At 40.1% G+C, this 144,179-nt stretch overlaps 1 protein-coding gene across 3 annotated transcripts; it reads right to left on the bottom strand.

The window, feature by feature from the left end:
* Positions 1-47,014: 47,014 nt before the first annotated feature.
* CUL2 (cullin 2) lies at positions 47,015-136,515 on the bottom strand. 3 transcript variants are annotated; one of them, XM_070728037.1, is made up of 21 exons: positions 136,347-136,498; positions 134,052-134,190; positions 130,088-130,190; positions 129,713-129,807; positions 127,347-127,452; positions 123,317-123,399; positions 118,398-118,494; positions 118,195-118,305; positions 114,385-114,547; positions 113,684-113,808; positions 110,804-110,911; positions 102,801-102,860; positions 101,994-102,122; positions 101,806-101,892; positions 99,553-99,705; positions 97,494-97,571; positions 87,656-87,722; positions 84,186-84,388; positions 80,201-80,302; positions 76,679-76,795; positions 47,015-48,258 (listed from the first exon to the last, which is right to left on the bottom strand). In XM_070728037.1, exons 2-21 carry the CDS (start codon positions 134,168-134,170, stop codon positions 48,043-48,045), a joined length of 2,322 nt encoding a protein of 773 aa, XP_070584138.1. In that variant the 5' UTR covers positions 134,171-134,190; positions 136,347-136,498; the 3' UTR covers positions 47,015-48,042. The 3 variants fall into 3 exon arrangements, with proteins under 3 accessions (XP_070584138.1, XP_070584137.1, XP_070584139.1); XM_070728036.1 differs by having other exon boundaries at positions 136,063-136,497; XM_070728038.1 differs by lacking the exon at positions 47,015-48,258 and adding an exon at positions 75,123-75,720 and having other exon boundaries at positions 136,063-136,515.
* Positions 136,516-144,179: the final 7,664 nt, after the last annotated feature.

Here is a 144,179-nt window from a genome sequence, read left to right as displayed (position 1 = left end):
CCACACATGATCAAAGTCACTCTATCTTTCATGGCCTTAAAGCCAGGGGCTTTGGCTTCATCTTGCATCAAGAAAGTCCGTGAAGGCATCCTCTTCCAGAACAGGCCTGTTTCGTCCATGTTGAACACCTGTTCTGAAAGGTAGCCCCCTTCTGCAATTAGATCTTTAAAGGTGCGCCGGACAAAGTTTTCAGCTGCACCTGTATCTGCTGAGGCAGCTTCTCCATGCAATGACACACTCTTCAGGCCATAGCACCGTTGAAATCTGTCAAACCACCCTTTGCTTGCTGTGAATGTGGCTGGGGCTGAAGAAGCAGAAGATGTTGATGGCTGGGGGTCTTCAGAGTCAACAGCCCCTTCATCTACAGAGAATGACAGGAAATTGCGCGTGTACAGGAAAGGGAGAGAGAAGTGACTTGAATGAAAGCATACAGTCCTTCCATCCCTCCCTCCCTCCTAACATCCCTCCCTCCTTCCATCCTTCTCTCCCTCCCTCCCTCCTTCCCTTCTCTCCCTCCCTCCTAACATCCCTCCCTCCTTCCATCCCTCCCTCCCTCCTTCCATCCTTCTCTCCCTCCCTCCCTCCTTCCCTTCTCTCCCTCCCTCCTAACATCCCTCCCTCCCTCCTTCCATCACTCCCTCATTCCATCCTTCTCTCCCTCCCTCCCTCCTTCCATCCATCCCTCCCTCCTTCCATCCTTCTCTCCCTCCCTCCTTCCCTTCTCTCCCTCCCTCCTAACATCCCTCCCTCCCTCCTTCCATCACTCCCTCCTTCCATCCTTCTCTCCCTCCCTCCCTCCTTCCATCCATCCCTCCCTCCTTCCATCCTTCTCTCCCTCCCTCCTAACATCCCTCCCTCCCTCCATCACTCCCTCCTTCCATCCTTCTCTCCCTCCCTCCCTCCTTCCATCCCTCCCTCCCTCCTTCCATCCTTCTCTCTCTCCCTCCCTCCCTCCTTCCCTTCTCTCCCTCCCTCCTAACATCCCTCCCTCCCTCCTTCCATCACTACCTCCTTCCGTCCTTCTCTCCCTCCCTCCCTCCTTCCATCCATCCATCCCTCCCTCCTTCCATCCTTCTCTCCCTCCCTCCCTCCTTCCATCCATCCCTCCCTCCTTCTATCCTTCTCTCCCTCCCTCCCTCCTTCCATCCATCCCTCCTTCCATCCTTAACACTTAACACTTAAATACAGTATGTAATGACAGAATAAAAAACCCCAGCCCTTACCTGCGTTTCCCTCATCTGCATCGCCTCCTTCTGTGTCTTCAAGACGGTTGTACAATTGCTGTGCCTTGGTCCTTATGGTGTTGGTATCCAAAGCAATGCTCTTTTTGCGGCAGTCTTGTACCCACACAGACAAAGCAGCTTCCATCTTCATAAGGCGTTTGTTTCTAGGCGTCACTATTCTTTTTGCACCCTTGTTGAATGATATCAGAGAAGTTTGCCTTATCTTCTTCTCCTCTTTCCTAATGTATCGCACAGTCGATTCGTTGATCCCATAATGCCGACCAACCTCTACATTAGAATGTCCTGCTTTCAGCATGTCCAAAAGTTCAATCTTCTCCTTGATTGTCAGCATCTTCCGGGTCTTTTTAGCATCGCCGGCTCCACTACGGGTGCAACGTTTAGGTGCCATTTTCCACGAAGTCTTCACAAAGAGCTCCAAGACACAGATGCAAGACACAGATGCAAGACACAACTCCAAGACAGAACTCCAAGACACGCAAGCTCCAAGAAACGGCTGCAAAAGTTGCAAGTTGCAAAGCAAAGCAAAGCAAAGCTGAGCAAACAACACTGATTGGCCGAGATTTCTGCCCATCAGCAATGACAACGGTGATTGGCTGAAATTTTGCTGTATCACCATTGCCATTGCAATGGCAAAGCTGATTGGCCGAGATTTCGGCCAACCAGCAATGCTACACGTCAGTTTGGTCAGTTTGAGCGGGAAAAACCGCGCAAGTATTTTTAACTTTTTTTTCCCCGAAAAATCGCGATGTAGCCTGTAAAGCGTTTCGCAACGATCGAGATGGTAGCAATTGCTCAAAAATCGCAAATTAGCCCGTTCGCAATGATCGGGAACGCAATAACCGGGGGATCACTGTATTCCAAATGTGGTCTCACCAGCGCTCTATATAAGGGGATCACAATCTCCCTCTTCCTGCTTGTTATACCTCTAGCTATGCAGCCAAGCATCCTATTCAGCCAAGCATACTTTGAAAAGCGTTCGGAAACTACAAATTGTGCAAAATGCAGCCGCACAAGCAGTCACAGGCTTGCCCAGACCTTCACACATTTCTCCAACACTGTGTGGTCTGCATTGGCTGCCAATTGGTTTCCGGACCCAATTCAAAGTATTGGTTATCACCTATAAAGCCCTACATGGCATGGGACCAGAATACCCCCAAGACCGCCTTCTACCGCATGAATCCCGGTGACTGGTCAGGTTCCTCCAGGTTCCATCAGTCAGACAAAGTTGTTTGGAAGGGGGAGAGTCTTCTCTGTAGGGGCCCCGGCCCTCTGGAATCAGTTCCCCTCGGAGATTCATACGGCCTCCACTCTTCTTGCCATCCGTAAGAGTCTGAAGACTCACTTATGCCGCCGACCTGGGGCCATTAGATCTTTGCCCCCGTCCAATGAATGTGTGAGAGAATGTGGAGTGAGTGGAATGATTGGGTTTTTTTTATGGGTTTGGGGGGGGTGGACTTTTTTCTAGATTGGATTATATTATGTATTGTATATTTTATAAGTTGTGAGCCGCCCTGAGTTTTCGGAGAGGGGTAGAAAATAGATAGATAGATAGATAGATAGATAGATAGATAGATAGATAGATAGATAGACAGACAGACAGACAGACAGACAGACAGACAGACAGACAGACAGATAAATAAATAAATACTAAAGTTACAACAGTACTGAAAATAAATTGGTGTATGACTATTTTTCTTTTCTTTTTTTTAATATACTTTATTGAATTTTTCATAAAAATTGACATACACACAAACACACATTTAACATAAAATTGGGGTTGCAATTACCCCTCTTATTCTAGAAGTCAAATTACATTACAGAAAAAAGAATACATTGTTAATACCTTAAATCAACATATTAATTTGAGTGAAAAGAAGAAATTTTGTTTAACCTTATATAAAAAACCTTCATATATAAACTCAAAGATAAAAACTCAAAATTTAAATCATAACAATACTTCTACAATTCTCACCTAGTTTTAACTTTTACTTCTTCTTCTATGTTTGACCATTTTTCAGACAACTGATGCAGCATCCGCATGGCCACATGATTAAAATCTGAACACTTGGAAACTGGAATATCCACTCGAAACAGAATGCCCTATGAGACTAGACTTTCAATCCTGGGCCTAGAAAGTTTAGAACTAAGACGCCTTAAACTAGATCTAAGTATTGCCCACAAGATCATATGCTGCAACGTCCTGCCTGTCGGCGACTACTTCAGCTTCAACCACAACAACACAAGAGCACACAACAGATTTAAACTTAATATTAACCGCTCCAAACTTGACTGTAAAAAATATGACTTCAGTAACCGAGTTGTCGAAGCGTGGAACTCATTACCGGACTCCATAGTGTCATCCCCAAACCCCCAACACTTTACCCTTAGATTATCTACAGTTGACCTCTCCAGATTCCTAAGAGGTCAGTAAGGGGCGAGTACAAGTGCACTAGAGTGCCTTCCGTCCCCTGTCCTATTACTCACCTATATCTCCTATATCTCTTCTTCTATTCTTTCATTGATATATTCTATTCCTATATCTTCTTTTCTATTATTTCTTAGATATATTTTACTATGAGTATCTCCTCTATAACCTTCATCATGTATTTTATTATGTGTATATTGATATATACTCTCTAAAACCCTCATTGTGTATTGGACAAAATAAATAAATAAATAAAATAAAATAAAATAAAATAAAATATACTGTATTTATGATGGTTGCAGTGCTCTGGGTCCTGTGATCATCCCTTTTTCTGACTTCCTGACAAGGAAAGTTAACGTGGAAGCCAGTTTCTTAGCAACCCTGTCCTAAACAACTGCAGTGATTCACTAAACATCTGGGGCAATAAAGCCACAGATAAAGCAAATAAAATGGGGCAAAATTCATTTAACAACTGTATTGCTTAGCAACAGGAATTTTGGGCTCAATTGAGGTTGTAAGTTGAGCAATACAGTACTTGTGTACAATAAGCAAAATGTAGTCACACAGATAACTTTAAAAAATGTTTTTTTTTCTCCATTTCTGCCTCAATCTTCATTTTTATGTTTTGTTGTTATTTCTTATATGGATGGAAAAATAGCATGAGGAAGCTAAGAATTATTTATGACAAAGTCTTAATGGAATTTCAGACACCAGGAATGTAAGATAAGTTGCATGCCAACTTCAGGATGCAGCACCAGAATAAAAAGTTATAGGAAAAATGTTTTAAATATAGTTTCATTTTTGTGGAAGTCTTTCTCATATATTTAGGGTTCACTGATTTTCTGCATCATTGAAGATACATGGTGCATCGCTTAAAAACACTTGTGTTAAAATAATGCAATGGGTGTTTAAATATTTTAAAGAGAATTTTATAATGTTGTGCACAGAAATGTGTTTCTAAAGCTCTCAGAGATGCTTCTTTGAGGTCACTAACCTCACATATCCTGTGCAAATATTGGCTCCAGGGTATGGTTTTCTTCTGCCCACAGAATCAACTTATTGTTTTGAGTTGTAAACAAATGCCAATGTGGGCAGGCAACTTGAAATAACATGGAATAAAATCATTCACAGAGCCACGATTAGTAGAATTGTTCTAGATCGAGATTCTAGGACAATTTCTATGTAGCCATTGCTAAAACAAAACCGCAGATTGTGATAAAATGGCATTTTTCTCGCATTCAGGGGCAGAATTATGCCCAATGAGAAATGTATTTCCTTTCATATTGAGTCTTAAATTAACTCCTTCAGTTGTAACCTTAATGCCCACCAACAGATGATGAAATGATCAAGGTGGGTAGTGCTGTGTTTCTCAATCTTGGAAACTTCAAGAAGCGTAGACTTCAACTCCCAAAATTCGTCAGGCAGTACGCTGTATCGACTTGACAAAACAACAGCAATTCTTGGCCTGGCAATTTTATGGATAAAATTCTGCAAATAATTTGACAATTAAGAACTACTGTAGCACCAGAGTTGGACTACTGTTTTTTTTTTCTTATCCCTATGCTACAATTGATTTCTAAAAATAAAATATCTAAGTAATCACACCTGTTTTATAAAGTTATTTTAAAAAGTTATTCTGAACTTTTTTTGAAAAAAAAATCCTAATTTGCCTTGAAGTAGATCAAATATTATTTTTATCCAAGTAAAAATGTGTGTATTTGTTTCTGACGTGAGAACAAAGAGGTTTCCCTTATGGAAGTGTGCCAATTACTTGTGCTTTTCTTTTTCTAAAACACAATTACAATGAAGTAAAATGATAAAGAAAATGATATCCTTTTTATTTTTAAGATTGTACTTCTGCATCCACTCCCAGGAATTACTTCACCCTGTGACTTTGCACCAAAATCACCTTGTGAATTTATCTCCCCAATTCTACTAAGAACATTTTACCCATAATACAAATTAACTGCATATAAATTAGGATACTGGATATTCTGTATTATCTGTACTTCCTTAGACTGAAGATTTCCAACTTGTCAGGACTACATTACAGTATTATGGGAAGAATATAAAAATGCATTATCTTGCTAACATAGTAGCAAGGTCAAATTGATACAGTATGCAGAAATATATTGACTCTTTTCCTAAAAAGGTTTTCCTTGGCTATCATTCAAATAGATATATCCCCAATAAATTTATGTATTTTATGTTATTCATGTCAGAGAAATAAGAAATATGCTTTCTTGAAAGCCAGAGTTATTTTGTTGCTTGTAGTTCAGGAATAAGTCTTCTGGAGAAAAATGAGACATCAGGGATTTAATATTGCTTGGCAAAGAATAGTGGAAGAAAAGTAGCAGTGTTGAAAATCAAATTTAATTTTCCCATTTTTGTAGGCCACCGCCACCTCATTAGCAGTTCTAAGCCCAGTGAAAGCAAGGTCAATAAGAAATAAAGAAAAAAAATCAGAATAAGGAGAGATTCAGAAATACTCTTGATAATAAGTTTTAAATGGTTTCACAGAACATGTGCTAAAATGTGGGATACTGTTTACGATGTATATATTTGCAGTTAGCCATTATTATATATGAATCATGATTTCAAATAATCCAGATATTGGAATAGAATGGGAATAGAAATGGAAATGGGAATTAGAATAGAATAATAATAATTTAATAATAATAATTTATTACATTTGTATGCCGACCCTCTCCGAAGACTCTGTAGAGTAGAATAGAATAGAATAGAATAGACAAGAGTAGAGTAGAAGAGAGTAGAGTAGAGTAGAATGAAATGGAATAGAATAGAATAGAATAGAATCTATTGTCACTTTAAATATACACTTATCAGCATACATTAAAATGAAATTGTTTCATTTTAATGCATATACCCACATACACATAAATATACGACACAGAGAAACATCACAGTCAAGTGTGAATGTTTACATATACATATTTTATCTCATTTTACGATCTTTCTTGTTGCAGTTGTTAAATGGATCACTGCAGTTGTTAAGTCAGTAACACGGTTGATAAGTGAAACTGGCTTCCCCATTGATTTTGTATGTCAGTTACCAAAGGTGATCACACAATCCTGGGACACTGCAACAGTCATAAGTACGAGTCAGTTGCCAAGCGTCCGTATTTTAATCATACGGCCACGAGGATACCAAAAGAGTCATAAGTGTGAAAAATGGTCAGTGCCATTGTGACTTCAAATAGTCACTAAACAACCCCTTGTATGTTAAGAGCTACCTATATTAGAGCAATCAGTGAGTATGAATAAGCAAACCACGATTTAATGTGATGTGTATAGCTTTTTAATACAGTGATATGGTTTAATGTAATGTGTAACGCTAGTGACTGTAAATTGTGGCTTAGAGTAATATTTGAAACCTTAAACAGTGTAGTCTTTTTTTTCCGTTCGGTCCATACATGTTTGGTTTTCTATTTGTTGCATTTTCATTTAAACAGGTAGCCCCTGATCTATAATCATGATGGAGCCTGCCCATGATAATTAGAAGTCATGATGGTCATTAAGTAAGGTTCCATTAGTTTGCCTCACTATTGCTGTGCTTAACAATGCAGTTACTCAATGAATGTGCAGATTGTTAAATAGAGGGTGCCTTGTGGGGTCCCTGAGAGACCTAGTGCAAACCTTACCCCAGTCACCTAGGCCCTAGGGCAGTGATGGCGAACCTATGGCACAGGTGCCATAGGTGGCACACAGAGCCATAGCTGCTGGCACAAGAGCCATTGCCCTAGCTTAGCTCCAACATGCATGTATATGCCAGCCAGCTGATTTTTAGCTCACACAGATGCCCTGGGAGGGCGTTTTTGGTTTTCAGAGAGCCTCCAGGAGGATTGGAGAGGGTGTTTTTACCCTCCCCCAGCTCTAGGAAAGCCTTTGGAGCCTGGGGAGGGCAAAACACAAGTGTACTGGGTCCACCAAAAGTTGGGAAACAGGCCGTTTCCAGCCTCCAGATGCCCTCTGGGGTGAGGGAAGCTGTTTCGCCCTCCCCAGGCATTGAATTATGGGTGTGGGCACTTATGGATGTGCAATAGTGCGTCCACACACTCTTTCTGGCACTCAAAGAAAAAATGGTTCTCTATCACTGCCTTAGGGCATCCCCTGAAGTACTCAATGCTCTACCACTCAACGTCCCTACAGGCCTGTTTCCCAATCTACTGAACTCCATCCCTCCTCTTTCTACATCACCAATTGCACACTTACTTTTCAAAGATCTCAGGAGCTTTCATTCAGGATATGAAGATAAGTTGTATCATTATTGGGCTGCACGGCACAATTGTGGAAATGACCAGAATTTTCAGAGTGGCTGTATTGAATTGTGGGCACTCCGACATGGTGCCCACCTCTGAGATTGGGCTACATGGCTGAGAAATGGAGCAGCCTCCTCTCCTTTCCTAACCTGTGTTCCAGGTATCTTCAAAAAGTAAGTGAGGAGGAGGAGGGTATGAAAACTGGTGGGGTGGGAAATAGATTAAGGCCTACAAGCAGTGTTTCTGAAATAGTGGGGCAGGGGCCCTTTGGAGGGGCACAGAGCGATGCCATGGGGTTGTGTGACCCCAGGAACATGCTGTTTTTGCCCCAAGGAGTTTTTTTGCACCAAACAATAGTACAGAGCATGGAGTAAAAGAGATGAAGTGCATATAACAAACCCTTAAGAGACACCGTGGAAAATATTTAACAGGGATGAAAGGAAAGGAGGAGAGACGGAGATAATGAGACAAACATAAGTCTCCTGAAAGCTAAGATGAGGAAATATGAGAAAGCATATGTAGTGTTTGGCTTCACTATGACTACGGTGGGAGAAAACGAAGGACCGGTATTTTTACTGTGTCTAAAAATGTTGGCCAAGTAATAATAATAAATAATAATAATAATAATAATAATAATAATTATTATTATTATTATTATTATTATTATTATTATTATTTATTGGATTTGTATGCAGCCCCTCTCCGTAGACTCGGGGCGGCTAACAACAATGATAAAAAACAGCATGTGACAATCCAATAATAAAACAACTAAAAACCCTTATTATAAAACCAAACATACACACAGACATACCATGCATAAGTTGTAATGGCCTAGGGGGAAGGAATATCTCAACTCTCCCATGCCTGGCAGTATAAATGAGTCTTGAGTAGTTTACAAAAGACAGGGAGGGTGGGGACAATTCTAATCTCTGGGGGGAATTGGTTCCAGAGGACCGGGGCCACCACAGAGAAGGCTCTTCCCCTGGGGCCCGCCAAACAACATTGTTTAGTCGACAGGACCCAGAGAAGGCCAACTCTGTGGGATCTTATTGGTCCCTGGGATTCGTGCGATAGCAGGCGGTTCCGGAGGTAGTCTGGTCCAAAGCCATGTAGGGCTTTAAAGGTCATGACCAACACTTTGAATTGTTACCGGAAACTGATCGGCAGCCAATGCAAGCCACGGAGTGTTGAGGAAACATGGGCGAATCTTGGAAGCCCCATGATGGCTCTCGCGGCTGCGTTCTGCACGATCTGAAGTTTCTGAACACTTTTCAAAGGTAGCCCTATGTAGAGAGCATTGCAGTAAACGAACCTCGAGGTGATGAGGGCATGAGTGACTGTGAGCAGTGACTCCCTGTCCAAATAGGGCCACAACTGGTGCACCAGGCGAACCAGGGCAAACGCCCTCCTCGCCACAGCCGAAAGATGATGTTCTAATGTCAGCTGTGGATCGAGGAGGACGCCCAAGTTGCGAACCCTCTCTGAGGGGGTCAGTAGTTTCCCCCCCCCCAGGGTAATGGATAAATAAATAAATAAATAAATAAATAAATCAAGGCATCACTTAAACACATTACACCCCAATCACGCTGATAAGCCGCTTGAATTTTTTCACTGAAAACATGCTGAATATTGCAAATAATCATCCTGGCAGATAGTGAAATGTTTACTTCTTCTGGTGGGGGCAACAGAAAATAATTCAGAAGCACTGGTCTACAATAACCTGATGTGAGGGGATGTGGAAGATATGTGGTAGAATGCTACAAAATCCTCACAGTTTATTATAAGGGCAAATTATTGTGGGGACTGCAGAAGTCATGGCATTGAAACCAGGTCCTAAGCAGCTTTGGGGCTCTTCCATAAGTTTGAATGGCTGCTAAACAATCCTTCAGAACTACCTGTACATTTTTTCATCAGGTCCTTCTTCTTCCTGTTTGTAGCTGTTGAAATACAGCTGTGGAAGCCAGTGAAATTGGAGATCTCTTTCTGCTGAACTAAAATGTATATGACACTATGTCGTGCCCTGAATATACATCTGCATTTGGCTGAGCAGAAGGAAGACATCTGACAATAAACAGAGCAATATAGGATTTCTGAAATACAATATTTATGTTGTATGACTCAGCTTCTAAGCCTTGCCAGCTCAACACTTTAAAATATGCTCCCATCAAGTTTACAAGCTTGTTTTTTCTTTACTATTTTCCTAATGGGCCTGTTGCATATAAGGGCAACATATGGACATCTCAATAAGCTACAGATTATTGTGAGAAATGGCACTATAAAATTATATGCTACACCACCACCTTTCCCCTGTTCAAAACCAACCCCAAAAGGCAAGAAAGTTCTGTTTCAGTGTTAGAATAACAGTACTTTCATGTGTCCAATTACAATTTAGTGTATTGTAGATTTTTTGAGCCTATAGTAAACTTAAACTGTGGTTATATTTAACTGATTAGATGAAATAAAACAGCCTGCAAATCTCTGTGGAGACAGCTACTTTCGCAAGAACAGCTAAGGTTGTGAAAACCTTGCTGGACTCCTGTTAGAGACAGGTACAAAAATATACACTAAATAAATCAAATAAGCCCTTGTTTAAAAGGAAAAGGTCACAATGTATTTCTTTTTTTTGCAGCTGTACTAGAAAAAAGGAACACTGGGAATATGCAAGTCCGAGATGAGATTAATTTCCCCCCTTTGAGTGAATCATGATTCATTGTAATTTCCAGGTGTAATGCGGTTAATTCACATACCAGGGAAACCAGGAATTGTGAAAATCTAGGCTGCCACAATAAGTTATAATAGAAGTTTGATAAACAAGATAGAACTATTTCTGGGGGGATTGTCAGAGGTGGGGAGGCAAGTCAAATTTCCGTGAATTGTAAAAATAAGTGAATCCTGACCACAAAAAAAGGCGGGGTCTAATTAAAAATTGTGATGCAATTTTCTTTTGCCAAGAAGCTTTTAATGACTAAAGTAACTATATCTGAATGCAAGAATTGTTATAATCCTCCATTTTAGACTCTTGAGGTCAAGCACAGGAGTAAATTGAGGCCAGTGTAAGGGTGAAATCCAGCAGGTTCTAACATATTCTGGGGAACTGGTAGTGGAAATTTTGAGTAGTTCAGAAAACTGACAAATACTGTATCTGGCTGGCCCAAGTGTGGGGTGAAAAATGTGGATTTTAAAATATTCCTCCCCCAGGAGTAGGAGGGAATGGAGATTGGATGAAATCAATTACCTAGACCACTGATGGTGAACCTTTTTTCCCTTGGGTGCCTAAAGTGTATGCATACACACATGCACAAGTGCCCATACCCATAATTCAATGCCTGGAGAGGATGAAAACACCTTCCCCCTACCCCCAGGAGGCCCTCTGGAGGCCAGAAATGGCCTGTTTTCCAACTTCTGGTGGGCACAGTAGGCTCGTGTTTTGCCCTCCCCAGGCTACAAAGGTTTCACTGGAGGTGGGGGAGGGTAAAAAGCCCCTCCCGATCTCCCCGGAGGCTCTCTGGAAGCCAAAAACGCCCTCCTAGAACCTCTGTGCAAGCCAAAAATCATCTGTCCAGCACACATATGCGCATTGGACCTGAGCTAGGGCAATGGCTTGCGTGCCAGCAGTTATGGCTCCATGTGTGGCGCCCATGTCTTAGGTTCGCCATCACTGACCTAAACCCTTTTCAGTTGGGTTTCAGGCCGAGCTACATCATAGAAACTGCTTTGATCACACTGATGGATGACCTCTGGTGGGCCCAGGATAGAGGCCATTCCTCTATCCTGGTGCTTATTGACCTCTCAGCAACCTTCAATACCATTAATCGTGGTATCCTTCTGCAGTTGGGAGTGGGAGGCACCATGCTATGGTGGTTCCCCTCTTATCTCTCCGGTTGTCGCAGTCGATATTGATAGGAGGATAGAGATCGACCCCTAGGCCTTTCCTTTGTGGGATACCACAGGATTTGGTCATATCTCCTCTCCTATTTAACATTTAAATGAAGCTACTGGGTAAGATTATCAGATGGCACGAAGTGAGGTATCAGCAACATGCTGATGATTCCAGTTATTCATCTCCATCCCGTGCCCATTCAGTGAAGCAGTAGATGTGATGTGTCGGTCCTTGGAGGCTGTGAGGGTCTGGATGGGAGTTAACAGGCTCAATCTTAACCCCGACAAGACCAAGTGGCTTTGGGTAGTGCCTCTTAAGGACCATACAATCTGTCCGTCTTTGATTCGGGGGCTTTCCTCTTAACTTCTTTGACAACAGCATATATAGAGACCCCTGAAAGTCTCCTGTATACATAAAATATAACAAATAAAATTAAAATATAAATATGTAGGCAAGTCATCTTCAAAGACCTACCAAAAGACAGGAACAATTCCATGTCCCACCAAATGGCATCTGATGGATCTTCAGCAAGATTTTCCCTACAAATCATTGTAGCTCAGTAGAGAGCAATTAACAATACCTTAAATTTTACCTCCACAGTTAGCAACTTAGCTGCTTACTTTTGCACAAGTTTCTGCTTCTAAACATTTTTATTCAAAAACTTGAAGGATAATAATAATAATAATAATAATAATAATAATAATAACAACAACAACAACAATATATTAGATTTGTATGTCGCCCTTTCCGAGACTTGCAATAAATATAATAACTGTTGCATCTCCAATGATGTCGGGTAGGGCTGTTTCCTGCCTCTGCCCTTTCTTATAAGATTGGATGGGATGGACTGAATTTCTACCAAAAAAATTATGACAAATTCATCACTTGACAATTTTTGTGAGGGGAGCTGGATTGCAACAGGGCTGCTGTGCCAATTCACAGGTTTCAAACTAACTCAAAAAAATACAAAAATAAAATATTTCACCTTAATGCTATTCACATAGCTAACAGTCTTCTGAATTCTGCGTCACTAAGAGCTTTGAGAAAAAGTGAGTACTACATTTTAAGGATAATCATGCTGAGAGGGTCAAAAATTACTGCAAACTGAGACTACAAAGAAAATTAGGGAGGCAATTACTTGCACAGTGTAGGCATGTTGACCATTTAATTTCAGGAGCATACTTAGATATCTAAAGACCTCCCTTGACTACTCTTAACGTTATTTCGTGGTTTGCATTAGCTCATGTGGGTTTTGACAAACCGGTACAAGAACTCTCTATTCCTATAGACACACAAAAACCAAACCAAATTGTTAGCAGATGCAGATACATCGCAGGTTGGACACATCGGTACATGTAAAATTAAGGGAGGGTGAGCCTTTAAAAATATAATAAAACTTGCTATTGTGTTTTGTATGAAACCCATCAAAGCAGTTAAAAACTACACTTTTAACCATTCTCCCAAAGGTTATCCACATGCAATGCTTAGAATTACTTAGCTTTTGGTTTAACAAATACTGTAGATTGCTTCCTTTTTCACTACTAAAAACCCTCCATGTCAAAGTTGTATTTCATCTCTAGACATTTCCCCTGCTTCTTTCCATCCTATAATTTACTAACCACAGGGTTATAGGAGTTCAGCTCCAGGGAGAATAATTGAAGGCTGCAGCCTTTTCATTTGCAAGAATGGAGGCCATTTTAATTTGAGGGCTCTTTCTGCAGTTTCTGATGTAAGTCCCAGATTTTGCACAAAGGCTATTTTATAAGTATGTCATGTCATGTCATGGAATGGATAATAGAGTAAGAAGAAGGTGCAAGCGAAGAACACACTGGGTTGGTAACATCAAAACTGATACAAAGATAAACATCCAACAACTGAAAGAAGTTGTGCTTGACAGGATAGGATAAAGAACACTTGGCTGTAAAGCATAGTTCCCTCTAAGCTGAGCAGTGAGCAATCGCTCACTTAAAAATCATCATCAACTCAGAGTTTTCCAAACCTGCCCAGAAGCCAAGAGGGAAAGAGTGAGAGGGAAGGAGAGAGAGAGGAAGAGAGGAAGAGAGAGAAACAGATAGAAAAAAGAGAGGAAGGAAAAGAGAAAGAAAAAGAATGGGAGTAAGGAAGAGAGAAAGAAAATCAAAATCTAGTTTGAAACTAGCTCAACTATTTAAGTGGCATTTTGATATTGATAGAGTTGCCCTATTATGAGCTCACTGTTATAGACACACAGTACAGTATTTTATTTTGAAATTCTCTGAGGCAAAACAGGGTGGGTTATTTATTTATTTGTTTGTTTGTTTGTTTGTTATTTCTGTGCCGCCCAGTCCCGAAGGGACTGCCGCTCAGACACTATACTTTTCCGCCCCCCCCAAAAAAAAATTAGAGGGAACACTGCTGTAAAGTCCAATTGTTAAAACAGCAACAAATGACACATCACATAAAGCCATTTCATATATACAACGGTACACAGAGCAGCCCTTGAGAAGATGCCCCTGTAGTTTTGAGGAATTAGTTACGCTATGTATAAAAATCTGAATTTTTATTTTGTTTTTTACCTGGACAAAGGAGGGTGACTTTTCCCATGTCGTCAGAGACCTACTGTATGTCTAAAAAAAGGTAACAATCCCCTTCCCCATGCATGCTAATTGTTTACGGCTCTAGGGGGCAGTACTCATCTCCGTTTTTAAGATGAAGAGCTAATGCTGTCTGAAGACATCTCTATGGTCATTTGGCCGAAGGCATTTGGAGCACTGTTACCTTCCCACCAAAGTGGTCCCTATTTTTCTACTTGCATTTTTTATGTGCTTTCGAACTGCTAGGTTGGCAGAAGCTGGGACAAGTAACTGGAGCTCACTCCGTGACATGGTGCTAGGGATTTGAACTGCCAATAATAACAACAACAACAAGAACAACAATAATAATAATAATAATAGAGTTGGAAGGGACCTTGGAGGTCTTCTAGTCCAACCCCCTGCTTAGGCAGGAAAACCTACATCACTTCAGACAGATGACTATGCAACATCTGCTTAAAAACTTCTTGTGTTGGGGCATTCACAACCTATGGAGGCAAGCTGTTCCACTGATTAATTGTTCTGACTGTCAGAAATTTCTCTTTAGTTCTAAGTTCTCTCTTTGTTTAGTTTCCACATTGCTTCTTGTTCTACCCTCAGGTGCTTTGGAGAATAGGTTAATTTCTTCTTTGAGGCAATCCTGAGATATTGGAACACTGCTATCTTGGTCCTTCTTTTCATTAAACTAGCCATGCCCAGTTCCTTTAACCATTCTTCACATGTTTTAGCCTCCAGTCCCCTAATCATATTTGTCGCTCTTCTCTGCATTTTTTCTAGAGTCTCTTCTGATTGACAGACTCAGTGTCTTAGCCACTGAGCCACCACATCCCTTGTCTATGTATCCCTTGTCACTGCGTACCTGTGTCTACTGTAGTCCAAATTGAACAATGCCCCTAAGAACAATTTCATAGCAAATTTGGTATGATTAAAGCTGCTGTTTTCTACAAAGCTACAAAAGGTGGGGCAAGAAAGGAAGGAAAATGGGCCCATGTTTCATACAGCAGAACAGGATTTTCCAGTTTTTCCCAATTTTAGGACTGGTTTTTCCAGTAAGAATAGTGAAGATCTTGCTTCAGGCATCAAAAGTTGGATCATGACAACAGCTGGAGCAGTGTTTCTCAACCTCGGCAAGTTGTAGATGCGTGAACTCCATGTTCCAAAATTATGCAGCTAGCGTGGTGGCTAGGGAATTCTGGGAATTGAAATCCTACAGCATAAAGTTGTCAGTTTGAAAAATACTAAGTTAGAGAGTGCTCTGGTTGCCATGGCAGCTGTGCTGTGCTCCTCAGAGTTGGTGAGAAAAGTGTGACACTCATTTAAAAAATGGGCAGAACTCTGACTGCACCACTCCAGCTACTCTATTTACTGGTTTTTTTTTTTAAAAAAACCATACCCTGAAGACATCCCTGGTTCCTTGAGCTACTTTCAGATGGCTGGGAAGCCCTCTGGCTTCAACAGAAGCTAATTTAATTCAGCCAACTTGTCTGTAAAATGGGAAGGACAACTGCATCGTTTTTCTCTCATTTTCAAGCCTGTCTTAAGTGGTGCCATCCATTTTTAACAAAATCAACTCCCCAATTTTGACCACCCATCAGAGGACTATTTTAGAGACATCAGAAAAAAGGATGAGAATATCTCTTCAATCCTAAGATGCCACTTCAGACAAAGCCAGAGTGATAGAATGGGGAGAAAATACTTTTGACACTCTCAGCTGGAATCCTAAACTCCCCAAATAGTAGATATTTCTGAAGCTGTTTTTTTTTTTATGGGTTTAAAAAGTAAAAGCATAAAATATTATTCCCCTATACCAGAGGTAGGCAAAGTTGGTTCTTCTATGACCTGTGGACTTCAACTCCCAGAATTCCTGAGCTAGCATGATTGGCTCAGGAATTCTGGGAATTGAAGTCCACAAGTCATAGACGAGCCAACTTTGCCTACCCCTGCCATAAACCCATTTTAAAATAAGGATGCTTATTCTCAAGACAATATCCTTAAGCACTGGGACAGTAGAAGAAAACTATTCTTGCAGTCGTGATGTTGGTGTAAATCTATTTTAAAACTATTTTATTTTTATTTCTTTTATTTATTTATTTCATCAAGCATATATTAGATATCGGATACAAGTATAAGCATGATTATGAATACATTAAATGGATACAAATAAAAGGGACTATTCGAACAGGAACGGTAGACATGTTGGTGTGCTTATGCACACTCCTTAAAGACTTCTTAGGAATGGGGTGAGGTCAACAGTAGACAGTCTAAGGTTAAAGTTATTTCTTTGTTTGTTTCTTTGTTTGTTTTGTTAAGTATGTGAAGATATAATAATATGTATATACATGATACTATCAGTGTTCCCTCTAATTTTTTTTGGGGGGGGGCGCGGAAAAGTATAGTGTCTGAGCGGCAGTCCCTTCGGGACTGGGCGGCACAGAAATATTAAATAAATAAATAAATAAATAAACAAACAAATAAACAAACAAATAAATAAAAAACCCACCCTGTTTTGCCTCAGAGAATTTCAAAATAAAAACTGTACTGTGTGTCTATAACAGTGAGCTCATAATAGGGCAACTCTATCAATATCAAAATGCCACTTAAATAGTTGAGCTAGTTTCAAACTAGATTTTGATTTTCTTTCTCTCTTCCTTACTCCCATTCTTTTTCTTTCTCTTTTCCTTCCTCTCTTTTTTCTATCTGTTTCTCTCTCTTCCTCTCTTCCTCTCTCTCTCCTTCCCTCTCACTCTTTCCCTCTCGGCTTCGGGCAGGTTTGGAAAATTCTGAGTTGATGATGATTTTTAAGTGAGCGATTGCTCACTGCTCAGCTTAGAGGGAACTATGGATACTATTAAAAGAAAAATTATTATTATTATTATTATTATTATTATTATTATTATTATTATTATTATGATTTGTATGCCGCCCCTCTCCGCAGAGGAGGGAGTACAGCATTAGTAATAATATTCATATACATGAAACTAGTAAAAAATAAAGAAACATTAGTTATGGGGGTTGGGAGAGTCTATATGGTAGGACAATTTCTGATTGCTGAAATAATGACCACTTAAAGTTCCTACTTCATCTGCTGCATAAGACATTTAAATTCAGGGTTAAAAATCATCTACCTACCCAGTTGACTTCTATTAACTATTACCATTACTATTGCATCATGTCTTTCAACCCTGTTCAAGATTCTTTGAGGCAAAGGAGAGCTGGATAAAGGATCAGACTGCAGCTCTCTGAGCTTATAAATCAAGAAAAGGAGCATCTGTTTCCAATCCCAGACAATGGGGGGTAGGGGTGGAGAAGGGGGAGGGAATATCACCCGGAAAGACAGAAGTGAGAATCTGAAACACAAAGCAGCAAGTGATGAGACTTGCTCAAGGCCCGAGGCATGAATCACCTCTTTGGGAGTGCCTGACTCCAAGCCCTGGGAATTCTTAGAAAGTTCAAGGATAAAACAAACCCTTTCTTTGGGTGTAATTAGTTGACAGAGGCACTCTTTGGCATCCCATCAGTGAAGTGGATAATTCTAATAGCCAAGTAAATAAGAGAGATATGTAAGATTGGAACCAAGGAGCTGCTGATATAGTTCTACAGAGAAATTATTGAGGTTGTCACCTGCACCTCTATAACTGTCTGGTTGGTTCTGCAACCCAACAAGACAGATACGGACTTCAGAGGATAATCAAAATTGCAGAAAAAACAATTGCTAACCAACCTGCCTTACACTGAAGACCTGCATGCTGCGAGTCAGAAAGAAGGCATCTGAGGGAAAAAAGGTTGGCCATCACTGCTCTATAGCATCACTGTTGCACGTGTGCAAGTCTTCACACACAACATTCAATGCCCCTTCCACATGATCCACCCCGTGCACATGCGCATGTGACCCGCCGTGCGTGCAAACGCAACCCAGCCCAGTTTTGGCCTCCCATCCCAAAACAATGGTGGGAGAGAAGAAAAGCCTCCCAAACCCCAAACAGAGCTGGTGGGAGGAAGCCTTGGATGCCCAAACAGTTCTGTGGTGGAATCTCCGGAGATCTGGGAAGGCACAGGCCACAGAAAGTGAGGAGAAAGAATGAGCTTGTCTGACCGGAAAATCAGCTAGCTGGTGGGAGGCATTTGCACATGCGCAGTGGAGCTGAGCTGGTCAATGGCTCACATGCCTGCAGAGAGGGCTCGGTTTATGTTATTTATTTATTTGTTTTGTCAAGTACGTATTGGTGATATACAAATATGTAATAATATTTATATACATGGTACTAGTAAAAGAGAAACATTAGGACAGGGAACGGAAGGCACACTGGTGCACTTATGCACGCCCAGGGGTGGGCTGCTGCCCGGATGGGGGGGGGGAGGGAATGCAATGCGGTAGCAAAAATGGAGCTCCACCCCAAAGCACCCAATTTGCATGAAAGATGTTCAAAGAAAATGCAAGGTGTCCTGCATAAGCCACGGCCACAGTGTGGTAATAAAAAATTTGGTAGCTCTTCACTGTGCACACCCCTTACTGACCTCTTAGGAATCAGGAGAGGTCAACAGTGGATAGTCTAAGGGTAAAGTTTTGGGGATTAAGTGATGATGTTGAAGGTAGTCCTTGATTTACAACCACAATTGAGCCCGACATTTTCATTGCTCAGAAAAACAATTAAGAGTGTTTTGCTTCATTTTACAATATTTTTGCCAGAGCTACCGTGTTTCCCCGAAAATAAGACAGCGTCTTATATTAATTTTTGCTCCCAAAGATGTGCTATGTCTTATATTCAGGGGATGTCTTATTTTTTTTCAATGAATTGTATCCTGCATCCTGCTGCAGCAAAAATGCATCCTAACAAGCAGCCACATGTTGGATGCATGTTGGATGTGTTTTAAATCTGTTTGATTTAGCGTTTTGGGATACACTTTATGGACAGCAGTGTTATATATGTTCTGTTCGGGAATGTTGCGAAATGAAACATCTCCTACGTCTTACTTTCAGGGGATGCCTTATATTAGGCAATTCTACAAAACCTCTCCTATGTCTTACTTTCAGGGGTGACTTATTTTCGGGGAAACAGGGTATTAAGCAAATTGTTGTTAAGTGAATAATATGGTCATAAAATGATTATAGTTTTCCCCATTGGATTGACTTGTTGGAAACCACCTGGGGAGATTACAAATGTGATTACAAGACCCCAAGAACAGTGCAATTGTCATAAATACAGGCCAGTTTCCAACACCCAAATTTTGATCACAACAATGAAGATGCTTCAGTGCTAATAAGTCATAAGTTACTTTTTTCAATGCTATTGTAATGTGTGAATGCTCACTAAATGAATGGTTACAAGCACATGCTAAGATAGCAAGAAACATTGATTGGCTTTCAGTCGAGTTATTATACTCTGCAGCAATAAAGTTATAGAGTAACTAAGTGGAATTCCTGGAAATTCTTCAGCAATAAAGTTATGGAGTAACTAAATGGAATTCATAGTTTTCCTAGTTTTCTCTTTTTTTGATTAGGCTTATCATGAATGGTTGAAAGATAATGATTTGGAACAGCCATGGATAAAACTAGAATACAATGTTCCTCGATTTTCGCGGGGGATGCGTTCTGGGACCTCCCTCGAAAGTTGAATTTCCGCGAAGTAGAGATGCGGAAGTAAATACACTATTTTTGGCTATGAAAAGTATCACAAGCCATCCCTTAACACTTTAAACCCCTAAATTGCAATTTCCCATTCCCTTAGCAACCATTGAGATTATTACTCACCATGTTTCTTTATTAAAGTTTATTAAAAAAATATTTATTAAAGTGGACGAAAGTTTGGTGATGACATATGATGTCATTGGGTGGGAAAAACCATGGTATAGGGGGGGAAACCGCAAAGTATTTTTTAATTAATATTTTTGAAAAACCGTGGTATAGACTTTTCACGAAGTTCGAACCCGCGAAAATCGAGGGAACACTGTACACCCTGTTAATAAGAAATAAGGAAACCTCCAACTTCATGGAAATTGAACTGGAACCTGAGCAGGCAAAGGAGAACAAAACTCAAGTTTTGTTCTATGGAGTTTTGCAACCATTTTTTAAAAAAAAAATTACTGTGTGTAGCTTTGCCAAATTATAACAAGCCTGGACAAGATTCTATAGTAGACAACTGTAGGAAGAAGCAAAAAAAAAATAACTACAAAGTTTAATACATTGCAGTTTAGGAAATGTAGTTTGTCTTATTTGAATAAATTGAATAAATCACCTCTAGTATCAGGAGAAGAAACCAGAGCCACTTCATATGCCTCAATCATTAGCAATACAGAATGACAGTGAAACAGGTGTGGAACCTGGGAGGCTAAAAGCAGTGCCTTGAAACAACAAACGACAAAGTTTCTTTCCCAGATGTGTTTCAGCCTGTTTAAAACCATCCTTAAGAAAGAAATGGATGGGACAGTGCCTCAGGCCTTGGCATAAAGGGTATTGTATGGCAAGTTAAATATCAAATACTACTAGAATTAGCCATTGTTTCTTAATATTATTGTAGAGCTGTCAGGGAAGTCACAAATAACTGTAATTATTCTTATCAATGGATGTTTACATAAAGTAAGAAAATCTACATGAATAGTCAATCATTCTAAACAATTGGTACATGATTTTCTCCACACTTTTGATCGGCATGCTGTGACCCACATATTGAAATGCAAGACAAAATAGCAAGAAACAAACATTATACTTTATTTGGACTAATAAAATACGTATAGTTAATATAATTTATCTCTGTGTCTTTAATCATTTTTATTTCTTTGCACTTTAAATTACAATTTGGTAGCACATCCTGGAAGAGTTTTAAGGGACGTGGCTAAGATTTGAGGGATTAGGAGAGGGGCGGGGTCAATGGTTGTGGCGCCACGGGGCTCCCTCGCTGTCATGAGGGAAGCCCTGAATCCCCATTGTCCGGGGGTCCCGGTTCTTTCGAACCAGGCCCGATCCTCCTTGCAGGAGAGGTGATGTATGGGACATTACCAGAGGCTTGGTTTGGGGCCAACATGCCCTACCAGGTGAACCGGCTTTGTCTTGCACTGGCGATGGCGCGAGGTCTGCCAGCCCACTATGCCTGGCAGACACTAGCTGCAAACAACTTCGCAACACAGGGATTGAAGAAGCTCAAAAACACCTGGAAAGAGAATGGATTTCAGCGATGGTGAGGTGAAAAATGCTTAAGCAGAGTGCTGGTGAGTGCGGATGGTCGGAAATAATTTAAGATTTGAGGGACTAGGTACAGTCATAGACCCTCATGATGTACGTATACAAGTGCTTACTAATGTGCAAGGAAAAACATTTCCTAATCATATTCCAAATCATATTAATGATATTGATCCAGAGTTGTGTCATGCTGCGATTTAGCCAATTCTTTCTATTGTACTTATTGTATTGTATTGTATTATATTTATTGTATTTATATGCCGCTCATTCTGAAGCAGACTCAGAGCAGCTGACAACAGTTATAAATACAACAATAGTAAGAAAAAAAGTTAAAAAACAACAATAAAATCAGCAATATGATAAAAGCAATGATATCATTTTAAAAAATGTGCATACATTACAATAATTCTGGTTTTAATTCCAGGCCTGCCGGAAAAGCAAGATCTTAACAGCTTTCTGGAAGACCGGTAGGGCGGAGATAGTGAGGATCTCTGGGGGCAGTTGATTCCACAGGGTTGGAGCCACCACAGAGAAGGCTCTTCCCTGAGGTACCACCAACCGACATTGTTTGGCAGATGGGACCTGGAGAAGGCCAACTCTGTGGGCCCTTACTGGCTGTAGTGAGGTATGAAGACAGAGGTGGTCCCATAGATAGTCTGGCCCTGAGCCATTTAGGTCTTTAAAAGTAATAACCAATACCTTGAATTGCATTCGGAGACTGACTTGTAACCAATACAGCTCACGTAAAGACGCAGTAATACGGGTGTACCTTAGTGCGCCTGTTATTGCACGCCCGCTGCATTCTGCACTAGCTGAAGGGTAGTGCATGTAGGATGCATTGCAATATTATATAACATTAAGTCTTCTTGCAAAGTAACATTCATAGAAGTCCTCAAAATTACCAAATTTGACAAATTAAAGGGAGAACCAATTTTAATAAATGTTTTAGCTCAACCTTTCCAAGACATAAGGAAGAGTTTAACCACCTTCCATGTAATCTGTTCGGCCAGCTGTAAATTACCCATATCAGCTCTATTCTCCAGGGCATGTATAGAGAATGCATAATAAGAAGAAATCAAATGCATGCAGAAAAAGAGATTGATTTAAAAGGGACCATTGTTTTACAAGTCTGAACCAATTTCCCTGTCTTTGGAGCAATGCCTGCAGCTATGTCACTTTCTTTGTTGGTCTCGCATCAAGTAAATAATCAAATAGCTACTCTGTTTTTTTACTGGAATCCTCACAGAATCAGATAAAAGATAAGCTATTTGCAATACAGTCCAATTACAATTTCTTGGATGCCATCATCTATGGTAATTGGAAATTCTGACTACATCAAACTTCTGAAGATGATGATCTTGAAAAATGGAAGGGAAGCTCTAGCATAGGAATTGTGGCATGAAGCATCTTGCACAGACTTCTAAAAAGCAACAATTGATAAAATCTTGGAAAAGATAGCTATGCATTGACTTACTCAACCAGTACAACAAGGAATTCCAGATTTCTTTATTCATGTCATAAGCACCTTGAAATTATAAACATGTAACATTCAACACCGAGCAAATTAAATAGTTTTTATAAAAATATAGCAAGTGTAAAAAAAAACCAAAACAATATGTAAAATAAGTAGGATAAGACCTCTGTTGGTGCAGCAGTTAGAATGCAGTACTGCAGGCTAATTCTGTTGACCATTGGCAGTTCGTCAGTTCAATTCTCACCGGCTCAAGGCTGACTCAGCCTTACATGCTTCTGAGGTGGGTAAAATGAGAACCCAGATTGTTAGGGACAATATGCTTGATGCTTTAAATTTCTTAGAGACAGCTGTAAAGCCTTATGAGGTTGTATATAATACTAAGTGCTATTGCGACTGGTATTAAAACTAAATGACATTTACCCAATATTGGACCATGTCAATGGCATTTTCTCTTAGCAGGACTTCCTCTGCCTGCTGAAGGACATTGTATGCACCATAGTATATGTGACTTAATTGTTCTTCTCCATAACCACAAAGAGTATTCTCCATTGGGAAGGCCCATTTTTTAATATTGCCCTTTGATCTTCCTGATCTGGTGCACAAACTATTTAGCAATTTCCTAATTTCATAGTTCCCATGCAATCAATGGCAGCTGGTTGTTAGAAGGGATGGAGGCTTTGAGGAAACTGTTCCTCTGTCTTAATCTTGACCTTGGAGGTTGCATGGCTGTCTAATAAGTGTGTTTCTGTGGACATCACCTCTTATATAGCTATCAACCTCCAAGGCTGAGAATGAGATTTTCCAGCTTAAAGAAAAACATGCAATAAAATACTATGAGCTTCTTTTTTAAAAACTTTATTTAGATTTTCCAATATAATTAAAAGAAAAAACATATACATATGCAGATCATAGCCGTTTCTGAATCAATATGCAACAATTTCAAATTTGATTAGTTACTTTCATCAATAAAAAGAAATAAAATGAATTTAACTTATTAAACTTTGGTATTTGTATGTTTCATCTATTATTATCCAAATATGTTTTGATCTCTCGTCATCTCTTTAAATTATTCTCTTCTCAATCCAGCTGTACCATTTATCCCAAAGTTTATTTTTTTCATCTGCTTTCATGCCTTTGATGTCTCTTGTCATCTTGTCCATCTCTGCGCACCTATAGATTTTTTCTATTATTTGCTTTTCTGACGGGATTTCTTGACTTTTCCAGTTTTGAGCATACGTAATTCGTGTGGCAGTGATTATGTGAAAATACTATGAGCTTCTACTTATGTCTTAATTATAAGCTGATCAACCTTCTAACCATACTCAAATAAAATACAACATTTATGATTATCATCCTTTTTGTATAATTTATGTCACCAAACTTTCTCGATAATTAACTAGGTTATTTCTCTGTCTTGTATAGTGTTTCTCAGCCTTAACAATGTTAGATGAGTGAGCTTCAATTCCCAGAATTTTCTAGCAAAGCTGACTGGTGAACTCTAGGAGTTGAATTCCCCATATCTTAAAGCTGCTAAGCCTGAGAAACCCTTATTTATTTGTTTGCTTGTTCATTTATTTGTTTGTTAGATTTATATGCCGCCCCTTTCCTAGGATTCACGGCGACTATATATTTAGTATATATCTGTGTGTATGTGCAGTGCTCTATAGCATCATTTTGAGGGTAAGTGTTGAAGTAGTTGGCGTCCAGGATGTGAGGTGTCTGAAAATATTTTCATAGCCCTCTTTTAGACATGTGAAGTATACAGATCCTCAAATGGAAGGCAAGTTGATAGCAATTGGGTTTTTTTCTGCAGTTCTAAATATCCTCTGAAGTCTGTGTCTGTCTTGTTGGGTTTCAGAACCAAACCAGACAGTTGTAGATATGCAGATGACAGACTCAATTATTCCTGTGTAGAACTATATCAGGAGTTTCTTGGGCAGTTTCAGCTTTCTGAGTTGGCACAGTCTGCATTAGCTGCCGATCAGTTTCCGGTCACAATTCAAAGTGTTGGTAATGACCTATAAAGCCCTTCATGGCACCGGACCAGATTATCTCAGGGACCGCCTTCTGCTGCATGAATCCCAGCGACCAGTTAGGTCCCACAGAGTGGGTCTTCTCCGGGTCCCGTCAACTAAACAATGTCGCCTGGCGGGACCCAGGGGAAGAGCCTTCTCTGTGGAGGCCCCAGCCCTCTGGAACCAACTCCCCCCAGAGATTAGAATTGCCCTCACCCTCCTTACCTTTCGTAAGCTGCTTAAAATCCACCTCTGCCGCCATGCATGGGGGAATTGAGATACTCTTTCCCCTAGGCCTTTACAATTCTATGCATGGTATGTATGTATGCATGTTTGGGGTTTTTTTATATTAATGGGCTTTTAATTATTTCTAACATCAGACTACTATTGTACACTGCTTTATTGTTGCTGTTAGCCACCCCAAGTCTCCGGAGAGGGGTGGCATACAAATCCAATAAATAAATAAAATAAATAAATATGTGTGTATGTGCAGTGGTCTATAGTGTCATTTTGAGGGTAAGTGTTGAAGTAGTTGGCGTCCAGGATGTGAGGTGTCTGAAAATATTTTCACAGCCCCCTTTTAGACATGTGAAGTATACAGATCCTCAAATGGAAGGCAAGTTGGTAGCAATTGTTTTTTTCTGCAGTTCTAATATCCTCTGAAGTCTGTGTCTGTCTTGTTGGGTTTCAGAACCAAACCAGACAGTTGTAGATATGCAGATGACAGACTCAATTATTCCTGTGTAGAACTATATCAGGAGTTTCTTGGGCAGTTTGAGCTTTCTGAGTTGGCACAGGAAGATCATTCTATGTTGTGCTTTTGATGTTAGGTGTCCATTTTAGATCTTGTGATATGGTCGAACCTAGAAATTTGAAGGTCTCTACTGTTGATATTGTATTGCCTAGTCTTGTAAGAGGTGATAGAATGGGAGGATTCTGTTATGAGTGGTCCCTGACCAGCTCAGTTAGTCACAGATTCTGAGGAGGATGAACCGAGTCCGTCTTGGTATCCTAGGCCAGTGTCCTTGACAGCTGAGTCAGAGTGAGGGAGAATTGGAATCTGTGAAACCTGGGGAATCACCAGAGACTGTAGAAACCCCAATGATAGTAATGTCTGACTCAGAGGAGGAGGAGGGAGACATTGGGGATCAGGAGCCCCTATTAAATGCCATGGTCAGAAGGTTACGAAGCAGACAGGAATATCTTTATGGGAAAAGTTCTAGAAGGTGATATCTCTATCTCTCTAAGTCTAGACAGTGAATATCTCTAGGAAACAGTTGACCACACTCAGACAGTATATAAGTGAGGATTTATAGGAAAAGAGGTGTGGAGTTTCAATGTTTGTAATGGTGGAGGTCCTAGATCCGAAGTTCCAGAAATGCTTTTCTGGCAAACTGCTATTATCCTTTTAAGTTCATCGTGCAGAGATGCAGCTGTTTGAGGAAAACCTGAAGATCCATGAATGTGTGTGTTTGAAGGACATTAGAATATTGAGGAATGTCTACATTAGATTTGGCTCATGGCCGCAGTACACTCCTTATCTATTAAACAATTTGATTGGAAACGCTGCCAACATAGACTAAAAGCCTGACCTTGTTTTGTACAAATCATTTTAAAATATTTTCTGCAAGTGGGTGCTCCTCTGTTCCAATCTGATTAGTTCTAAATCAGAACAGGTTCTTCCTAAAATCTACCACCATTCATATGCTTTTGAATGGGTTCACTTCCAGATTGCTCTGGTTGCACCACAGGATTAGTTGTTCAATCTCCTGTCTGTATGCGGATTCATCATTGTCTCAAATGAGTCTAATCACCCTTGTGATCACTGCAACTGTCATAAATACATCACCATTGCCAAGCATCCAAATGATTACGTGATCATGGACAGGAACTCTACAACGGTCGTGTTCTGTCGAGCTCTCTGGTAGAATCCTCCCGAAAATTCACAGATACAAATTTCAGACACACACACGTTTGAAAATTCAAAACAATGTTCTTTATACCGAAAATTCAAATAAACTAAGCACTCTTTTTGTATAGCAAAGAGCACTCATCTCAATTTGTACAAGTCCCTTATCAGTTCTGAGATACTTAGCTTGCAGCTGTGAGGCAATTCACAGTCCTTCTTCTTTCACAAAGTGAAACACACTTTGCTCTGGTTTAGTTTCAAAGCAGGGGAAAATCAGCACACAAAGGTCGAAGTCAGCAAGGCAGGCACAAAACACAATGATCAGATAATCCTCCACAATGGCCAAACCCACAGGTTGCTATTTATAGCAGCCTCACTAATTACCACAGCCCCCCCCAACCACAGGTGGCCTCATTTTCTTTGATAATAATCTCTCAGTTGTTGCTGCCTATGCATTGCTCTCCGCATGTGTGGCTGCATCATTAACTCTTGTTCCGAATCCAAGGAGGAGCTAGATAATTGATCTCCTTCTGAGCTGTCTGCCACGCTCTCCTCCTCCCTGTCACTCATGTCTTCTTGGTCAGAGGAGCCTTCATCAGCAGATTCCACCGGGAACAAAACAGGCCTGCGGCATGTGGATGTTTCCCCTACATCCACAGTCCTTGGGGCAGGAGCTGGGCCAGAGCTAACCACAACAGGTCGTAATGTGAAAAATGATCATAAGTCATTTTTTTAAAAATGCCATTGTAACTTCAAATAGTTACTAAACAAATGGTTGTAAATTGAGAACTACCTGTAAATGGTTTCTCACATTCACGAATGTAGATTTTTAAAAATATTTTTAGAGACCTCTCCATTGCAGTTATTAAACATTGTTCAAAGCCAGCACTCAGACTATATGTGTGTTTTCCAGTAAAACACATTAACAAAACTACGGCGTCTAAAAATATTTTTTGCTTAAAGTAGAACGTTCATGTAATCACATGAAATATTTCCCTATTAGAATATTTATCTTCAGCAACAAATCTGGCTGTGTAGCATCTAAGATTTCAGACTTTCTGGATGGAATCCTTCCTCAACAGTTTTTTCTCCTTCATGAGCCAAGACCGGATCAGATCATCACAAGGGGAAGAACAACATAAATGAAACAACCACCAAATCAAATATAATATACCTTTTAAAAAGAAAAGAAAAACAGCTTGATTAAATAATACAAAACTTGGGGAAATGCCTTGAAAAGAATTATTCATGAGTTAAAACCTACTGCTTGTTTATGTCCCTGTAGGTAACTTTCACTTGTCATTGTTCTAGTTTTCTCACAAGTGGCTTTAGGCAGTTAACTATTGCCTCTTCATCCAGACACTTCTTTTAAACAGACAGCTCTTCTGGGAATTTGTGAATGCTGCCTTTTACAAATAACCCGTTGAGGACTCCTGGCAATGACACCATCGTATCTACAAATTCTGAATGATTCCAGAGATCTGGCAACCATTAAAACAAATGATATAGGAAGGAAAAATCAGGTAAAATACACCAACTGGTAGAATTATAAAGAATAAAACATGGGGGGGGGGGGGAAGGTTTGGGAAAATTGAGGATGAAAATTATTTGTAAATCAGTTGGACAAAGGTACCCATGTAGAACTTTAAGTCTTGAGCCAGTGAGACCATAATATTAATGGCTTGTTTGTACAAAGAACATACATCTTGCACCTTTGTTAAGATTAAACTGAGCTATTGTCTAGGGAAAGGTTTACTGATTTATTTATGACAGCTTTTAATCATCTGACATGGGGAAAAGCTTAATTTTTATTTCCTGTTTCATCTAAGAAAGTACCAACTAATTTTTGCTAACATTTAGAGTAATTCCTGCAGAGCCTAACTACCGATTCTTAGATGGAGCTATGATGCAAATTATCACAGACTTCATATTGCATGCAAAAGAACCTGACATTTCTGTTTTCACCACGAGATGCATACACTTGTCAAGAATGAGAGCTAGTTAGCCACTTGACATGCCTTAAATTATGTGTCTTTTTCCTCACTTTCCATGAAATTTCCTCTCTGTTAAACATATAAAGCATCACCCATAATTTAGCTTCCCAAAGACTTGGTGGCTATCTTCATACAGTGCACCAAACCAAGTCCAAGATTATATAAGAAATTTCTGATAGATGTACTATGTATTTGGAAAGCAATTTTCCCTCTTCTATCTAGAGAAAATTTATAATATCCCAGTCAACATTCCACATAATAAAATGCCTGTTCAAATATAGAAAATTCTTTGGATAGTTGTGCAGTGCTTAAGAAATGAATGTTCTTCCACCTTTGTACAAATTCTCAACTTAAAACTATAATTGTATCTGGAATTACAGCCATAAGTTGCGTTGGTTGTTAAACAGATCATCATGCATCTGATTTTATGACATTGTTTTTTCAGTAGTTGTTAAGCAAATAGCCTGGTTTTACAGTAAACATATTAGTCATTAAGCAAAAGTTGTTAATTGAATCCATGGTCAACAAAGGACAATTTCCCCCCCAGAAATTGAAAGTAACTACCAGTTTCCAGCAAAAAAAAAAAAAAATGGGTTATGTGATTGCAGGATTCTGCAAACATATATAAATCTCCAAATTTCAAAAATGTGACTTGGGGGGATGAGAGATATTGGAACTATGAATCCAGGTTTTAAGTATATATTTTGGAGTTCATAACCCCGTGCGGTCACTAAGGAAGCAATCGTAAATTAAAGAGCACCCATATTTATAAAAGTCCTGAGAGATTCTCAGCCATCCAGGTCATGGTTGCACCAAAGGTGGTTTTTCAGGAGGCAACTGGGCTTCTTTTTTCTTTGAAGACGTTTCACTTCTAATCCAAGAAGCTTCTCCAGCTCTGACAAGATAGTGAAGAATGGAAGGATTTATATTCCTTGCAAACAGGTAGTCATTTGCATTTGTCTTGGAAGCACTTGGAGGTTTATTTTCCAGTTCCGGTGGCGAGGTAGCAGGAGGAGAAGGGAGCGTTGCTGCATGGAACGATGGCTAAATTTCCACCTGACAGCAAAATTTACATCTTAAAATTGCTTTGGACTTATTTGGGATTTGGCATTATACCTGCCCTATCCAGTAAGGAGAGATTTGGTGGTCAGAGTGAGCAGTGGGAGCTGAGAGCCAGGAGACGCTGCCTCTGAGTTTGGAGGTGCTTAACATGCTTTCTGGAGTGAGTTCGAGTTCCTCCTTTGTAATTTCTGATAGTCCCTATTTCTATTTGAGTATACAGTGTTCCCTCGATTTCCACGGGGGATGCGTTCCGAGACCGCCCGCGAAAGTCGAATTTCCGCGAAGTAGAGATGTGGAAGTAAATACACCATTTTTGGCTATGGACAGCATCACAAGCCTTCCCTTAACACTTTAAACCCCTAAATTACCATTTCCCATTCCCTTAACAACCATTTACTCACCATTATTACTGGTAGTCACCATTGAATAAGACACTTAGTTATCCAGATATTTATAAACATATTTATTTATTAACAATAATTATTTTGTTGTTATTTATTTGCAAAAATTATTAGTTTGGCGATGACGTATGATGTCATCGGGCGGGAAAAACCGTGGTATAGGAAAAAAGCTGCAAAGTATTTTTTAATTAATATTTTTTAAAAAACCATGGTACAGGCTATTCGCGAAGTTTGAACCCGCGAAAATCGGGGGAACACTGTATATTCTGGTATAAAAGGTTTGCAAAACATCCCAAGAGGGAAGTGTATTGACATCTGTGCAATGTACAAGCAGGGGCGTACAAGAGTAAAATCCCTTGAAGCACATGCTATTCAACAATTTAACTTAAAGTGATAAACTTGTTAAGGCTCTCAGCTTTTGCAATGACACATTCCAACACCATCTCATAGAGATTATTTGGAATGTTCACCTCTAGTTCCTGAAAACTTTCTTTCCTTGAAGTTTAATCTATATGTGACCACTGCTCATCTGTCTACATTTCTTGTTATTTTTGGCCTGTGCTTTGATTAGGCAAAAATAGTCTGATAATATGTGTTAGAGGGTGGCAAAGGACAGGGAAGAAATATGGAACCAAGAAAAAAAATGTATTGATTTCCAGATTTATGCTTCATTTTCATCACCTTTTGCTTCTTTTTAATCTCTTTAGATTGATTCAGTTGAAGTGTTTTTGAAGTTGTAGTTCCACGGATTTGCAGGTTGCCCAGCTGACGAAACCAAGACTTTTCTCATAAAATGAGCATGTATTTAAGAAGAGTAGAAAGCAGCATAGTTATTGCCTTGTGGTCAAGTCTTTAAAACTGCAATATTCATGCAATGGTATGTATTTGCCGGCAGGCCTGGGGGCCATGAATTGTCCATCTTTCATAGCCAAATTTTATTTTATGAATAGTGTGCATGCATATGATTTGATTGGTTTTTATATAAATGGGTATTATCGGAGTTAGTTTTTTACAGTTTATATTCGATTTCTTTTTTATTGCTATATCTTTTTGTATTGTTATTAGGTTGTAAGCCGCCCTGAGTCCTTCGGAATTGGGTGGCACAGAAGTCGAATAAATAAATAAAATAAAATAAATATTGATTGTATTAGAAAAGGGGCCAGTTCCTGTTAGAATAGGTTGGTGTGCTTTTGTGTCTCTCTGTGTAATAAAAACAATGAACAAAAACAAATATGAAAGCAATCTCTTTTTCATAATAAAAATTGTTAAATATGGCTGCATGTAGCACAGATTTGCATAGCTGCCATTGATTGGCTAATTTAGTGGCAGGAGAAAGGAACAGCTGTCAATAGCTGTTGTGATTCAGTCTGAGGCTCCTCAGGGAACAGCTGGAACTCTGCCGGCTCCATGCTCAGAGGGGGAGGAGGAGGAGGAACAGGCAGACGGGGAAGAGGAATATCAGGATGAGGAGGAGGGAGAACAGCCTGAGACCCCCGGGGGGGAGCTCTCCCCAGCGAGTAGCCTGGAGTCATTAGATGAGAACGCACAAGCCATCATAGATATGAGGCAGAGAAGGGCAGCACAAAGAAGGGGACAATTAGCCAGGTATTTCCATCCCTAATAGGCAACAGCTGGGTTTGGGTGTGGTTTTCCTCAGAAAGGTTGAAAAGGCAGGCCTGCCCTTCCTGTATTGTGGAGAGTTATCTTTTGGGAGTCCTATGACCTTGCTTCGATCCTTGGCGTCTCTGATTCTGGCTTGTGGCCTCGAAGGCTGAAAACTTGGGGGAGGCGTGGGTTTTATTATCTACAGTGGTGTGTGTGCCAGCAAGAAGCCTGTTGTATTGTCTGGCCGTCGTGACTCTTCTGTGAAGCTTCATAGCATTCCAGTTTGTAAGAACAGTTTTTGTTATCTGTGTTTGTTTTCAAAGATATAAAATGACTTTGCTTTTTACCAGCGTGTCTGGATACTCTTTTCAGTTGGTGTCGACGTCTGGGGGAACCCAGACAGAACAGTAGCCGGCCAGGCTATAGGGAAGCCCTTAAAAGTTGCTTCCCTGCTGTCTGCCGGCAGTTTGTATTGAAATTAACCAGGAGAATAAAAGGTGCTGAACTGTTCCTGGGCCTCGCTCCTTCTTTAGTGGCCAAATCTAAGAAAAAATGTACTCAAAGAGTTGATGAGTTTACACTGTGGATTAATCAAAATCATAATTTTGGATTTGTCTATTCAAAAAAGTTCAGTGAGAATTATTTCCAGATATTTATTTGTTCATTAAATTTCTATATCATCCATCTGTCCTAGAAGATGATTCTGAGTGGCTTACAAATTATAGAAACCAGTGAAAAATAATAAACATTTAATAGAAAAATATTAAACAATTTCAAGTGCCAGGAAAATCAGGACATCCAGACAATTCAAATGGGAATAAAGATTTATTGTAAGCTTATGCTCTCAACAAGAATCCGAACTGCTAATGGCCAAGGGAAATTAGTGAGAGATAAGAATAGAAGGAATTCAAGGTGGGTTGGACTTTGATCTCTTGTGGGCACAACGGGATTCATGACTGGTGATGCACTCGACCCCTTCTCAGGCTAAACCTGGTCATCTTCTACATAAATAAATTGACATTAAAATATTATTAAAAACCGCTAAAAACCATGCCTACAAAAGCTGAGAATTGGATGGGGGATGGATGAGAAGGGGACTAATTAAAGTCCTCAAAGTCCTCTTCATGGGTGTTGTGTTCAGGCCTGGGCCAGCTGTTGCCCCCACATATGTGAGAGATGCGTCACAGAGTGATTGTGAAAGCCTGGCTGACGGCCAGGAAAACGTGGCAGACAGCCCAGAGGATGAGGCAGATGGTTCAGAGGAGTTGGCAGACAGCCCACAGGAACTGGCAGACAGCCCAGGGGATTTAGCAGGCAGCCCGTCGGATAGCCTCTCTTCTTTGGATTCGGATGCTGAACAGATAATCAATATGCGTAGCCGTAGAGCAATGCAACGTAGGGCTCAATTAAGGGATTATCAACGGTGATTATGGTGTCCCCTGTGTTTGGGTGGGGTCCACAGAATGAGGGCTGGGTGTGGTTCCCATAATGAGGGCTACAGTTACAAAAAGGAACAGAAGCAGAGGCAAACCGTGGATGTTTATCAGTGTGGTTTGTGTGGCTTTGTGGTTCCTGCTTTGAAGCCTCTGCTCTGTGCCTTTGGATTTCAACTCAGCATTGTCAGGCAAGTGGGAGTTGAAAACTCTGGGACTAGCTGCTGCTCTCGTGTCTTGAGAATTGAGAGAACTCCTGGAACGTTTCTGCTACATGAATTTTGTATTTGTTTGCTTTTTCATGAACTTTGTCTCTAGCTGAATTTTTGCCTCGAACTGTGTTTTACTCCTGAAAATAAGGACAGTTTTCTTTAGCCTTTTCTTTTATATTTAATACAAGTTTGCTGATTAGCAATGCACGTGTGTGTCTGACCTTCTTTCCTGGACCGTTAATTATCGCCTGAGCCCAGTCAGGCAGAACAATGGGGTTCAGGATGACATCATGTAGTGGGGTTTAATAGAATGATGCTCCTTCCTGATGCAAACTCTCTATGGCAAACTCTCTTTATACAGCAAGGTACAGGCAAAGAGAAAAATCCTTTTTTAAATTTTTACTTGGCTTTTTCAAAGAAGCAAGGCAGAAGTTCCTGCAGATGGTGAATGTTTGCAAGCGGGATGTAGTTGTTTAGCCAAAATATCTGCTTCAATACACCCCTGCAGGCTGGAAATTTACCACCTCTACTCCAACTGGCAACTGCTAAGGGCTATTTTTTCTCCCTAACAGAGGCAAATGTTAAATTAATAATTTGCTGTGACATGATAGGCACTTAGTCTGTGGACTATTTCGGCTTGCTAGGTTGCTATAATAACAAATGAAAAAGCAAATATCCCATTTAGGAAGACATTTCATTAAATTATGTTGGACTTGTTTCCTTTAGAGTAACAGAAAATGAGAGAACACTTGGCAAAGGAAATTGTGTATTTTAAAATGTAATCAGTGACTGGGATTTTTTTTGTAAAAAACACAAGAGTTTTCATACAAGATTTTATATTTTATGATAAAGTTATATTTTAGTGATGATGGAAGTGATCAAGAATTTATATAATTCTGTATCTAGAAAAAAGTAATCTTTGTGCATTTGTACAGCAGAGTACTGTACATACATTGATAAAAACTTCAAAAGCAATGTAGTTTTGAATCTGTTATATCTTATCTTAATACCTATTGCTGGTGTTTTTATGTTGTTTCTGATTAAAGGCATCTCACAGAATAAATAGATATTGTTGTATAAGCATAAACAAATAATAACAAATATAGTTCCATAGCTAGCATACTATTATAAATTCTTCTGGCCTGCAAGTAGTATTGTACTGACTGTAGAAGATGACCAAGCTGAGCCGGAGGGAGAGGTCAAGCATATCATCAGTCTGGAATCCTTTCATGTCCACAAGAGATCTAAGTCCACCACACCTTGAATTACATTGACCCTTATCTATAGCCAATTTGCCTTCACCATTAACAATTCAGATACTTGCAGAGAGATATCATGGAATAAACGTGTACTCATTTGAACCACCCTGGTTCCTGATTTCTTATGCCTGATACTTACATAAACACCCAGAAGAGGCAATTATTGATGGATCCCGATTATTCTTGATGATAAAAAGGTGTTATATATAATTAGTTTTTCACAGGAAAAGTAGTAGAAATAAAAGTGCAGATTTAGTAAAAAGTTTGACAGTGTTGAGGGAATTATTTGTTTAGTAGAATGATGGCATTCGGGGGGAAAACTGTTCTTGTGTCTAGTTGTCTTGGTGTGCAGTGCCCCTCTCAAATTTCTATGATTCTTCGCTTCTCCTTTTCTGTGTTCCATTTTGCACAAATTTGTGTCCCAGATGTGAGGGGTCAGTAAATATTTTCACCGCCCTTTTTTTGACTCGTGCAGCATACAGGTCCTTGATGGAAGGCATGTTGGCAGCAATTGTTTTTCCTGCCGTTCTGATTATCCTCTGAAGTCTGTCGGTTTTGTTGGCTGCAGCACCAAACCAGACAGTTATAGAGGTGCAGATGACAAACTCAATTATTCCTCTGTAGAAAGGTATCAGCAACTCCTTGGGCAGTTTGAGCTTCCTCAGTTGGCACAGTAAGAACATTCTTTGTTGTGCTTTTTTGGTGATGTTTTTGATGTTAGGTGATCATTTTAGGTCTTGAGATGTGAACCAGTCTCATGACCTTTAAGCCACCCCCAAGTCACATGATTGTCAAGTCACTCCCACGTGGTCATGTGGCTGGCAAGCCACACCCACAAAATAAACCACATCCACAGTATGATATGTTACACCAACATTCCGCAGTCTGCATTGGTTGCCGATCAATTTCCGGTCACAATTCAAAGTGTTGGTTATGACCTTTAAAGCCCTTCATGGCATCGGACCAGAATATCTCCGAGACCACTTTCTGCCGCACGAATCCCAGTGACCGATCAGGTCCCACAGAGTTGGCCTTCTCCGGGTCCCATCAACTAAACAATGTCGGTTGGCGGGCCCCAGGAGAAGAGCCTTCTCTGTGGCGGCCCCGACTCTCTGGAACCAGCTCCCCCCAGAGATTAGAACTGCCCCTACCCTCCTCGCCTTTCGCAAACCCCTTAAAACCCACCTTTGTCGTCAGGCATGGGGGAACTGAGATATCTCCCCCGGGCCTATACAATTTATGTATGGTATGCTTATGTGTATGTCTGTTTAATAATGGTTTTTAAAAAATATTTTAAATTGTAAATTATTAGATTTGTTATAAACTGTTTTTATTGTGTTGTGAGCCGCCCCGAGTCTACGGAAAGGGGCGGCATACAAATCTAATTAATAATAATAATAATAATAATAATAATAATAATAATAATAATAATGGTAGTAAAAGTTTTTGCAGCCCTTCACTGGTGTCTTGGTGTTGAAACATAGCCAGTGATGGTTTACTCATAAATGGTTTACCATTAGATGCAAAACTAGTCTTCTTGGTAGTTACAGCTTTTTAAGAAAGCAACTTCCTGTCCTTATTGAAAGAAATGTGCAGTAATGCAGACATTTCTAAAAGAGGAGTAAAATTGGGCTAAGCGTCTAACAGGGACAGGATGTTTATGTTCCACAAAGCTCACTGTCCATTCTCATGTACAGCATGGAAACAATGCACCATGAAAAATAAGTTATGCACATTTACATAAACTAAGCATCCCACACAGTTAAAGGAGGGGTGTCTTTGTTTTTTGTTTCGTTTTGGTTCAGAATAAGTGAACTTTTGTTATAGCTTTGACCGTGTGCAATTTCAATGCTAGTATCCTGAAAGCATTATTTTTTATTTAGAAGTGAAGCCTATTACCTAAGCATTCATCTTCCTTCCTATTCTTCCTCTGTGCCAATTTTTTTCCAGCAAAAATCTTTGCCTCATTCCCTTTTTGTTACTAATTTATTAAGTCCTTACAAATTGCTCCCCTCAAATTTCTGTGATTCTTCGCTTCTTTTACGTGTTCCATTTTGCACAAATTTTAAATATCACCCCTAGTTTGTTTTTGGTTTTTTTACTCTTGTTAAGCAACGTGCCAATTCAAGTTGCAAAATGCTACAATTTTTTGCTGTAGTGGTCTAGTTGTGCAGTTGGACTTCACTTCAGCTTTCTTGGTGGTGTTTGATGCTGTGAGATGCAATGACCCCTCTCAATTTAGATGGCTGAAAAAGAGAACTAAACAAACCTGTAAAGGATACTTCACTTGAAACAGAAGCACCGTGACTTCAGTGCCAGCTACTTTTCTCACCCAGCCTTTACAAGTAATGATAAGCCGCTTACTCGTGAGTAAAACAACCCCCTTTTCAAAACAGTGCAGGAACAGTCTTTTATTCATGTGGATAAACAAAAACCAAACATAATTAGTCTCAACAAACCTGGTCAAGCCAAGGAATCAGAATTGCTTGTTGTATACTAGAAAACGAATGGTAGTCTGTGACAGCCGGCCTCTTCCAAAGGCCTTCTATTTATTTCCCAGCCAGGGAGGAGCTGGCTAGCATTGAGTCTGCTTTTCCCCAAGAGCCAGCTTATTGCTTTCCTTTGCTCTCCTCTCCTTTCCTTTCTATGCATATGGAAATCTGGAGAAATCATATGGAAATCTGTATCCAGTGAAGGACTACCAAAATTTTTACTACCACACTGAGGGCGTGGTTTATGCAGAACGCCCTGAATTTTCTTTCAATATCTTTCAGTGCAAATTAGGTGCTCTTGGGTGGAGCTCCATTTTTGCTACCCCCCTGCATCGTCCCCCCCCTCCGGGCAGCAGCCCACCCCTGCCTGTATCTCAGCAGGAGACTTTACTGCACAAGATAGGGTTGTCTAACTTGATTTCATTGAGGGCCATATCAGGGTTGTGTTTGACCTCGGGGGGGGGGAGCAGGGGTATGTATGTGGCTAGAGGTGGGCATGGCCATGATGGGAGTTTGACACAGACTCAAGATGCATATTTTCCCTTCTTTCCTTCCAGAGTTCTATCCCACAACCATTTTCCTATCTCTTCTACCAGATATTCCTGGCAAACATTTATTACTTATTCTTCGTACTCCCCTGAACTTTTTATTTTTAAATTTATATCCTACTATTTAGTAGTAAATTGCTTTTCCAGGCAGAAAAAACTCCCTGGCCTCCTGCAGCTCTCCTTGCACCACCTACAGTCCGTTTTGGCCAGCAAAGATATTTTCAGTCTGGCCCTGTGGGGCAGATTTAAGTAGCCCATGGGCCGGATGCAGCTTGCGAGCCTTGAGTTTGACATCTCTGCTCTAAGCAGTTTGCAGAGTCTGAATACTGCCCCCAACAATCTGGGTCCTTATTTTACTCACCTTGGAAGGATGAGTCAAACTTGAGCCAGTCAGAATTGAACTGCTGACAGTCAGCAGAATTAACCTGCAATACTGCATTCTAACCACTGCGCCACCATGTCTGTTTTCATGGTGGTGATGATGATGATGATGATGATGATGATGATGATGATGATGATGGCGGCTAATCAATTCATCTGAACAACTAGTTACACACATAAATACTGATATCTCTGATATCTGAAATTATGGAATCATAGTTTTCACAGCTTTCCCAAATTCAACCACTACTTTGTCAAATTTTCTAGGCATCCCTTTCAGTCCAATCCAGCATGGAATCTTTCCTAGGCTTTTGTTCAATCCTGCGATCTCCAGATGTGTTAGAGTACAACTCCTATTATTCCCGGACGGTTTGGGCAAAAACCATACGGGACTGATGGTAATAAAAAAGCAAGGAATCTGAAGGGGGAGCAGATTGGGACAATCTGTTTGCATCAGGTTACTTTTATTTTAAGATCTGGCCAAATACTACTATGATGTATGTTCCCATAACTATTAAAATGAGGCAGATTTCTGTCCCTTTGGAGTTTGGTCTGGCTCTTAAAACATCATTCTATCTCACTTTGTAATTTAGAAGCGCCTGGTACAATAATTATTTTAAGCTTTTCTCAAGTGTGCAAAACATAACTTCAAAACATATTTTATTACAATCAAATAAAATATACAAAAAATATTGGTTAGCTAAGTTAACTACAAATATGCACAGCAGTTGCAGTCTACGATTGTGTTTCCTTCCCTAAAGAGAACGTTTACTTTTTTATTTCTTAGCGTATTCAAAATATTCATCTCAATGGCAGAAAATCCACTTGCCTTGCATCTGGCCAAAAAGCTTCTAAATGATACACCAAAATTCCCAGAGGATCAGAAAAATAAAGAGCTTGCATTGAGAAGCACAGATTTCATCTTCTCTTTTCTATAATGAACTTCACAACTGCTTCTCTAATTTAAAATGCTCCCTCTGGAATTCCTCTTTGCTTGATAAATAGGAATGCATCCTGTAAATCCCAAAAGGCTTCCATTGGTGTAAAAAATCAGGATATTATAACAGAACTATCTAAATTTAAGATAAAATTATTTAAAAGGAAGGCTAAAAGGAGCAAGTATATGGTGGTTGCAATGCTGTGGATGAAATTAAACTGCAAGCCCAAACCTTAAACTTATAATTGTAATGGAAATCATTTGAAATTGCAGTATGTGAAGCTGCCCTGTTTAATCAAGAGGTGGTTTTTTTTTACTATCATAGATAGAAATAAATGTTTAGGTAGGTAGAAAGGTAGGATTTAATTTAATTGATTTATAAGCTGTCCAACTCCTATTTAAAACAATATACAACATTTTAAAACAATATAGTAACAGTTTAAAACCCCAAAATTGATATCCATGGTCAGAGCTAGATGGTATAGCTTATTGGCCCCAGACCTGCCGGCAAAGCCAAGTTTTCATGGCCTTTTGGAAAGCCAGGAGTGTGGAGACTGTGCAGATGTCCGGGAGCAGTTGGTTCTGGAGAGCTGGAGCCAACCGACATGGTCTAGCCCAATGATTTTCAACCTTTTTTGAGCCACGGCACATTTTTTACATTTACAAAATCCTGGGGCACACCACCAACCAAAATGACACAGTACATATTATACATATAATTAATAGCAGTTTCTAAATGTATTTATACTCACTTAGAAATCAGGACCATGGGGAGGAGTAGCGGCTTCAATTATTCGTTGTGGCCACAGAATGACAAGTGCGCAGCAGCCTGAGCAGGGACCTTCCTGGGTGTAGATGAGAGGCTGCCTGCTATTGGTTCATCGCTAGTGGTTGGGATGAATCCTAGAAGGTGATTGGTCAGGGAGCATTCCCTGTGCCTCCACTCTTCCTGTCGCTGATAGCTGGAGGGATTGTGAGGGGAATATTTATGTTCAGATGGAGGCGGCTGGCGGTGAGCTGGATAAATGGCCTCCTATCCAGTTTGGAGGCCCATGTTTAATTTCCTCATGGCACACCTGACCATGCCTCACGGCACACTAGTGTGATGTGGCACACTGGTTGAAAAACACTGGTCTAGCCAGCAAGACCCTGAGAAGGCCAACCCTGTGGGCCCTGATTAGTCACTGGGAGGTGTGTGGGCTTAAAACATGTAGGGCTTTAAAGGTGATAACCCATCTCACAGAGTGTTGATGTGATGTGGGTGTACCTAGGCACACCCACAATAGCTTGAGTGGCTGGCCTCTGGACCAATTGTAGTCTCCAAATGCTTTTCAAGGGTAGCCCCATGTAGAGAAAGGATTATAAAAAGGGAAACGGCATTGCCTTTAAAAAAATGTTGCAGAAGGGGAAAAAACTACAATGTAGAGAGAATCTGGAGAGATCTGCTGGTGAGTTGAAGAGGTTGAAGTTCACATTGTGTCTATCTCAGCTATTCTTTACATGTCCCTAAACATTTTATAGGATATATTTATAGCCCCTACTATAATAACATTTCCCCATTTCCCCCAAAGTATGCTGAATTATAAAACATCTGGAGAACATCATGCCAGGGTACATAGGTAGCTAAACTTCATTTATTTATTTATTTATTTATTTATTCATTCATTCATTCATTCATTCATTTATTCAATTTTTATGCCGCCCTTCTCTTTAGACTCAGGGCAGCTTACAACATGTTAGCAATAGCACTTTTTTAAACAAAGCTAGGCTATTGCCCCCACAATCCGGGCCCTCATTTGACCCACCTCGGAAGGATGGAAGGCTGAGTCAACCTTGAGCTGGTGATGAGATTTGAACCGCTCACCTTCAGATCTACAAGTCAGCTTCAGTGGCCTGCAGTACAGCACTCTACCTGCTGCTGCACCCCGGCTCTGTTAATTTATGTATTTACAAGTCACCCATCTCACTATTAAGTGACTCAACAAGAATAATAACAGCAACAACCCTAAAATAGGAATCAGTTCACAATGGGGTGGAGGTGAGGGAATCTTCTTTTTAATCCACTAACCAACTGGAACATGGATTGTCCCTACTGGGTCCACCAACCACTTGGCAGAGGCAGGTTTCATGCCATTTCAGAGGGTCAAGAGGTTGGGTGGACTATCAACTTGGGGGCAGCATATTCCAGAAAGCAGAAGCCAACGTACAAAATAAGCTCTTCTCCTGGGCTAAAATTCTTTGGCCAAGGGAGTCTATAGCGTGTTCCTTCTGTTGGAATGAGAGGGGCAAGACAATCCCGCTGGGATGATGTGTTTCCTTAGGTAGTCTGGAGTTTAAAAGGTAATAACACCTTGAATTGGACCAGGAAGCAAATTGGCAATCAGTACAATCTGTGCAACAATGGTGTCATGTGGTCCACCATAGACTTGATATTCAGCAGTTTCTGACCAATTCTGGAGAACCAGTAGTGGAAATGTTGAGTAGTTTGGAGAACCGATATATATCACTTCTGACTCCATCTATTCTCTGCCTCCTGACTCCCAGCTGATTGGGAGGAAATGGGGATTTTGCAGTAATCTTCCCCTGGAGTGGGGAAAGAATTGAGATTTTCCAGTTTCTTTCCCCTGCTACGCCCACTAAGCCATGCCCATAGAATTGGTAGTAAAAATTTTTTGAATCCCACCACTTGTCCATAATCATGACCCCTAAAATTGATAATTCTGTACCTACTATCCTCTTTAAGGACAGCCACATGTAAAGCTCATTGCTATTTAGAACAAATGTGAGACAATCAGGGTATGAGTGACCAGTCTGGGTTAGGAAAAGCACTAACTACATGATATGTTTTGGTTTTTAGACAAAAAAACCAGGAACCAGCAAGTTAGGAACCCATTGGTACTAAGTTATGGTGAGGAATATCTGTTGGTACAATAATCACCCATTAGAACTTTTTTACTCTTTAGAGAAGGGACTACTTTCACCAGACTGTTCTTTTTCTTCTCAAAGTTGCTTCTCCAGGTTTTCCTTCCATCGGCATTCCCAAATTAGAAATCAATGCTTATTACACATTTTATACTGTCATGGAAGGAGGGCATGGAGCAAGTCTTCTTCCAAATAGTAAAACTGATCTCACCTTGAGAGGAACCAGGGACAATTGATCGTTTTATTTAAAACATCTGGCTTGTTTTAAGAGCCATGATGGCAGTGGTTAGAATACATTACAGCAGCCTACTTTTGCTGCCTGCCTGCAATCCAGCATTTTAATTCTCACTGGCTCAAGGTTGACTCAGCTTTGCATCCTTCAGTAAAATGAGGACCCAGATTATTGGGGTCAATAGGCTGACTGTGTAAACTGCTTAGAGAGGGCTGTAAAGCACTGTGAAGCGATAAATAAGTCTAAGTACTATTGCTATTGTTCCTCTTTGGCTGGGAGCAATCTTTTCATTGTGATTGAAATATGAGATGTTGTGGAGCCATAGAGATTAAAGGAAGCACATCCTGCCTCGGCCGTTAGCTTGGGAATATGCAACTACAATCTCACACTTTCCCCTGCCAAACAAAATACATATAGTTCTCGATTTAATGCCAATAATTTAGTGATTGCTTTAAGTTACAATGACACTGACTTTCAATCAATACTTATGGCATTGCAGCATCCCGCATGGCTATGTGATCAAAATTTGGGTGCTAGGGAAATGGCATGCTTTTAAGATGGTAGCAGCATCTTGGGGTGTCGTGGTTGCCATTTGCAGCCTTCTTACGTCACTTGAAAGGCAGTGGGGGGAGCCATACTCACTTAACAACCAGGTGGTTCATTTAACAGCTAAAAGGAACTTGCACCATGGCAAAAGAGTCGTAAAATTGGACATGAATCATTTAACAACTGCCTTGATTAGCAATGAAAATTTTGGCCCCAGCAGTGATCACACTTCATTTTACAAGTTCCTGGAAGTAGGTCAGGATGATTTGTGTCATATTCACTGGATTTTGAAACAAAGGGCTTTTCAATAAAATGTAGTTGGTGTGTATATGTTTGTGTATTGTTCTGATTTATGGTAAATTATTAAACAAAACAGTCTTTGTTTTTCAAATTTCTCTGACTGTTCCCCTTTTGCCATGAGTGGAGAATTCCATGTAAACAAATTGGAAGCACTTTACTGTATATCTAGTGCTTCAAATGAAGAGCTGGATGTTTTACATTTAGAGACGTTTTAAAGATGAATTTGACATGTTTTATATTAGAGAGCTTTAGTACAAGGCTTTTCATTCGAAGATTCACTTTGAAGGTGGTTTTATTCCACTTTTCTACCTTGGGTTGACAATTCAGGTTGCAGTATCAAATTGATTTAACAACCCAGAGCAGCTTTAATGCTTGTGTAAATACTTTGTGGTTTTTTTTTTTTTTTAAAAAGATAGATTTAGAAAATGTAGTCACTGTAGCTCCAATTTTCAGAACTGGTTTGGACCAGAATCTTTCCATTCATTTTGATTTAGCATACTCATTTCTACTCTTATTTTAGCAAATTCCTTCAATTTTGGCAGCAGTTTTGGACTATCCTGAAGACCAAGATTTGAAATCTGTATTGAGATTTTTATGTCGTCTAGTCTTTTATCTAGTCATGGCTGTCCCAAATAGATGAAGAGCAAAGTAAGGATTCTCTGAAGATGAAATTGACTGTGTGCACACAATTATATGCGTAATTTTCCCCAAAACGCAGAAGGAATATATTATCATTGCCTTTTTCTAGGATGGTTATTTTCAGTTTCTCAGACTAACCTGTAAACCTAAAATATCCTGGTGGTCTCTAATTCAGTCCTCAATTTATGATGGCAATTATTACATTTGCCATAACTTAGTGATGCTTTGTAAAGCAAGAGGAGGCAAGAGATGTCAGTGGGGAAGGGAATTCCAAAGACCGGTGGCAACTACCATTCACTGCCATAGTGACTTCAAATTGTTGGTGAACAAATTTAACAGGACTGGGTTCTAACTTACCTCACTGCCGGTTCGCTTCCTCCCATGCTGCAGGTGTGCGCATGCGCAGTGCAAAAAATAAAAATAAACTCCAAAAAAGAATTGACAAGAAGATGGCAACTACATGCAGAGTGCCAGAAACTCGGCTCCTGCACAAGCTCAGAAGGAAAAAAAATCAATATATAAATAATTTATTTTTTACATTTTTTTTTAAAAAGATGACAGAGCCATGGACTGGCACCAACAGTTTTGTGACATCATTATGACATCACTAGCGGGCCACTCCCACCTGGTCACATGGCCGGCAAGCCACTCCTACCCAGTCACATGACCATTAAGCCACAGTCACAAAATAAGCCACACCCACAATGTGGCAGTAAAATTTTTGGCTGCCCTCCCTCAGCCCTCCCTTTTGGCACACAAAACAAAAAAGGTTCACCATCACTGTCGTAGCGTATCCAATTTTCATGTTACATTTTAATGTTCAATGTTTTAATGGTGTAAATTTCTCTTTTCATGATGTCGTCAGCTACCCAGTGTTATTTGACAGACAGATGGGCTGCATATAAATAAAATGTATGGAAGATAGATAGATAGATAGATAGATAGATAGATAGATAGACAGACAGACAGACAGACAGACAGACAGACAGACAGACAGATGAGAGGGGGTTTCAATGCGGAGGGGGAAGAGGAGAGAGAGAGGGAGAGGTGATTGGTAATAGATGATAATGATAGATGTTAGATGAGTTAGACAGACAGTAGATGATAGATAGATAGATAGATAGATAGATAGATAGATAGATAGATAGATAGAGATACATAGAGATGAAAGGTAGTTATAGATGGATGGATGGATGAGAGAGAGAGAAAGAATAGAAATATAGAACTCTGGATTGGGGGAGGAGTAGGAGCTGGGGAGCAAAGTAATAAGTGTATGAGTTGCAAGTTGCGCATACACACACCCCCCACAATGTAGCATATGCTGATGTCTCTATGGCTCATGAAGAATATTTTCACAAGGGTCATTACTATGCTTTAATTTAAACAGTGACAAAGAGGGGGCCAACTGCTTAACTAAAGCAGTTTTGCTGGTAAAGGGAATATTCCTTCTTGACAGCTGCTAAGAGGAGATGGGAACATCAGCCAAGCAGGTCAGCATGCTGGAGAAGCCCAACACGGCATGGCAATTAGCTAGGAAGCTGAATAAGCCCAGGAGACAAAGACACATGAGAAGTGTGGGGAAGCTCATTTGCATTGATTTTAAACACAACATAAGTCTGGCAGTCTACACAGATGGAAATGGGAACCCTCCCATTATCACTGAATCCTCCCCAGCAACCCCCATAGGTAAAGAGGCCTACTTTAATGATGACACAGGAGTACTGCTCTATGCAGAGCAATTTCCCCTGCAGCTAAAAAGCTAGCACTGAAAATACCATCTTGTTTTGTATTTTGAGAGAGGCAATTGTGGTTGTGACACTCAGTTTAGGTTGTGCTTCTGCTAGAATTGAAATTCACTTTTTTATACCAGTCAATCAAATCCTGGAATTGGAATATTTTAAAAAAGCACTCACTGCAATGAATTACCACATTGATGTTCAAGATACTGTGTTATGTGTCTTCACATATAGTTAAGATGAAGATCAGTCTGCAAATCTCAATTCATACTTACTACCCTCTATTTAAATCTTGTGCTTTGCTATAGGTACAGAGGGAAAGAAATTGTACAGTTATGGAGGTGGTAGCAGCACAGTCCTGGTTATTTCTTTTGAATTTGTTTATAATCACCTCCCATAACTTCTTGATGTTGGAAATCAAAGCTCTTTGTCTAGTCTATTTTGTACACCTTAATTTGTGGTTTTCAGCTGTGACTGAAGACCAAAACTCAAACCATAGATACCCTCAATTCATTTAGTGCAGTGTTTCCCAACCTTGGCAACTTGAAGATATTTGGACTTCAAGTCCCAGAATCTCCCAGCCAGCAAATGCTGACTGGGGAATTCTGGGAGTTGAAGTCCAAATATCTTCAAGTTGCCAAGGTTGGGAAACACTGATTTAGTGAACATTTGAAATTACAGAAGTATTGAAAAAAGTGATTTATTACTGTTTATCCATGCTTGCAACATTCCCATGTGATCAAAATCGTAGGCTTGACAACTGGCTTATATTTTTGACAGTTGCAATGTTCTAGGATCATATGATAATCTTTTGTGATCTGACAAACAAATCAAATTAACAGCGATGTCCATAATTATAACAGAATAACTCACTTAACAATTGTGGCAAGAAAGATCATAAAAGGAGGCAAAGCTCACTTAATAAGCATCTCGTTTTGTAACATACACTTTGGGCTGGGTTGTGGTGATGAGTTGAGAAATTTTGAATCTCCAGGATCCTACACATGCATCAGAGTGCAAAAATAGTTAAGAAGTCCCCGTTCTCTCCCCAAACAAAGCGGAAACTGGCTTGTTGAATATGTGTTAACTTGCAGCACCAAAGCTGGGAATTCTTCTTCACCCTCACAATTTTTCTTGGTAAATTTAAATAGTGGATATTGCGGCCACTTTCTTGGAAGGGTTTATAGAGGAGGACGGTATGTAGAACAGGGAATAGGGGCTTTTCGGGAATAACAGGTAGCATTCTTGTAATCAGTTATGGAATTTGTCATGGCAGCCATTTTGTAAGAATGATGCAACTTGCTTTCAAAATTCCAGTTATTCAGTTAAAAATTCAATTCAAAGTTTCAGGAGTTCAGGGTGTTTTATTTTTATAAATAACTCAAGGCAATGAACATACCTAGTTTTGTGAGTGGTCCATGACGAGCTCAATTAGCCACAGATTCAGAGGAGGATGAACCAGGTCTGTCTTGGTACCCTAGGCCAGTGTTCTTGACAACTGAGTCAAGAGAGTGAGAGTGAGGGAGAATTGGAACCTGAGAAACCTGAGGAACCTCCAGAGACTGTAGAAACCCCAATGATGGTAATGTCTGAGTCAGAGGAGGAGGGAGACATTGGGGATCAGGAGCTCCTATTAGATGTGAGGGTCAGAAGGTCATGAATATCTTTATGAGAAAAGTTCCAGAAGGTGAGTCTATGAAAGGTTTGGACAGTTATATCTTTAGGGAACAGTTGACCACACCCAGGCAGTATATAAGTGAGGATTTCTGAGTAAATGGGTGTGAAGTTCCAATGTTTACAATGGTGGAAGTCCTAGATTCGGGGTTCCAGAAATGCTTCGCTGGCAAACTGTTCTTATTCTTTTAAATCCATTGAGTAGAGATGCAGTCCTCTGAGGAAAACCAGGAGATCTGTGAGTGTGTGTGACCAAAAGACTTTATCTCACTGAGGAATGTTTTAATTAGCCAATTCCTTATCTCTTAGCCAATTCCTTATCTCTTAGCCAATTTAACCGGGAAAGCTGCCAACATGGACTGAAAAACGTGACCTTGCTTGTATAAATCCTGTTTTAATATAAATGTGTTTGATTTGAAATCTCTAGGCATGAATTCTACCTTTGTTCTGATCCGAATAGGCCAGAGCAAGACACCTAGTACTCCTCCTTTGTCTTATTTTCTCCAGAATAACAACCTTTTGATGTCAGCTGGCTGAGAGTGAGTGAGTGACCGGTTGCAAATCACTCAGTTGACTTTCATAGCTAAGACAAAATTAGAACTCCCAGTCCCTTGGTGACTGGTCCAAAGTCACCTAGTTGGCTTTCATGCCTGAAGTGGAATTAGAATTCACATCCTCCTGGTTTCTAACCAGATTTGTTAATTTCTAAACCAAACCGACTCGCATATATAAAAATAGCACTTTTTTTTACTTTGGGGGTACAAATTAATGGGGGAAGAGTCTATTTCTGAATTAAATTTCCTGGCTACATTTCTGTTTCTAAGGATAAACTCATGCTTGCAGTAGCTTCCAGGAGCAACATTCTTCTTGAAGGCTAACCAGCATTTTGAAGAAGTCAGCATTGTAACTGATACCTGAAATGCAACAATTAAAACTATTAAGGTCAAGACCGAAGATTTATGATACAGGTAGTTTTTGCTTCATATATCCCTTATTTTTGCATCCTGTTTTCAAACGTTGAAAAGGGGGGGAAAAGGAGATAAGGTAATCCTGGTATTTAAAATAAAAAGAATCATCTTCAATATTTCTCTAAGAGGACCGTATCTCACAAAGAAGTCTTTCTGCCCAATGGCATATTGAACCTTTCATTTTCTGTCCAGGTTAGGTTCATAAGATCTACCAATTCTGAAAAAAATAATTATCTTTTAAAAAGGAGAGAGACATATTCTGTGATCAGGATAATAGATCATGCAATGTGTTAAAAATGTTCCCACATGAATTCGCCTTGCATAGCTGTCAAAAAAGCAAGGCAGGTTGGGACACATTATCTTTCCTGCCCAGGAACAGTGAAAACAAGAAAGGGAGTGGGCAGGCTGCCTTGGCAAGCCTGTAGAACCAGTGCTTTCCAGATGTGAGAATGACTAAACAGAGAACAGTCGCATTCAGCATACCCGGATATTTTATTCTCTAACTGCTCTTAAAGGGATGATCCTCTTCTCCCATTTTGTATTCATCTTTGATTTTCAAGCCAGATCAATGTGGCTGTTGCCCTTGGGATGACCTTGAGACAGTTTAATCAAACTAGTGGCGTACTTCAATGCATTGAGCTAAGGACTAAAACATGTTTAAAACGTATTGCTTGGGGTTTTATATTTCACAGTGGACAGTACAGATAGTCTTTGAATTACAACAATTCATTTAATGACCTTTCAAGGTGACATCATGAAAAAAGTAAACTTATGACCATTTATTTGTTATTCCTCCTTCTATTTCCTCATTTAAATCATTTCTGAAGAGAACTGGGCCCAAAAAGTGACTGATAAGGGCCTACAGAGTTGGACTTTTCTGAGTTCTGTCAGCTAGACAATGTTGGCTGACGGGGCCATGGAGTAAGGCCTTCTCTATAGCAGTTCCGGCTCTCTGGAACCAGCTGCCCCCAAAGGTCTATACTGCCCCCACCCCTGTGGGCTTCTGGAAGGCCACGAATACTTGGTTTTGCTGGCAGGCCTGAGGCCGTTGACTAATATCTGGCCCAAAAATGATATAAATGACTTTTAAAATGGTTTTTAGATTGTTTTTTATTCTGTTTTTATATGCTGTACACCCCCACCCACCCAGAGTCCAGAAGGAATTGGGCAGCCTATAAATATGCTTGATAAATAAAAAGAAATACATAAACAAATAAACAAACAAACAAATAAAATGAGTCCTTGGAGAATCCCAATGCTAACTTATTTCCATGCAGGTGTGGTTCCATTGAGAACTGAGTGCGATTTGTTAGCCAATTGTAAATCCCTCTGAGAGTGATGCTGTATACTTTTAGTTTACCAAGAAGTACATTATGGTCTACCTTGTCAAATGCCTTATTGCATACTATATCCACTATTGTATACTATATTCATGAATTTAGTCGCTTTGCCAAAGAATGAAATAAGATTTGTTTGACATGATCTGTTTTTGACAAACCCATGTTAGCTCTCGTTATAACTTAGCCTGCTTCTTGGTGTTCTCAGAACTATTGCTTAATGATCTTTTCCAGGATTTTCCCAGGTATTGCTGTCAGGTTGATTGATTTGTAGTTTTCTGGATTTGTTTTTTCTTCTTTTTTTGAAAATAGGAACCACATCAACTCTTTTCCAGTTCTCTGATAGTTCCTGGTGATCCATGATCTTTTAAAGATATGGTTCAATTTTTCTGTGATCTCATCTGCTAGCTCCTTTGGAGCTCTAGGATGTAATCTGTCAGGTCCTGGTGATTTGAACAAGTGCTGTAATATTTAGCAATATCTAGGGTACAATATTTTTGGGGGGCAAAATCGTTGCTGGTTTCTGTTCTCAAACTAAAATATCTTTGTGTTCTTCCCTTGAAATCACTATCCACTGTTTCCTATTCCTATGAGCTTTGGAAAAATCCTAGGACTATAGGGAAACACTAGTTATGAATTTTCATCCTCACACTCTTTCTCCATATTCTTTAGTGGAATCAGGGATATTAGCTTTTAGGCAGAAACTTGATTTAAGGCAATAAGAAATCCTGCTTATCCAGTTTCACGCTTCAGCTGAAACACAGGTAGTCCTCATCTTATAACCACCAGTTTTACAAGCTACAGTGGCATTGAAAAAGTGACTTATCACTGGTCCAGCTGCTGCAGCATCCCTACAGATACACAATCAGATTTTGGGTGCTTGACAACCAGCATGTACTTACAATAGTTGCAATATCTCAGGGTGATATGATCGCTATTTGTGACCTTCCTGAATGGCTTCCAACAAGCAAAGTCAAGGAGGGAAGCTAGATTCACTAAGGGTCCACGTGCTTTACTTAACAATGATGACAAAATGGTTGTAAAATTGGCCAGGATTAACTTAACTATGTAACTTGGCCATGGAAATTCTGCTTCCAGTTATGGCTGAAGTCAAGATCTACCTTCAGTTTCTACCATTCTCACAAAAGGTAACATTGGGCTTATAACAAGGACCTCCAAAGATAGTATGAACTAAGTCAGTGATGGTGAACCTTTTTTTAAGCTCTGGTGCCGAAAGGGCATGTGCGCATGCAACACGGTTCATGTGTGCCCACACCCACAATGTAATGCCTTCCCCCGCAGGGATGGGTTCCATTTACCTTTTCCTACCGGTGCGCATCACGACATTTTGCTGCGTGATTCTACTTCTGCACATATGCAGAAGGAGATTTCAAGCTGAAACACAACTGAGAAGCCATCTAAACCAGGAAAAAAGCACTGATTCTATTTCCACGCATGTGCATAAGGACATTTCAAGCTGGAAAAAAATGGTGGCATGCATGGACCGGGAAAGGCGGCACCAGAGCTGTCATGCTACTTGGAGCGCCTGCACTAGACCACACCGGTAGGAACCCACCCTTGCTCCCCCATGCATGTGTGCACAATCTCCCATGCTGCCCCCCTGTGCATGACTGCAACCTCAGTGAAGCCTCCGGATTTCCAGTAGTCCCACTGCACTATTTTTCGCCCTCCCCAGGGTTTAGGAAAGCCTCCGGAACTTTTGGATGGCAAAAAACAGCTCAACGGGACTACGAGAAGTTTGTTTCCAAAATTCCGGCCTGTTGCACCCATTTTTCGCTATCCACAGGCTCTGGAGGTTTTCCTAAAGCCTGGGGAGGTTGAAAACTATTATCCCCTGCCAAAAATCAGCTGGCCAGCATGCACATGCATGCTGGAGCTGATATAGGACCTTGCCTTGTGTGCCCTCATATATTATTATTATTTATTAGATGTGTATGCCGCCCCTCCCCGTAGACTAGGGGCGGCTCCGTGTGCCACCTGTGGCACTCATGCCATAGGTTTGCCATCACGGGACTAAGTTATCTGAATGGAGGTGAAATCCCATACATCATACAACAGTTGAATAATATCTTGCCATGGAAGACCCTAACAGTATAGATAATAGGATCATGCCGATTGAAAGAAACGAAATGAAAACGAGAATAATTGCCACGTTTCTGAGCAGATTCTATAATGTAAGTAGCCTGAGCCCTCCAAGATCCTGAGGCTTGGAAAACAACACCCAAATATTTATATATCTTAACTTGGTCTATCATATGTCTGTTCATCTGCCAGCTGCATTTTGTTAAGCATTAGTGAGGACCATGACTTTGGTCTGGCAGGAATGAATGACAAGCTTTTCCAACAAAGCCATAAATAAAAGGCAGTATGATCTTCACTGAGCACAGAGCTGAAAACAAAGCATGGAGGAGGACTGGTGCCAAAGTAATTTGCAGGCAAGCATCGCATGATTTGTGTGTGTGTGTTTGCGCGCGTGCGTGCACAGGTGCATATGTGTGCATGTGTGTGTTGGTGTTTCCTTCACAGCTGTGAAGAATGGCATTTTATGCAAATTGGAGAAAATAACATAATTGTTGTACTAATAATTACAGCTTTTTTCATCCAGTGAACATGCTGGAACAAAGGATAATCTCAGTTGCAGTCCTCTTATTTTTATGCATTCACAGATCTTGTTAAAAGCAATTCCTCATGGGGTATCCTCTCTCCCCCGCCTCATTCTCCAATTTCCTATTAATTGAAATGTAGCACTACACAATTGAAAGAAAGGGAAAAAATCCCTGTATATCTGCAAAGATTCTCAGTCCTCCAGGTCATGGCTGTCTCAAAGGTGCTTTTTATTTCTTTTTTTTCCCCAAAAGGCTACTTCAATGTTTTTGAGGAAGATGTTCTCCAGTGCATCTGGAAGGAGAGTCCAACATGGGTATTACTCCAATCCTATTGGTAGAGACTGAGTTAATTTTTACATATTAATTGAGCACCGCCCCCTCTGCTCTCCCCATGAGCCAGTTTTAAAAACTCAGTCAAAGAGTAGAGACATGCTGAGTTTGTTAAGAGAACCTTAATGGGTTAAATTAGATTAATAATAGTGAATAAAATGTATAAACCTGTTTTAATCTGTTTCTTTCTCTTTCAGGTTGGAAGACAGAAGAGGAACAGGAGGATGGGGTCTCTGCCCTCCGTGGGCAGCACCCCCAACGATCCTCCTCAGGGGTTTTGTATTCCCCCCGAGGGAACACCCCGCAGAGGAGCAGCCAGCCTGGGGTCCCTGACCTTCGAGGTCATACCAGGGCTGCGAGCCGAAGGTGGAGGGGAATGCCCCTCCACTGGGAGGCTCGGAGGCGTCCCGGATCGGCCGGCATCGAACCGCCTCACAGCTGATCAGGAGATCAGCGCGGCGGCTGCCGCTGTGGCCACAGGAGCCGCCGGAACAGCCGCCGAGAGCCGCGAGCGGATGGAAAAGCCGCGGTCCCTCTCACGGAGCCGCGGAGGCCAGAGAGAAGCGGGTCCAGGCTCCGATCGCCGGAGCGACCCGGGAAACGGCCCGAACGCCGCGCAGGCGCGGGCGCCGCCATGTTGGGGCTGGAAATAAGCGGGCGTGTCATTAGGCGCGAAAACCGCTCCCCCCCCCCTCCGACGGCGGAAAGAGCGCGAAGGGCCAGGAAGCCCAGGGCGCAGGCGCAGACTCGAGAAAGACGAGGCGCCATTTTGCATGACTCGAAGGAGGCAGCAAACAGGCAACCGGAGGCAAAAAAGTCGGATTTCTGGACTCAACGAGCTTGTGGGTTACCAGGCACTGTGAGTACTATGGAGGATCGCCAAGTCAGCGATAAGCCCGCTTCCCCTAGACCACCAAAAGACAAGCCCAAGGGGAAGGGAAAGGAGAAGGCAAAGGCCCCTCATTCCCCTGCTTCCACCTCTTCTATTAAGGAAGCCGAAAAGCGCATCAAGGCGCTTGAAAAGAAGCTGGAAGCTGCCTTACAAGCCTCTCCAGCAGGGCTACCTCCAGCACAGCGACAGGCATCAGACCCTGTGTCACCTCCAGCTGCCTTTGGGCCCATGGGGGTCCATCAGGAAGGGGACTGGTCCCCAGACCGACAGTTTTTGCCCATGCCTCAAGTCATGCCCTCCCCCAGCACTTCCTGGGCCAGACCAGGGTCAGCGGGGCCTTTGGAGAGGAGCTCCCAGGGACCATCTGCCACCTTCACCCCCACTGCAGCTGGATGGAGATCCCAGCCTGGGGCGTGGCAGAATTTGCCCCCGGATTTGCAGGACATTATAGCCAATGCGTATTCGCAAAACATGGCCATGGGAGCACAGCAGCATGGCAGACAGTCCCATCTGGCAAGGGATTCATGGTCGGCACCGCCCCCCTCGGGCTTGGGGTCCTTGTTGGAAGAGCCAGATCAATTGGAAGGCAGTGACCCAGAATATGGCTTCTCAGAGGATGAGACAGCGCCAGAACAACCACCCACGGTGGGTCTATTTAAACCAACACTGTTTAGGCCCTTATTATGTAAGGCCAAGCATGTGATGAACCTTCCCGGCTCAGCCAAGGCAACAGAGACCACAGAGACTGGAAATACCTCGACCACCCTCCTTCAGGAACCTCAACCTGAGTCCGACCACTTTCCTGCCTCGGACATTTTTGTGAAAGGGCTCAAAAGACCCTGGCAGTATCCTGCAGCGGCACAAGGGCCTACCAACATCGAAAGGAAGTTCTACACCTTCGATGAGGAGGTGGAGAAGCTCTTGGAATTCCCTCCAATCGATCAACCTGTCGTGACGCTGGTATCAAGCGCCTTGGTGCCTTCAGAGACGGGCGACAGCCTGAGACCTGAAGAGAGGAGGACAGAAACACTGCTGCGCAAGACGCACCAGATGTCAAGCTGGAGTTTCCGAGCTGCGGCAGCATCCTCGTTCATTAACCGAGCCGCACTGCTCTGGATACAGGAGATGCAGTCACGCCTCGGCCCGGAGGATGGACGTCTCCGCCAAGATCTAAGTAAACTGCGAGCGGCGACGGAATTCTCCGCGGACGCTACCTTACACGCGGCCAAGTTCTCCGCCAGGAGCATGGCAGCCACACTGTCATCTCGCCGCCTCCTGTGGTTGAAGAACTGGCAAGCGGACCTAAAATCTAAATGGCGGCTGGCATCCGGTCCATTCCAAGGATCCACCCTGTTCGGTGACCTGCTAGAAAAAGTCCTCGTGGAGGACAAGGACAAGAGAAAGGTCCTTCCCAGGTCCAACCGAAGGCAGGACCGTAGATCCACGCCATACTCTAGACGACAGTCCTTTCGTTGGGACACTTCAACCAGCTCCAACCAGAACCAGCGACCCTTCTCCCAGGGTCAATACACTTCACAATCCTACAGGAGCGATCGCGGCTCCTTTCAGGACAGGCCACGGGGCTACCATCAGTCCAGGAGGCCGTTTCGTGGCAACAACCAACGTGGGTTCAAACGTAACTCCAAGTGACTCAGCCACTTTACAGCCCTTGGGAGGCAGGCTCCAGGGATTCAGCACAGCCTGGCAAGCGACCTCCTCCGACAAATGGGCTGTGGCTACCGTGACACACGGACTCAAGTTGGAGTTTATTCAGTTACCTCCCAGTCGGTTCGTAAACTGCCCTCAGATAAAGGACTTTCAAAAAAAGCTACAATTACGCAAGGAAATAGCGCACCTGTTGGACATCCAAGCCATAGAACAGGTCCCCCAGCAGGAGGAAGGCCAGGGATTCTATTCCATGATATTCATCGTTCCCAAGGCCTCCGGGGGCTGCAGGTTGATTTTAAACCTGAAGCAACTGAACCTCTTTATACGATACCGGAGGTTCAGGATGCATTCCTTGCAAACTATTCTGGCTTCTATTCGACCACTGGATCTTTTAACATCCATCGATCTCAAGGAAGCCTACCTACACGTTCCCATTCATCCGGAACACCGCAGGTTTCTTCGCTTCTGCACGGAAGGCAGACATTTCCAATACAGGGCCATGCCATTCGGCCTTTCATCGGCGCCGCGGACCTTTACCAAGCTCCTCGACGTGTTAACAGCCAGCCTACGGGCGCGGTCCATCAGATTGATGGCTTACCTGGACGATATCATCATTTTGTCCAGGTCCCCGGAAGCGGCCAGGAGAGACCTTACAGAGACCATTCACACGCTGCAACGACACGGCTTCACCATCAATGTGGAGAAAAGCCAGCTCACGCCCACCACCAGTTTGCTACACCTTGGTGCAGTCATAGACACCCAGACAAGCACGGTGGCGCTGTCAGCAGAACGACAGGACAACATACGGCGTCTGGTAGCCAACACGCGACGGGGATCAATCCCCTTATCCCAACTGTCAAAGATACTAGGCACCCTAGTGTCGGCAATTGGTATCGTCCCTTGGGCCAGATACCACATCAGGACATTGCAATGGTTCCTGCTCCCAGCCCAGAGGACAAAGGTGAGCCACTCACACCGGTTAGTACACCTGCCTCAGAAGGTAAAGGACTCCCTGGGATGGTGGACATCGACAGCAATAACCGTCGGATCTCCATTCCGAATACAAGACCAGATCATCCTGACCACAGACGCCAGTCTCACAGGGTGGGGGGCCCATGTTGGGTCCCAGATGGCTCAAGGTCTGTGGAGGGCGGAGGATCTATCGCCCATCAACATCAACTTCCTAGAGCTAAGAGCAGTTTTTCTTGCTCTACAGACATTTTCACAGTTGGTTCAGGGACGGCACGTGTTGGTGCTCACGGACAATGTCGCGACCAGGGCCCACTTGAATCATCAAGGGGGTACGCGGTCACAGCGCCTCATGGAGGAGACGAACAATCTCTTCAATTGGGCCGAACGTCACCTACAGTCCCTGTCAGCGGAGCACATTGCGGGTGTCAGCAATACGCAGGCAGATTGGCTAAGTCGGTCTACTTTAGACCCATCAGAATGGAGGCTAGAACCGAGCATCTTCCAGCAGATGATCGCCAGATTTGGAACCCCATCAGTGGATCTGTTTGCAAGTTCCCTGAATGCCCAGTTGCCAAGGTTCTACACAAGGTTTCCAGACCCGAGGGCGGAGAGGGTCAACGCCCTGTTGACACCGTGGCCCCCGGGACTACTATACGCCTTTCCACCAACGAACCTGGTACAGAGGGTGGTGGAAAAGATCTTGCAGGAGAGAGCGGAGGTGCTGTTGGTGGCCCCACACTGGCCTCGCCGACCGTGGTTCTCCGACTTGGTGGCTCTGTCGGTGTCACCCCCTTGGAGGATTCCGGATCGGATGATAGCTCTCAGCCAGGGGAACCTACAACATCCAGACCCCCAGTGGCTGCAACTAACCGTCTGGCACTTGAGCGGCTCAGACTACGACAACTGAATATACCTGACAAAGTCATTGATACCATACAGGCTGCAAGGCGACCCTCCACGTCTCGCATTTACCAAGCAACGTGGGCAGCCTTTTGTGGGTTTTGCGAAAAACGCCGAGTAAACCCTAGGACAGCGTCGGTGATCTCTGTCCTCGAATTTCTACAAGTAGGACTAGAGCGTGGGTTGGCGCCTAACACACTAAGACGACAGGTGGCGGCCCTTTCCACCATGATACAAGTGGAAGGCATACGATCATTGGCTTATCACCCTCTGGTGAAAGACTTTTTACGGGGAGCGTCAAACCAACATACCCCGCCGGTTAGAAGATTTCCTTCGTGGGATCTCACGTTAGTGCTGAAGGCCTTAACAAAGCCACCATTTGAACCTTTAAGATCCATACCAATTCGTTTACTGTCTATAAAAACAGCCTTTCTAGTCGCAATCACGTCGGCAAGGAGGGTGTCGGAACTGGCCGCCTTGTCAGTTCGGCCTGATCTATGCATCTTCTACCCTGATAGGGTGATACTGAGACTGGACCCTTCCTTTATTCCGAAAGTGAACTCGGAATTTCACAGGAAACAAGAACTGTGTCTTCCTGATTTTTGTACCCACGGTAACCATCCATCAGAGTTAAGATGGCATAAGGTAGATGTCCGCCGTGCGGTCAAGATTTACATTAGACGGACGAGGTCGTTTCGGCGAACGGAGAGGCTGTTCATCGCATTCTCTCAAGGGAAGAAGGGACTTGGACTTTCATCAACTTCAGTCAGTCGTTGGATCAGGGACTGCATCGCAGAAGCATACAAGGCCCGAGACCAACCCGTACCAACGGGAGTGACTGCTCACTCTACTAGGAGTGCGGCCGCTTCAGCCGCCTGGGCCACACAGGCGTCCATAGATGATATCTGCAGAGCTGCCACGTGGGCAGCTCCCTCGACCTTCATAAGGCATTACAAGTTGGACTCCTTTGCTTCGGCTGAGGCAGCGTTTGGGAGACGTGTTTTACAAAGAGTTTGTGTTTCTCCAACGTCCCTGACAAGACCTTCTCCCTCCCATGGGCCGTAAATCTCTGGTATATCCCATGTTGGACTCTCCTTCCAGATGCACTGGAGAAGTACCGTTGTACCTACCTGAACGGTCTTCTCAGTGCACTGGAAGGAGAGTCCAAACCCACCCAGTATGATGAAGGGTGCAGGGACGCCGGAGTGGGCAGTTGAATCAGTTATTAGTTGTATTAATAAAAATTGGTTATCCTCTATCTATGTTTCGTTTTTAAAACTGGCTCATGGGGAGAGCAGAGGGGGCGGTGCTCAATTAATATGTAAAAATTAACTCAGTCTCTACCAATAGGATTGGAGTAATACCCATGTTGGACTCTCCTTCCAGTGCACTGAGAAGACCGTTCAGGTAGGTACAACGGTACTTTTGCTTTTCATCAAAAAAGCTTCATCAGTTCAGTAAGAGAGCTGAAAAGCTATATTTTTCTTTACATAGATGTTTTATATTCCGCCTGGAGATATCTTTGTTGCTTTTGCTGCTCCTTCATGATCCTACAATACCCATTTTAACTCAAAAGAAGAACATAACCTTAGCAATAAATAATTGACTTCCTCTTAGAACCACCCAGGAACACTTATTCTTCCATTTCTACTTCAGGTATAGAGGTAGTTTGCCAGTGGATAACAGTTGAAACCATGTTGAATGTGTAACAGGGGATAAAGAACTCAACACCTCTGTAATTTAATGCAGCGAGTTGGAAAATAAATAAAATAAAATACAATGAGGTGTAAAATAAATAGGGCATTTCTTGTTATGACATTCCCTAAGAAATGAAAAAACACACCAACCCTCAAATTGAGTGCTGCTATTACTGGGAATAACTAAAATAATGGCTAAGCTTTGAAGTTTCCTAGAATTTTTCATCAAGCAAAATGTTACAGAAAACAGAAGAAGGGAAAGTAGCAAGGAAATGCAGAAAATAGGTTATATGTTCAAGACATGAGGGTTGGTATTTGAAGACGGTCCCTGGATAACAAGTATGGACTAAGTGATAGTTTGGAATTGCTCAAGGAGAAACACAAAATTCATTAGTCCTCTTTTCCCAACAAACATTCATATAAACAGCACAAATATAAAAGAGGTATAAATATTATAACTTAGTTGGGGGAAAGACCAAAAGCAACATGAGAAAATATTATTTTACTGACAGAGTAGTAGATCCTTTGAACAAACTTCCAGCAGACATGGTTGGTAAATCCACAGTAACTGAATTTAAAAATGCCTGGGATAAACATATATTGCAGCCATGAGAGCCGTCGTGGGGCTTCCAAGATTTGCCCATGTTTCTTCAACACTCTGTGGCTTGCATTGGCTGCCAATCAGTTTCTGGTCACAATTCAAAGTGTTGGTCATGACCTTTAAAGCCCTACATGGCATTGGACCAGATTACCTCCAGAACCGCCTACTACCGCACGAATCCCAGCGACCGATAAGGTCCCATAGAGTTGGCCTTCTCCAGGTCCCGTCGACTAAACAATGTCGTTTGGCGGGCCCCAGGGGAAGAGCTTTCTCTGTGGCGACCCCGGCCCTCTGGAACCAACTCCCCCTGGAGATTAGAACTGCCCCCACCCTCCCTGTCTTTCATAAATTACTCAAGACTCACTTATGCCGCCAGGCATGGGGGAGTTAAGATATTCCTTACCCCTAGGCCATTACAAGTTATGCATGGTATGTTTGTGTGTATGTTTGGTTTTATAATAAGGGTTTTTAGTTGTTTTATTAATTGGATTGTTACATGCTGTTTTTATCATTGTTGTTAGCCGCCCCGAGTCTGTGGAGAGGGGCGGCATACAAATCAAATCAAATCAAATAAACAAACAAACAAACAAACAAATAACCACCCTAAGATAAAATACAGGAAATAGTATAAGGGCAGAGTAGATGGACCATGAGCTCCTTTTCTGCCGTCAATCTTCTATGTTTCTGTCTACAAAGCAGGAAGCTTATTTGAGGTGATATTTTTTTCTGGGCAGCTGAAAAATGTTAAAATAATATTGAGCATGGTCATGACAGAGCCTCAAAATATGATTTATTGTGTCTAAGATGCCTGAAGTAAAGGAAATATATATATATAAAATATGTAGCACTCTTGAAACAGGAAATGTTTGAAATTAGCTCACTGAAAATCTAAATTTGTCCAATAATATTCATTTTGAGATGTTCCTCTAATCCATCAAGAGCTGAATATATAAGCAATTTTGACATACTGTAATGTATCCGGAGATAACATGTTCAATTTCAAAGATATCTCCCATAGCAAAAGCAATTATTAGCACCTGTTAATACTTTCTAAAGTTTTCTTTCCAATTTTAGTTTTCTGTTCAAGCAATCTTCTGGGGACTCAGTTCCTGGAATATTAGAAAGTATTTTCTTCTCCTTTTCCTCATACGATTAGTCAAAAATTTCCAGAGTTTCATTATAAAGATGAAACTTTATTTATTTATTTTTCTCTTCCTTCATTCCAACCTCCCACATTTTGTAACAGATTCCTTGTCTCGTTTCACAAAACAAGGAATTGACTGGAAAGAAAGATGGATAATGCTAGCTGGGCAGTAGAGAATTCCTTATGGCACAATTACATCTTTCGTATTTACTTCTCACAACAGACCATTGTCTGCTTCAATTCAGAGGCTTGATTCAGAAGACTTGCTGGCATGAGTTGGCTGCTTGGCTTAATCCTCCCAGAAGTAACAATAAATCCACATTATTTATCACTGGGAAATTAATAGCACATCTAATGTCAGCCAGATAGAAAGGGCATGGCTGTTTTTTCACTATTAATCTAACAGTTCCCAGCAGTAATTTAAATGCATCTTTAATGGGGAACATAACTATGCACTATTTATCAAACGTACATGAGGAGTGTTCCCCTATAGTGAGAAGTTGGAAAACAAAGAGACAGAAGAAATGTATTGTAAACAAGCAAGCTTGTGACTTCAGTTCCTTCATAATGAAACTCAAACGAGGGACCCAATTAGTGTAGATTTTATTCCGTGTTATAGTTCAAGTTATCTTTAATCTTTACCTTCCTTGATAATTGCAATTGTTGTCATGAAGACATATAGCAAAATTAAACAGATTCTGCAAGCATACAAATGGCCATAACAACTTTCCTTACTAAACTGATTCTCACATTGCATTGAGCTTAAATCCAGGGTGACAAAACACATTTGTTTTGTTAACATACTATAACATACTATGCCCAATAATCCACATAGGAAGAAACGCTTGATTTATGATTACAGTTGGAACTAGAATTTCCATTGCTAAGTGAAGCTGCTATTAACAGTAACCACTTGATTTTGTGACCTTTTTTGTTATTTTCATTGTTTGTCAGAAGTTGGCTGAGAAAATCTCAAATGGTGATCACATGAACCTCACATGCAACCATTGTAAATAGATTCTGGTGACCACATGCCCAAATTTTGATCACATGATGCTGAGGATGCCATGACAGACATAATTGCAAAGGCCATTTGTAAGCCACTTTTTTTCAGTCATTGTAATTTTGAATGGTCACTAAATGAGTGGCTGTAAATTGAGTGTTGCCTGTATAATGTTTTGATAAAATGGCCTGTTTTGCAGATGCTAAAATCTAATCCAGTATGGTATACGAATGTATAATCTTCTATCCATATTTAGGAAAATGTTGCTAATAAAATTAAAATGCATGGAATAGTTGTACATTCATACAGATTGTGTTTTTCCAAACTTGGAAAATTTAAGATGTGATGGCTTCAATTCCCCAGGTTCCCCAGTTAGCAGGTTTGAAGTCCACACATCTTAAAGTTGTCAAGTTTGAAAAACACTTCTCTGTGTTTTTTAATTTTTCAATCTTTGGTTCAGGGGGAAAATGCTGCTTTTTAAAATTTTGTATCTCATTCACTTGTTTATAATAAAAACTTTTAATGGGATGTGGAATTGCCTTCACACTGCTGCATATAAAACCTCCAGGCATCGGTCAATTCTAGCACCTCCTAATATGAAATGTTGACATTTGTGGCTGCTAGAACAAAACAAATGTGATTTAATTCCTGGCAGGAAAATGATACTCATACAGTTGCAATGTGTTCGGGGCAAAAATGGACATAAAAGTGGAAGAGTAATCAAATAAAGACAGTCGAGAACTAGCAGCAGTAGTATATCGCTATTTCCTAACCAGCCTGATGAAAAAAGAGACTGGGAAATCTTGCCTTTATTTATTTATTTATTTATTTATTTATTTAGATTTGTATGCCGCCCCTCTCCGCAGACTCTGGGCGGCTCACAGCATAACATAACAGTTTGTAACAAATCCAAATATAATTTAAAACATTTAAAAGAACCCCATTTTGTTAACAAGCATACACTCAAACATCCCATACATAAAATGTGTATGCCCGGGGGAGGTGTTTCAGTTCCCCCATGCCTGACGACAGAGGTGGGTTTTAAGAAGTTTACGGAAGGCAGGGAGAGTAGGGGCAGTTCTAATCTCTGGGGGGAGTTGGTTCCAGAGAGTCGGGGCCGCCACAGTGAAGGCTCTTCCCCTGGGGCCCACCAACCGACATTGTTTAGTTGACGGGACCCGGAGAAGGCCCACTGTGTGGGACCTAATTGGTCGCTGGGATTCGTGCGGTAGAAGGCGGTCTCGGAGATATTCTGGTCCAGTGCCATGAAGGGCTTTAAAGGTCATGACCAACACTTTGAATTGTGACCGGAAATTGATCGGCAGCCAATGCAAGCTGCGGAGTGATGTTGAAACATGGGCATACCTAGGTAGGCCCATGACTGCTCTCGCAGCTGCATTCTGCACGATCTGAAGTTTCCGAACACTTTTCAAAGGTACCCCCATGTAGAGAGCATTACAGTAGTCGAACCTCGAGGCGATGAGGGCATGAGTGACTGTGAGCAATGAGTCCCGGTCCAGATAGGGCCGCAACTGGTGCACCAGCCTTTGCTAGGGAAAAAGAAACCTCTGGAGAATTCAAGTTACAGATACAGTGGTACCTCGACATACGAGTTTAATTTGTGCCAGAGGCGAGCTCGTATGTCGATCAATTCGTATCTCAAACGAATGCATTTAGATTTGGCTTTTCGCGCCAAGATAACTGGAAAAAAATTTGAATTCTTGCGCCACCTAGTGGACGCTTGGCTCGTATCCCGAATTTGAGCTCGGGTGTCAAACAGAAATTTTGCTCGCGTCTCAGCTCGTAACTTGGAATACTCGCATGTGGAGCAGCTCGTATCTAGAGGTACTACTGTATTATGACTTTAGCACAGACTATTAAATGCTTCTGAATTAGATAAATTGAGTTTATTTTGTAACCTACAAAGACAACAACTTAGCTTGCTGTTATTATTCAATATACTTTTCTATACAAAGTCAAAGATTTCATTGGAAGAAATGAATCTTATTATTGTCTCTGTAGAAGATATATTACTGCATTGAGTGCTCAGATCTTAAGACTAAGTTAAATGTTTTTTTAAGATGGTCCTTGGATTAAGAAGCAGTGTTGAGGAGTGCTTTAGCCACCAACAGTACTGTTTTTTTTCCTTTGACATGATTTACTTACTACTTTTTCAGATCCTGAGATAGGAAGAATTGCAAAATAGGACAATTCTAACCAGAATATTTCTTCTGCTCCAATTTTGTCACATCATTGCTATGATGTAATATTATTATACTACATCATCATATGTCACAGTATATCCTATTATGATAACATGTCATAGTAGGTGTAATCATCATGCATGATATGTGTCAGACCAGCCATGTCTTAAATCTTTAAATAAAAACGATCCTTGGCTACATTTGTTGAGAAAGGTATAGTTTATCAGAGATTAAATGCATTGCAATATTTCAATTAAAACTGAAAATTGCCTGCAAAAATCCCTAAGTTCTATTTTTCCATTCCTTAACTATCACTCATTGCCTATCCCAGAGCAACCAATAATCAGGTACAAACAAGAGGTTTTCATAACGGTCAATCAAGTGACACTTGATATGTGCCCAGTGAACGGCTACCAAATGTTTTACTACCACACTGTGGGCGTGTCTTATGCGCTTTCTTTCAACATCTTTCAGTGCAAATTGGGTGCTCTGGGATGGAGCTCCATTTTCACTACCCCACTGCATTCCCTCCCATCCGGTCAGCAGCCCACCCCTGTATGCGCCCACCTCCTTCTTCCAGCTGAGTGACCTTGAGGCAGCATCTCAAAAAGATACAGCATTTACTTTCATTTCCTGAAGCATTCCCTCCTTCATCCACTCTTCCCACAGTTCATGGCAGTCTTTCAATGTATAAAAGCAAAGCACAACCAAACATAAGGTGGCGGCTGACAGTATTGCCTTCCGATGCTGATGAGAGGGTCTGCAAAACACAGGTAGTTCCTCAATTTACAACCATTGTTTAGTGACTGTTCAAAGTTACAACGGTGATGAAAAAAATGACTGATGGCTGCTTTTCATACAACTGCTGCAGTCTCCCCACTATAACATAATAAAAATTCAGGTGCTTAGCAATTGGCATATATTTATGATGGTTGTATTTTCCAGGGATCATGTTGTCACCATTTAGGATCTAGATTGTTGGGGGCAATATGGTGACTGTAAACCGCTTAGAGAGAGCTGTAAAGCACTGTGAAATGGTATATAAATCTAAGTGCTATTGCTATTTATAACTTTCCCAGCCAGCTTCCAACAATCAAAGTTAACCCACATTCACTTAACCACCAGAAGATTGACTTAATAATTGCAGTAAATCACTTAACTATGGCAGAAAAGATCATATAATGTGAGAAAACCCGCTTAACCACAGTCTTGCTTGTCAAATAAATTTTGGGTTCAATTGCACTCGTAAGTCAAGAGTTGCCTGTAGAACGATTCTAGCCAAAACGTTTTTGTCCCCTTTCTCCCCTAGCAGTGAGGATATAGAAGCAGCTGGAAAGACACTCAACCCATTCTTCCTGCTTCCTTGTGAATGATTAATTGGGTAACAACAACAAAAAAAGGGGAGGGGAAGAGCATTTGCTAGGTGCCGCAGTGGGAAGTTGTTCTCCATGCTCCGCGGGAACCCTGAATTCCCATCACCTGGGGGTGGGGTGTCGGTTCTTATGGAACCGAACTGCCATGAAGGAGACCTGTTTGGGGTTGGCATACCCCTTAGGGACCCAAACTAGAGCCCTCGACTGGCAGCAGTGAAAGTCGGCTTGGGACAAAGCTGTTCCAGCCATTTTAGCCATGGTGGCTACGCAACATGGTTATTTGCTTAGGTGATCATCATCTGGAGAGAAAAGAATAAAGCATTCTGCAGGGGGGACGAGGGGGAGAAATTACGGAGATTGGTGAGTCTGTTGGCTGAAAGAAGAGCATTTGATACAACTTAAAAGCTTTAAGGGGAGAAACAGAATGACTGGAAATGAAGTAGCGTAAAAGACTGGATGGGGATACAAACTGATAGGTTAATGAGATGAGGAGGAAATTTGCTTGATTTGGATTTACTTTTCAAGTGGGGAAGAACAAGAGGGTTTGACCAGAAGAACCATGGATGCCATTTGTTGAGAAGTCGAGGCTGTGGAACTTACTCCGTAGCAGCTGGTTGATGTAAAGTGGTGGATTCTCAATCTTCTGGAGCCTTTGAGTTGTTCGAAGCAGACTTTTCTCTACTAAATGGACTGTGTTAAAATATAGGCTTGGTTGATTGGGATCTTAGGAATATGGAGGGAAAGGACCAGGTGGAAATAATTGAAACATTTTTAGAACTATTAAATGGCTCAATAAGAAGGCTGGGAATGGAACCAGCCATTTTAAATACTAGAAGTGAGATTCAAAAGGGACTGAAAATACAGTTGGAGGTTGTAGAAGAGGGGATGATTGAAGAAAATACAGATGAAGAAGAAAAGCTCACTTGAAGTGAAACAAAGACTATGGACTTTTAAAATGAATATCCTAAATATGATCATGATTACTATGATGATTGTTATTCTGGAAATTATGAATTTGTTAAAAATTGTGACAAAGGGAAAAAAGAAGGCACTAAGAGGGATGTGATTGAAACTTTTTAAAGCAATGACCAAAGAATTTATTGAAGAATGGGGAAAGGAGTAAGCAGTAAAAGTAGACAAAGAGACAAAAAGAAAAGAGAAATAGATAAGAAAAAAAGAAAGAGAAAGAAAAAGAAAAGATAGGGAATTAAGGGTTTGGGGATGGATAAAATTTAAATATAAAAAATAAATGGAAAATAACTAGATAGATGAGGGAGGCTAGAATATTTCTGACTGCCTTTTGTTTTGTGTTATTAAATAAAAATACTTACTGTATTTTTCGAAGTGCAGTGGTATCTCATGATACGAACCCCTCGTCTTACGAACAACCCGAGTTACGAACCCGGGGTTCAGAAAATTTTTGCCTCTTCTTACGAACTTTTTTCTTCTTACGAACCCGCTGCCGCCGCCACCGAGAAGCCCAGCCACCCGGCTGTCGCTTTTTGAAACAGCCAGGGGGCTTCCCAGCGTCCTCCTGAACCCGAACGCCAAACCCAAACTTCCGGGTTCGGCGTTCGGGAGGCCGCTGGGAAACCCCCCGGCTGTTTTAAAAGGTGACAGCTGGGCAGCGGGGCTTCCCAGTGGCTTCCTGAACCCGAACTTTTGTCAAACTTCCGGGTTCAGCATTCGGGAGGCCGCTGGGAAGCCCCGCCGCCCAGCTGTCACCTTTTAAAACAGCCGGGGGGCTTCTTGGTGGCTTCCCAAACACCAAACCCGGAAGTTTGGGTTTGGCGTTCGGGTTCAGGAGGATGCTGGGAAGCCCCCCGGCTGTTTTAAAAGGTGACAGGCGGGTGGCGGCTTTTTTTGCGGGGGGGGGGGTTCGTTGCACGAATTAATGGATTTTACATTGTTTCCTATGGGAAACAATGTTTCGTCTTACAAACTTTTCGTCTTACGAACCTCCCCCTAGAACCAATTAGGTTCATAAGATGAGGTATTACTGTATAAGTTGCACCTTAGTTTTGGGGGAGGAAAATAGGGAAAGGAATCCGCTAGGAATCATCTGGCTAGCGTCTTTAGTCTGGTCAGCTTCAGCACATTACTTTATCCCCTGGTTAAGGACTTAAAAACTTTATTCGGAGAGAGTAACAATGAAAGAGCTTGCAAGCCAGTAAGATCTGGGAACATCATTAGCACCTGGAAAGAAACAGTCTGAACAAGTAGAACAATGGAAAAAACCCTGCAAAGATTTAGGGAAAACATTCTTCTTTGCAGAGAGTAACAATGAAAGAGCTTGCAAGCCGGTAAGAGCTGGGAACATTGTTAGCACCTGATTAGGAAAGGAACATTTGGAGCAAGTAAAGCAATTTAAAAAAAAACCTACAAAGGATTTAGAAAACATTCCTCACAGAGTAATGAAAGAGCTTGCAAGCGGATAAGAGCTGGGAACAGCATTAGGACCTGGTTAGGGCTGGAAAGAAACTTACTCAGAGCAAATTGAAGCAATGAAAAAAAAACCTGCAAAGACTTAAGACTTGGAAAACATTCTTCGCAGAGAGAAACAATGAAAGAGCCTGCAAGATAAGAGCTGAGAAAATCATTATCAGCTAGTTAAAGCTACATTCAGAGTATAAGACACATCCTCTTTTAGGGAGGAAAAAGGTGCATCTTGTCCACCGAAAAATACAGTAATTGGAAAAATAGATTTAGTAATTAAGCAGATGGATCTTTCAGGTCTGATACAGATGATGAATCTTAACTGATGGGAAGTAATCTAGGTAGTTCTTTTTTATTTTCTAATCTTTATTTATATGTACTTACTTACTTTATAAAATTATAGATTTGAAGGAGAATACAAACTAAATTAGGGATGGTTATTTGGTTAGTTATGGGTTTTTTGGCTAATTATTTGGGATGTATCGATTTTCCTTTTTCCTTCCTTTTCCTGGTGGTTTAAATGGAAGCCTAAATGGAAATATTTCTGATAGGTAAGGCCTGTCTAATGTAAAATGAGAAAGCTAATATATTAAATATGAAGGATTAAAGTGATTTAAAGCAATACAATGAATATTATAATACAATAGTAGAATGAACCTTGAATTTTGAAATTAAGTATGTGATTTAAATGATTATGATGAATTATTTAAGATTGAAATAGACAAACAATTGGACGATGTACAATTAGGAGGTTAAAAATGATCCTTTTAAAGGAAACCTGAATGGGAAAAGTCTGTGTTAACAAATTGATCTGGGATAAATGTATAAAGGTTGGGAGGAATAATTAGATATGCTGAAATGTGTAATGATCATTGACACTAGATGGCACATTTAATTATAAAACAACTGTAGAGGCATGTAGCTATGAAATAAGAAACAAACATTGAGAAAAAGAGACTAAGAAAGGGGAGGGAACCACAGGCCCTAAAATGAAAAGAAATAAGAAACCATAAGCATGTTGGAATGTAAAGAGGATAAGTATTAAATTTGGAGTTAAAAGTGGGTTTTAAGTGGAATTTGGCGTTATAAACTTGAAACAAAAAGTTTTAATTTTAATTTTTGGAGCTATAAGTAACAAAATAGAATATTAATGGTTATTATAGCTTTCAAAGATGATTTTACATAACATAAGAATTTATTGTTTTAATTTAATAGATTGGGACAGACAGAAAAGGATTAGAGTGTTGGAGAAGTAGAAAAGAAGGGAGAGGAGGAGTGTTAAAGACAGAGAGATAAACAGAAAGGAAAAATGAAAGAGGGAGAGAGGTTCAGGAGGAGGAAAGGGAAAGTAGATAGAAGGGGGAAAGAGTGAAAGAGGAAGGGAGGTGCAAGAAAGAATGGTTAAAGGGGCAAGCTGTTGTGCATTTTTTTAAAAAAATTAAATAAAATATGAGTCTATGAACAATGGCTAAAATGTATAATTATGAACTCTGTAAGGTATATGTAATAGTGGAAGATATACACATGTTGAATCTCTATATGAGAAGGTGGAGAAAAATAAAAAAAACTTTTGAAAACAACAACAACAGAGCATAGTTGGTAAACTGGTTCCCAAAAGGTCAAGCATGAAATGGGCCAAAATGGCAGCTAATATGATTAGGATTTGGCAAGTTATCTGAAATTAGACTGATATTAATGATTTATCTATAGTTAATGCTAAAGTTGATTTACATATCATATACCTAAAAATAATGTATTGTGACAAATCCCAAACATATTTAAGAATCAGTGCACTGTTTTCTTGTTTTGAGTCTTTCCTGTATTCTTGGAAAAGTCATTGAAGCAAAGAATAGGTTTGATATTATTATTAAAAAGTTGGAATGTTTTTAAAAATGCCATTATTTATTTGCAGCTAATATTCCCTGATATTATGATCACTCATCTTGTGATTGAAATTACAATTGCACTGACATGACCTCAGTTATGACTTTCACAAAAATCTCATACTTGCATGCTTAGCAACTGCCTCACAATTACAATCGTTACAGTGGCCCGGGATCACACAATTACCATTTGCAACCTTCCAAGTCAGCTTCCAACAAGTTGTCAGTGGGGAAACCAGCAGGAAAGGCTGCAATTTGCACATGATTCCTTGCTTAATGACCACAGCAATTTGCTGATCAATTCTGGCAAAAGGTTATAAAATCAGGTATTAAGAAGACTAAGGATGCCGATCACTTTCTCTATGCCTCCACCAGTCTCCAGGTGATGTGACAATGATAAACAGACATGGATATCGAAAGCTGCCATTAGCCCTTTCCAGAATTGGGTAGTGAATTGTGCTCCTTGGTCTGACATGACCCTATCCAGCAGACTGTGTAACTGAAAGACATACTGAATAAACATGCGAGCAGTGGTGTGAGCAGTCAGTAATCCTAAGGATGAAATGTGCCATCTTCATCAGCATGTCCACCACCACAGACACGGTCATGAAGTCGGCGGAAGGGGGAAAGTTCTTCAGGAAATCCATGGAAACTGCCCCCCAGGGTCTCTACGGGGTTGGTAAAGGCTGTAACAAACCAGGAGGTGTTCCGTGGCTGGCTCGGCCTGACAACAATGGATGGAAGAGGTCACATAGGAATGGAGGTCCAGGAAACCAAGTGGAGGGTCTTGAAGAGACCAAAATATCCTGCTACAGGGTTATCATGGCACTGGTTTAGAATCAGGCCGTGAAGCAGTACAGCTTGTCCCGAAAACAGAGATTGTCTGAAAGTCCAAGGGCAGTCAGGTCCTATCTCCCGCTACTGTGGCTCCATGAACATATCCTGCTGCTGCACCTCCCAAATCTGTCCTTGGAGATCCATGGGGTTGTGGACAGCCGTGATTGATTCGACAGGCAGAATAGTCTAAGGTGGCAGCGGATCCTTGACGTAGACGTATTCTGGTTTGCAAAATAGGGCGTCCGCCAGTTAGTTATGCCGACTCGGGATGTAGGTGACCTTAAAGTGGAATCTGGCAAAGAAGAAGGCTCACCAGATCTACCGCTGATTACGTTTCCTCGCGGTTTGCAGAAATTCCAGCTTTTTGTGGTCTGTCCGAACTTCTACAGTGTCGGGGTCTCTCAAGGTGATGCCTCCAGGTCTTGAAGGCAGTCTTAATGGCCAACAACTCCTTCTCCCAAATAGTGTAGTTGTATTCAGATGGATTTAACTTCCTAAAATAATACGTGCACGGGAAAAGAGAACCGCTATCCTCACAAGTATGGAGAAACATGGCTCTGATGGCAATATCTGATATGTCTGCCTCCACCATGAATGGATGATGAGGGTATAGGTGTTTGAGGATTGGTTCCTTCATGAAGGCCTCCTTTAGGGCCAGGAACGCTTGCTGCTAGGGATCGGACCACCAGAACAAGACTTTCTTTTGCAGGAGCCGTGTGAGGGGCATGGTCAAAGTGGCGAATTCTGGGATGAACTTTCAGTAATAATTCATGAACCACAGGAACCTCTGGACATCTTTCACCTGATGAGGAGGCTGCCATATTTTTAAGGCCTCGACCTTGCCAGGATCCATCACTATGCCTTCTGGAGAAATGTGATGTCCCAAGAAATGGTGGTCTGATAAAACTGACATTTCTCCAACTTAGCATAAGGATGGTGTCCCTGCAGATGTTGCAAGACCTGGTGGAGATGTTGGAGATGACTTTTCTGGGATGTGGAATAAATCAGGATATCATCAAGGCAGACTATAACAAACTGGTTCAACAGATCCCGGAAAATATTGTTCATGACATGATGGAAGACAGTTGGAACATTCATGAGTCCAAATAGCAAGACTGTGCACTTGAAATGGCCATGCTGAGTCCTGAACGCTGTCTTCCACTTATCCCCTTCATGGATTCACACCAAGTTGTATGAGCCATGCAGGTCCAACTTTGTGAAGATGGTCGCTGATTGGAGTCTCTCCATGAGTTCCAGGATCAAAGGCAAAGGGTACTGGTTGTGCACTGTGATAACATTACGTTTCTGATACTCATAGCACAGGCATAAGTCTCCATTTTTTTTCTTTTTTTCAAAAAGAGGACTGGAGCTGGCAAGATCGATGATGAAGGTTTTTGTCCACAAAGTCCCATAACGTAGCCAGTTCAGGTTCTGACATAGAATAATGCTCCCCACAGGAAACAGTGTGTTTGGGACCTGATCAACTGCACAATCATGCGGCCAAACCGGGGGCAATTGGTCCACCTCTTTCTCACTGAACACATAGGAAAAGTCTGAGAGGTCAGCTGGCAACAAGACATTGGGGTGACTCTGTACCTGGGCTGAGCAGACTTTGTGTATATAGTCCATACACTGTAGGCTTGGAAAAGAAATGAAATTTTGGGATCATACCATGCGACGGTCATGAGTCCTCAGCCATGCCAGATCTAGAACCAAGGGGAAATGAAGTCCCTTCCTCACATAAAATTAGGTGGCCTCCTCATACTGTCCAATGGCCAAGCACAGTTGTGTGATAGCCTTAATTGGCCTGGATAACAACATTCAACCATTGATTGTCTCGACCAGCATAGGAAGATCCATTGGGCACAAGGGAATGGCACAATGAAAAGCAAACACTATCCATGAAGTTCGTGGTTGCTCCAGAGTCCACCAAGGCATGGACTGGAAGCTTGCTGGCAAGATTATCAGTGGACATCTTAGTATCTAGGATCAAATGCTATGGTAGTCCAGGATCTACATCTGCAGAACAAGAGTCTGACTTGGTGCCTGTCAGACCCAATTTTTCCACTAGGCCATGCTCTGACAATTTTCCAACAGGGCCAGCTGGGACTGTGAAGTAGGACCAGGTACTGATGCCTCACATCTCTTCTTGGGACAAGAGATCACAAAATGTCTGGGCTCCCACAATACAAACACAACCCCCCTGCCCGACGTTTGTCCTTTTCTGCCTACACCAAGGTCCATGGACTCTTCTCGTGGAGCTGAGACCAACTGAAGAACAGGAAACACAGAAAGTACCTGGGCAATGCTCACGCAGCCTGAGCTGGCCAGACACCAGGAGAGACAGGAGGTGTCTGGGCCGCATTATGGGATTTCCTGCCCTGCAATCTAGCATTGCTCCTCAGACAAAGATGCACCAACTCAGACATCATAGGAAGAATATGCACTCTGGCCAAATCATCCTGCAAACTTTCCGATAATCCATTCTGGATCCAGCTGGGGGTCCCTTCTTTTAGTGCTCTGTCCTGTCCTATGTCTAATACATTTTGTGGTATCAACATGATGTCTGGTTGTATATCTGCACCACCATGAGTGATGTCTAGGTTTTGTCTCAGTGCCTGGAGGCTGTGGAGGCATGAATGGGATTAGCTCAATCTAAGCAAGACCAAGATTCCAGGACACTTTCTTTTTTGAATCACACTAGCTTAGACATTAAATTTGCAAACTGGCAATTATTCTAGATTTATAGCTGCTACTTAAAGAGCAGGTGGCAACAATAGCTAGAAAGGTTTTTGCAGTTTAAGTCGTTAGTTGCAGTCATTCCTGGACTTGGAAGGCCCTACTCAGTCTATTATGCCCTTGTGACATCCAGATTGGACTATTGCAATGACATTTACACAAGGTTTCCCTTGAAAATGGAAACACTAACTGGGACTTATTAGTCACCATGTGGCACCACTGCTCTGCATTGGCTTTTGGTGTGGTTCTAGATGCTATTCAAGGTGTGATCATCACCTTTAAAGCCCTTTATGGCTCAGGACTGAGTTACTTATAGGATCTTTATTCCCTAATTGTTTCTACTCTATCCCATATGGCAGGAACCAATGAGACTCAAAAGAATATTTTCTGCTATATCATTCAGCCTTTGGAAAATCAGTGTTCCTAAAATCAGATTGGCTCATCTCTGTAGGCTTTTTGCAAGGCCTTGAAAATTCAGCTTTGTGCTGAAGCCTACGGCATAGGTGCGGATGAGAGCCGCATCTTGATTGTATGGCTTATAGATTAGATTGTGTCCTGTGACTATTTTATTTTTGTTTACAGTATACCTTGTGTTTTTGTTTTAATCTGCTTGGAGTCACATAAAAGTATGGGATGGGTAAAAATAATAAAGGTGGGATATGAAAAAATAAATAAAAATCAAGTGAATAAATAAGCAACTGTTTAATTTAGTTTTCCTTCACAGATGCTTTGAAGAACTTTAATTTTAATCTATTATTTCTTCAAAGATGGGGAAGATATTATAAAGATTAGAGGATATTCATTGACAAAACTATTTATAGAGATTTTGTCTAAAGGGACTTTGTAAAATTCTTATAGGCCTGAATCGGGGGTGAAATACAGTAGGTTCTAAAAGGTTCTGGAGAATTGCAGTGGATATTTTCAATAGTTGGATAAACCGGCAAATACCACCTCTGGCTGGCCCCAGAGTGGGATGGGATGGGACAATATCCTTCCCCCAGTAGTGGGGAGGTGATGGGGATTTTGCAGCAATTTCTCCCTGCCACACCCACCAAACCACGCCCACAGAAACGGTAGTAAAAAATTTGGATTTCATCACTGGCCAGGATGATACTCAACATTATTTTAATGCAACAAAAGCAAGAATATATTTATTAACACTTCGTTAAAAATTCTTACTTTAAATTTATTAAGTGGAACCTTTTCCCACTGTGAGTTTAGACAGCCAGGTTCACAGTAACTTTTCTTCACAATTTGAGTTGTCAAATATGCAATCATATAAATTAAAACTGACGTACTAAAGTAGTATTTAGTTTTTCTTTTCCTATGTGGGAGCCTGCTTGAAAAGGGAGAGGATTTTAAAACTTATTCCTGCCTTTTAAAGCAAATCCAATCACAGTAAAAAAAATATCCACACGATCCATTATTCCATAGATAAAATGAACTGAACAAAACAGAGCTGGAAGGTACCTTGGAGTTCTTATATTCCAGCCCCCTGCTTGAGCAAGAGACCCTATACCAGTGATGTTGAACCTATGGCATTGGGGCCACAGATGGCACACAGAGCCATATCTGCTGGCACACGAGCCGTTGCCCTAGCTCAGCTCCAACGTGCATGTGTGTGCCGGCCAACTGATTTTTGGCTTACACAGAAGCTCTGGGAGGGCATTTTCAGCTCCAGGGAGTCTCCAGGGAGATGGGGGAGGGTATTTTTACCCTTCTCCGGCTCCAGTGAAGTCTTTGGAGCCTGGGGAGGGCAAAATACGAGCCTACTGGGCCCACCAGAAGTTGGGAAACAGTCCGTTTCCGGCCTCCAGAGGGCCGTGAGAAGCTGTTTTCGTTCTCCCCAGGCATTGAATTATGGGTGTGAGCACTCACACATGCACAATAGTGCACACCCACACTCTTTTGGCACATGGGGGGGGGGGAGGTTCGCCATCATGGACCTATGCAAATCAACATAGGAGCAACCAGACAATCAGAATTATCTCTTTCCTAAGCTGGCCTCTAAACAGAGTAACTTGAAAATACAATCATTGTTTTTACAGGGCAAGGGCTTTCTTATATAGGTGCTAAATCATACTGATTAAACAGTAAAATGCCCAGGGATAAGCTACAACGATACCTAATAGTGAAAACAGTTGTTCAATTTATACATTAAAACAAGTTGCACAACATATTCCATTTTTATTTATTTGATAAGCAGCAGTATTGTGTTCATCTTTTTTACATTTCAGTGTAGATACAATTATTATGTTATCTGCCATATTACAATATTTAGTCTGTTTTAAGTTTGTGTTTTAAGATACATTAAAAAAAACATCAACTGCAAATGTGGGAAGATGGAGTGGTGAAAGGGGAAGAATGGTATCCAACCAAAATTTTCACATTTCAGCAAGACTTCACTCATTCTCTTTTAATAAAGTTTTAAGAAATGTCATAATGACATGAGCTCGGGATATCTATAGGCTTTTTTTCTTCACTGACGCTCATGACGTGGCACTGGTGATGTTGTAAACAGCAGTAAAAACAGGAGCTGCCAAGTGACCAGTTATGGACCCCCACCCCACACAGAACACACCAAGCAGAGACAGAAATGAGCTCCTTACAGCCGTATCTGCAGAATATTAAACTCATGCTACATAGCTGTACTCATCTGCCGAGGACTGGCTCCGTTCAATGTACTGTTTGTCTATCAGAACTTCAATACACTTCTTAATCATGCTGATACTTGGGTTAAACCTAGCTCTTGATTGGCTAATTACCTGTGCAAAGGAGAGAAGAAGGAAAACCTGATGTAAATGCTGCCTAGTGAAAGGAGTTTTCTTTTGAGGGGGAGGGGGAGAGGGAGAGAAAAAACTTCAAAACTAAGTCAAGCTTATATATTAAACACAGATTCATTTTCTCAAAATTGCAGACCAGTTTGTGTGCTTCTGGAACAAGTGAAGAGTTTGGGCGTTGGTGGAGGTTAAAAACTTCCTAATTCATTTAAAGGCAGCAACGTCTAGGATCACAACTTTTGGAAAAGCACTTTTCTGAAAAGGAAAAACACTACCACTCGATTCACGCTTGGATACTAATTATGTCATGTGTCTCCATGAACAGCCTCAGAATTGTGCATAAACAAAGCCAATTACGTCCAAGAGTCATCAACAATCTTTCTGAAGCAAGACTGGCAAATTGGTGGAAGTTAAAGAGTACAAAGCATGACACCATTCATCATAAGGTATGTACAAGTATGTGTAACCTGCTACAGGATAGTCTGGAGTTAATGACTTGTTGCTTAGGGATCATTTGAAGATATGAAGACATCTTTCCCAAAAAACTATTTAAAAACTGGTTCTGGAGCTGTACATACTCGCTTTGATGGTGGCCAAATGACTGCATTTCAGGTGTTCAGCAACCATCTGACCATTGCGATTTTTTTTGCCACTTTCTGATTTTTTTTCAGTTGGTTTCAATCCAAACCCATTGGTAATACATTGATTTGCTTAACAATCATTGAAAGCCAGAAAAAAGTTGTAAATTGGGCCTGGACTCATGGGTGCCTTGACTAATGACTTACAACAGAAAATTCCAGATTCCATTACAGTCGTAAATCAAGGACTACCTGGTTTCTATAGCAGGGGTCAAGGATGTAGTATGGCACACCTTATTCCAATTGGCCCAGCTAACCATCCAACTTAACAAGATTTCTATTTTCCAAGTGGCACATAATCTTACCTCCTGAATGAGAGCATTGTGTCGCAACAATTTTCGTGCTTTCATGATGCGGACAATTGCAGCTTGAAGGTACATTTTCCTATCTTCATCTACAGCACTCCTGGTTTGCTCCATTTCCTGCAATACAAGACCATACAATTCAGTGGGTTAGGAGCTGAGATAACCTGCAGAGCCCGGCTTATTCAAATGGAGTAGTCTTTTGTGATCCGGATGAAAACGATTCTTTTCTTAATCAACTATATGGAAGAAGCTAATCCTCTGGCATTCTTAGAAACTAAAGGAAACATGAATGAGGGACTGTGGGGAACCTCTGCTTTAGCTTCTTTTGCAGAGTTTAAACCACTGTTTCCCAAAATTGACAACTTTAAGATTTGTGGACTTTAATTCCAAGAATTCTCCAGTCAGCATAGGAAACTTGAATTGTCTTAAAGGTTTTGTCTATTTTTGATAAACACTGGTTTAAAGAAAGAAGTTGACAGACAAAAATAGATCTAAGTAGGATATACTTGTTTTGATCCTGTAAAACAAGGGTGTCAGACTCAGCTTCACTGAGGCCGCATCAGACCTCGGGGGAGGAGGGCTGGGGGGCCAGGTCCAGGGTGAACATAGTCAGCTCACAGCCTCCCTGAGGCTCCATTTTCCCTAGCAGATTGTTACAGACCATTGCAGCCCAAAATGGAGCCCGGCAGGATGGCGTGGAGCCCTCCTGAGTTCCCTTTTTACTGGTGGAGGCACTATGGGCCGGTCCTGCACTGTTTCCAGGGTGGGCCCACGGGACAGATCTCAGCATACTATGGGCCGGATTTGCCCCCTGGGCCTTGAGTTTGACACCCTGCTAAAAAGCAACTTTTCTGAATTAATTTCATTGGGATAACCTACCAGTTATATTGCAATTTAGCTTCCAATGGTACTCAAATCCAGGCAATATGATGCAGATCTTAATTAAATCTCTTACCTATTATTATAATTCAGAGCTTCAAATAAACTATGATTATGTTCTTATATATTCTGGATTCACCGAATATTCCTAAATCCTGGGGTAGAAATCCAAATAATGTACAATATAGAGATAGTGATAAAATTAAGTCACCACAGAGTCTTTATGAACTTTTTCTGCAGCTCTGTATAAATCTTAAGCTCGAAGGAGATATGCTACTGAATTATCAAGCTGCTGGTTGCAACTACAACAGAGAATTACTATTTTGTGTTTACCTTCCGGGTTTCTTGGGATTATCAGGAGAGGATGGAAAAAAGAATGCTGTACTAAATGAAGCACTAGCCAGATTCAATTCAGCTCATCTTTTAATCAGAACCAGAAAGATTCCAGACACAATAAAATTATGAATATTATGGAACTGTCATTGAAGATGAAAATGAATTGCTAATTTTAAGATCTTAAACAAAGACAACACTTATTTTATTGTTCTTTAAATCTGACTATCAGATTTTAAAATATGAAATCAAATCAAATCAACAAGAATATTTTTTCAGAATGTGAAGTATAGTGCAGTTGAATTTAAGGAATGAAATAAAAATTGTTTTTTCTCCCACATTGAAAAACAGAAAATACTTTTGAGAAAACATGATCAGACACCTTAAAAATAAGGAGTAATTTCAATCATCTTAGAGAAGCTTACCGTCTAATAAGTACATTTAGCATTTCTTTGCCAAAGACTCTTATCGGATCAGTGGAGTAACAAGTACAATGTGAAACTTATTATGAAATTGAAGTTCAAGACACATTAATTCTTAGCTGCTCTAAAAATTTCCTAAAACATAGGGCTGAAGGGAATGACATTCTGAGTTTATTTTGATGTAACCAGAACTGTTAGCTGTAAAGAACCAATGAGACCTAAAGTGATCCTTTGAAGAATAAATTCTCAGCCAATCTCCATTAATAATGGGTTCCGGGGAAAGCATTTTATTATATAGCAAATAGCACAATAACTACATTTGAAACTGATTAACACAAATTTAAAAATATAAATCAAAAAAGTATTTTCAATATGACAATAACATTTTTGAACAGAAAATAGAACTATCTGAAGATAAATGTATAATATATAGTGGCAATATCATTTTGGCTATCATTTCCAAAACAGGGTATTGGCTAATAAAATTAATTTTATATAGTGGCTGTGAAATAATTATTGGTAATACTGTGTTACAAATATCTGGTGTAAACTATAGTATTTCCTAATGTAATAATCTTAACAATGTAATTAATATTACATCAATGTATTCATGATCATAATGCTCTTGAATAGTGTTACTAGTTTACAATATACTTAAATCAAACAAACAAATAAATAAAATACAAAATAAGTGTCTTATGGGGGAACCTATAAATAGAATAAATAGAACTTAATGCATGTGGAAGCAAATCTGAGATGTTCTGAATAAAAACAGACAGTAAAGAAAATAAATGAAGAACTAATATCAAAATCTTATTGGGAGATAAATACCACTGAACATATGAACAGTGATCATATAGGCTAGTACTATAAAGAATGAAATAAATCATAAAATAAACAGATAAAGCTATCTAAATTTACTAGCAACATCCATAGGTAGTAGAATCCTCCATGTTGCTTACTTATAAGCAATACATAATTCTCGTTGCTGCGGTGTCTGGAAGCGGTAAATGGATCTTACCTTGCACTAAAAATGCATAGAGGTTGCATTTCCAAAAAAGATTCCAAGTTATGTCAAAGAGTAGAGAATAGGTAGTTTTCACCAGATGAAATGAAAAAGAACCAAGCAGCAATAAATCAGAAAACAGAATATGCTATTTTTCATGTTTGTTTTTTATGGCTGTTAATTTTGAAAAGACACACATTTAGAAATATTTCTGATTCTCCCCTCTAAAATATATTTTCCTTCTTGTTTAGAGTTTTATTACTTCATTGTATTATATTGTTGAATTACTAAACAAAATCCTCAATTAGCCTTCAATTTCCCCAAACCTTCAGGGATATAAAAAAAAATTAAATTAGAAAAGCTGGTTAGGTAGAAGTGTTAAACAAGCTGCTTTTTAATTATTTATTTCTGATATTATTAATGAATGTATGATGTAGTTTTAAAGAAGACCTGCTAAAAGTAATAGAATTTGTTAATCATGATGTCAGTGGGCTTCCTCTACATATTATTAACTGGGGATGCAACCCATAGTTGAGACAATTCAACTAGAAAGAGGAATGTCAAAAGTATGCTTACAGATAGTTAATTTCACAAAGTCTCCAACTGTTTTCAAGTTTCAGTTTTATGTTTCAATAAGTGTCAACCCTAAATCTGTTGTCTGGGCTCACCTGCTAATCAATGTCAGAACTTGTTAGTATTGGGATAAGGAAGGACTTTAATATAGGCTAGCCTTGGAAGCCCATAAATTATTTTGGAAGAAAAGAATGCCAAGAAAACTGCAGAAACATCCAGAAGTGAGCTTGACTTAAAAGAGATGTTATTCAATGTTAGATCCCCCACGGAATACAGTTATATCTTGTTATTGACACTAACAATACTTGCCTGGGGGGTATCTTTTTGCATTGAAGTAGTGATTTTAAATTTCGTTCTTTTACTGCTAAAATTCATATTTAATGAAAAAGTTGACTCTGCCTCTATATCCTCCTGCAAGAAAAAAAAAAGTGGGTTTTTTCCTCTTTTCACACACATATAAATGATGCCAAACATATCAAAGACTTGTCGGTTTGAAGAAGAACATCTTGCTTTGAAAATCTGTGCTTGCATATGGATTACATTCCCACTGATGAAATGTAAACATATTGCTATTTATTCAATTTGGCAAGTCTGAACTACTTCAATTCTCTACAGAGCATCTTGGATGCCCAAGATAATGAAGGTAATACATATGTTTTCAAACTCAGCCCAATATAATTCTTTCAATAAAAGAAATACAGAAACATTCATGTTAGTAGGATTAACATGTAGTAAATGTGATCTTTCTGGAAAATATCTTTTGGCTACAGCTATGAGGCCCTCAACAAAACAGCATCTCTTTCGAGGTAACTTCCTTTCAATCTATTGGCTAGAAATAACATTAAGGGTTGGCTTAAATTATAGTGACAAAAGATACATTACAATACTACCATTGACTCTAAGACTGCATTTGCACCATAATTTGTAAAATATCAATCAATATATATCCAGTCAATAATCAGAGAAATTTAAAAGAACAAAACAAATAAAAACAAAGTGAATCAAATAAATACATAACAGATTAACAATAGCAAAGTAAATAACAGAATATAAGATTTAACTCCTCAAATGCTACATTAATACAATTTTACTCAGATAGATCTAAAGCACGGCTGTCAAACTCCTAGCCCAGATGCATCACATGCTGGCTACACCCACCCCCGATTTAGAGAAGGGGGAAAAGTTATAAAATGTCATGTGACGCCACCATGATGACACAAGTTTGACACCCATGATCTAAAGCATTAATAGTCATAAACTAAAAAATATTCCCTATAATTAATTGTCAAGATCTATCAAATCGAGTAGTATTTTAAAACAAAAGATAAATATTTATTTGATCTAGAATACAAAAGGGGAGCTATGACATTTATAATGAATAGTTTTAAATCCTGAAGGAGCAGGTTCCTGTAAAATCTATATGGCCTCCCAGAGAATTTGGGATACGACGGAGTGACCTAAAGTATCTGTAAAATTCACAAGGCAGTAACAGATGTGACACAGTTTCAATGCCCTTCTCATCACATGGGCACAATTTCTAGAGTAATCTGCAACGAGGTGAGCTGATATGATATGTCATGCTAATTTACATGCCATGTGAAAGAATACATGCTACATGTTAAGCCAATACCAAACAGTTTAGTATACCAATCAATTTAGGAATGACACAATGGTAATTTTCTTCTGTTGGCTAATTTAATCACTGAAGTCTTGGGCACTCTCTGTGCTAGATTAGTGCACACTAGAGAGTCCTTAAAGTACAGTAATACCTCGTCTTACAAACTTAATTGGTTCCGGGAGGAGGTTTGTAAGGCGAAAAGTTCATAAGACGAAACAATGTTTCCCATAGGAAACAATGTAAAATCAATTAATGCGTGCAAGCAAAAAAAAAAAAAATAGCAAAAATGGCGCTTCGCTGGGCGCTGCCCCCCGGCTGTCACCTTTTGAAACAGCCGGCCGCTATTCAGCGTTCTCCTGAATGCTGAACCCGGAAGTTCAGCAAAGGTTCGGGTTCAGGAGGCCGCTGAGAAGCCCCGCTGCCCGGCTGTCGCCTTTTGAAACAGCCGGGGGCTTCTCGCCGTTCTCCTGAACGCCGAACCTGGAACTTCGGCAAAAGTTCGGGTTCGGCGTTCGGGTTCAGGAGGCCGCCAAGAAGCCCCCGCCGCCCGGCTGTCACCTTGCCAGAAGAGCCGTGGAGCTGTCGGCCGGTCGGGAGGCTCAAATGGAGGTAGGGAATCCCAATAGGGAATTCCATGGGTGGAGCTTTGACATCGCAGAGATGTCCTTCCTGGAGTCCACGTTTCGGCCAGCCAGGAAGGACGTCTTCGTGATGTCAAAGCTCCGCCCATGGAATTGCCTATTGGGATTCCCCACCTCCGTTTGAGCCTCCCGACCGGCCAACAGCTTCAAAAGGCGACAGACGGGCGGTGGGGCTTCTCGGTGGCCTCCCGAACGCCGAACCCGGAAGTTTGGCAAAAGTTTGGGTTCGCCGTTCAGGGTAACGCCGAGAAGCCCCCCGGCTGTTTCAAAAGGCGACAGCTGGGTGGCGGCGCTTCTCGGCGGCCTTATGAATCTGAACGCCGAACCCTAACTTTTGCTGAACTTCCGGGTTCGACGTTCGGGCGCGAAAAAAGTTCGTAAGAAGAGACAAAAATTTTCCGAACCCCGGGTTTGTATTTCGAAAAGTTCGTATGACGAGGGGTTCGTATCACGAGGTACTACTGTATATTCCGAAAGTAAGTCCTAGTTTGATTTTTGCACATGCGCCCAATATAAACCATAATTAAAATTGCACCCACTTAAGGGGTACATGGGTAAAAATTAAGCTAGGCCCCACTACTTACCTTTGGAGTGTTGTAGCCAGGTCTCACACATCTCGCCTCATTTCTTCTGCAGCTGGAAAAGCTTTCCTGAAGGCTTCTGTAGCCGATAACAGAGCTCCAGATAGATCTGGAACTCAGTTATTGGCCGCATTCAAGAATGCCTTGCTGGCCTTGCCAGCCAAAGAAGTTCCTGAAGGCCTCTAACAGTGAAAAGGAGGCCAGTGGCGATGCACACAAATGAGGTGAGCCAGTGGATGACTCCTATTCCTCCAAAAAAATAAGACATGATCTTATTTTGGGGAAAACACTGGTAGTTGTGGTGACTTCTGAAGTCCTTTTCAAGTGTCCATGAGTTAATACACAGAGAACTTCCATTCTCAAGTGTGACCAATGGGATTCTTAGGGGTTGCTCCTCACTTTCTTTTATGAATAGCAACTCGTATTTAAAACAAATCTTCAATGATCTATGAATTTCAAGCCCTTTGCCAAGTACATCAGGACTGTGTTCAAGCAGTTTGAAAAGCATTTGGGTGGTTTATAGAAACAAAGAATGGAAAATGTTAAGCACATCAATAACACTTTTTAAGCATTTATGTACAAAAAAGTATTTCAAATCTACTTGAACATATTTTTATGTACAGGCTGAAGAGCAAGAGTGATAGGAAGCAACAATTCAGCCTATCAAAACGTATCTTATACACATCTCAAGAAAAAAACACCCCAAAACAAAGCCTTCTTTAGATAAGATGGCTAACTAAAATCCCAGGCTTCAGTGAGTTGTAGATATGCACAGGGGACATAGCAGGGGGGGGGGGGGGGCACATGCATTGGGGGAGGAAATGGGTGTGGGCACAAGTGCGCGCACTAGTGCATGTGTGCATGCACACACACACTTTTGGCACACAAACCAAAAAATGTTTGCCATCACTGATCTATAGTCTTTTTTGAACTGAACTAGTAACAAGTATTTTTAACTTAAAGCTTTATAAGGGGGCATGCAAATTTTTGATCAGAAAATGGCTAGGGAGTATGTTACATTATAAGCTTCTTTTTTATTTACTAATTTTAATTAAAGAGGTTTTTTTCAAAGGAAAATCTAATATATATTTAAGGAAAAAGAAAGAAAAGTAGTGTGAATAAGAAATAAAAGACAGAAAAGAAGAAAGATACGAAGAAATGATTTCTGATATTCTTTACAGCAAATATAAATACCTCTTCATTTTATCCTCCCTATGGTTATATATAGAATATATTTGCTTCATAATAGTTCAATTTTGTTGCTAATCTGTCTGTATTTCTCTACTTGGACCTGTTTTTCTTATTTGTACCAACTATTATTCCTATTTTTTCAAAACATAATAGAAAAATGTCCCCACTCTCAAATCTTTCTTTCTTTCTTTCTTTTCTTTTCTTCTTCTCTCTTTTCTTTCTTTCCTTCCTCACTCCCTCCTTCCCTTTCTTACGTAACTTACCTTATCTGAGTCATGGTTGATCATTTTGACATCAAGTAAGGATCTGATTGTTTTGGTCAGTTCCTTCTCATTCATTTGTGTGCTATCCTGGAGCTCTTTGTAACTGACGATTTCACTATTGTTAAAAACCAGCAGCACTGCCATTTGGTAGGTGGTAACCATGGCTACATAGGGCTTCGACAAATAATTCATTTTGACCTCACCTGCAAATTAAGTATAAAGTGGATGAATTAAAGGAATAAAAACCTCAAATAGTGTTAATAAAGCCTCACTTCTTCCCTCCAAGTTGGCAGCAGGAAGAAAGCAATATTTAATCCAAGGGTACAGCAAAACAAGAACTGAATTTGCAAGACTGCCTTGAAGAAAAACTAGATTTTTAAAAAGATTACTATAGGTAGTCCTTGACTTACTATCACAACTGAGCCCAAAATTTATGCTGATAAGCAAGATAGTTGTTTCCCCCAATTTTACACCTTTTTTTTTTTGCCAAAGCTGTTAAGTGAGTACCTGCAGATGTTAAGTTAGTAACACCACTGCTAAGCAAATTTGGCTTTCCCTATTGACTTTGCCTGTCAGGAGGTTGCAAACAGAGATCACAGGGACACTGCACCATCATAAATATGAATCTATTGTGGAGTACCTGAATTTTGATCCTGTGACTGTGGAGATGCCGCAACTGTCCTACCCTGTTTTCTTCCAAATAAGACATTCTCTGATAATGACCAATTGGGCTTTTGAATGCATGGCACTTAAGGCCAAGCACTTATTTCAGAGTTCAAAAAACCCCATAAGACTATTTGGGGGATATGAAAAATAGCTACAAGTCACCTTTTGCCACTGTAATTGAACAGTCATTAAATGAACACTTGTAAGTCAAGGACCACCTATGCTTGGAAAAATACAGATGCACTTTTTAAACATTTAAGTTGCAGTGCTTGATTCAGCTGACCCAAATGATTGTGACAAGGCAAGAAAGAATTTGAATATTTTTTGCATAAGCCGGCACTGTAAAAACCTTGACTGCCATAACATTTATACACAGTGCTCCAAAAATTCACTCTTAAACAAAATATAAAGACTTTAGGAATACCGATGGCTTTGTGAATATATTTTTAGGTTTATGGGAATACAGTGTGGAAAATGGTAAGCACAACTTTGGGCAAAAAAGCAGTGGTTTGCCACCATCTTCTTGCACCATTTTTTCTTCAATACATTTTTCATTGGAATTTTCCACCCAGTTTCCCCTGTCTAGCAATAGCAATAACATTTAGACTTAAAAACTGCTTCACAGTGCTTTACAGCCCTCTCTAAGTGGCTTACAGGGTCATTATATTGCCCCCAACAATCTGGGTCCTCATTTTACTGACCTCAGAAGGATGGAAGGCTTGGGTGTATGATCCAGGCATTAACTAGATGGTGGCAAAGTGAATTGCAAAGAGATGCACAAGAGATGATAATAGTGGAGAATATAAGGAAAATTAAGAATACAATGGTTAAAGAAATGAGAAGAAAAAATTTACGTAAGTGGTATCATACACCTGCACAACTTGCGTATATTTATCGGAATGTTAAGGGTGCCCGTTGGCATGGATGCCAGGAGAGAGGGGTGTTCATGCATATGTTTTGGGAGTGTTTGGTAGTGCAGAAATTCTGAAAAGAGGTGCAAGACAAAATTAATAGGATGTTAAACATAGAATGGGTGATTACAAAGGAGATGGCAGTATTAGTAATAAGGAGTGATATGGGTGACTTCAGAGAAATTAAAGAAGCAGCTATAGAAAGTGCTCAAGCAGTAATAGTTTTAGGTTGGAAGGGTGCAACAAAATGGACAATACAAAATTGCTACCGGTACATGGTGGAACACATTCAGTTTGAAATTATGGATACAAAGATGAATATGATTAATGAAAATAAAATGAAAGAACTGATGGGAAGATGGGACAGTGTTAGAGGTTTTATGGTTAGTAGAATTTGAGACCAGGTTATAAAGAATAAACTGGAATCACTCTATAATTTGTAAATATGATAATGTTCTTGGTTTAAAATAATATTAAAAAGTACACCCTCGTTTTGGTGGATGGGTTTGAATGAATGACGTTGGGTGGTGGGAGCACGCATCACTGTGCACTCTTATGTAGTGTGTATCTGTTATTATTAAAAATTAATAAAATTTATTTTTTTTTAAAAAAGGAAGGATGGAAGGCTGAGTCAACATTGAGCCAGTCAGGAATTGAACTGCTGAACTGATGGCAGCCAGCAAAAGTAGCCTGCAGTGCTGGTTTCTAAACACTGTACCATCACAGCTCTCATAATCTTTCTTTGGGTTCCTTGGTGATCTCTAGCCAAATCCTGACTTGATCAATCTATATTTAGGGTGCCCCCCCCCCCCCGCTTCAATCAGCCAAAATCAACTACATGCTACCACTTGCTTAGCTTGACTTTATCATGCTTTGGTCCTTCCCTCAAATATGTCACATTCTGGTTGAATTGCTCAGAATTGCCAGGACAGGTAAGCTTATGTTTGAGACATCAGATTTGCACCACTGTTTCCGTCATTGAGTCATGTGATTGTAAAGTGAAACATCACGTGACTGCAGCTGCTTAGTGGGCACAGTCCAAATAGTCCCTGTTGCAGTTGTTAAACCAAGCATCCTAAGGTGTTCTAAGACTAGATGACCTTTGTTACTTCCTGCTGGCTCCACAGAAGGAAAAAAAATCAGTGGGGAAGTTGACAAGAAAGCCTATAAGTGGCTGCGGTGATGTGGCATGAGTGCAGTGGAGCCAGGGATTGACTGCTACCTGGTGAGAGAGGATGTGCAGGGGGTCACCACAGCAGAAGCACAGCAAGGATGCAGCTGGAAGGGGGAAGAATGCCTTGACAACAAGATGCTGTCTGTGCATGTGCAATGGAGCAGGAAATCCATCTTGCAAGCTTCCCCACTAGCTTGGTTTTGCTTGTGGGAAACCAATAGTGAAGGTCACAAATGTTGATCATGTGATGCTGTACAAGTGCAAACTGGTTGCCAAGCATTCAGATCATGATCACATAACTGGAAAGCTGCTAGGTGGGCCACAACTTTGTACTACCCCTTCACTACTATCATATCATCACTGAACAAGTGGCCATTAATTAAATCCATTTTTATTATAAAATTTTATTGTTTGTAACCTATACCAATAAAATTTATTTTAAACTTTTTTCCCTGAAAAAATCATCAATTGAGAATGTAAAATATAAAATTTAAAACAATAGATTTTTTTCATATAACATTTAGAAGAGATGTAATAAAAATATCCAAGCGAGATGTGTTAAGAGATTAGCTAAAGCAGAGAAAATAATTTAAATTTAAGGTTTCATTATCATCAACAAAACTTCAAAAGATATGCAGCATACATACATTTCATCTAAGCAAAGAAACAAAATATATATTGATGTTTTTAAAAGCTAAGGTCATGTAAATTTATTTTACCTGTGCAAAGATAATGTAGCCAGGTAAGCTTCCTTCCACTGAAATGCTGGCTGTAAAATAATTCAAACTGAAAAACAAAATAATTTTTTGGGGTCAAATATATTGTGGACTTTAAAAATAATATGTAAAAGCAGAAAAAAAGATTATGTTTAAGATTAAAAAGAATGACCATATCTGAAACACAACCATCAACTTAATTGAAAACAAGCATTTTAGATAGCCTCTAAAGAGATGGAATAATTGAATTACACATAGTAAAAATATTCATCTATATACTGTAAAAAAAAAAAAGTTCCACTTCTGAATGCGGAATCCTGGACAATAAAGCAAAACATAGCTGAGTGTCATATCATAGAAACAATGATTTCTTACTATTTCTCAGTGTACATTCATTCACCTTCACTCAGATGAGAAACACTGATGTCTTCAAAGCTACTCAAGATGTCTAAAATTCTAATTCTTCTTCTCCAACCTGAAAATCCAAATCTAATTTATTTCTGCCCTGCAAGGTAGCCCAATTAAGAAGCACAACTAGGAATTCTAGCTGTTTTTATTGTAAAGCTACATTAATAGAAACTTGCAAGATTGAAAGTATGTTCTCCCCTTTCTCTTTTATTTACCCCCAAATTAGAGAAGGTCCTTTCTGAAAAATTTCTTATGGAAACTTTCCTGTGGGCTGACATATATATTTAGACACTAGTTGTCCAGTTGATGATCATTTCCACATACTGTTACAATTTGCTACTCCAGGTAGTTCTCAACTTACGGCCGCAATTGAGCCCAAAATTTATGTAGCTAAATGAGACATTTATTAAGCGAGTTATACTCCATGTTATGACTTTCTGACCAGTTGTTAAGGGGATCATTGCAGTTGTTAAGTTAGTAACATGGATGTTAAATACATCTGGTTTCCCAATTGATGTTGCTTGTCAGAAGGTTTCAAAAAGTGATCACGTGACCTGATGGACACTGCAAATATGAATCAGTTCACATGACCTCAGGGATGCTGCAATGGTCAAAAAGGGTTGTAAGTCAATTTTTTCAATGCTGTTGTAAATTCAAACAGTCACTAAATGAACTGTTATAAGTCAGGGACTACCTGTATAGATTTAGACAGAATTCATCTTTTTTAAATGTTATACTCACATCAGATTTGTTATAATTATATATAATTACTGTACAATGTCAGAAGTTGTGGGTGCCTCATCACTCGAGGTTTTTTAGAAAATCCTGGACAACCACTTGTCTGGGGGTTTCCTGCTTAAGTAGAGGGGTGGACTAGAACAGTGATTTTCAACCTTTTTTGAGCCGCGGCACATTTTTTACATTTACAAAACTATGGGGCACATTGAGTGGGGAGGGGGGGGGGCGGCTAAAAAAAGTTTGGACAAAAAAATTTCTCTCTCTCTTTTCCTCCCTTTCGCTCTATTTCTCTCTCCCTCCCTCTTTCTCTCCCTTCCTCTTTTTTCTCTCTCTCCATCCCTTTCTTTCTCTTTCTTCCTTCCTCTTTTTTGCTCTCTCTCCCTCCCCACCTCCCTCTGTCTTTCTCTCTCCCACCTTCCCTCCCTCCCTCTCTTTCTCTCTCTTTCTCTCCCTCTTGCTTGCTTTCTCTCTTGTTCTTTCTCTCTCTCTCTTGCTTTCTTTCTTTCTCTCTCTCGTTCTCTTTCTTTTTCTCTCCCTTTCTTTCTTTCTTTCTCTCTCTCTCTCTTGCTTTCTCTCTCTCTGTTTTCTTTCTCTCTCTCTCTTGTTTTCTTTCTCTCTCTTGCTTGCTTTCTCTCTCTTGCTTTCTTTCTCTTTCTCTTGCTTTCTTTCTCTTTCTCTCTCTTTCTTTCTCTCTCTCTTGCTTTCTTTCTCTCTTTCTTGTTTTTTTCTCTCTCTCTGAGCTTTGCGGCACACCTGACCATGTCTCACGGCACACTAGTGTGCCACGGCACACTGGTTGAAAAACACTGGACTAGAAGACCTCCAATCCTATTCTGATTGTTTTAAAAGAATTTCTTTTAAATGAATTGGTATATTTTTAGTTAACGTGGTAACGATGTGTCCCCAATCGCTATCAGACACATCCGAAAATGGAGAGTGTGAGAAAATTGGGAACTGTTTTTAAAAAGTCCATAGGCAGAGGAAATGGAACACCTTACACTTTTATTCATTGAGCATCTGACACACTAAAGATGTACCTAAAGAAGACAGACAATGTTGTAGCTTATAATTTCTTCTTAGATGACAATTTAAAATAAGTTTAGGACCCTCTGTCCTTAAACTGTGCTACAGAAGTTGCAAATTAATTCTGAACAATAAGCCACACCTGAAGAGACTGCACAAGTACTCTGTAATCATAACAAAAGCATACAGAACAGGAACTATAGTACCTCCATTTCTTTAGCTCTTTATTTTAACAGGGCAAACTTTTTTCTAAGAAGATTTAAGCAGCACTTAGAACAATGTGTCCTTTAATGGAAAAAAAAAGGAACAGGCTTTCTACAGATTTTCCAATAACTCAAAAAAGTATTTTGAATCTCTTGCAACACTGGTTGCAAAAAGATAAACCTCACATTAATGACTTATGATGAAATAATAAAAATGTTTACTACATGAGTGCCTATTTAATCCCACAAGTCAGGTGCACACACCTTAACTGGTGTTTTAATATACTTTGTATTAAGATATATTTACCACTTGTTACTTATGTTAATGGTGCACTAAATGAAATTAATACCCAGAGTGGAAGTTAGTACAATAATATCATTTAACTTAATTTAACCAATTTAATTTTTATTCCCAAATCTCAGTATGGGGTGTGTGTCTTCTCCTACTGCTGTCATGAGATTTAAAATAAGAAAGAATAAATTTTCTATTTCATAGCTCTTTAGTACCTAGCTGAAATAAACTAAAAAACAAAAGCAAATTTTAGCTAAATTCAAATAATATTAGCCAATTACCTCTAATCTTATGAATCAGAAAGCAAACAAATAATTTGATAAACATTTTTATTGAGACTCAAGCTAGGTTTTCATTTGCAAAATGTGCGAGGAAGTCAATTAAGAGTTTGCTTATTATGCACATTTTATTTAGCTGCAAAGAAGAGGATAGAATATTAATACTTGATGGTTTTTTTGAATTAAAAAAGGGGTTCCCATAGGAATTTATGCCCTAAATGAGAGACAAAAACAATTCTATAGCAAGCTACATAAGGTTATCAGAGAAATTGAAAATGAAAACATTTGCTTATTGGGTGATTTTAATGCAACAGTGGACTGAGAATTAGATTACAAAAGTGATAAAACAAGGAAAGGAATTAGAAAAACACGATTTTTTTTGTAATGGTGCAGAAATTTAACGTACAGGACAGCTGGAAGGAGAGAAACTTAAGGACAAGGAAGTTTATGTATTTTTCTGGTCTAGAATCGATATGTCGATATGGCTTGGATATCAAAAGAATTAAACTTGGAAATGGAGGATGTTACAATAGGCACACATTTATGGCAGACCACAATTCAATAGCAATCAGATGGAAAGGACAAAAAAAAATAAAAAAATAAGGACTTTAAAAAGAGTTTTGAAGAAATTTAAATTTGAGATGGAAGAGCAAATGTATATGTTCCTCCAAAAGTACAAGAAAGAAGATATAAATAGCCAAAACTTATGGGATATGGCCAAAGCAGTGATAAGGAGTTGCAATTGTGTATATGGCTAATAAAAACAAAATAAAAAGAGTTTAGAGAAAGAATATAGGAAAATGGAGATAGAATTATAACAACCCCCCCAAAGTTGGGACGTAAAATAAAATGATACACAATTAAGCACAAATTGAATACTATGGAGAAGGTGAAATTAGCATAGAAAATAAAAGATATTGGGCAAAAAAAATTTGAATGTACAAATAAACCTGGGTGGTGGTTGGTTTACAGACTGAAGAAACATAAAGATAAGGGATGGATTAGTAAATTATGTAATGAAGACAGGGAGATGGTTCATCAGAGCAAAAGAAAAACAAGTGACTTATGTATTTTATAACAAACTTTATAAAGATGAAGATAAGTATTCCATCTGTCCCTCCATCACCTGGGGGTGGGGGGGAGAACAGGGAGTCTTTTCTCACAGTCACTCATGCCCTCATCATCTCGCGGCTTGATTACCGCAATGCTCTCTACATCGGGCTACCTTTAAAGAACGTTCAGAGACTGCAACTAATAAAAAACGCAGCCATGCGAGCTGTCATGGGCCTACCAAGATATACCCATGTACCACCGTCAGTCCGTGAGCTGCATTGGCTACTGACGTATCTCCAAGCGAAAAAGTGTAGATTATCACCTATAAAGCCCCCACACATCCCAGTGACTGGTTAGATCCCATAGGGTTGGTCTTCTTCAGGTCCCGTCAGCCAGGCAATGCCCCCTGGCGGGGTTTAGGGGCCTTCTCTGTGGCAGCTCTGGTTCTTTGGAATCAACTCCTCCCAGAAATTCGCATACCCTCACCCTCCTGGCTTTCCAAAAGGTTTTAAAAACAGACCTCTGCCAGCAGATCTGGGGCTGTTGAAAATCAGCATTTTGCTCCGGCTGATTGGATAAGAATTTGACTGTGATTGAACGTGTTGGGTTGTATGGTTTTAACTGCTAGGGGTTTTAGATTAGCTTTTATCTTTGGGTTTCTCACATTTGTATATTGTATTTGATTTTACCTTGTAAGCCGCCCTGAGTCCGCTGGAGAAGGGCGGCCTAGAAATCCAAATAAATAAATAAATGAATAAATAAATACATTAGAGAGGATAAAATACTTCAATGCCTCCATAAAGCCGATCCCCCGAAGGTTCCGGGAGAGGTTAAAAACATATTAAACCAGGATATAACACTCATAGAAATCACAGAGATATTAAAAGGCAAAAAAGCAACAAGATGGACTACCATTTGAAATACATAAAAATCTTCAAGAATTTTTAGGTCCAACACTACTAGATGTATTCAATGACGTGTTCTGTGTATGAACAGAGGGTAAAAGAACACAAATGGCAGCATCCGAGCGACGCCTTCCGCTGCCATCACAACCGGTTCTTCAATGACTGGCAGGCATACCTTTCACCCTCAATGCAGGGGGCCTGCGCCCAGCTCCCCCGAGCACCATTTTCACTGGCAGATGGCTAGCAAAAGAAACTAAAAACAACAAAATAAAAGGAGAAATGTTTTCCCCATTTGCATTTGATCGCGCAAGAAGGGACAGGAAAGGAGAAAGGGGAAAGACAAAGAAAAAGGAAAGATGGGAAGAGAGAAGGAAGGAAAAATAAGAAAAGAGAGGAAAGGAGAATAAAGAGGGAAGAAAAAAGAAGAGAAGAGAAGGAATGATATAACGAAAGTGAGAAACAGTCTCAGGAAAGTTCTGCCTTAGCACTTGGCCACCACAGGTGCCCTAGATACAAGTGAAGATAAGCTGGCCACACACACTATGGCCATGCCCATCCCCAGGTCTTCCAAGATCAAACAGAAACCTGATATATAGCCCTCAATGAAATAGAGTTTGACACCCCTGGTCTAGTGGTTAAGGCACCAGATGTGCAACAAGAAGACTGCAAATTCTAACACCATTTTAAGCAACCAAAAAAAGACAGTTAGATGAACTTCTTTCAGTCATTCTCTCTCTCAGCCCAACCTACATCACATGATTGTTGTCATGGGTAAAACAGGAGGGGGAAAAAGGAGTGCTAATTATGTTTGTTACCTTCAGTTATTTATTAAAGTAATAAAGACATGATGGAAATAAACAAAGAAACCTCCCCTTTTAAATTGATGACACTGTATTCCTATATTCATTGGAGATTGGGTGCATGATTTGCAGTTTTGAACTTTTCAGTCCCCAATGTAAAGCCACTAATTTAATTTAATTTAATTGACTTCTATGCTGCCCAATCCCATAGGACTCAGGTCATTTTACAACAATAAAAACAATACAGTAGTACAATAGTAAAAAGAAGTCAAACATCAACAGTAGATTAAAAACCTATTATAACCATAACAAACCCATTATAAAAACCCTAATCCAATCTAACAAACATACATACCAGTCAAAGCATAATTTGGGCATGTCAGATGTTAAAGTTCACGGCCCCCAGGCCTGTCAGCAAAGTAAGGTCTTAACAGCTTTTCAAAAGGCCAGTAGAGTGGGAGCAGTGCGAACATCGTGGGGGAGTTGGTTCAATAGAACCGGACCAGCAACAGAGAAGGCCCTTCCCCGTGGACTTGCCAACCTACATTGTTTAGTCCACGGGACCTGAAGGACGATTCTGTGCGATCTAATCAATAACAACCAATGGCAAAAGGAGAAAAGAACATTCCTATAGAATTGATTATCAGGAGTGGAAATGATTTTTAAGTACAGTGATCCCTCTATTATCGCGAGGGTTCCGTTCCAAGACCCCTCACGATAATCGATTTTTCGCGATGTAGGGTTGCGGAAGTAAAAACACCATCTGCGCATGCGCGCCCTTTTTTCTATGGCCGCGCATGCGTAGATGGTGGAGTTTGCGTTCCCCGCCGCCCACGCAAAGGGGAAACCCCGATTCGGCTCCTCGCTGCTGCTGCGCTACCGAGCAGATCAGCTGCTGGGCGGCCGAAGGAACCTTCCCTGGGTCTTCCCCCTCTTGCTGGCGGGCGGGCGAGCGGCGGGCATCAGCGAGGAGCCGGGGTTTCCCCTTTGCGTGGGCGGCCGGGAAGACCCAGGTTGGGGGTTCGGGGGGGGGGGGTGCTGGGAAGCCCCCCAGGCCGGCTGCGACCTTTTAAAACAGCCGCGCCGCTTCCCAGCTGAGTCCTGAAGCCAAACGCGGAAGTTCGCCTTTGGCGTTTGGCTTCAGGAGTCAGCTGGGAAGCGGCGCGGCTGTTTTAAAAGGTCGCAGCCGGCCTGGGGGGCTTCCCAGCACCCCCCTGAACCCCAGGGGTTCGGGGGGGTGCTGGGGAGCCCCCCAGGCCGGCTGCGACCTTTTAAAACAGCCGCGCCGCTTCCCAGCTGACTCCCGAAGCCAAACCCAGAAGTGGGGGTTTTTTTAATTAATATTTTTTTAAAAATCACGATATAGCGTTTCACGAAGATCGGGATCGCGAAACTCGAGGGATCGAGGGATCACTGTATTGCTATTACGGGACAATATTATTCCTCACCAATCAACTGGTCTTCTCATATATACAGTGGTACCTCATTCTTAATTGGTTCTGGGAGGCATAATGAGTACAAAAATGTTAAGTATCAAACACATTTTTCCCACAAGGAATAAGGCAGCCGACACTGACAAATTGAAGCATGCCAAAAAACCAAGGAGTACTGGGGCAATTTTTTCAGGTCAAAATGCGTTAAGTACAAAATTTGATGAATTTCAAAGTAGTGTGCCAATCCAGGCATTGCTGAGAAGCCCAGGGCCATGGCTTTTGCAATTGAGAAAGTTATTTAGAATATTCTTGGAAATCACATCCTAGCCTATAAAAGCAGAAAGCACTTCATACCTCCAGCATATTTTTACAAACTCTAAAAGCATCCACACTGAGAAGTAACTGCCTACAATAATAAGCACAACAGGAACGCTAAGTATTGGTGGATGGTTTGTGTTAGAACATGAATCTCAGTGGCAAAGCATAGACCCTTCTTTGCCTAATTTATTGACTTTGCGATTGCTAGAAAAGATGAAGCTCTTACAGGGGAGGAAGAGGCAAAGATAAAGAATGAATTATGAGAAGTATTCTTGCTTTTAAAAAAACTGATTCTGAAACAGATTTACCACAAAAATGTTTTATGTTCCTCTGGCTAATTAATTGCAATGGAAGTAAATCTAAGGCAAAAAAGGAGGATACATTTTTTCAGAAATATGAGAGAAGGCGGGGTAAGAGAGACAGATACAGGGCTTCGTTTAAATGTCATCGATTTAAGCCAAGTATCAAAGGTTTCTTTCTTGATGCTAGAAAATTGGGAATAAAATATTAATTTGAGCAGAATGTTAACTGAAAGGGTATAAGAACTGTTTCAAGTAGTTTGGAATTTTTTACAAATTTATAAAAAATGGAGAACACAAGGTAGAAACCAGAGAGAAGATGATTAATCAACTATTTTATGAGGAGGAGACTTGTAGAGATGAATCACAAAGCAACAAGAAACTTGGATGGGCGTTTCAGGAAACCCTAACCTCAGAACATAAAATATCGTTAGAAAAACCATTCCACAATTTTTTTAAAAATATGAATAAGTAGATATTAGACAAGACTTGATATATGAAGTTTGAATTGTAATAATGGTAAAACAGATGTGAAAGAACACCTTCCAGTAAAGATCTTTCATGAAAGGGTGGGCAGGAAAGCCTGAACCTTTCTTATACAGCAAAGATTACAAAAAACTAATGGTTAAAGCACCAGTTGAGACAGCAGAAGAATGTTGTGTTTTAGACAACATTCTAAATTTTTTTGCCATGAAAGTCAGCTGGGTGATCATGGGCCAGTCATTCTCTTAGCCCAACTTAGCCCACAAGGTTGATGTTGAGAAAATAATAGGAAGAAAGAGTATTAGATAGGTTCACTTCCTTGAGTTGCTTCTAAAAATAATAAAAGTGTGATACAGATAAATAAATAAATAAATAAATATTTCAGGAGAAAGTCTATCTCTCCCACATACAAATGTTCTTGCCTGTAGTATAGTTATAAACGTATTTTTAAAAGGGGATGTATGTAGTTTTCCTATATGCTTTTTATGGTGCCATAAAAAGCCAGGATCCTGAATTCAATCGCTAGGTCATACTATAAGCATACACCCTTGTACAGCAGTGAAAGCAGTGGGGAAAAAACTGAACTCTAAATAAAGCTTTGATAGTCAGTCAAGAAAGGCATATTATGACCAGAAACCAGGAACATAAATCTTGCTAAATATATTCTGCTAATACAGAAAAGAAATGGCAAGGTAACTAATCTAAGAGAGTACAGACTCATTCAATTTTACAACAGGATTAGGAAAAAAGTATTAATTTAACACCCACCTCATGGAACATTCCTTCCCCTCCCCACCCAGCTAATAGTAGGTTCCATAAGTCCTTCAAGACTTGGCTATATCAGGTAGCTTGGGGGCCCCAGGAGACCAGTCACATTTTAAGATGACTCCATTGTTAATATTTACTCTCTCCTGTTACAAATACTGTGTGAATCATTATAAGCTAGGAAAATATCTAGCAAAAGATGTGTAATAGTAAGATATAAGTTAATCTTCATGTTAAAGGCAGTTTGTCCTAATAGACATTCTGAATTCTTGAAAGCGGAAAGCCTATTTAAGCCTTACTGCAGAGGTCAACACACCTGCCTTTTTTAGCATTACAGAATGAATTGTTGGCAAACTTTCCTCCGTTTTAATTCTATTTTCACCCAATAGCATTTGAAAACCAAGTAAGGTTTGCTTATGATTCATTCTATAATTCTAGACAATGTTCTGACTTCTACCCTTTCAGCTAGTACAGGGAAATCTATAGAAAATGTAAGGATATTGATTTAGTCTGTTATGTTAGAAGAATGATACACTTGCATCACATACAAAGAAGATATATGGATATGAGGGAGTACTTTGTGAAGAAACTGTCCCAATGCAGATAAACCTCCAGATATGTATACCAACTCTGACAATTCTCAACAAAAACCACAAAGATAAAATGGTAATTCAGTGTATTGAAATTGAAAAGGGTTACTGTGGTCAGGCCATTAATTACATCTTCATGATAGTTAAAAATGTTTATTCTAAGACTGAAACTGTGATGTACACAGTTCATCTTTAATTTCTGTTCAGCCATTCCTAAATTGTTAAATCTGCAGTAAATCTCCTACCAACCTACCATCTGAACACTTTTTTCCAGTTCCTGAGGAATTGCAAAGGTAGATGAAGGTGCCTGGGTCAAAGGCCATGCCCCAGCCTGGGGAAAAAGAAATGTTTTTTATATCGCCACCAAAATAAATTACGTCATTCTAAAAAAGCACATAAAGCAGCTATCATCCTTTTTAAAAAAAAAAAAAAAAGCAAACCAAGATCCAATTACAATCAGAGAACTAGAACTATAAATAATTTTATTTGGAATTATAGAAATTCATGGAAAGCTATATAAAGGAAAATCTCCTTAGTTAACCATGGTTTCTTATGAATTCTTGAACATGTCTATGTCAGTAATACTGGAAACAAAGCAAGATACTGCAAAAAGGCAAATTGACTAAAAGTAGCTTTAGTAAGTAGATAATAATTAAAATAGCAGAAATGTGAGGCTTTTCAGCTCCTTTTCTTAACTCTGAAAATGATGTTTGCTTCCCTACTAGACACTAAAGGACTTTGATTTAATTACTTTACTTTTCTCACCAGACTCTTCAACTAGTCACAAATATAAAGCATTTAACTGATCTTCTCATCTTGACAAAAGCAGTCATAGACCATATGAAAACCAGCACTACAGTTCTTCCTTCTAAACATGTTACAAGAGATTTTGGGGTGCTGGTGTCCATGGAGAATTTTTTACAGCATCCCATCATATTATTGCAGAATTACCTGTGACTCATCTGCACAGATGCTACCACATTAACACTTCTGTGAAAAATGTTCTGTGTTAATAGGGAAGTTGTATAAAATATATATTTAAAAAACATCTATAGAAAGAAATACAAAACATTTAGGATTTACATTCAATTAACGCTTGCTCTGTCTTGTATGTTATCAGTAAACATAGGTATCAAATTTTAATCTACTCAAAATGAGGGCCATATACTATCTTTTTCAGAGTATAAGACGCACTGGTGCATAAGACACACCTTAGTTTCTGAGGAGAAAAATAGGGGGGAAATTAATCTGCCCACCCGATTAATTTAGCTAGTCCTGGCTAGTCCTTAGTCTGGTCAGCTTCGGGACATTAGTTTTGAGTGCACATGCTTGCTTTTTATCCCTTGGTTGGGGATAAAAACTTCTATGAACGTGTTTCTCCTCCTCCCATTTTATTGTCATGATAATTAAGGTGGCAGGGAATTATCTAAGGTGTCAACATAGACCACAGGTCCTGTGGTCCATGGACTATTGGTGGTCTGTGAGAACATTTTGTTGGTCCGTGGGGAGAAATCTTGGCTGTTAGGCCATATATGGCTAGAGCAATTAATCCAGTCCAGTAAGAAGAAAGGAAAGGAAGAAGAGGAAAGGAGAGGAAAGGAAAAAAAAAAGAAGGAAGGAAAGGAGAAAGCAGAAAGGAAAGGGGAAGAGAGGGGATGGAAGGGATTACAGCAACAGCTCTGGAACTTGGGACTGACTTTCCCAACAACATCAGCAAGCCACAGTCAAGTAAGCTTCAACTATTTTGTAATAATTACACTACCTTTAATAATTTTGTTACAATTAAACAATCTTTAAATATTTTGTTATGATTAAATAAGCATTTATGATTTTGTTATAATGAAATAACCATTTATAATTTTATGTTAAATAGGTGCATTTCATATTAATAAAAGGGAAGTTCTCCGATCATTATTTTACAAATGTATTTATCTTTTGAAAAAAAAATTCATATTCGCGGTCTACGGAACTTAAAATTATGAATTAGGATCCGTGGGATTTAAAATTATGAATCTGGTCTGTGGAATTTAAAATTACGACCTTGGTGGTCCCTGAGGTCCAAAAGGTTGGGGACCCTTGTCATAGACTATTTTCTTGAATTGGACTCAAGTCCTGTTTACTGATCACTGTCTTGGCAGTGAACCTTCCCTCTCTCCTTCAATGGCATTCTCTACACTGACTGTATGTAGTATCTGAAAGCCAGATACAGAAGTACCTCTTATACATGTACTTGAGCCATCAACATTACACACTAAATGTGGATACATACAAATGAAAACGTTTGGAAATGGATACATTTGCTTTTCAAATACCTGAAGAACATATATCTGAAAACTAATTCCCAAATCTACAACGGTGTCTTGATTTTTTATGAAGTTGTTGAATTTGTTGTTAAGATCGGCACTAACACTCATGTCTGTGTACATTCGATGGAGTTTGCTAGTGAACTCATAACCACAGGCTTGCTGTAAAACAAAAGAACACACATGCCAAATTTGTAGCTTGACATTGAAAAAAGTGTAAGGATTACATGGACGAATAACCTATAACACCATAACCAATGTATTTGCTAGCATTTATTTACCCAAAAAGCATATGTGTTAAGACAGATGCTTTTAAAAGAAGTTATTTCCGTTTTATGGAGAATGAGGATATTAGAAAAATATGATATGGAGTTAAATGTGATTTAATAAACATTCTGCAGGCAAATCAATTTTTATCTTTTATAGAAATAAATCTAACCATAGCTCTTATTTTAAAAGTCAGAAGGCAACCTGAAAGCAACAAGTTTAAGAAGCATCGCAGTATATCATATTGACACTGAATAATTTAAAAATGAAAAGCTACTACAGATAATAATTGGCTTATGACCATAATGGAGCCTACTTATTATAGTTGTAACAGTCATAAAGTAGGCCATTATATAACTTTTTGGGTGGTGGTCAGGAAATAACCTCTGCAGTCATGAGCCCATTGTTTACTGGGGGCCATTTTCGCCGGAAAAGGCTATAAAGGTGGCCCATTGCCAAAAGCCTGACTTCCAGTCAACTGACCACAGGGAAAATTGTCAGAACTGAGTTATAAATAATTTGGGGATGGGCTGCCATAACTTCAAGGGCTACCTATATTGAGCCAGTATTTGTGGAAGCTAACTAGATACCAATTACAATGTACTAAACTAGATAGTGTCTGTTTTTATACAGAATAACTGAACAGCATCCTCTCTGTTTTCATGCCAGGAGCAGTTTCAGATCTTCTATAAGTAGTGTAAACAAATAAACTGCAACAATATCGCCAAAAAGGCTTCCAGAGTTGTTAATCTGATCCTACGTAGCTTCTGCTCTGGCAATCTCACACTACAGTACTGACTAGAGCCTACAAAACCTATGCCAGACCCACTCTCGAATACAGCTCATCTGTCTGGAACCCATACCACATCTCAGACATCAACACTCTCGAAAACGTCCAAAGATATTTCACCAGAAGAGCCCTTCACTCCTCCACTCGAAACAGAATACCCTACGAAAATAGACTATCTATCCTGGGTCTTGAAAGCTTAGAACTGCGGCGCCTAAAACACGATTTAAGTATTGCCCACAAGATCATATGCTGCAACGTCCTTCCGGTCAACGACTACTTCAGCTTCAACCGCAACAACACAAGAGCACACAACAGATTCAAACTTAATATTAACCGCTCCAAACTTGACTGTAAAAAATATGACTTTAACAATCGAGTTGTCGAAGCGTGGAACTCATTACCTGACTCAGTAGTGTCAACCCCTAATCCCAAACATTTTTCCCTTAGACTATCCACAATTGACCTCTCCAGGTTCCTAAGAGGCCAGTAAGGGGCGTATGTAAGTGCACTGATGTGCCTATCGTCCCCTGTCCAATTGTCTTTCCTTATCTCATATGTCACATATATTCTCTCCTTATCTATATATCTATATCTATATATATTATCTCCTTATCTCTTATATCATATATACTCTCTCCCTCCCATCTACTTCTCTTCTTTTTACTTTCTATCGTCATATATATTACTTAATGTCTATTCTCTTCCATATGTATTGTATATTGGACAAATAAATAAATAAATAAAAATATTACAAAGCAAAATAAAAACTATGAACAGTAATTCCCTCTGAAACTTCCATCTATTCCAAACTAGGTAGAACCAATTTACAGGAGATTCTGGTGAGATCTGTATACTATATGTAATAAAAATTGTGTGAAGAACTTCTCCCAGTTAAATGGAAAAAAATTATCCCACAACTTTAAATCAGGAATCACTTTTTTTCTAACTTGCAAAACCTTAGCACCACCTGCAGGTTCCTTTCTTAATATGCAATTCTTAGCAAGTTAATTCTCAGAGCAATTTTCTAACTGGAAGACAACTAGAATCTATTAATTGTATTAGATATAATTATATAAGTAGCCTGAAAAAAAAGCTTGCCATATTGTTAAAAACTGGCTTGCAATCAGGTTAGTAACTGTTTATAACATGAATAAATTTAAGCAACAAGAAGAGCTGGATTTATTGTATTGATAAACTATGTTTACCTTCAATTTGTTAATCATAGCTTCTTCTGAGTCCATGGACATTGACAAACCATGTATAAGCCTTTTTGCCAACATTCTGGCATAGAACTACAGTTAAAAAAAAGCAGAAGTTCAGATTTCCTTCCATAACAAAAGTATTCTCCAAGAGGAAGAATAAAAGCATAGTGATTTTCTGTATGATTATTTACCTTCTGAAAAACATCTTTGTCATCAATGTACTTGAAAACTGTAATGAAGCTTGTAAGTTTGTCTTCTACTTCATTTTCTGTCATGCCTTTTGCTGATTTTTTTAGCAAATTGTCACAATATTTGGCCAACTCAAGTTAAGGAACAAAAAGAATAGTCATTAAGGCAAAAAGAAATAATTATAATGATGACTAACTAATGGTAAGCAACTTAAATGAAGCAATCAGATGCAGCATACGGAAGAGATTATCTAAGTTAAAGGAAATTACATTTGATTTCTTTATATATTTGTTCTTCAAACTTACATGCCACTTTATTTGAAAACAGACTGTACAGATTTTGAAAAGACCATATGTCCTAGAAAAACCAAGTTTTAATTGCTTCACTAATTCCTACAGGACCATTGTTGACCTGAACTCAAAAGGAATGCTTTTCCATAGAAATGGGGAAAAACTGATGATCCCTTGTGAAGTCACTTTTTTAGAATATGAACCTGAATAGATCTTCCATTTCAGACCTTGTTGGATAAGCAGATACCTTTGGAAACAGGTAATTATGAAAATACCTGAGTCCTGAGCTTTATAATACTCCAAAGTGACAACCAAAATTTGACCTGCACCACAAAAAAATCTGGTATTGCAGTGCAATTCCTGCAATACAACTGTCACCCAGACAAACCAAGTTACGTCCATAACAATTCTGGCTACCATTCTGAAAATTTTCATTATTTCTTTGCTTGCAGAAAACCTACAGTTATCTGGTATTCAACACTTACAGATAAGTACATAAAACCAGTATTTGACACTTACCAGCTCAGGAGCTTTGCAGATAGACTTTGGTTCCCTATAGTTCACTACTGATGTTAAAGCCTAAAGGAGCGCAAGAAAAATAACTTTAATAGGGTATGCAAATGTCATAGCACTGACCACACATATGTAAACAATACCCCTGAGAATAAATTCCCAATCGCTTATTGCTATGTTAGAGCTGTGGTAACGGTGATTAGGGAAGTTGGATTATGAATAGAGAAATTAATATTCAAGTTGATACTCAATTATGGAATTTCACTTAACAACTCTGAATCAATCACTACATCTCAGCCTATTCTATTCCAAATGATGGCATCTGGGGAAATATAATGATGGCATAAACACTTTCCCTACAATGATGGCATAAACACCAATGTATTAATTGCTTATCACTTTAACACTAAACATGGTTTCTGAAACTGATTTGTAAATACTGTATTATGTGCTGCATTATTTACAAAAAATTAGTAAGATAAATAGTAAGATAGATTATGGGCTTTAATTATACCAGTGCATACAAAACGAATGATGAAGAATGCTTTTAAATTATATTGGAGTTTTTAAAGTCTTTTTAAAAATCTTTTTAACCATATTAATTGGATTCTAGATGTATTGCTATATTCTTTTGATATGTTGTGAGCTGCCCCAAGTCCTCGGAGAGGGGTGGCATACAAATCAACCAACCAACCAACCAATCAATCAACCAATCAGTGGACAAGGATACAGGATGTCCCTGGATTTAATGTTTTTTGGACAATTGCAATGGCAATAGAGGCTGCACTGGTTTGGTACAGGGATACATGTATTTTTGTATGCAAATATTGCTGCAGTACTGGCTATGAAGCCAGAATATCTGCACAATTGTTACACAGATTGCATGGTACAGTAAAGAGTATTGATCTGAAAATTAATATAAGAAGGGCAAACTGCAGCAGAGATAATGGAGTAGATCTTCATATAAATGTGGAAAAACCAAGTGGAATTTGTCAACATTAAGGGTATGTTTAATAAAAATAGGGGAACAGATGAAGAAATATATGTAGATGTATAATTTTGTCAACTAAAATTTTGAATCAAAAATAATGGTGTTAGTAAATTAAAAATGACATGCTCGCTAATTTCTACATTTGCCCTAAGGAAAACTACTATTTAATGGACAATTTATAAACAGAAAAAAAAAACCAAACCAGCAACCAATGATGCCCCTTTCCTCCCAATAATTGTTTAATTCAGAAATATGTTAACCTCCCTTAATTTAAATATGCTAATCTTCCTTTTCTGCTCAGAAGATGGACTGAGGATTGACTAGTAATGTGCTGGTGTCTGGAGATTGTTAGGGTTTGGATGGGTGTGAACAGATTTAGACCCAACCTCAACAAGATGGAATAGCTGTGGGTTTTGCCTCCTAAGGAGTCCATCTATCCATCCATCACTCGGGGGTGGGGGGAGTTTTGACTGCAACTTGGGCGTCCTCCTCGATCCACAGCTGACCTTGGAACATCTTTCAGCTGTGGCAAGGAGGATGTTCGCCCAGGTCTGCCTGGTGTGCCAGTTGCAGCCCTATCAGGACAGGGAGTCTCTACTCATGCCCTTATCACCTCAAGGTTCGACTACTGCAAGGCTATCTACATGGGGCTACCTTTGAAGAGTGTTCGGAGACTGCAGGGAGTACAGAACGCAGCCGCTCAAGCAGTCATGGGCCTCTTGAGATATGTCCATGTCAATACAGCACTCCGGGAGCTCCACTAGCTACCGATTGGTCTCCGAACACAATTCAAAGTATTGGTTATGACCTATAAAGCCCTACATGGCATGGGACCAGATTACTTATGGGACCTTCTTCTGCCTCATACCAGCGGCCGGTCAGGTCCCAGAGTCAGCCTTCTCCGGGTCCCGTCAGCCAGACAATGTCGTCTAGCGGGGCCTAGGGAAAGAGCCTTCTCTGTAGCAGCCCCGGCCCTATGGAATGAGCTCCCCCCAAAGATCCATACTGCCCCCACTCTCCCTGCCTTCCATAAAGTTTTAAAGACCTAACTTTGTTGGCAGGCCTGGAGCCATTGAAATGTTTATACCCATTGAATGAATGTTTGAAACACAATGTCTGAATCTGTTTGATTGGTTTCTTAACTATGGGGATTTTTAGTTGTAATTTCATATAGATTTCTATCATGTGTATATTACTTGTTGTAAGCTGCCCTGAGTCCCAGGAGAAGGGTGGCATAGAAATTGAATAAATAAATAAGTAAATAAATAAAAATAAAATAAATAATGGAAAGAACCACCTTGATTTATTCAACTTGGAGATGTCTTTCAAATCACATTTAGAAAAAAACATTAGAATTGGGGGGGAGGGGAAGCATTTTTTAAAAATAATAATAATATTATGTCTAAGAATTTGGTGGTAGTCTGTCCTTCTGCTTCTTGAGAAATGCAGCAATTTCTATGTACCTCTTCTTAGCACGACTAAATTAAAACAAGTTGCAGAAATCATATGTCTTTAAAGATATCTGTTTCTTTTATAGGGCCCACTTTGGTTGGCCGATGAAGCTATTTGGAATCTCCTTATCCCATAGAGCTTTACATATGGTTCGTTAGTCAGCATCCATCTGCTAACCAGAGTTATATCTACAAATAAGCAACTTCATTTTCATCCTGTGACCAGTTATTACCTAATTGTTTCCTTATGAGCTGGAAAGTGTAACATTTATTGTTCCCTACATGGGAGTGCAGCTTCCAAGATTGCTAAAATCTGTCAGCCCATTTTCAGAGGACCTTAGTGATTTTAACCAGGTAACCAAGCTGTTAATATGATTGGAATAGGTTTCATCTTTTTCTGTGGTGTAAGATTAAGTGGAGGTAAGAGTAGGCCAAAGCAAATACATTATTATTCAAGTATGCAACTTTTTTTTCTAAGCCTTGCTCTTCCTCTTGAAAGCAGGTGGTTAAAAAGTACACAATACTGTATATCCTTCAGCTTAAAAAGAAATAACACAATTGGGATGTATGCGTTTACAAAACAAACTTCTTAGGTCACATTTTCTTCTTATAAACACTAAAACAGGGGCCAGGATGGAGAGATTTTAAGAGACAGCAGAGAAGTGAGAGTTTGTCTTCCTCCCAAACTTTTAAGTGTGTGGATTTCAACTCTCAGAATTTTCAGATTCTGTATTGATATGTCTTAAAGCTTCCAGGTTTGAAAAATATTGTTGTACAGGGCCGTATAGGCTTATAACAGGGGTTCTCAAGCTGGGATTCTCAAGCTGGTTCTCAAAAATCCCCTTTGGGGATCGAACGACTATTTCACAGGGATCTCTCAGACCATAGGAAAAGACAAATTTCCCATGGTGTTAGGAACTAAAGCTTCTATTTTGGCGCCTTGGGACATATTTTTACAATCCGACCAATCAGGCACTTACAGTGGGCGTGTCCCTCTGACTTTCCTGCCAATCGGCTTAAAGCTCTGTTGAGAGGATTGGCGCTAGACTTATGGTTTGGGGGTCACCAAAACATAAGGTGTTGCGGCATTAGAAAGGTTGAGAACCACTGGTTATCAGGAAGAATAGATTGTCCAAAAAAAAAAAAAAGAGGTAGAGAGAATGGTAACTTAATTCTTCCCACTCTTTAACCCTGAGATGGCAGTGAGGAATATCGGAGAAAATATTAAATGAAACCAAACGCAGGGAGAATGGGTCAGGAAATCTGACTGGTAAAATAAAGGGAGACAAGGGCGAAAGGCTGCTGCATAAAAACAAAGTAAGAGAACACATGCAGTCAGACAAACATGACTACATAGAAATGAAGAAATTTCCCCCCAGAAAAGAGTTCTGTGAAAAGAACAAAGGAAACAGAAGCTTGTGGGAGCCAAAGCCAACAAAGTGGTTCTGTGATACCATAAATATCTAACTCCTTCTTAAAGAAACTATACCTTTCCGCCAGCTGCAGGCACTGTTCCCTCTAAGTTGCACGGCTGCACAGCCGCGTAGCCATCAGGAATTGGCCATGCAGCATTTTTTGAAGCCGCGCAGTCAAGAGAACCGCTTTTTATCAGAAAAGGTGAAATCCAAGCGAGGAGCTACAAAGACAGTCCGCGGGAGTTGGTTCACCTCCCTGGTTGGGCTTTTGAAGATGGCAAGCCTTTCTCTTTCCACCAAAGTGTTGCAATCCAGGCGGATGCACAGGACCTCTGGGTGGCAAGAACAAGGCAGGCACATCGCTGAGTTAGCCGATCCCAGCGGAGAAATAAAAAGGTGCAACTGCTGAGGTGGCTCCGGTGGCTTCTCTTCGAAGAGCATCAGCGCCAAGAATGTCATGTCCACACCCTAGAACCCCGCTGCTGCTGCCGCCACCATCTCAGCCAGGACTGGCCAACTTAGGCGGCACATCCCCCTTGTTCCTTCCACCCGGAGGCCCCGTGCAGCTCCGCCCCTGCGGGGCTCCCAAGATGCGCCAAGGGGATGCCCGGCTTCCAGGATCCCTGGCCCCAACCCCAAGTGTTGGTTCTGTGCCTTGGACTCTCTTTCCAAGCTAGACCCCAGCAAAGCCCAGGCTGGGGGAGCGGGCTCAGCAGCTTCTTCTCCAAAATGTGAAGGCGAAACCCTGAGCGCAGGAGAGGAGTTGATCGTTCTCAGCTGGCTGCAAAACCAGGAAGTTCTGTGTGAAACCGGAGGATAAGCTCAGAAAAAGTGGGGTAGGCTGCTGGCTGGTCCCCAGAGAGACAGAGGTGGAGGCAGAGAGACGAGAGAGGAAAAGTGAGGGGGGGGGGACTGAGAAAATGATGGAAAGAACGAGGGAGGGGAAGAACAAACAAATGAGAGAGGAGGAGGGGAGAGAAGGAAAAGAGGGAACAGAAAAACAAATGAAAAAGAGAGAGTAAGAGAGAAATGAGAAAAAAGGGGATAAAAAAAGAGAAATGAGAAATGATTGAGGCAGAGAATAAGAAGAAAGAGAGAAACAAGAGAGAGAAAAACCGCCATCTCTCACCTGTTTTGGGAAATGGTTCAAGAGTGTATACAAACACATACACACACATACACACAAGGGGGGAGGAGACAGGGATGGAAAAGGAGAGGGGAAGTGAGAGGGGGAAGGAATGAGAGAAAAGGGGAGGAAGAGGGAGAAATGAGAAACAAATGAGAGAGAAAAGGAGGAGAGAAGGAGAGGTACCCAGAAATGAGAGAGTGGTAGAAATATGAGGAGGGATGATTGATTATTAAATATGGATTGACTATGGAATGATGGTAAAAGATATATTTAGGTGTTGTTTAATATTAGGATGTATTAATTCGTAAAATTGGATTAGAATTTTAGAACTACATAGAATTACATAGGTAAAATTAATGGAAGATACAGTACATATGATAAATAAGGGGTTTATGATATGTACTGTATGATTTTATGACTTTGCATTATGAATTTAAAATATACTTGGAAATGTAGAAGATTGATGAAAGTTAATAATAGTAAATGCTAAGTGCCTGAAAATTAATTGAGCTTGTAAATATTGAATGAAATTATAGAAAAGTAAATATGGAAATACTGTATATTAATTGATGCATTGGTGTTCAGATAGATTTTCATAGTATTATGAGATTACTATAATACTACGATAAATATTTAAGAAATGAAGATTTTAAAGCATGGATTTATTAATAGTTGTGTTTTTCGTTTTGCTGGGTTTTTTTAGTTTTAATAGTAATAGATTTTGATTTTGTTTTATTATTAATTTCTTTTAATAAAAAAGAAGGATCCCCCCCCCCTTATTAATTAGGAAAAAGTTGTTTCTTTTAAGAAGAATGTATAAGAAGGAGCAGTAGGCATGACATCCTATCTGGATTTATAAGAGGATAATGATATTAATTGAAATATAAAATAACAGAATAACATAGTGGGAAGTGACCTTATTCTGCCCCAGCACTGAGCCCCAAATAATTACGCAACAAGTTGTCTTGGGTGACATCTTTGCTCAGGCATGAAAATGTGCCACTCAGACTCTATACTTTTCCGCCCACACCAAAAAAAATTAGAGGGAACATTGTCTGCAGGACCCCCATGCAGTTCCAAGAAAATACCAATGTGGATAAAGGAGAGAGGGACAGACATAGTCTACTGTGTAATGGCTACCTGAACTCAAAAATTGAGAGATGCAACATTGAGACATCCATCCAAAGAACCTTTTCTGTTTCAGATTCCAATAGCTGCAAAGTATGGAGAGCTTTGAAACAAGGAGGTTTTGCAAGGAAGGGGAAATTACCGTAAATGGAATTAAGCACACTATACCACACTTTTTTTCTTTTAAAAAAATCTCTCAGTTTCTTTGCTTTTCTATTTTTTAAACACCTTTCCAAATTTTGCAAAAAACTGCTTAATCTGCAAAAAATTAAGAATGGGAAGTGCATAAAATAACTGACAGAATTTTTATGTTGCAATAAACCAAGCCCGATTTAAGATTGTCATAGAATGGAGTGAGGCATCTTTTAAGACAGAGATTTTTAACCTTTTTTGAGCTGCGGCACATTTTTTACATTTACAAAATCCTGGGGCACACCCACCAACCAAAATAACACAAAATGACACTCTAAGACACTCTCCTCTCTTTTTCCATCCCTACCTCCTCCCCCTCTTGTGTGTGTGTATACACACTCTTGAACCATTTCCAAAACCAGGTGAGGGCTGGGGGTTTTCTCTCTCTTATTCTTTGGGTGCTTTTTACCATATGCTTTAAATCAAGAGTCACTTCTCACTCTCTTTTGTTTCTCTCTTTTTCCTCTCATTCTCTGCCTCAATCATTTTCTCATTTCTCTTTTTTCTCCCCCTTTTTCTCTCATTTCTCTCTCTCTCTCTTTCTTTCTCTCTCTTGCCTTGTTTCTGTCTTTTTCTCTCACTCTCTTTCTCACTCTCTCTCTTGGTCTCTATTTCTCTCTCCCTTTTTCTCCTTTGCTCTCTCTCTCTCTCTCTCTCTCTGTCTCTCTCTCTTTCTCTTGCTTTCTCTCTTTCTCATGCACCATGCCGGCAACAGGGGCATTGGGCAGTAGCCGTGGGGTGGGGGCAGGGTGATCGGCTGTGAACGGGAGCTCCAGGGTGGAGGCACCGATGACGGCGGCTAGACGTGTTACTGGACGCCATACATGCTGGTGCTGCGTTAGACATGGGTGTGGGTCTGGCACCTCAGTCCCGGCCCAGCCAGGGGGCCAGTGCCAGCCCTGCAGTACCAGCATGTACGGCGTCCAGCAACATGTGTAGCCGCCGCCATCGGTGCCTCCGCCCTGGAGCTCCCACTCGCAGCTGACCACCCTGCTGCCACCCTGAGACTACTGCCTGATGCTGCTGTTGCCGGTGTGGTGTATGCTGTTGCTGACCCCTCGCAGCTGCCGCCCTGCGGCTATTGTCCAGTGCTGCTGCTGCCGGCGCCGTCCTGCTCCCGCTGCACTCTCAACGGTCCCCAAAACTCACCTGCCGCCGCCGACAGGGAAGCTCCAGCCAGGCGGGGCGCTGCAGCTGTCGGAAAACTTGGAAGGCACGAAGAAGGAAGCTCAGCTTCCTGTCTAGCAACTTTTGCTCTTCGTGTCCTCAGCAAAAATTTGTGAGACCAGAAACTGAGCTTCCTTCTTTGCAGCACACCTGACTATGTCTCTGCCGCAGCACACTGGTTGAAAAACACTGTTTTAAGAAACCCACTCAAAAGAAAGGGATTTGGTATGAATAATAATAAAAAAGGGTGAAGTCTGTTTCATCTTAAGCTGAGGACTCAGTGGAGCCACCCAAATATTTTTCTTTGCAACAATGTGAAAAGGGTTTGACACTGCTCCTTCTGATTTTTTTTTTTAAACAACATCTTAGCCTCTGCAACTACGCTGGCATTCCCTAGTGGTTTTCCTATCCACTTTCTACCTGGGCAACCCTTCTTAGCTTCCAAATAGCATTAATTTCCATGAATTTTGTTTACTTCTAGTTTGAAACATATGTTCATCACTACATGGTCTATGTAGTATTTTCATTGGGCTCACCTTATCAAGGGCACTCATAAAACGCTGGTCACCATTCAAAATAGTATTGATAAGCTGAACAAATTTACTGTGTACTTCCAACACTGATTCTACAAATTGAGTGGGCATCTGAAGAGAAAATCAGAATAATAATAATAATAATTAAAAAACAGCCAGTTCTGTAACAACTCTTAGCAAATCTTCTCATAGCCCTGAATTGATGTGAGGAGGGCGGCATAGAAATCTAATCAATCAATCAATCAACAAACAAACAGTTTTGGTAGAAGGAAAACTAAGAACATTATCTAAACTCATGTCCTGTTAAAAGTATGAATCTGTCAAAGAATAAAATAATTCTCAGAATATGTTTGCTGTCATCATTTTATAATGCTATAACCTGGGGTTTTGAATTTTATTGCATAATGTACTCTCTCCCTCAACTCAACATACTTCCTCAATTCCCTTCCACTGAACCTCCCAAGTTAAAATTCAATTCATCTAAAGGGAAGGATGATGATTATTACTGCTAAGAAACACTGCCCAAAATTGATAAATGGGTTGCTAGTTCTTCATGGAAAAAGAAATAGGGCAATTCAAAATCTGTATCTTCTTGTGTTGGCAGATATGTGAATACTGTACTATACATTTTCATTTAAGAATCTTGATGATTGCCAGAATTCAGGCTGAGCTAAAACAATTTTGAGGCATATAATCTCTGGCACAGCAGTGACTGTATTTACCTATGCTTGTTACTTTGGTTTATAGTGTTGATATATCTTATAGTGCTGACATATCTAGATCATTGCATTTGGAAGGTTGCTTATTAATACAATATATATTTATAACAACCTTCCAAATGCAATGGTCTACAGATTTAGATCAGGTGATCAAAGATGGAATATGGAGTCCTTATGCTGTCTGAAATTGTTTGCTTTCAGATGTTTCATTATCCAATGAGATAAGGTCATCAGGATGAGTGAGTGTGGGGTTTGCTTCCTGTTTTTCTATAGTCACTTGCCCTGCCTTTTTTGGTGGAAGTATGGCTTTCACTTTGGGAGCTCCTTGATTAAGATATTGTGATATAAGCTGTTTTGATTAAGTAGGACAGAAGACCCTACTAGATGAGCTAATTCTGCTTTATTATGAAGTTACCTTAACAGAATTTTGCAAGCCTGAAGGCATACATTTAAACCATCTGAACAATTAGGGCAAATTTTTCTTCTTCTGATTGTTAATTCATTAGGTGTTCTTAACTCTCTTATCTGATTGTTTCCTAGATGTCCCAAACAACACCCACACATCCCACTACACATACAGAAGCTTGAAAACAGAAAACAATTCCCTAATCAAGGGACCACCAAAAAGAAAGCCACACTCTCACTAACACTTGCAGGGTAAGCTACTGTTAAAAAGCAAAAAAACAAATCTCACTCTCATTAGCACCAGCAATGTTATTTAGTTGGGTAATGAAATGTCTGCAAGCTTAGAGGACACAAAAGATTCCATAGTAAAACCTGAGCTATACATATAAGATGGAAAACTTAATGCATTTCAAACTTACCAGTATGAGAAGGATTTTATTAAATATCTAGGGTTAAAGATCCCCTTAGGTTGAACTTCACTGGTGTCTTAAATTACATACTATTTTCGTGACCTCAATAGAGAAATAATTTAGATGTTCTTCTTAGATGTTCCTTCAATATCTCAGTCTCATCTACAGATTTGGCATTTTTTTATTGTCTTTCATTCAAGTACTAGACCAGATCTGGGAAAGGGGTGGCCCGCAGGCCACATCCAGCCCGCCCGCAGTCTGTGACTGGTCCACCTGCTATCTGTGACCGGTGTGCAGAGGTCGGGGCCCGCTCCAATGTGAGGATGAAAGAGCTCACTGCATCTGCCGGGACTCCTCCGGTTCCTGCTTTCGTAATGAATCATGAGAAAAGCAGGAACCGAAGGAGTCCCAGAAGATGCGGTGAGCTCTTTCATAATTGCACTGGAGCAGACTCCAACCTCCTACCGAGAGCGGCCGAGCACAGAAACCACATAAACACTCCAGTGCAGTGACTGTGGTTTACCGTGTTGCCGTAAAGCAAACAATTAGGGGTCTGTAGAGTGGGTCTGGGTGTTTAGGTCAGGCCAGGGTCTGGGTCTTTACACTATTGGGCAGAACTGAGTTAATTATATTAGTCTGGCTCTCTAAAACCATCCCAATTTCTCATGCGGCCCCATGGGAAAATTAATTACCCACCCCTGTACTAGACCCATTTTTAACCTCAGCCAAGGTTGAATGCATGAGCTAAAATGCAGGTAGTCCTCGACTAATGCCCACAATTGAGCCCAAAATTTTTGTTGCAAAGTGAGACAATTGGTGAATTTTGTCCCATTTTACAATCTGTCTTGACATATTGTTGATAAGTGAATCACTGCCAGTTGTTAACCTAGTAACATGGTTGTTAAGTAAATTGACTTCCCCATGACTTTGCTTGTCAGAAGGTCTCAAAAGATGATCACATGGCCCTGGGGCTATACAACTGTCACAAATATAAGTCAGTTGCCAAGCATCTGAATCTTGATCACAGGACGATGGGGGATGCTACCGTTACTGCAAGTGTGAAAACCGGCCATAAATCACTTTTTTCAGTGTTGTAATTTTGAATGGTCACTAAATGGTTGTAAGTCAAGGACTTGCTGTACTTACTGAAAACCACTGTAAATCATTCAAGGCCAAATGAAACGTTATTCACTCTTTTTTTTTCTGTAATGAAATTAGCAATATGGTCTATCAGTTTACCAAACCTCAAAAACTTACGATAAGGCAAACAAGCAAACTGATAGTCACTAGCAACGTCTTTATATTTTGAGGTATCAAATCATTTTCTTCTACTGAAAAAAAAAACTTACATTTTCCTGAGAAAGATTGCTGGTTGCCCTAAGGCCCTCATCATAGATATGGTTTTGTAGTTCCTGAATCATATGAGGTAAGCCACTTGGCACAGCATGAAGCAGTGTGTACATGTTTGCCATATCTGCATAAAGAAAGAACTTGATTTTCAGGATAGACACTTTAAAAAAAAAACATTACTCTCAAGAAACCTGCTTTATAAAATCACCTAGTATGGGCTGTTGTTGACCAATGCCATTGGGTAAACAAACCCTGATGATGCAGTGGTTACAACAATCGCAAACTAACTTTGCCCACAGCCAGCAGTTCAATCCTGATCATTCCAAGGTAGTTAAAATGAGAATGCAGATTGCTGGGGGCAATATGCTGACTCTGCAAACTTCTCAGAGTACTATAAAGCATCATAGAGTGGCACATAAGTCTAAATGCTGTTATTATACTACTTAGCATTGAATATGACAGAAGGTTGACATTAGCTTTAAACCAGATTTAATAAAAGAAATAGAGATATCCATACACCTTCTATGAAACTCTAACTCTTGACCCTAATCCATCCTTACTTTCTGTGCTAAGTAGCCTCATACTCTAATGGCTATCTTTCTTACATCTGATTCACTTTGGTTAGAAGGAAAAGTACTTTTGAACACATTTATTACTTTTAATAAGTGTTCAAACTTTTATCCCTCAGGACACTTTTTACCATTTCTCTTCTCTTGTCTGATGATGTTATGACATTCTGCATGGAGAAACTGTAAGTGGTCTGCTACCATTCGCTGTTGGCATTCATTTATTACTTTGCCGTAGGAACTGGGATGTAGATACTTTCGACATCTTACTTCTTCATCTTTTAGCCTACATAAAACCTAAAAGTAATTTTCCATATTAAGAACACAATTAAATAGTAAGAACCTAAAAGTAAAAGAGAGTATATATTTTCAAGTTATCAGGGCCAATTCAATACCAAGCCAAATATAAAAAGTGCACTTTTCAAACTATATACTCTAATCATACATAATCACATTGTGATGTTATTACAAAGGAAAAACATTTTAGTGAAAAACCCTGAAAAAATAGGTTAGGATGAACTTTGGTACTAAGTAAGAGACTTCCAAGAATTTAAGAAAGAACAAGCAACACTGATAAGATTGTAATGTAATGAAACTTTTGAAAACAAATATTCCTAAGATTTCAATCTCAAAATATTTATCAGGACTGTCTCCTATAAATGTCTTTTTAGAGACTTATTGGCTCCTGGCCTGTTTTCTTGTTTAACAAACAAGGAAACAAAACAGGGTGATCCAAAATCCTGTATTAATATTAGTTATTCTGACAGTATCAACTATAATTCTATTCTATGTTTAATTAATGGTTCATACCCATTGCATCATTCTGAACATTTACATCTTGCTTACTGTTTTATGTAAAATATACACAATTGGAAGTGGTCAAGTTACAAAATATCAGTATTTATTTATTTGTTTGTTTGTTTGTTTGTTTGTTGGATTTCTAAGCCGCCCAATTCCTTACAGACTCTGAATATGTATCAGGATAATTACAAGCAGTATAAACCAAGCCCTGGTCACCTCCTGTGTGGATTACTGTAAGACATGGGCTGCCTTTGCAGAGTCTCCAGAAGCTTCAGCTGGTATACGGTATGATGCAGGCAATTATTTGTGCACCAACTGCTCCAAGAGTTGCACTGACTTCATTTCAAGATGTTAGTAGATACCTAAAAGTTCCATGTGGCATGGGACCAGGTTATTTGAGGGCCCACCTTTCCCCAATTAAATCAATGTGTTACATCAGATCTAGAGATGGCATAGGTCAGGTGTTGGCAACTTTAAACACTCAAAGAGCCATCTGGACCTGTTTCCCACAGAAAGGAAAACACCAGGAGCCACAAAACCTTTTGACATCTAAAATGAAGATAATACTGCTTATATTGTTTTTTTTTTAAAACTTTATGCTATGTATTTTTTAAAAATTGCAGTGTGTTGTGTTTATGAAATCAGTGATCTGCTACAGAGGAAAATACATCTTTATTTCTGAATGCAACAAAAATATTTTGAACTCTGAAAAAAAAAGAGGGTCAAAACGCTCAATAAATCACATGCTGGCAAGTGTCGCACATTGGCAGTTGTGACTCATATTTTGAACGACAGGGAGCCGGAGCAGAGGGATGAAAGAGCCACATGCAGCTCCCGAGCCATGGGCTGCAGACCCCTGACATAGGTCCTCTCCATAAAGAATGTCACTTGGTAGGACTCAGAAAGAGACCTTTTCTGTCACAATGCCTGTCCACTAGAACAACATCCCCCACTCTGAGGTGAAATTGGCTTCAATCTAGTTGGCTTTCCAGAAGAGCCTGAAGACATAGCTTTGCCATCTGGCCTGGGGGGTGAAGTGATATTGTTGGAGAGCCTGCTAAGTGGTTATATTGTGACAAAAATGAGACTGACTGACTGAATGAATGAATAAAGTAATATAAAGCAGAACCAGTGACTAAAAAGTAGACAATCAAATTAAATGTTTTGACAAAGCACAAAGCCAAATAATCTATTATCAAATGGTTACCTAAAACCATATAAATTTAAGGGTGCAAAAGGTGAGCTTTCCAAGAAAAAGGAAAGAAATGCCTATTGAAAAGACAACAAAATGGTCAAAACTATTGAGCCATGGTGGCGCAGTGGTTAGAATGCAGTACAGTGTTCCCTCGATTTTCGCGGGTTCGAACTTCGCGAAAAGCCTATACCACGGTTTTTCAAAAATATTAATTAAAAAATACTTTGCAGTCCCCCCCCCCCAATACTATGGTTGTTCCTGCCCGATGACGTCATATGTCATCGCCAAACTTTCATCCACCTTTAATAATTTTTTTTAAAATAAACTTTAATAAATAAACATGGTGAGTAATAATCTAAATGGTTGCTAGGGGAATGGGAAATTGTAATTTAGGGGTTTAAAGTGTTAAGGGAAGGCTTGTGACACTGTTCATAGCCAAAAATAGTGTATTTACTTCCGCATCTCTACTTCATGGAAATTCGATTTTCGCGGGTGGTCTCGGAACGCATCCCCCGCGAAAATCGAGAGAACACTGTATTACAGTCTGCTGACTGTCAGCAATTTAGCAGTTTGATCTTGACCGACTCGAGATACGATATTAAGTAAGAGTAAGGAAATTAATTTGGTTATAAATATGTAAGAAATTAATATTTAAAAGTATGAATTGATAACAGTTGTTTTTCTTTTGGAATTTTTTGATTGCAATAGTAGATATGTGGATTTGTTTTTAAATCTCTCTATCTTTATTAATTAGGAGAAAGTTATATAAGGGTTTTTATTTTTAAAGAAAAATGTATAAGAAGAGGGAATAGGCATGACGGCTTATTTAGATTTGTAAGATGATAATGATATTGAGTTAACAATGTAAAAAGGAAATTAATGGTGAATTCAATTAGCAGAAAATTAGTTACCTAGATGACAAAATTAGAGGCCAAGGTTTGTGATATATACCGAAAGTAAATAGTATGGAATTAGAATATTATTATTATTATTATTATTATTATTATTATTATTATTATTATTATTATATCTGACTGACTAATGAAATACTGGTTTTATTGTAACATGAATTGAAGGTATTTTGTAATATATTGAGAAAGTTTGTATGGAGGAAAAAAACCAAAAAATTTATACCTGAAAAAAAAGTATATGTTATTTGCAACTGGATGCCTTTTATTTCTCTAAGCATCTTATTCTATCTAATTTAGAGTGTTGATTTGTGATATAAAACATAACCTATAGACCACATCACATACAGAGTAATTATACAACATGACTACAGCTCAAAAATAAAAAAGATAATCTTTTGAAAATAAGAGCAAATGCTTCCTCCAATTTAGCCTTCACATGACTCTGGATATATAGATAATCCTCACTTACTGACTACTTACTCGGCAACCATTCGAATTTACAACATCACTGAAAAATATTGATTGGTCCTTGAAGTTTTGGTCATTGAAGCATCCTTGCAGAAATGTGACTGCAATTTTGGTGCTTGGCAACAGGCAAACATTTACAGGTTACGGGATCTCCATTTATGGCCTTCGCAGTCAGTTTCTAATGAGGTCAATGGGGAAACTGGCAGGAAGTCGCAAATCAGTCAACCACAAACAATGACCCATAATGATGTTTAATGACTGTAGTCAAAACTGAGGTTGTCATCATGTAACATCACACTTAATGACTATGCTGTTAAGCAATGGAGTTGCAGGTCCCTATTGTAATCACTATGTGAGGACTGACTGTATGTATATGAATGAGCTGAAAATGCATTTAGATGCATAATGAGGTCTTACGTTAGCAAAATGAAATTTTGATTTTTTTCTCTCTCCCCCTGAACCACTAACCCTCGTGACACTGATGATTGACAGCACAACTGCTTCTGAAATTCTTGGAAAGCAGCTTGTTCCAAAATACACAGAACAAAGAATACATGTGATCGTCTTACCTTTTCCATATACTGTGAGCAGTTTGATTCTTGCATTAAATTTGAAGCTTCTTGTTTATAATACTCCCCTGTTTCATTCAGAAAAGGGCACTCAAAAATTTCCTGATAAAACTAAATTGAGAAAGTTGGATCAAGCCCCCAAAAAGACAAGAAATGAAACAAATATTTGTCACTATTTTTTATGAAATCAAACTTTTTTTTACCTTCAGAGGGAATTTTTTCTTATACTGTTCAACATGAACAAAGGAGTTAATAACCCCGTGGATTACTTTCTGATTTGGATCTTCTCCACAACGATCACTGAAAGATGGAAAAATAAAATTCTCAGAATTCCTACGATTTATATATAATGTTAAATCAGTGTTCTAAACTTCAGTAACCTTGAAATGTGTAGACTCCAACTTCCTGAATTGCTGGCTGGGGAATTCTGGGAGTTTTATGTCAACACATCTCAAAGATCTTGAGATTGATAAACACTGGATCAACTCTAAAAAATAACTATACAACAATAAATCTCTGTTGTTCTCAGAGATATCAGCTTCTTTTCAATACTGAAGCATATTACACTCTGGAATATAATTTTCAAAAATATCAGTATGTTTGTATGAAAGAACCTGAGAAAATTGGAACTTATATTGAGGATGGAGGGACTCACCCAAATTCTTCACAACATATTAATAGTAGTAACAAAATAGCTAAGTAGTTCTTGTTAAAAAATGGAGAATTGTTTCAAATATTTATATCAAAAGTGATTAATCAATCCTTAGAGTCTCTGATAAACCTAAAACCAGGAGAGAACTCTTGTTTCATTTATACCGAGGATTTGGTCAAGGAAGTAAAAAAGGAAAATTGTTTATTTAATTCATCAGCGGTTCAGTAACTGTTTAGCTAAAATTTCTGGAGTTCTTTTCTTATTGAATAAATAACTGAAATAAGAGGATGTTTGGCATTGATATTGGGTTACATCCTGCGTTTTCCCCATTTGAAAGGATTTTTTGAGAAGGTAAAGAAAAAATTATATTTGGACACACAGACACATGCTTTTGAGGAAAGAGAAGATAGGTAGATAGGTAGGTAGATGGATGGGTTACACAGATACAGATAGATAGACAGAAAGAGGGGAAGAGAAGCAGATTAGCCTCTCCTTCAAAATACCTAAAATAATTATTTTTCACAAAAAGTGTACATATATATTTGAGTACCATATTTTTCGGAGTTTAAGACACACCTTTTTATCCCCCAAAATAGGGTGAAAACTTGGGTGTGTCTTATACACCACATGTAGTCCCACCCAGCCACCCCCACGCTTGCAAATTTACCTCCTTGTAGCAAACAGCACATTAAGCAATTGAGTATCAGCCTTTGACACACAGCTGACTCAGAAACAGCCAAGCCAATTGCTTAATTGGTTCTGGGACGAGGTTCTTAAGGTGAAAAGTTTGTAAGACGAAACAATGTTTCCCATAGAATGTTTCCCAATGGAAAAGCGATTAATGCGTGCAAGCCCAAAATTCACCCCTTTTGCCAGCCAAAGCACCCATTTTTGCACTGCTGGGATTCCCCTGAGGCTCCCCTCCATAGGAAACCCCACCTCGGGACCTCTGTGTTTTTGCAATGCTGCGATTTCACTGAGGCTCTCCTCGCTGGGAAATTCCACCTCTGGACTTCCATTGCCAGTGAAGTGCCCATTTTTGCGCTGCTGGGATTCCCTTGCAGCATCACAAAAACACGGACGTTCGGAGGTGGGGTTTCCCATGGAGGGGAGCTTCAGAGGAATCCCAGCAGCACAAAAACAGGTGCTTCGCTGGCAACGGAAGTCCGGAGGCGGGGCATCCCAGCGGCGGCGGTGGGTTTGTAAGGTGAAAATAGTTTGTAAGAAGTGGCAAAAAAATCTTAAATCCCGGTTTTGTATCTCGAAAAGTTTGTATGATGAGGCGTTTGTAAGATGAGGTATCACTGTACTTCCAAAAAGTCATATCAAATTTAAAGATTTGTAAAAGTATAATCTGAAATGTAACAGTATCCTTTTTAGTATTAAGATAAGGCAGCTGAGTTAAACTCTGAGTTAGTCATGTTTGGAATAGATCTATTTAAATAATTGGGAGGAAATAGTGTGACTACATTTAAGAAAACCTTTTGGTATTAATATACAGTAGTCCCTCGCTATACCGCGCTTCACCTACTGCGGCTTCACTTCATCGCGGGTTTCTGAGGAAGTCGATCGGCAGATTTAAACAGCCCGCCGAACTCGATCGGCAGGTTTTTCAAAAAAATATATATATCTAAAATTGTAAATACTGTATTTAAATACTGTATCTAAAATAAATACTGTGTGGGAAGGGTTTATAAACACTTAAAACAATGAAAACTTACCAAACAATTACAATATAAATACTTAAATAAGTACTATCAGTCGATAAATTCCCCATCGCGGATTTCACCTATCGCGGCCAGGTCTGGAACGTAACACCAGCGATAGGTGAGGGACTACTGTATTGCTATAATGTACATTTCTCCAATTCTTTGCTATTTCTATGGGTCAGACATACACAGCACAGAAATACAAAGCAGACAGTGTATGTGATCTGTGCTGTTTTTTGTTTGGCAAACAGAGGCAGAGGCCTTTTTTCCTTAGAAACATAGAAGATTGACAGCAGAAAAAGACCTCATGGTCCATCTAGTCTGCCTTTATGCTATTTCCTTTATTTTATCTTTGGATAGATATATGTTTATCCTAGGCATGTTTGAATTCCGTTACTTTGCATTTACCAACCATGTCTACTGGAAGTTTGTTCCAAGCATCTATTACACTCTTTCAGTAAAATAATATTTTCTCACGTTGCTTCTGATCTTTCCCCGAACTAACCTCAGATTGTGCCCCCTTGTTCTTGTGTTCACTTTCCTATTAAAAACACTTCCCTCCTGAACCTTATTTAACCCTTTAACATATTTAAATGTTTCAATCGTGTCCCCCAAACTATACAGTCTGGTTCATTCTACTTGCTTTCCCTTCCGCCTGACCACACTGTTCACCCATTTTGAGACTGTCAGAAATCACTACCCCTAAATCCTTCTCTTCTGAAGTTTTTGCTAACACAGAACTGCCAATACACTACTCAGATTGAACATTCCTTTTCCTCAAGTGCATTATTTTACATTTGCAAACATTAAACTGCAGTTTCCATTGTTTTGACCACTTATCTAATAAAGTTAAATCATTTGCCATATTACAGACACCTCCAGGAATATCAACCCTATTGCACACTTTAGAGTCATCGGCATATGCAAAACTTTCCCTATGTCACTCACAAACATATTAAAAAGAATAGGATCCAGAACAGACGCTTGTGGCACACCGCTTGTAACCAGTCTCTGTTCAGAATACTTGCCAGTAACAACAACCCTGATATCTACGCTTCAGCCAGCTGCAAATCCACTGAACTATCCAGGGATTAAGTCCAATCTTCACAAATGTATCTATCAGCTCTTCATATGGAACCATATCAAAGGCTTTGGTGAAGTCCAGATAGGCAATATCCACGGCACCACCTTCATCTAACACCTTTATGAAATAGTCAAAGAAATCAATGAGATTAATCTGATAAGATTTGCCTTCAGTAAAGCCATGCTGGTTTGGCTCCAATAAGTTATTGATTTTTAGGTGCTGATTTATCCTCTTTTTGAGTAGAGTCTTCATCATTTTAACTATAACTGATGTCAAGCTAATTGGCCTGTAGTTAGTTACCAGTTTCTTCTCTACTGCCCTTCCTGTGCATAGACATAACACTGGCCATTCTCCAATCATCAGGAACATCTCCCGTTAAAAGGGATTGGTTAAACAAATCAGTCAGGGGGGTAGCAATCACAGATCTGAGTTCTCTAAGAACTCTGGGGTGGATGCCATCTGGACCCATTGCCTTATTTATCGTTAAAGTTCTTCTAAGACATCAGCCTCTGAGATTGCTGGAGCTGAATCCATACAGGTGGAAGCAATGCTATATCCATCCATAATATTATATTGTAAGCTGTCTTCTGAGAAAACTGAAGATAAGTAGCTATTCAAATGGTTAGTCATCTTCTTATTCCCATCAAAGTATGTATTATCCCCAGTACTAAACTTCCTTGTTTTCCTCCTCCAAAACTAAGGTGCATCTTATACGTTGGTGCATCTTATATTCCCAAAAAATAATGTAAAAATGTAAATGTAAAAAATGAAAAAAAAAGTAACATCTGCTTGAAATTTGATAATAAGAATGCTTGGGATTGCTATGGTTTTCCTGTCCAATTTCTACCTGGGCAACCCTTCTTAGCTTCCAAATGCCATTAATTTCCATTAATTTGTTCTAAGTCTGTTTATTTCTAGTTTGAAACATACTGACATCCTAAAATAAAATGATATTACAAATTAATGACAGCATACCATCAAATGTAGGGTGTTGCAAATCAGCAGGATTATTTTTTGTTAAACTGAATGGTATATAACTACAATAAATCAATTATCAGATGGCCTAGACTCGACTTTTCTATAAAATTGCTAATAAGCTATAAAATATGCAAGGTTTTTATATTGCTGACACTCAAAGCCTTACCCTGAAACAAGGCTGACTGTCAAAAGTAGCTGAAGCTTGTACTGCTGATCAGTTCTGTAACACATTCAGAATTTCAGAAAGGAATCTAATCTGGGGTCATTCTTATTTTTTTTTAAAAAAAAACATTTATACAATATTCAGTAATGCCCAATTTAAAATAATCTTAAAATCACAAGAGCTATTAAGTACTGGAATTATTTAAATGTTCTATGCTAGAATAACAAAAAAGATGGACCTTAAGGTTCCAACAATAACTAGCAGAGCACAAATGGTTCTAAAACTCCCATACCTTTCCTTCACTATGAGAATGCATTTCTTGATTTTATAGCAGCAGACAGTGGCTTTATTTAGGCAGACTTGTAAATATTTGTAGTGAAAAGGTGGCTGTGATTATTACATTTGAAATATACAAACAGCCTAGTATCTCACATGCAGTTTGCATAAAATATAATTTTCATGGTGTAATAAATGCATATGCATTCAAACAAGTTATTCTACGTAATACATTTTTGTTTTGTTAAAAAAGCACTCACTTTTTAATTTCACGGAGCAACATTCGAATGAGGACAGCCTGCAGGGGTTCAATCATTAATCTCTTCCACATATCAAGTGCTAGCTGTCAGGGTACGATAAAAAACAGTCAATGCTAGAACTGCCATTTCATTCATTCATTCATTCATTTTTTTTAATGCTTAGTCTCAAATGCTTCAAAAACAGAAGAATACACTGAAAGAATACTAAAAAGCTAAACAAAGTGCAACAGCAGCAGATAGAGTGCAGTACTACAGGCCACTAAAGCTGATCTGTAGGCCAGCGGTTCAAATCTCATCATCAGCTCAAGGTTGACTCAGCCTTCATCCTTCCGAGGTGGGTAAAATGAGGATATGGATTGTGGGGGCAATATGCTGGCTCTGTTAAAAAGTGCTATTGCTAACATGTTGTAAGCCGCCCTGAGTCTAAGGAGAAGGGCGGCATAAAAATCGAATGAATGAACAATTCTTCCTCTTAGAAGGAAATTTCCAGCAACTGAATATCTACCAAATAAACAATCTTATTGGTTTCCTGTCACTTGAAAAGAAGTGAGGGAGGGACGTTTCTTCGTGTTTTTCTTGAACCCTGCTAGTTTTTCTTTTTCCAGAAAATTATTCTCCATTGACCAAATTGCATCTAATATGCAGGAATAAATAGTTCTTTGGAATTGAGGAATTATTTAGCTGCTCTTGGAAAACCTGGCACAGAATATGCTATGCCTAAACAGAAGAAGTACAATTTAGCAGATACAGGTGATCCTTGATTGACAAAAGTTTGCTTAGTGACCATTCGAAGTTACAATGGCACCGAGAAAAGTGACTTACGGCCATTTCAGTCGGATGCTTGATAACTCGTTCGTGTTTATGATGGTTGCATTGTCCTGGAGTCATGTGATAATCTTTTGCGACTTTCTGACAAGCAAAGCCAATCAACGGGGAAGCCAGATTCACTTAACAACCGTGTTACCAATTTAACAAATACCAATGAGTCACTTAACAAATGCGCCAAGAAAAATCATAAAATGGCCAAAGACTCACTTATGAGCCTGGTGAGATTCGACCTGCCAAACTGCTCGCAGACACTGATAAGCAGAACTTGCCTGCAATTAGAGGGCAGCACTGCAGACCACTTCAGCTTATCACTGGCTGCCAGAGGTTTGGCAGATCGAATCTCAGTAGGCTCAAGTTTGACTCAGCCTTCCATTCTTCCAAAGACTGAGATAAAATGAGGACCCAGATTGTTGGGGGGCAAGTTGCTTACTCTCTGTAAACCATTTAGAGAGGCCTGTAAAACACTGTGAACCAGTACACAAGTTTAAGTGTTGTTATTGCTATTGCTATTAACAGATTTCTCACTTAAGCAATATAACTTTTTGGCTCAACTGTGATCATAAGTCAAGGACTATGTGTACTGAATTGAAAGCATTTACATGGATGTGCTTACATTACTGATGTACATAACTTGCATAAATTATACATTATATATGTAAAACAGCAGGCTTGATAAAAGGAAATATACTATACTGAACATGGTTTTGAAAGACTATTTTTGTCCCATTCATACTTTGGGGGGCAGGTGGTGAAAATGGGGTACAGTGTTCCCTCGATTTTCGCGGGGGATGCGTTCCAAGACCGCCCACGAAAGTCGAATTTCCGCGAAGTAGAGATGCGGAAGTAAATACACCATTTTTGGCTATGGACAGTATCACAAGCCTTCCCTTAACACTTTAACCCCCTAAATTACCATTTCCCATTCCCTTAACAACCATTTACTCACCATTATTACTGGTACTCACCATTGAATAAGACACTTAGTGATCCTGATATTTATAAACAATAATTTATTAACAATAATTATTTTTTTTGTTATTTATTTGCAAAAATTATTAGTTTGGCGATGACGTATGTCATCGAGCGGGAAAAACCGTGGTATAGAAAAAAACCCGTGAAGGATTTTTAAATTAATATTTTTTGAAAAACTGTGGTATAGGCTATTCACGAAGTTCAAACCCGCGAAAATCAAGGGAACACTGTATATACATAACTTTTAGCAGACTTAAAAGGAACTTTTGGAATGACCTCAAATTCTGGGAAATAAATTTAGATAAATTTGCTGCATGAGGTAAATATTTTGTTTAAAATATAGGATTTAAGAAAAAATCCAATTAAAATTTTATTAATGTTGTACAATAATTAAGTAGCTCTTGGTTTATTTTTACTTTCAACCAAAAAATTTAAAACTAATCAATAAACAGGCAAGGCAGAGACTCTACGAATGTTGTTTATTGTAGTAGAATAAAAGATCTTGAAAGCCTATTAGCGTTTCCATATGTCCCATCTTATGGCAAACAAAAAACAAGTCAGAGTAATCTTTTAAGTTTTTTATTCCGCTTTCCACTTTCCCAAATCGCTATTTTTTTTTTTGGAGAATTTCTCCTTAACAATTTGATCATTCCCATCCCTATTTCAAAGGCCAGGTTTACATCCCTAATTATTTCTCTCTGGCATGCTATAAACAGGTATCAACAAATACCACAACTTTGGCTAGTTTGGGGTGGCTCAGAAATCAGTGTAATTTAATCTTGATTTAATCCTGATTGCAATGGAATCCTTTTATACATGAATTATTTCTGACTCTATCTCAACTAATCCCATTGGACTTTTTATTTCACAGGGAAAAAAAGCAAACCAAGGTGGGGGGGAGAAGCCATTTACTATTTGCTGGTAGAAATGTGATATAGATACCGTAGGTAAACAAATATTACTGTTACCTTTATAAAATTAAGCAAAGATGTAAGATAGGCTTAAAGTACACCTACCACTAATGTACTGTTTCTCAACCTTGGCATGTGCATGGACTTCAATTACCAGAATGCCATGATAGGTGGGGAATTCTGAGAGTTAAAGTCCACAGTTTAATCTTGCTGTAGTTGAGAAATACTGTGGTAAACAATTAACTTTTTGTCACATAGGATCCTAAAAAGGTCTCAACTAGCTCTGTTCTTATCTACTTCCAATTAAAGAAGCTACCTTATATAAATAAGATTGAGTATACAGTGATCCCCCGGTTATTGCGTCCCCGACCATTGCGAACAGGGTAATTTGCGATTTTTGAACCCGGAAGTCAAAACACCATCTGCGCATGCGTGCCCTTTTTTCTATGGGCACGCATGCGTAGATGGCGCCCGGCAGATCAGCTGCTGGGCGGCTTCCCTGGGTCTTCCCCCTCTTGCTGGCGGGAGGGCGAAGCCCCCCCCCAGCACCCGCTCGCCCGCCCTTCGCCCTTCGCCTGGGAAGTTCGCCAGGAGTCAGCGGAGAACAGCGCGCCTGTTTTAAAACGATCGGAGCCGGCCGGCTCCAATCGTTTTAAAGCAGGCGCGCCGTTCTCCGCTGACTCCTAAAGCGGGGAAGTTCGCCAGGAGTCAGCGGAGAACGGCGCAACTGTTTTAAAACGATCGGAGCTTTCCAATGAGTCCCGAAGACAAACGTCAAACTTCCGCGTTTGTCTTCGGGACTCATTGGAAAGCCGCGCAGGTGTTTTAAAACGTCCCCGGGTTTGGGGGGGTGCTAGCAAGCCCCCCATGTCGGCGGGGACGTTTTAAAACACCCGCGCGGCTTTCCAATGAGTCCCGAAGACAAACATTGTTTCCCATGTAAAAGCAATTAATGCGTGCAAAAAGAAAAAAAATCGCAAAATGGCACTCTGCTGAGCGCCGCATTCTGGGTTTGGGTTCGGGAGGCTGCCGAGAAGCCCCCCGGCTGTTTTAAAAGGTGACAGCTGGGCGGCGGCGGCCAGCAGAGCGCCATTTTGCGATCTGCAGTGGGTTCGTAAGCCGAAAAAAGTTCGTAAGAAGAGGCAAAAAATTTCCGAACCCCGGGTTCGTATCACAAGGGGTTCGTATAACGAGGGGTTCGTATCACGAGGTACCACTGTACATGATTTTGAAAGGCAGAAATTATTTAAATGGATGATTAGGCAGTCAGAAAATATGTACTTTACAGTTATCTCTCCAAAATTATTTTCTATACTTACTTCTCCAATCTCCATCAATGGTTCACTCATATCCACCCCTCCATAACCATATTGAAGATCAGCTTCAGTCAATTTGTTCTTTTTAATAAACTGCGTATTGAGGTATCTATGAAAAAAAATTATCATATTTTATAAACTGTTCTAAGAAAGTGCACAGGGGTTTTAAAAAACATTCTTATACCCAAGGAATATTTATGCATGTAAGATGACAGATCTCTACCATGTTCCAAGCTTGGCTGGTGCTCAAGTTTTGACTGGAGAAATCAGTTGACAGAGAGAGAAAGAGAGAGGTGGGGATGGGGTGGGAGGGAGAGGGGGTGATGGTAGAGAGAATAAAAGCATGATACAAACTTAAAATTACTGACAACTCTGAGATTTCAGCCTGTGGTTCTATTTCTAATTAAGGTTTCACACAGGTAAATTGTCTCCCATAATGAACATCATTCCCTAGCAGGGGGACTGCCCTGATGGACATGGGATAATGTAAAATGTTTTCAAGTTTACAGACTTTTAAAGACACTCTTGTAGAGATTTTGAAGTTTCCTGTCTGTTAAGATACCCAAGAGCAGACACCTCTGCCTTTGAATGAAAACAAATGAAAAGGCAGAAGTGTTAGGTATTAAAGGACGCTGTTGTCTGGTACTGAATGTGTACTGTGTGAATCTAAGTATAGCAGGAGGAGGAACCTGCAAGTCAGGATCCAGCACGATCTCAAAGCTGAATGAGATAATAAATAATAATAATAATAATAATAATAATAATAATTTATTAGATTTGTATGCCGCCTCTCTCTGAAGACTTGGGGCGGCTCACAACAATAATAAAACAATATTACAATAAAACAAATCTAATATTAAAAACATCTAAAATCCCATCATTTAAATCCATGCAGCACACACATACCAAACATAAAATATAAATGCCTGGGGGAGGTGTCTCAGTTCCCCCATTCCTGGCGATACAGGTGGGTCTTAAGTAATTTGCGAAAGACAAGGAGGGCGGGGGCAGTTCTAATCTCTGAGGGGAGTTGATTCCAGAGGGCCGGGGCCGCCACAGAGAAGGCTCTTTCCCTGGGGCCCGCCAAACGACATTGTTTAGTCGACGGGACCCGGAGAAGGCCAACTCTGTGGGACCTTATCGGCTGCTGGGATTCGTGCGGTAGAAGGCTGTTCTGGAGGTATTCTGGAGGAGATCATGATTGCTTGGAAGAAGAGCAAGTTTTTTTTAGAAACCTTGAAGAGGACTTCCTATAAAACTTCCTTCAAATCTGCATGAGAGATAGGATCAATCCTAAAGATAGCTGTGCCAAGATCCACATTTCCTCCCACAGATTAACTATGACTTGATAGTTTACAAAACGTAGCTTGACAAAGGTGCTGGAATTCCAAACTATTTAGAAAAACAATTCCCCCCTTCTTTCTCTACTCTAGACTAAAAACAAGCCTGAGGTAAATGTATTGAACCTGTTGACTGGTTTGAGCATAACAACATATAATAAGAATCTCTTCTATGGAAGAGGGAGAAAAAAAGACAATAAAAACATTAAGAAAATGTGTACATTTGCGGAGCTTCATATGAGTTACATACATCCTCTTCTACTGAAAAGTATAATAAGGGACAATAATTGTAGCTCAGGGTTAAAATGAAAGACTGTTGGTGTTCTTTGAGCTTAGGTTTTTTTGTTGCAGATGTTTCAATGCCCAAAGTGATGACAACATTGGCACTGATGATGTTACTTAGTTTGTGTAATAAAACATCTTCAAGAAAACCAAGCTCAGAAAGCATCAAGGACCCTTTGTAATTTGTTAAGCTAAGACAATATCTTTCAACCTTAGCAACTTTGAACTAATGCTTTTCAACTTTGCTTGATTGGGGAATTCTGGGAACTGAAGTCCACATATCTTAAAGTTGCCAAGATTGAGAAACACTGAGCTAAGTTCATGCAAGGTCAAGCAAGGTATACACCAATCATTCTTCTAAAAGCACTATAACAAACAAACATCACTATAATTTTAGAGAACTGGGCAGATGTGTCTCTAAAATTCTTGTTCCATTTTCTACCTTACAACTAACATCTACCAGATATAGGGAGTGGGGGAGAAAAGTTTCCAACAGATTTGTGGTCCTGTTTTGTTTTACCAATATAATAGCAGAAATGGGAAATATCACATGAGTGCAATAAATTGTCTTTTGGATATTATCTGATTAGTCATGCCTAAAAACCTTCCAATTTGTACACTTGCAAGATTCCCCATGAAAAATTGGTAAGCATATTCACAGCAAGCATCAAAACAATGAATCAAAATCATAAATCAATTAATAGTAATTATATTTTCAAATTCCAGAATAAGTTAAAATGCATTTACCTGTACAAACAGTCCATATAGTCTGCCCCTTTACTGTATTCATCCCAGTTTCTATGATACATTACCAATATTTTTTCTTCAGAGTCCAAGACTTTCTATAGAAAAAAACCACAAGAAATAAATTAATTTTATCATTCACGCTCTATTTCATTTGAAATGTTAAAACGCAACTTCCTTCTTAATAAATTCAACTCTATGAACTATTTCAAACATCTGGGAGGTATAATATTAACACTTTATATCTTGTTTCAGAAAATAAAAATGAAAACCCCCCAAATGGCTGTTTTTTACCACAGCAGACTATAAAATAGCTTGCACACTACTTAATTCTAACATGCAGCATTAGCATTTTATTTTTATCCATTCCATGGTTACCTTGTGCAACTGGCGTACATGATTTTCCAAAAAAGTTTTAGTTTCCATATAAAGTCTCTCTCCGAGAGGTTCAGGATAGGCCACACACAAAGCGTATATGTCCCTGGGTATTAAGTCAAGGCTAAAACGTTTTACATTTTTGTAACTCAAGTTCTAATGACATATTGAAAGGAAAAAGAAAACCAATGTCTTATTGGAGTTCCAAAGAGATTGATTCATTGGCCTTTTTCCAAAATCATGCTGCTCATGATTTCAGACTACTGGGAGGAAAAATTGTGAGAGCCCTGCCTCTCAGAAAGTGTAGAGAATACCTTGTGGTGGAAGGGAGAACTTTCTCCAAAATATGGCACTGTGAGATATCGTGTAAAAGCCCTTTGGGCTGAATCTAGGGGAAGGAAACTATCTTTTAAATCATTGTTTTCCAAAGACCAGATGATTTCTTCAACTCTAGAGCACAAGCCTGTTACTCACTAAAATCATGAAACCTAGCTGTAGAATTTCAACAAGTGTTGCCTTCTTGAGACTAATAGCACTCAATTTTTATCTTTCCTGTGCCAACTTTTTAAGGGTCTTACTTACCATTTTTTTGGGTTTTTTAGCCCAATTACATACAACTACTGTGAAAATACAATATAGAAGGAACTGTATATCTCCCCCAAAATTGTTTTCTTTGTTCTAAGTTGACTATCACAACCATTCACAGTTTAAAGATTACCATAGTTTTAGTTCCTAAAAACAATGCCCAATTTCGTCAAAAGAATCTGGAACAGCCTTGGAAAAAATACGTTTGAGGATAGAGGATACCATTGCTTTTTTAAAAACACTTGAAATGTCATGAAATGTTTTCTCTTGTTGCAGACCACAGCCTTGAAACTACAGGGGACAATTTGGCTTAGTGGTTAAAGGCTCAGACTAGAAACCTTGAGGTCTAGTTCCACTGTAGGCATGAAACACTGGGCCAGTCATTCTCTCAATCCAACACATCTTACAGGGTTGTTGTTGTGGGAAAATAGGACAAGAAAGGCAAATTACGTATGTTCACTGCCTTGAGTTTACTCATAAAGTAATAAAGGTGGAATAAAATAAACCTAACAAATCAATAATAAAGAAAGATTTTCTAATTAAAAGACAGGAAAAATTTCCTAGCACAGCAAGTTGACAATGAACTGATTACCAAGACCAGGGGTAGGCAAAGTTGGCTCTTCTATGACTTGTGGACTTCAACTCCCAGAATTCCTGAGCCAATCATGCTAGCTCAGGAATTCTAGGAGTTGAAGCCCACATGCCATAGAAGAGCCAACTTTGTCTACCCCTGACGAAGATTGATGGTATTATTTATTGCAATGTTCAAATGAAGGTTAGACCTTTATCCAAAGGGCAGGGTTTAAGTGTCTGTATACATAAACGGTTCATTTAGTGACCGTTCAAAGTTACATAGGCACTGAAAAAAGTGACTTACGACTGTTTTTCACACGTATGACAATTACAGCATTTCCATGTGGTTCATATTTGTATGCTCGACAACTGACTCACATTTATGACGGTTACAATGTCCCAGAGTCATGTGATCACCTTTTGTGACCCTCTGACAAATAGTGTCAATAAGGAAGCTGGATTCACTTAACGATGGTGCTACTAATTTAACTACAGTGACTTCGTTAAAAAGTAGGACAAGATAAGTCACTTCACAAATTTCTCTTAGCAACATAGGTTTTTTGCTCAAGTGTGGTCGTAAATCGAAGACTACTTGTAGTCTCTTTCAATTATACTGTAAGGTTAGACAAATACTGGGGTAAATAAATTGCAAGAACTTTGTGAAGTGATTGAATGAAGCCAGAAGCAGGAAGTCAAAAAATCCTGAGCAAAAAGAAATTGTCTTACTTATTTGGCAATAAATAAATAAAGGAAAGGGCAGAACTGAATTTTAAAAGAGCTTGTGTGTGTGTGTATAAACATTCTGAAAGTAACAGTTATCATTTTATAAAATGAAGTCATAAAACATTCAGTTATTTCTAGAAACAGACTTAAGTTGTCACACATCTGCTGGGAGGGTGGCACAAACATAGCAGGGCCAGAAATATCTCACTTCTAAAGAGGTTCGAATAGAGGAGATATGAAGGTCAAAAGGTAAGAGAAAATGAGTTACTGTTTCAAATAAAAGTGCTATGTGGCCTTCCATTGCTTTTTTGCAAAAGACTAGAAACTATACTGGAGGTACAATGTCAGAAGCATGCTTAATCTTGCTTTCAGTTCCATAAGGAGCATTTCTTAATTAAAAGAGGGATTAAAATCTATGATACAACTAAACACTGCTTCTGATTAAAGGAGTAAAACAATATACATTTTTAAGTAGGGTACAAGATATTTTTCTCCTAGATATAAAGTATATGTTACTTGAGCATGATTGAAAAAAATTTCTACTTTCTTTCACAAAAAATATTAATTATGCACATAATTTGCTTGCTTTCTCAAACCATAGTTAAAAGACTTGAATTGAGTTAATAGTGATCTAGAGAAAAAGCTGGAGACAAGAACACAGGAAACCCCCACCCCCACCCCTTCAAGGTAAAAATCCATATATGTCATTTGGGAACACTCTTAAAAAGTTGGCACTAACATAGACAGTTGCTAGTTTGTCACATTATAATTAGCCATGCTACCTGAAGTCAATAAAGTGCAGCATCCTACAACACAAAATATGTCAAGCTTAAGCCAATGCTTTACAAATTCGAATGGTTAGAATTATATAACATCCCTCATCTAAAGAAAATAAAGGATGGCATATAAATTGCAGTCTCACTGGATCTATGGTTACTGTTGTATAGTCCCTGAAAAAGATTTCCCAAACTTTCACTTTCTAGCTGTTTTCTTCTGTCCCACAAACAACTTTAATCTCTCTGTCATGGACACCCTCGTATAATAATAAAGCTTATCTATGACCTACAGATAACGCATTAGGTCAAGCACAAATAATATGTCATTTACTAATATATTGCCCTTGAAACAGAAGTTTACAAGATCCAAAATCGCTAATCAGATGGAAGACAACATTTATCATTTCCTCTGGAGCACATGATTCTTTAGTTCCAGATAGTCTTTCTTCAAAATAATTCCAAATGAGGTTAGCAAGAACCAGAACAACTAGTGAGTTTGATTAGAACCATATTTTCCTAATCGGAAATTACATTTTCTATTTAGAACAGATAGAACAGAATCATATACTAAACATACTCTTTATAGTTTAGACCACTGTTTTTCAACCAGTGTGCCGCGAGACATGGTCAGGTGTGCCGTGGGGAAATTAAACATGGGTTCCCAAACTATGACCCGCATAGGCCATTTATCCGGCCTGCCGCCTCTATCAGAACATAAACATTCCCCTCACAATCCCATCAGCTATCAGCGACAGGAAGAGTGGAGGCACAGCAAACGCTCACTGACCAATCACCTTCTAGGATACATCCCGACCACTAGCGATGAATCAATAGCAGGCTGCTTCTCATCCACACCCAGGAAGGTCCCCGCTCGGGCTGCCGCACACGTGTCATTGTGTGGCCGCGACGAGTAGTTGAAGCTGCTACTCCTCCCCATGGTCCCGATTTCTAATCCTGGTCAGGACTGGGGGTAAATGTTTAACTATATGTATAATATGTACTATATTAGAGTGTCATTTTGGTTGGTGGTGTGCCCCAGGATTTTGTAAATGTAAAAAATGTGCCGTGGCTCAAAAAAGATTGAACATCACTGGTTTAGACATACTTACCATTCTAACCAAATTATTAGAGTTTGCTAAATCTACTGTGTATACCATGCATAATTATTAACAGACACTACATTGCAAAATCTATTGGTGCTAGAGCTGATGCTGAACGTATTTTATTCAGCTCTGAATTCTGTAAAGAAATCAATTTCTGTACATCATTTAATCCTGTGCAATCAATATCTGTCCTCTAATAAAGGATACGAAAAGCGATCATTCCATGTTGCTCTTTCAACATAATCCAGCATAACAACAGCTTTAATAGTTGTGAGAAGCTTGTTCCATGTTTCATCAAAATCAACTACTCGTGGTTTCAAGGACATTGTGGGGAAGTAAAATGAATCTGAAAAAAAATCCAAATTATTAATTATATCTGCTGCAAATATGAATATATTTTTTGAGATATCAATCTTATTTTTTTATGTTAAAATATCTATGTCAAAAACATCTTACATTACTAGAAAGTCTGGTACTTCCTCTGAACTTTCCTACTGAACTCTCCCATTCACTGCTCCTAAAAAGTTGCAATTACTGGTGATTTATGCTTATATCATATGATCATTACTATTGCCACCTGAATTACAAATCCTAAATCAGGGTAGAATACTTTGGATGAAAGTTGAAGAGATCAATTTCCAGCAAAACCTTTTAGGTGAAAGGAAGTATAAAAATAACATAGTATCAAAAAAAAAAAGTTTATCTATTGCTATGTTTCCTAAAAAAAAAAAAGGCTCTATCTTACCTGAAATAAGTGCTTGGCCTTATTGCCATGCACTCAAAAGCCCAATTGGGCTTATTATCAGGGGATGTCTTATTTTGGGGAAAACAAGAGTATATTTTGCAATATACAGTACAACAAAAAATTAAGATCAGATTGACTATTATAGAGGTTTAATTAAAGCAAATAGCTAGACTACTGGGGAAGCTCCTAAATTAACTTTTTGTGGCCAATTAAAAACAAGACAAAAAGGCCAAATTGGTGAACAGTTTCTGACATTGGGCAGTGATTTGCAATTGGAAGTAATGGTTGATAAGCATGGCTTCAGCACTTTTTATAAAAGCATTACATTACTAGAATAAGTACATTTGCATCCATCCTAGCTTTGTGAGCAAATTACTTTTCCCCACTTGCCTAATAATCTGGCTGCCCTTCTATATCATAAAATAGAGCACAATCTCCTGTTATCCCCCCCCCCCCCCCCCAAGCATTGCTAAAGCAAAGTAAATATCCTCAGTCTGGTTGATATGGCAGGAGGCCATTCTCCTGGAGGGAAAAACGCTATTAGGAAACAAAAATATGACTTTTGAGATGTACAATTTAAATATAAACTCTCTTAATTTTTAACATCTGCAATTTAATCATTTTCGCATCCTTTATTCTGGATTGACAAGCAAACAAAAGGGACAAAAACGGCAGGAGTTGGGAGACTCCGGAGTTGAAAGGTAATTTTCCTTCTCTATCTCATCACCGAAATTAAAGGAAATAACACGTTTTTTGCTTTTGCTTTTAAAACACCGGATCAGATTTGCTTGCGGGATCGTGCAAATCTTATTTTCAACCCAGCCCCATCAACAACAACAACACGCGCGCGCACACACACACACGATTGTGCAAATAGAAGCAAAAACACTGAATTTTCTGTCCTCGTCCATCCTGACAACACACGGATCTGGTGGATGCCTTGCGGGGTTCAAGGCCTGCTCGGTGCCTTTTCCCAGCATCCACACACCCGGCAGCCTTTAAGGTCCTGCCGATTTCACGAGAGGGAATAAATAACTCTGGCACGGATGCCAGCGGATCCGCTTTGAAACGGGGCTTGTTGCACCTCCTCCAGACACAAGGGAAGCAGGCACGCGCGTGCCCCTCGCAATACTCACGTTGAATTCCGACAGCGGGGAAAGGAGAGAAGAAAAAAGGCAAAGCGGTGATCGGGCTTAAGAGGGAATGCGGGCGAGGAGGCTGCAGACCAGACGTGCGACGGACGGGGCGCGGGGATGTCAGTGCAACGAAGACTGAGGAAACCCGGGAAGGGGGGAATTGGAAAGAGAGAGGCAGGGAAGCATCGGATCCTCCGGGGAGGGATGAAAGGAGATCTCGCGGAGAGGGGGAGGAGAGAGAAGATTGGAAGAAAGTGCGTTCCCCACCACCACCATACATGTATATATATTTATATATACATATACACCCCCGTAGCCTCTTCTCTTTTGCTGTTACCTGGCAACAGGGGAGGCCTGGGTCAGCGTCGCGTCCCCACGCCCTCGCCGCACCGTGTGTCTCTCGCGCGCAGATTGATCTCCCAGACGCCCCTCACAGGGTTTCCATTACCCAGCCGCCACGGCTACCCGTTGAGCCCCGCCCACTGAGCTCCCATTGGCTCAGAGCGGGCGGGAGGGGTCTGTAGCGGGGGCAGAGGGGAGCAGGACCGTTTCACCTCTCTTTCTTTGACGCCCTCCGAAGCCTGAAAGGCGGCCGTTTCGTTCCCGCTCCCCCACTTTTACCTCGGTAGGTCAAGCCGCTCTGTCAAACGGCGCGCCGATAATCATTTGACTCTTTTTCTTAATCGTTCTTTTTACTTCTCCCCCCCACCCCAGGCTGCGGGCAAGAGTTGGTTTCGCCCCATGTACGGGAAACGAGAAGGGCCAAACCCACACGCCGATACCGTTCCTTCACATAAATGATTAAACGCTGCTTCCTCGGGCGTAACGGAGGGGTTGGATTGCGCAGGCGCACTGAGACTTTGACCTGTTCGGTGGGGTTTCGGAGTCTCAGGTGAGAGCGCGCTGCTTTCCGGCCGGAGGGGGGCGGGTTGTAGTCGACTCCCGCTCTCGCTTTCCCTTTCTTTTGAGGGAATCCTTTCCAGGGAAAAAAAATCGATGTATCTACGGAGGGAAACCGTAGTCCTGTTAAATGCTGCTTCGGTTCCTCGATTTATTATATTTCGTTTTTTCCTCAGCAGCTGAGCACTCGCCTTCAGGTTTCTGAAGGCGACAAAAGCCCTCCTTGAGGTGATCTGAGAGCGGACACGGACATCGGGTCACTCAGTCTCAGTGAGCTTCTTACGGCTGAGGGGGCTGGTGGATTTAATCCAGATCATATAAAGGATCACGGGATGTGCCTTATCGGGAACTGCCGGGCTCGGAGCGCTGATGAGTGCTGACTTTGCAGCATAATCGGGGCTCCGATTTGACGGTTGATTCGTTGGGCTTTTAGCTTTCTACTAACCTGTCCCCGAAAAAGCGTCCCTGCTGAGATTTATCTTCCAAATATTAAAACGTTTGACAACAGACAGAATCAAACATTATGTTGGAAAGCCTGCTTATTTACAAGTCCAGACAGAGATGTTCATAGACGTTTTGAAATTTAGGGAAAAACTGTCCCTGAAGTCCAAAAATAACAAGTTGTGATTACTGTAAATCAAAGCCGCAGGTAATTAAATAGGTAAGTAAATAAATAAGTTAATACATACATACTGTTCTGTCGGGCTCTCTGGTAGACTCCTCCCAAAAATTCACAGGTACAAATTTCAGACACACACACGTTCGAAAATTCAAAACAATGTTCTTTATAATGAAAATTCACTTAAAATAAGCCCTCTTTTGGTATAGCAAAGAGCACTCGTCTCCAAACAAACTGGTAATTTGTACAAGTCCCTTATCAGTTCTGTGATACTTAGCTTGCAGCTGTGAGGCAATTCACAGTCCTTCTTTCACAAAGTGAAACACACTTTGCTCTGGTTTAGTTTCCAAGCGGGGAAAAATCAGCACACAAAAGGTCCAAGTCAGTAAAGCAGTCAGGAAACACGAGGAGATAATCCTCCACAATGGCCAAACCCACAGGCTGCTATTTATAGCAGTCTCACTAATTACCACAGCCCCACCCAACCACAGGTGGCCTCATTTTTTTGATAATCTCTCAGTTGTTGTTGCCTATGCATCCCTCTCCACATGCGTGGCTGTATCATTAACTCTTGTTCTGAATCCAAGGAGGAGCTAGATAATTGATCTCCTTCTGAGCTGTCTGCCACACTCTCCTCCTCCCTGTCACTCATGTCTTCTTGGTCAGAGGAGCCTTCATCAGCAGATTCCAATGGGGGGGGGGGCAAACAGGCCTGCAGCATGTGGATGTCTTCCCCACATCCACAGTCCTTGGGGCAGGAGCTGGGCCAGAGCTAACCACAACACATACATACTATTTTATAACCTGTCCCTTAAATATCTATGGAGATTCTCTGTCATCCGGGTCATGGTTGTCCCAAAGGTGCAACTGGACTTATTTTTTCTTTGAAGACCTTTCATTTCTCATCCAAGAAGCTTCTTCAGCTCTGACAGGATAGTGGGGAATGGAAGGATTTATATTCCTTGCAGACAGCTGCTCATCTGCATCCTTTTAGAGAGTCATTGAGGAATATAAATCCTCACCATCCACTCAGAGCTGAAGAAACCTCTTGGAAGAGAAGTGAAACATCTTCAAAGACAAAACCAGAAAGTCAACCCACCCCCTACTTTCTCTTTTTTTCTTGCTTTCAACAAATGCAAGCATTAACGTGAGCACTCGTTTTTCATCTTTAATTTAGGCCTTGACCTTCTGTAAGTAGCCCACAAGTGCGATTGCTGGAGAGAGGGTGGTGAAGGAGAAATAAACACACAACATCTAGGGAGAATAGATCAAAATTTAGTGAGAATAGACCAAAGTAACATAAAAGACTTATTATTTCCTGGCATCATAAAACTTAATCTTGGTGATTTTGCAGTGATCCCTCGATTAGCACGGTCTCGATTAGTGCGAAACGCTGCAACGCGGTTTTTCAAAAAATATTAATTAAAAAATACTCCACGGTTTTTTTTGCTATACCACGGTTTTTCCCACCCGATGACGTCATACGTCATCACCAAGAGTCACTTCTCTGTCTCTTTCTCTTTCTTTCCTGTCACTATGCTTCAATCATTTTCTCATTTCTCTTTTTTCTCCCCTTTTTTCTATCATTTCTCTCTCTCTTTCTTCCTCTCTCACACTCTCTTCCTCCCTTCTCTCTCCCCCCCTCCACTTGCCCACGAGAAGAAAAAAAGCAACCTCTGCCGGGCAGCTCCCCTTGTGCCCCCGCTTTGTGCCTGCCTCTTTTGGGGATTTCTTTTTCTTTTCTTTTTTGCACTGGCAGCGGGAGCTGTTGGGGAGGGCTCTGCCGGGAAGGCCTCTCAGCTGCAGAGCCGAATGGGGGCGGAGGCAACAGCGGAGCCCGGCGCTGGGGCCATGCGAGGCTGTTCATCCAGGGGGGCGTGGACTGGCAAGTCGCCCTCCTTTCTCTCTCTCTCTCAAGATCGCTTGCCGCTTGCCTATTGCAGCGAAGGAGGCGAAGCAAGGCTCCAAGCTGCAAAGCGGCAAGCGGCAAGCGATCTTGGAGTTTCCCCTTTGCCTGGGCGGCAGGAAGACCAAGGGAAGGTTCCTTCAGCCGCCCAACACCTGATCCGCTCCGCAGCGCGGCAGCAGCGAGGAGCCGAAGATGGGGTTTCCCCTTTGCCTTTACCCCATCTTCGGCTCCTCGCTGCTTCCGCGCTGCGGAGCAGATCAGCTGTTGGGCGGCTGAAGGAACCTTCCCTTGGTCTTCCCCGCCGCCCACACGCAAACTCCACCATCTGCGCATGTGCGGCCATGAAAAAAATGGCGCACATGCGCAGATGGTGGTTTTTACTTCCGCATCCAGTATAACGCGGAAATCGGTTAGCGCGGGAGGTCTTGGAACGTAACCCCCGCGCTAACCGAGAGATCACTGTATACCATTTCCCAGTTGTCTTTCCATGCAGGCACAGCTTTCATATTTTTCTTGAGATCAAGCAAACTATGCACTGCGCCCTTCTGCACAAAGAAATTTATATTCTTTGTAGGAGAACCATGCACAAAAAAATCAGGACCTTTTGAAAGCACTTTTTCCAAGTACAGTAACAGAATTAATTAAAAGCCAAAAGCTATTGTGAGTTGCAGCTCATTTTATCAAATGCTTAATGACCAGGCTTAGATACTGCACAACAAAGCTGGTTATTCTAATATTCTACATATATTCCAATCTACTTAGGAATTTTGTCTTCCCTACAGTTTAATATTTATATAAATTTAATGGTTGCTGTACTTACTAAAAAAAAGACGAAAGAGGAAATTTTTTCTCACTAAGGTCAAGGACAGACATTTGGCAATGTTAGCGTACCCTAAAAGTGCAATTCTCTTGCTTACCCAGGTGGTCCTTAGGAGAAACTTCGGACATTAGCAAAATTCTGTAGGGGCAAACAGCTTACAATTAATTATTTCAAAACTATTTTCTTTTCCTTTCTTGAGAACATCTAGCAGCTGTAAACTTCAGTGATAAGTAGGAATAACAAAACAGATTAAGTTCCTTTTTAAAACATGTAAAACTAATTTTTATTTTTTTTAAAGTAATTTTTATTAATTTATTTTAAAAAGCAAAATCAAGAAAATATATACATTGACATATTTGCAATACACAAAAAAGGAAATAGAAAAACATACGTACACTTCTAAACAAACAAAAAACTCCTGGACAATTCATTGGAACTTTTAATCTACAGCCAATAACACTCCCTATATACTATATATCTAGTTTAACTCAATACATATGAATATCACAATATTCTAAGACGTAAGTAATATTTTCTATCTATTATTCTAATATCAATTTATATAGTTGTAAAGAGAAGCACATAGATCTTAAACACTTAATTAATATAGTTTTCTCCACACACCTACTAATTAATATGACTATTTGCCTTACGGCAAGGGGAGAAGCAAAAGGAAAACAAGAAAACAGAGCAAGAAAGGGAAAAAAGCAGAGAGATTCGCTCCAATATAGGAGCTTATGTTAATATTGAACTTAAGTTAAACTTATACTTGATAGCTATGTAATATTTTATATATGCACTTATTGTCTTGTTATTTTAACATCAATATCAATAACTAAATAATATACTTATTATATAATTTTAAAGTGAATAATTAATTAATAATAATATTTCTTAATAACCTAATAACTTTCATTAATTTCCTATCTTAACATATAGGTACTCAACATTAATATTTCATGAAAAAGCTAGATAATAATATTTAGACATAGAGTATTTTGATTTTCAATTCATTGAATATTCAACATTTCAGTCCAAATCTTCGGTGAAGGAGAGAGTAAATATGAAGAGATGAAAAGAGAAAAATTATCTGTTTGGGTTTTAGTTCATCGATAGTAATATTCAAATAATATTCAAGTCCAAGTCTTTACAACTCATTCACTTCTTCTTCTTTATATCCAATTAGTTACCATAATATCCTTGATTCCTATTTACCAAAGCTGTTCTCAGTCCCAAGTTATTTCGATATATCACAATAAATCCAAAATTCTAAGATGTTTAAACAATATCTAACTGAGTTTAGCAGGTTGAGACTGAGACATCTAAATAGTTGTAGTATGGTACAATATAGTATTCCCTTGTTTTCCACGTAAGGTTCAATCAGCTAGCAAACGAAGCAGATGAAACGGCAATGTCTGTGTGACACAGTTACAATGAAGACAGATCTTGTAGTTTCTTTCACCGTGTTCTTAAAAAAGAAACCAAACACTCCCCTGCTGTACTTTTCCTCCACAAGTTACCTTATCTTCAGGCTTTAGTTCTTGTAATATTTATTCCATGCCTGGCTGCAATAGTTGTTAAATCCTTGCCTTCTGCGTTTCAAAACCTGTCAGTTTCAAAGCCTGTCAGTTATGTCGCCCTTTGCTGATCTCCGATCACTTTATTTTGCTGCTCAAACCTCTCAGTCGCCGCTTATTCAAATCAAAACAGAGCTTCTCTTTCTTTCCACCTAGTTGTAAATCTCACAAACATCCAAGAAGTCTCCAAAGAAAAAGGATCTCCAAGGTAAATACCGACAATCACGAATCTTATTCTTTCCTCCTCGTTGTTATGGGGCGGCCATGTCTATGGGCTAGCAAATGCTAGCTTCTTTTCTGCTCGGTCCTGGCGGTCTAAAAGCCTAAGCCAACGAGGGTTTGCAGTCCTCTCGTTGGGTCCAGCATAACCACCTCTTACAGTACCCCCCTCTCCAAAATGGGCACCTGATTTAAATTTTAAAAGCAGAAAAAGTCGTGCCGGTAGAGCAGCGGCTCACTCCCCAGCTCTGCTCCGACGAAGCCCCGCCCCTCCTGATTCGTAAAACTAATTTTTCAATCTTCTGGGAGTTGGTAAGAACTATCTGGAGCAGCAATAGCAAACCTTTTTGTCATTGCGTGCTGAAAGTGTGAATGCGCGCTTGCCGACTCCCATAATGCAATGCCCACCCACTCTGTATGTGCCCTGCACAATGCATGAGTGCATCCTCTGCATATGTGCCCTTCGGCTCACATTTTGGGCATCAAAATCCTCATGCACCAAGGCTGTTACCACTTTCCGGCCGGTGCACCTCTTACCACAACCATTTCCCAGCCAACAGATCTCCTTGACTGGGGAGTTGCGCTCTCCTCCAATCCTCCTGGAACAGGCAGCTTCTCTGGCAGGGAAGGAGAGAGGCCCTGGCCCACTGTTTTTGCCACTGCCAGAGAAGCAACAGTGCAAGAACTGCCATTGCCAGAGGCAAGGGAGTGGCAGCGGCATGGACAGGCTGGCAACACCCCCCACATTACCCTCCCCAAGGCAGGGATGTCTCTCCTGACTTGGGAAAAGCCCCAGAGGTGCACCCCCTCCCTTTACCTCCCCCAGCACACCCAAAGTCCAGAAAGGTTTCTGGCTGGAGTGATGGGGCCAAAGCTGCACATGCTCTTCCACTCACCAGCTCTCTAGCAGAACCTGGTGAAGCCAAAGTACCAGTAGCTAAGGCAGACTGGCATCATCAACTCACTGCCTGGGAGGGGGGCAACACTTCTCCAGGTCGCATCCCTCCCCTCCCCCCCCTTCCCAGGAAGGAGTATCTTCCCTGGCCTAGAAAATTGATCTTGGTGATGCACAATTCTCTAAAACAGTGTTTTTCAACCAGTGTGCCGCGGCACACTAGTGTGCCGTGAGACATGGTCAGGTGCGCCGCAAAGCTCAGAGAGAGAAAGAAAGCAAGAGAGAGAAAGAAAGAAAGCAAGAGAAAGAGTGTGAGAGAGAAAGAGAACAAGAGAGAGAAAAAGCAAGAGAGAGAAAGAGAACAAGAGAAAGAAAGCAAGAGAGAGAGAAAGAGAGAGAAAGAAAGCAATAGAAAGAGGGAGGGAAGGAGAGAGAGAGAAAGACATAGAGGGAGGGAGAGAGAAAGAGAGCAAAAAAGAGAGAAAGGAAGGAAGAGAAAGAGGGATGGAGAGAGAAAGAAGGAAGGGCGAGAAAGAGGGAGGGAGAGAGAAATAGAGAGGAAGAGAGATTTTTTTTTCCAAACTTTTTTTTAGCCCCCACCCTCCCCCTGCTCAATATGCCCCAGGGTTTCGTAAATGTAAAAAATGTGCCGCGGCTCAAAAAAGGTTGAAAATCACTGCTCTAAAAGAGGAAAGGGACAAGGGGGAGGCGAAGCTCCTTGGAGGAGGACCCCCTTCTCTTTTAAAGAAGAAACTTCCTTCCCCTCTGCTGGAAGCCTGGGGCCATGCAAGAACCCCGCTCGAGTGGGGACACTTATGAATTTGGTAGGAATCCCTGGTTTAATGTGGGACATTCTACTTCTTCACTGAACCCTCCCCCTCTCTTCTGTTACTCTTTGCATGATGAAGAGCTTTGCAGGACTTCTTGGAAGTGTTGAAAGGACTGTGTTGTAGACTGCAGAGAGATGATGTCATATATCTCCCCCTGTTGAAGGAGCTGTTCAGTTTTGTCTTAATTCTCTCTGCCCAAAATGTGCACTTTTTCTTTTAAATACAGATAGTTGAATTTAGTCCTGATGGGTTTGTTCTATCTTGTGCCATGTGATATACAGTGAATGAGAAGTGAAATGCCTTTTAAAAAAACAAAACCAGAAAGTCCACTTTCCTCTTGAAAAAGCACCTTTGGGACAATCATGACCTGGATGGCTGAGAATCTCCATAGATATTAACCTTGGAATGATGTCACCAGAATTTCCTTTTATCCGTTTTATTTCTTATTTTCTTATTTTGCTTTGAATTGTGTTTATAGTTACACTTTTTAATTGATAGTTCTGTACAGTGGTTTTATTGATTTTATTGCATTTGAGACTTTTTTGTGCTCTTTTTTAACTGTAGCTAATTTGCTGGTACTTCATAATGGGATTGGCTCATCCCACTTGCTCTGACAGAAGGAGCTTGCTGCAGATCCCATCAGTCAAGGAATTTCAACTAGCAATATCTTGAAGGAGCCTCTTAT

This window comes from Erythrolamprus reginae, chromosome Z, assembly GCF_031021105.1.
Source record: "Erythrolamprus reginae isolate rEryReg1 chromosome Z, rEryReg1.hap1, whole genome shotgun sequence".
In the NCBI taxonomy this organism is placed as follows: Eukaryota; Metazoa; Chordata; class Lepidosauria; order Squamata; family Dipsadidae; genus Erythrolamprus; species Erythrolamprus reginae.
Note: the sequence above shows the minus strand (reverse complement) of the source record. Positions and strands in the feature narration are given on the sequence as shown.

What these genes read in the sequence shown, in the direction of transcription:
- CUL2 (XM_070728037.1), bottom strand. Translation starts at nt 134,170, where the DNA reads ATGTCCTTGAAACCACGAGTAGTTGATTTTGATGAAACATGGAACAAG. An exon ending in CATTGATGGAGATTGGAGAA is followed by an intron (nt 123,400 to 127,346) that starts GTAAGTATAGAA and finishes GTACCCTGACAG; the next exon opens with CTAGCACTTGATATGTGGAA. An exon ending in CTATGATTAACAAATTGAAG is followed by an intron (nt 99,706 to 101,805) that starts GTAAACATAGTT and finishes TTTGTTTTACAG; the next exon opens with CAAGCCTGTGGTTATGAGTT.